Here is a 115,873-nt window from a genome sequence, read left to right as displayed (position 1 = left end):
AGCCTATGTATAATACAGATTTGTATCAGCCTAGGTGCCTGAAGGTTGTCAGATATAAGACTGAACTGCAAAAATCAATTTAATTTCCATTTTTCATAAGCATTGTAATGGCTTAGCACCGTTTATCACAACAATAATTGGGTACAAATGTTTAAGATCAATGAAAACAATGCTACTAACTTCAATAGCTATTATCATACATAATTATATAATAATAATAATTATTATTATTATAATAATAATAATAATAATAATAATAATAATAATAATAATAATAATAATAATAATAATAATAATAATAATAATAATAATAATAATACATTTTATTTATAATGCACTTTATATTCAAGAATCTCAAAGTGCTTCAGAGAAAAAAAATAAAAAACTATTAAAAGGAGGAACCTCAAAGAAATGACACTGGATGGGATAAAATATATTTATTGTGATACTCGTGAATTTTAACAACTAATTTTAAGGCATATAAAACATGTCAGTATCAAGATAGGGCTTGAGATCAATTTCTGGCAGCAAGAAAACGACTGAAATATCTTATATTTGCCCATTTAAAGTTGTTTCAGCTGGTAATAGACACTGTATAGGATATAATCTATTTAATGTGATGCTCATGACTGTTATCAACTAATTTTAAGGCATATAAAACATGTCAGTATCAAGATAGGGCTTGAGATCAATTTCTGGCAGGTGCAAAACGACTGAAATCACTTTATGGCGGCCGATCACTTTTTGGCACCACAACGGCTCTTCCACAATAAAACTGGAGCAACTAAAGATAGTCCATAAGCTTGCTTTTCGTTGTTGATGTAGCTTAGGGAACCAAGAAGAGATTAAAGGTTCACAAAAAATCACTTTTTAAAATAAAATTGGCCAAAAAATTGCTTGGAGAAGCGGCGAACAGACAGCGCCAGCGTCCTCTCCAGCTGATGTTTTTGTTCATTGTTGATTATGAGTTTATAGGCCTGAACTCAATACCCCCTCAGTAACATAATTGCTATTCAGTTGCATGGGTTTTTGTTACATTACATTACATTCATCTAGCTGAGTATTTTCTCTGTAGGCATTTAATAAGCTGGCACTTATTGTGATTACAACCCCCAAAATTGCAAAAATCATTAAAGCTTCTTACACCACTGTGGAGAACAACAGTTTGCATTTAGTTGAGTGGCAGCAGCCGGGCCCTCCCTTTAAGTAAGGGTGCAGCAAGCCGATTGGCAGTACTAGAGCATGTTGGACTGGACGGGGTAAACATGTAAGTAAAAGCATCAGGGTTCAAAGTTCATGTTCATTCAATAAATCACTTACTAGGAAAGTTAAACAGCTGTTCAGTTCGTTTTCATTTTCACATAAATGAATCTTACTGCTGAGAGCCACAGTGTCCCTCTCAGTGATGGGAACCGTATTCCACTGCTGGGATTGGGCACCTATGGAGACCCTCGAACGGTGAGGAGAATATAATGTGTGTGTTTTTAGATCTGTGCGAGAGCTGCTTTGGACTTTATATGCATTGGGGGAGGTCAGGTTGTTGTTTGCAGTGATTGGATAAATATTAACAGTTGTTTTAGATGTATGTAAATCATTAAATGTGAATATATCTATCAAACAGGAATTCATATTTCCCCTAAAAAATTAAGCACAACTCAACCAGGAAAAAAAAGTTTTGTTTTGTCTATTTCCAATAGACACCCAGAGGCACAGCACTGGAGTGTGTCAAGCTGGCCATAGATGTTGGTTACAGGCATTTTGACGGGGCATTGGTGTATTTCAATGAGCATGAAGTGGGTAAAGCCATTCGAGAGAAGATAGCTGATGGAACTGTAAAAAGGGAGGACATCTTTTACTGTGGAAAGGTAACACGTTTAGCTTTTTGTCATGTAGTTTTATGTAGTAGAATGTTTAATATGGACATTTGAACATTGTAAACTGTTTTCCAAAATCAGAAACATCTTTCTATACTGACATGCTATCATTTGTAATCACTTATTTTTAAATTATTTTGTGTCATATTCCTCAGTTATGGAATACATTCCATCCACCAGAGTTGGTGAGGCCGACGTTGGAGAAGACACTGAAAGCCTTAAAACTAGATTATGTGGATCTCTACATTGTCGAGCTTCCTATGGCCTTCAAGGTTTGTATGTAGAACACATATACTGTAGATGGCAGTTTACTTATCAGCCAGACATGTAGTGTCTCTGAACATTGCCCTGGCGGTCCCTGTGCTAATGTTTAGTTAACACAATACTCCCCTGTCAAACCGTATAGTGTGATGAAAGAAGAAGACACCATGTTTAAAAGAATTTGCTGATTTAAAACTATTTAAAATAAAATAAAAAGTTGAATAAATAATTTTTTCAGATGGAAAAACAAACTTAATAGGCCTACATATGCATGACCATTCCCATCCAGCATTAAAGTTTAAAATCTAACAGCAAGGTTTTTTGTTGTTTTTAAATATGCACTAGACATGATGTCAAGCCAATGTTATGAAACTGTTCATTTAAACTATCACTTTGTGCTTACATTTTAGCCTGGAGATGAGTTCTATCCAAAAGACAAGGATGGCAAATACATCTACCACCACACAGACCTCTGTGCCACATGGGAGGTGAGTTTGATTGAGTTCACAATGGATGGTCCTGCTGTTTGGTAACTTTGCATGACTTTGCTCCTCTCCTTCCATGTTATCTTTAATATGTTGATATTGTATTCTGCCTCACACGCCTACTGTACTTGCATTTAAGTTAGCATGGGTATACAACATATTAAAGACACTTTCCAATACTAAATACAAGTCAATGCGACCATTAAGGGGCGGTTGATGCCATCAGATTATGTCAAGGACATTGTCATAAACAGCCAAGCTATGTTCAAAGGTCTGCTTTTTCCCCTCTTTGCTTATTTTTTTCTCCACTATCTCCGTTCGTCTGTAAAGATAATCACTATCAATCTTATTCTCTTGTAGGCTTTAGAGGCTTGCAAAGACGCAGGGCTGGTTAAATCTCTGGGAGTCTCAAACTTCAACCGCAGACAGCTGGACCTGCTGCTGAATAAACCCGGCCTCAAACACAAACCTGTATCCAACCAGGTGAACCCAACTTGTCTCTGTGGACACACACTGACACCGGCTAACATAGTACATGTAGTAGAGTAGAATATTGAAGTACTGTACACAGTAGTAGATTTACAAGAAGGCATGGCTTAGCTTTTCATTCTACAAGGCTATTGCAAATGCTCCTTTCCCTTCCAGCAAATGCTAAATCACATTAACTGACTGTTGATAAATATGTGGGCTAATTACTCTTGCTTTGATGAAGAGTTTAGACACATTTTGAACTTAATCTATTTTCAATAGTTCCATTTATGAATATATCTTGTAAAAGTTCAAAGCTTACATTCCCACATGAAGTTTCAGTTGATGTTGCAGTGCTGAACTGTTGTATTTGGGTTGCTAATAGAGCATGCTTAATACTCAACATACTTAGATGACTCTCCTTGTCACAAAATATTCAAAGACTACATCAGAAGTCCTTCTTTAGCTTATGATATTAAAACGACTGGATTTTCCTATCAGCTCCCATCCAATTTTGTTGCACATGATGCTAATTCAATGTCAAACCGCTTACATTGTCTTGACTTACCTGTAGGTTGAATGCCATCCATATTTCACACAACCCAAGCTCCTGGAGTACTGTCGCCAGAATGACATTGTGATCGTTGGCTACTGCCCACTTGGCTCCTCCAGAGATGCATCCTGGTATGTAGGCCAGGGTGATATTGGTTGTTAGCTGGTATTTTAAATACAAGAAAAAGAAAGTACCATGACACATAGCTTTTGTCATGGAAAGTCCTTAACCCAGATCATAATTATTTGACAATGCTGAAAATGAAATAAAAACAATGCTGCTGCCAGCAAATCAAACACAAATCTATAGCATGTCATATTTCAACAGGAGTATTGTTACCAAATCTTCAACACTTTGCGGGATGAGTTACATAAAACGTTGTTATAAAATAAGCCTCTATCCCGGAATAATTGTTTGTCTGCTGTCTGTGCTCAAGGGTGAATGTGAAATGTCCTCCCATGCTGGAGGATGAGCTGCTTGTATCCATTGGTAAAAAGTACAACAAGAGCAGCGCACAGGTGGCTCTGCGCTTCAATGCCCAGAGAGGAGTGGTAGTCATCCCCAAGAGCTTCAACCCAGAGAGGATCAAACACAACTTCCAGGTGGGTTGACCAAAAGGCTTTTTTTTTTATCACACTATGGCGTGTAAGTAAGACAAGTTATAGTGTCAAAGTTCATATTTCAAACAGCACTTCTAAATGAATTGAATTTGTTTCAATAAAAGCAAACCGTCTTTTGTTCAGATATTTGATTTCTCACTCACTGAGGAAGAAATGAAGGCGATTGAGGAACTGAACAAAAATATCCGTTTTGTGGAGCTGCTGATGTAAGTATAATCTTTGATAGGAAAATATATAATCAAATGTCAAATCAGACCAATAACTGTTATGTATTTAAATGTTCCGTTTTGTAGTTATAATCCACTGTGTTGTCTGTTGTGTCTTTCTTAATTGTGGAACGCAGGAATAGACCAATACGTTTTCATCATAATGGCCAAGAAATGATAACACTTTTTGTTTTTGTTCCAACACAGGTGGAGCGACCATCCAGAGTACCCATTTCATGAAGAATATTAACTATGGCTTTCACACAAATAATTTCAACACTTTTCATCATCTCTGTGTGTGACCAATGAAGTTTACACTGGTACATTTCAACTCCAAACACTAGAGGGCTCTAGCTCACAGTAAATAACTACACAGACAGTTTTAAAGTGAACACAGCTCAGATGTAAGATGACAAATTTGTCTATTTGAGGCATACGAGTTTCATGTTAGACTCACATTAGTCTCATCATGGGATATTTAAAAAGAGTTCATTGTTATTTACAACTTGTTTTAATTTAATTGATTCAACTGCTGTTATAAATAAAGTTTGTTTTTAAAAACAATTCTGCTTGTATTAAATGTGTTAAAAATAAATCATATTTAGAGCAATACATGCGGATAGTTAACTCTCTGGTTTGCTGAACAAGCCAATTAGGTTTAGCTTTTCTAGCTACTACGTTGCAGTATATTTCAGTGTTCACATTGAGTGTTTCACTCCTGCTTTTCAAGTAAGAAGAGTGAATTTGTGAAGTACATTTTAAAAACAACTTAAGCTGACCAAAGTCCTGTGTCATGTTTGAGGCAAGGATAGGAAAACAACACAGATATAGAACAGACAGGGAGATTACAGGTAGTTATGTAAGTCCAAAAGCCAAAAATGGCCTTATGTGGCCAGCACACATATTTAAACTGCGGGCGATCTCAAAAATAGAAAATAGCTCTAGTTGTAACACTGGATGGATTCAGTATTTGTTTTAAGTTGTTATTATCAAATGAAGAAAAGCAATGTGTTAGTATTTGTGAATGCATGAAACTGCCCTGAGGGAATAAATGTGTATTGATGGCACTGGATCTTCTAGACTCGACATTTGGATTTGCTTGCTGCTGTGCCATTATTTTAGCAAGCACAATTCTACCATAACACCATAGCAAAGAATGGGGAGGACAGACTGCACACATACAAAAATGTAATGTGATTAAGGGGAATTGCAGGTATTTACTTGAGTTTAAAGATCCGTTTCCAGCTGTCTAAACATCTCAGCCACTAAGGAATTTTGGTTTAATTACATTGTTTTTGCTTTGTAGTTGCATACCTTCATGAGGGCAGCCATTTGAAAGGGAAACTCTCATAACATGATACACGACAACCAAGGTCATTCATTTCAACCTTTTTGAATTGGTTCTGCTTTGTTTTGTGAATTAATACACATATCAGGACATGTTTTAATGCAACGAAAACAATATATAATAAGCAAAATACTATAGCAGCTGAAACCTTTTTAGTACTGTTAGATGGGTATATGTAGATGGGTTTGAGTGACATCGTAACATGGCAGCCAAATAGCTGCTGGTATTCATCTTTGAAAGCATGAGACAAAAAGAAACTACTACATCAGACATTGATATGAATTCCCTGAATAACTGTAATCTCTTTCTCTCTATGTCTTGTTTGGTCACAGAGGGTTTGTGTGTTTAAAATCTCTAGTGTTTACACACCTATTACCTACTTTAGCCGTAATGACCAGTTTTTTCTCCTTGGCTGTCCATCAATGACAGAAGTTGTCAGTCAGTTGCATTTTATCAATGGGTATTTTGTTTTTAGTGAATTCACGTCTGCTAATCTCATTAGCAGTCATGTCAAGAAACTCCTACTTTGTTGGGATGCCTCTTACTTGAGAAGGCCCCTCTTGAAAAAGGTTTGGGTAAATATTTGTATTATGCTAGGGCTGATCATTTGGTTTTGCAGAAACTTAAAACTTGGGGAAAGTGTGGAGGTGTATTACTTACTCTGGTCTTGTCTCTGGTCCATGCAGATGTTGTATGAGGTTATATTTTGAAAACTTGCAGTACAATTCAAAAATACTATGCAGTGTTTTTATTGACTGACCCCAAGTTTGACAAACTTATATAATGCACACAATGTTTTCAATCAAATTGGTCAATGCATTAATCCTTAATAAGCCCTGTCTGTGCGACCTCATGGGCTGAACAGCTACAGGTTAAGATTGTATAATTTTTAATATTGTTTTTTTTTCTTCGTTAAAGCTATAGTGCGTAGCTTCTGTCACCCCCATGACGCTGCCATACTGAGAAGTACAGAGAGTCTTTTGTGGAGCTAGTAGGCCTAATCAACTGTGTCAACTCATTTGGCAGTGGCTTGAATGTAGCCGATATTCATTAATATGAAAAAGTTACGCAATATAGCTTTACATGAGATTCCTCTTTAGACTAAATGTAACAAGCACATTTGAGTTTGTGTGAAGAGACAAGATGGACCCTTCAGAGTACACAGGCTGATCAGTGGCCTGTGGCTGTACAGTCCAAGAACAGCAGGAGGCTGCAGAGGGAATAAAAGAAATACAGTTCATTAAGGAGGCCTCTTCTGTTGTTTGTCTTGTTCAGTGACCCAAGCAAGCGTGACAATAGTTCTGGATACTAGCATAGCATTTGGAAGGAAGCAATCGTTACACAATTACACTTTTGTTGTAAATGACTGAATAAAAACAGCTAATAGGATTTTTGTTTCTGCTCTGTACCATATCTGGATTAAAGTTGTAGTTGTCAATCAGAGCTGCACACATTTTTTTTTCAATGTGCATATCTTATTATTATTGAGTTATTTTGTCTTTGTGTAGTTTTGAACTTTTCATCTCAGTAGACATACGCTGTAACTTACTAGAATAGTTTGACAACTTCAACAAAACATCAACACCTGGGTCGGAGAAAGAGGTTTAGGTGGTTGGAGGGCTACAGATACAGTACCTGTGCATTCACCTTGACAACAAACTGGACTGGAAATGTAAAATGGAGGCTGTCTACAGCAAGAGACAGAGCAGGCTAACTTGTGAGGAAGCTTTCGATCCTTCAATGCGTGCAACAAGATGTTTAAAATGTTCTATCTGTTGTGGAAAGTTTTCTTTTGCAGCCATCTATTGGAGCAGCAGCATCAGAGACACTGAACAAAGAGATAGAGAAAGTTAGAGCCCCTAACTAGAGTTGAAGAATCATGTTGTACAAGCTGCTCAAGATAATGGACAACACTTCACATCCACTACACAGCCTGCAGGTCAGACGGCAGAGTGTAGTAAAGACCTGTATAGAACGTCTTTTCTGCCAAATGAAATAAGCATCTAAAATATTTTAAATTTTTTAATGAACAATTGCTCCTTTTTTCTTTAGATATTTCTTTAAGTATTTTATTGACAGTTGAGAGGCGAGGTTACAGAGTTGAAATGGGGAGAGAGAGGGAGATGAAATGCAGGAAAGGTCCCCGGGTTGGACTCGAACCCGGAACCACTGTGACAAGGATTGAACTCATATGGTGCACGCTCTACCTACTACGCGCCCCTAACATCTGCTTTTTTAATTCTGTTATTATTTTCTATATAGGAAAAAAAATACATCATCCATGACCGATTTGAAACAGGAAGGGTCAGAAGCACATCATTCCGCCAATCCACATGTACCTCCATAAAGACCGTCTGGTTGTGACCTTCTAACATAATGCCTTTGATCCAAGTCACTCTGGCCCCCTGTGGTGGGAAAATGTTCTGAATGGACTTCTGGGTCTGTGTGGAAGGAATTTAGTTGAGGAAAGAAAAACTTGGAGGGGGTGGGGAGGTTCATGTGTTTTGATGCAGGGGCTACGTAAAACGGGAGTGAGGTTCGAAAAAAACACTCAAATATTGGAGTCGCTTGTTTCAAATATTTTAACACCTTATTTGAGAGACTTTTCCTTTTATCAGACAAGACATGGACATAAGCCATCGTCACAGGGTATACAAATATACTGATGAGGACAAGGCAGAAAAAATAAAAATAAAAAATAACATCGGAAATAGACAGGTCGCAACAACAACAAAAAAAGACCCAAAAAAACAAAAACACACCAGCCACGTGCATACTAGTCTTGTTTAGCAAACAGGACAGCTCACCAGCAAATGTATGAGTTCATAGTTCCAGGTCGGGTAAATTATTCACATAGTTTATTTATGGGTCCGAGGTTTTGTCAAATCTTGTCGGAGAGTCACTGAGGGTGCAACCTATACTATCTATGGGTGCAACTGATTTATTTTCCCAGCTTGGAGTTCAAATCTGTAATCCATTGGTTATGTTATCCGATGGAGGAAATACATCTTTCCATTTGAGTAGAATATAGCACCTGTAGAGAGAAAAAGGCAATGACCTTCTGGAAATTGACAGGCTTTGTGGATAATGCATTTTTGCATCTTTTAATCTTCTTCAAAATAACCACGGTATGATTCCAGATCATTTCACATTATGCAGATCCACCATATGCACGTGTGTGACCAGCCTCTCGCCCATACTTTGTGGCATGCAGCCCTCTGAACAGAAAGGTCCTGGGAGAATGTGTGTGTCAAAAGGTTACGCAATATGCCCACCATGCTGAGACAGCACAGACCTCTAGTGTGCTGCGGGGAGGGAGTGTGTGTGTGTGTGTGTGTGTGTGTGTGTGTGTGTGTGTGTGTGTGTGTATGTGTTTGTGGTGGGGGTGTGTGAATGGGATTGGGGAAAAGGGGGGAGTCTTCAGAGAGGGGGCATCTGAAAGGGAAAATCTCACTGCGGGCTGCACCAAAGTGTTCAGTTTCTCCGATTCTCCGCCCCTGTATGAATGTTAAATGTTGAATGTTATAGTGAAACCTGAAACGGACAAAACAACAGCTGATAGGCCTGTATTGGGTGACCCACTCTCTTCTTGTCACTGTACATCATCATGAAAGGTGAGTACCTTTGATTATTGATCTTGTGATTTGATTTTTTTTTGGGGGGGGGTGATAAAAAATGTAAGAAGTAAAATGATTGCTATTTATTAACTATTATGAACATATTTTTAAAGATCCATGGCAAATGTTAACTGTTTTGATAGATCTCTGCATGCATGGTTATGTCCAGCTTACAAATGGCCTGCAGTAATAACACTTTAACTCAGTTACAAAGACATGTAAGCTTAGTTCATATATTTGCAACATTTTCATGCGCAGTTTATCCCATGACGATAATCCTGCAGTCAAACGCAGGAAAACAGAAATCAGATCCAATGGCAGATGGCTTGTCTGGAATGTATTTCCCCATCCGTCAATAAGTAACCTAATACGCAAGGAGTTACTCATTTTCCCTGATTGTGAATGTTAAGTTAAAGAAAATGCATTGTGAAAGGCAATATCAAGTGGATCATGGATATTGTTTTGCAAATATCTGTTTGTACTCCTAATGCTCACAACACGATTGATTGGAAATCAAATGAGATTATGGAACTGCATCAAAAATCTAACTATAATGAGAAAAAATGTAAGTAACATTTTTTATAGGATGTGTTATTGCTTTTATTTTATTTTAAAATGCACTAACGGAATCTAGACTTACATCAATTAGTATTCAACATTACATGCTGTAACTGTACATCTTAATGGGTGGACAGGTAGAAATGTGACATGGTTAATTTATGTAACCCAGTTATAAGACTGCAATTATCCAACTGTGGGGGCTTGAACTCTGAGCTGCACGTTCAAATGATTAACCAGGAAACTGCCTTTGTCAATGAGATGCATGCTCAGGATTTTATTCTTCATATATACATTGATATTATTTAAAAAAAAAACAAGTAGCCTATATATAGTACTGTCTGATGCAACCATTTTTCACTTCCACCTTAATAATCTGTCTGTGGCCTCCGCTTATCTCGGTAAGGTTCATTTACACTGGCCTAGAAGTCGTGTAGGCCTACATGTAGAATCCAATTTGAATCAGTATACAATGAAAAAGAAATTCTTATGAAAAAAAAGGAAAACTTGTTTATGTAAAATATATCAATTTGGTTTTACAGCCTACAATTTGAATGTTTTGGTTCTCTCTCAATGCTCTCATCAGCTGTGTTTCTGAACATAGCTGTTTCCAGCAACAACGACAAAAAGGATATGAATGACTAGTTGCTGAACATATTGCAGCATTTAGCTAAAGGGTCTGCCATTTCCCTCTAGACTTTGTGAGAACAAAAGGGTAATTGAATATTGGACTAACACACATTTGACAGAATGGGAGCCAGTAAAAAATGTAGTGTTCTAAATCTGCTGAAACTAAGCAACAACTTAGTGAAGTTTAAAAACAATGTTTAACTTCAACAAAAGCATAAGTAAGGACCATTGATGCATTAAAACAAAACAGAGAATTTGATGTCCAAGATGTCAGCTGTGCATCCATTTAATCAGTCCGTCAGTCTGTCAGTCACATGATCAGTCAATGCACAATATGCTTTTCAGAGAAAGGTGAAGCTGGCACTGTTTCCTGGGATAAAGCTTCATAGAACCTTGACATATTTTCTTATGGTGGGTCTGTCCTTCACCCACCTTGTGCCACAACTACAGCCTGACTATGCTATTATAAATGATATGATTTAGTCTCAACCATCATAATGATAGTGGTTGCAGAAAGTGAGGTATTTGGCTTGAATGTAGGGCACCTCAGCATCGACTAAGAGTGAATAAGTGAGGTAAACTGTAATCTGGCTGCAAGGCCAATAAGGATTTTCATTTGCCAGCACAGAGAGGGGCTCCTCTGCTTTTGTTGCACCAAGTCTTCATTCCCACAGAGTGCCCTCCGAAAACAGGGGGGGCTCTATTTTTACCTCAGGCCACAATTTGGCTCTGGGGCTGGAGATTTTGGCACATAAAATGGGTCCAACCTCCAACCCCATGCAAACAGCACACACAGTCACGCTTGTGCTCCACCTCTTCCCTTTGCAATTCAGGGCATATGCCAAAAGGTAGATTAAAAAAAGCCTTGTGGAAGAATAAGATTTCCATCCTCTGTGTGGTATTGGTGTCTATCACAGACAATATTAAATCAATAAAAATAATTGTACTTTTATTTGGTCAAAAACTAAAGAGATTGTGACGTATCCTTATTATGATGGGACCGTGCCAGACGTAAATGCAGTTATCAAGTGGGCTATACATGTTATGTCAAGTTTGAATGAAAGAGTTCTACAATGTGCGGTTTTCACAACCAATTTTCTGCCAGCCTTCCTCTTATTTTATCTTATTTTCAGCAACAGGGTTGCCTTTATCTGTAATTTATCTTTAGGGATTTTCATATTCATCCATTCTGACCACCTGTTCCTCTTGGGTGAAGTCAGTGGCACATGATTGGTCCATGTTGTGCAGACTATAGACAGACTCAAATGACCCGTCTAACGTCCCCTTGGCTTGGCAGACAACATGTGAGTACCACACTAATGAGATGAGCAGGCTTAATAAATAAAGTTCATAACCACCAGTCAGTTAATGGCAAAGAAAGCTGAGCGACGTATGTCCAACACGCTTCACGATACACCAATGTAGTCACTGACACGTTACATATTTGTTTTTTGCCGAGGCGTGAAGGATAAAAGAAGGGAATGAAGTTTGGCGACAACCTGTATTCATGTCACTGAATTAGTTTGAGAGTGTCTCTGGCAGACTGGCCACCAATTCTTCTGTAAATTGGACTGCAGCGGCGACCGCAACGTGCTTCAGAGAGAGGAAATGGGGTGACACAAGGGATGCTGGGAGGCCTGTTAATGCAACCTGACAGGAGTGAGCACAGTCAGTGAGCAGTTTGTTTCCTCCACACAGAGACATTCTTTCAGCAGCACTGGCCCCTAAAACGGACAACGTAACATCAAGCCATTAATGACCTCATCCCACACGCGAAACGTGACATACACTATAGCTAACCTAAACATGAACATGCACATTTGGCATTACACATGATGCACAGCAGGTATTCTTCTTAAGAATACCTTCCTTTTTTTCTAGGTCTTTGTTCAATTCATTCTTCAAATCCATTCATTCGTTCAACCTTTATTTATACTTGAGATATGAGGGGCGACCCTCATTTCCAATGACGGTGAGTCAATAGTTGATATAAAGTCAAATGGACCCCTGCAATGGGAACCAAGGGCTCCATGACCTAAAATGGAGGGGTTCACCAAAATGGAGGATTAACAGACCACAGTACACACATTTATTTGGTTCTTTAGTGAAACATGAGCTATTTTTCTTTCGACTTCCATACATGTTTGGGTGGCACAGAGGGACTGGCAATCCTGCCTGTGTAGAAAGATAACATTAGTGACGGAAAGTCAGAGTTCAGAGATTAGAGTTTCTTTTTAATAGTTATAGTAAGGTAACATTTTAAACAAATACAGCTAATTGGGGCGGTAGCAAATTGTACCTTTCCTTTCCTGGTTGTGTCCACAGCAGAGGATGGTGAGCGAATTGGGCCCAGAGAACCTGTTGGATTAAACCATGAGAATGAGGACCATGGCCATAAAAAAAAACAATAACACATTCTTCCTAGTATGACATGATCTTTCTGCTGCTGCTGTCCAACAGGCTATAGCTGCATCTTTTGCCCATCTTCTCTGTATCTTAAGTTTTTTTCTCTTCACTTTCTTTCTCTGTCCATTGTGTGACCCCTTAGAACGCACAGATGACATGGAGAACATGTCCAAAGTGGAGGCCTCCAATGGCCACAGCCGGCCACTGGACATTGTGCCCAGCACAGAGGAGAAGCTGACCGAGAGGGGTCAGTGGGGCAGCAAGGTCGAGTTTGTTCTGTCAGTAGCCGGTGAAATTATTGGCCTGGGGAATGTCTGGCGTTTCCCATACCTTTGTTATAAGAATGGGGGAGGTAAGTGCTGGAATTACTTCCTTATGTTTTGCTATCTTTTCGCCTGTTTTGCTTGAGTTTCAGCATTGAGCATTAACTCAAAGGTGGTGGCAGGGTTGCAGCCATTTGAAATTGACAAAAACACAAGGCTCCTTCGAAATTCGAAACTTTGCATTTGTTTGCAGACAGTTGTGTGTCGGCTGAATCAATCTTATGAGAGGAAGAAACTCAGAATTAGCTAAGAAATGGGGCGCCCGTAGCTCAGTTGGTAGGGCGTCCCCCCCAGCAGCAGACCCGGGTTCGATTCCCGCCCGCGGTCGTTCTCTGCATGTCACTCCCCTCTCTGCCCCATTTCACCTCTGTCTCTCTGCACTAAAGCATAAAAATGCCCCAAAAATATATATAAAAAAAAAAAAATAATTAGCTAAGAAGGACATAAAATGCTGGTTAATGTATGATCCATTCCAAGGAGAAACATCAATCAAAGAAATTCACAGTTCACTGATAATATGTCCTTTTTTCTTATATGGCTGCCTTCCAGATGTCTAATGTCTGATACATGCAACAAAAAATACATCTGGTCAAACAATAACGATGTTTCAAGATTCCTTACATTTTCATAAAAAAATCTTAAATATTGTTTTGCCAGTGGTTATTTTTTTATTCCTGCATAGTGCATATATTCTTTTGTATGTTTAAAATTTATATATTTGCATATTGAAAGTATCTGAATGAACTGCACCTTTAATCTGCGTGCCTTTAATACAGGTGCCTTCTTCATCCCATACCTCATCTTCCTTTTTTTGTGTGGGATCCCTGTCTTTTTCCTGGAGACGGCCCTGGGTCAGTACACCAGTGAGGGAGGCATCACCTGCTGGAGGAAAATATGCCCACTGTTTGAAGGTAATCTATCTGTTTTACTTAAGCAAGATCATTTAATGGACGTTAAATGGCATTAAAAACACATTAAAAACACTTAACAGCACCAAGGGTGAATCAAACTCTCTGGCCTAGAAGCAGCAGTGCCACGCACTCTCAAGATGTTTCCCGAGCTTTGTAAAAGTTTCCATGGTGTGGAGCCTCCAACTTTGTGTTGTTTTGAAAGTGATTATGCAATAATGTAATGATCATGGTGTGTGTGTGTGTGTGTGTGTGTGTGTGTGTGTGTGTGTGTGTATGTGTGCGTGCGTGTATGCAATTCTGAAACAATGACTTGCTTGTGGGCCACATAGGGTACGTACAAATATTTACGAACATGTCAGATATCATTTCAACAACATATAAGACGAGAGAGGAATTTCAGACAAGATTGCACAATGTGTCCATGTGCATGTTCCATTTGAAGCGCTATGTTCATTTGTGTACATATTCATGACTTTGTGAGTGTTTTGCAAGCATATGTCAAAAAGCTAGTGTGCATGCCATACAGATGTGGGATGGGGATGTAATTACTTGTAACAGCTGGCAAGCAACCAACACTGGCCAATGTCCAATGTCCAATTTTCTGCCTTCAAATAAATCTGTAATCAGCTGCAGAGTTGAGTCGGATGAGCAATCATGAAAGGGAACCGTTTAGGGTTTTAATTTACCCAGCATTCAGTTTACTCTATTCTGATGAAGTCATTTGAAGGGGGCGGCAGCAGTGAGCGGAGGTTTATTCAAATAATGTGAAGATGTAGGGATTTTTTTTTCAAGGTTTAAGTACGCCTCTTTTTCAATAGTGAATGTCAAAATCAATTATGTAAGTGGCTTGAGATAAACAACAATAAATGCTATTATGTGAAGCCACTATATACCAAAACCAAAATGAACTTAGTCCCATGGCATCATTACTGAGTTACATGTGAATAAAATAGATGGTTCAAAATGTATAATCAGTTGCACACTGCACATACTTTATTGGTAACAAAAGCCATGATGCAGAATTTCTCATCTCTAACAATTCCACACCAATCCCCACCATTTGATTTGTTTCCAGGAATTGGTTATGCCACCCAGGTGATTGTCGGTCTGCTGAACGTCTACTACATTGTTGTATTGGCCTGGGGCCTTTTCTACCTGTCCAACTCTTTCACCTGGGATTTACCCTGGGCCTCCTGCAACCACACCTGGAACACAGGTGAGACCAGGAGAATATGACAAAAGCAAAATAAAAGCGCTTCTCCGATAGACATATGAACTCTCACTCATTCATTTGGTTTAACCAGGTCTCAATGCCATTCAATTACATGAAGAAAATAAATACATCCATGATCCATAATGGATGTTCCTTATGATAGGATCCTATAGGGCCATCATGAGGTTGAAATGTATTTCTATTTGTAATGGACTCTCTAAGGAAGTATTGGGTGGATTACCAAGACATATAGAACAGGCATTTTTATTTTCCCCATCAAGATGGATTGTATTAACTTCATTGACCGACCTGACGTTTTGTCAAGCGCATTCTAAGTATTATCTCTATGTCCAACTTTAAACTTGTCCAATACTTTGGTTTATGACCTAATGCCCTACAACTAATGCCATTCACAATAGCTACAGCTGCACCTTGCGTTTAGCGCTTATTACCAAATGTTATAATGATGCTAATTTCCTACATGCTTAAGATCAGCAAGTTAGCATTGGGCTGCTAGCATGGCTATTGACTTTTAATTTAGCTTGATATATACACTTTGCAATATTTTTTTTTGGGGGGGGGGGGGGTTTACTTTCCAAATGTCATTCATTTAAAGTTTCATTCTGTCTTGATGGAGTGAATGTTCATGCACCGTTTGGCCCTTCCGTCTCAGAGGTGGCATTGTTTCACTCGCCTGTGTGTAACTTGGAAACCTCAGAGAAAGCTTGGATTTCTTCACAGCATTGAATGTCTTTTTGTCTTTCCTTCATTCAAGATTCCTGTATGGCATTTCAGAGGGGGAATAGCTCCATCAATCGCCATGAGAACCTCACCTCTCCTGTCATTGAGTTCTGGGAGTAAGTGCCATTTTGTTTGGCCATGTCCTCAAACGGCCTTGTGTGCCAACAAGTTCACCAAATATGCAACTTGTAAAAAACATGTAAAAATGTAAAAAAAAAAAAAAAAAAAACGTAGTAAACAAGCACATACATTTCTAATGATAGTCCTATTTGTGTGTGTGTGCAACAGGCGAAGAGTGCTGAGAATTTCCCCAGGTATTCATCACATTGGCTCTCTGAATTGGGACTTGGTTATCTGTCTGGCCGTTGCATGGGTCATCTGCTACTTCTGCATCTGGAAGGGAGTCAAGTCCACTGGCAAGGTGAAGTACTCTCTCTCTCTCTCTTACATTCATGATAACATACTGTACATACACTATGTCTGTTATCTAGATCACACAATGACAGCATTCTGCAGCATTATGTTTTGTTTTGTTATGGTTTTGATTGGTTGATGCTTGCTGTGTGGTTAGGTATTCTACACATGCAGTTAGTTAGGCATTGTCTTAATGACACATTGCTCTTTCCCTTCAGGTGGTTTACTTCACAGCGACCTTCCCTTATGCTATGCTAGTGATCCTGCTGATTAGAGGGGTCACCCTGCCAGGAGCCTCCAGGGGAATCTGGTTCTACCTGTATCCTGACCTAGATCGGCTGTATGACCCACAGGTAGACCGGGGGGTGCACTTTTGTTCTGACATGTTAATTTCGAACATTTAGCAAAAACACAACCTTTTTACCCATGCAGACATCTGAAAAGAAAAAAAAAAAAGAAAAAAAGTCCACTGCTGTTTTATTTGTCATGTACATATTAATATGCTCATTACCTACCCTCACTGACAGCTTTTTTTTTTTTATCAACTTGGAGTTTCAGTTTATCTAGTTTTGTTGACTTGAAGCAGAGTGTTCTAGAGAAGCTGAGGCTGACCAGTGATCCAAAAGGTGCTGGTTAAATCAGGACCATTTGGAGGACAATGTTATTTGGCATGATCCTTATGGGTTGTGTGTAGGGACTGCAGTTAAAGGTGGAGGCAGCAATTCTGGAGGACCCTTGTTTATCATCACTGAATATTTCCTTACATTTCTCTCTAGCTGGTGGACATATGGTTGAGCATTTAACAGCTAATGATACATATTGTGGCAGTTTTAACAAACAAGCAGTGCTGCCACAGTATCCTTTGGGACAGTGTCCTTCAGAAAGTATCCACTGTTTACGGGAAGGGAGTGGATTGGAAAATGGTGGTGGTAACAGGGACTTTACAATTTCTTCTTTCCTTGCCGCTAGATTTCACCCAGTGTCAAAATCTAAAAGAGGGGCCCACTTCAGTCCCCCTTAGGGCTCTGGGGCTGAATACAAGACCTGCATGTGCAGGCCAAGGCAAGGCAGGCATGGTGTAGCGGGAGCCTTGGGAATACCTCAAGGTTGTCAGTTGGACCTCCCGGCAATCAGATTTTGAGTGCTGGCTGCCAGCTATCTGAAACATGCCCCAGTGTCCTGGAAGCACTTTACTAGAATTACGGGCATAAAGAGAAACCTCATTTGAATTTTGAAGTGTGAGGGAGAGGGTGGAAAAGTGCCGAACTTTATGCCTTGGAGAAACTGGAATAGACAATAGGCTTTGGGGTAGGTGGTGTTGGGAGGGTGAATTTCTAGGTAAGGACTTTCAGGATTTGCTAGATGCATCGGAAGTTAGATTGTGTTTTTCTCTTTCAATTTGAACAGTGCATGTCAGGGTGTGTTACAATCAAGCTCACAATGGACTTCACTCAGTTGAAATGGCTCCACAATTTTTTTTTTCTGCGACGCTGGTGCTGCTGTGGTGGAGGGAAGTCCCCAGCACTTGAAGCTGGGATTTGGGGGTTGTGTTTCAATTCAGTCTGTACGAATACGTTGACAGTGTTTCTTAAATAGACACATTTTCGTAGTAGATTATTTCCAATGCGATTTCACTTTTGAATTATTATCAGTCTGTCCCTTTAAATGTATTTGTTATCTATGTGATTGTATCGTTTCGACTCTGTTCTAAGGTCTGGATGGATGCTGGAACTCAGATCTTTTTCTCCTATGCCATCTGCCTTGGTTGTCTAACCGCCCTGGGAAGCTATAACAAATATAACAACAACTGTTACAAGTAAGGACGGACACGATAATGCATTTGGCATTATGACCATCCATACTCTCTAGTCTGTCTTAATGTCAGTCAAGCTGTTGTTAAACTTTACATTCACACATTTAGTCCTAACTGTTATATGTCTCTCTCTCTCTCTCTGTCTCTCTCTCTGTCTCTCTCTCTCTCTCTCTCTCTCTCTGTCTCTCTCTCTCTCTCTCTCTCTCTCTCTCTCTCTCTCTCTCTCTCTCTCTCTCTCTCTCTCTGTTGTTTCCAGGGATTGCCTGTCCCTCTGTTTCCTGAACAGTGGAACCAGTTTTATTGCTGGTTTTGCCATCTTTTCCATCCTGGGCTTTATGTCCTACGAGCAGAATGTGCCCATCTCAGAAGTGGCCGAATCTGGTTGGTTTTTATCTTTTACTAAAAATGTTTTACTGCACTCACAGTATGCTATCCTTAAGAAGACTACTACCCAAGACATGTTTAGCAAAGAGCTGATTAATTATTTTTTAAAGCTTTAGGTTATGAGTTAGTTGGAAAATATGGATTTGGTAGATTTTTACTTGAGCAACTCAAAAATAAACAGTCCATTGTGAGTCATTTTGGGGATTTTTTTTCTCACTTTTACATAAATCTTTTCGAAGGTAAGGTCATCAATAACAAGTGTTGAGGTCAGTGTCACACATTCTTCTTTTTCGGACTCTAACTGTAGAAGGAGAAATGGGTATCAAAGGTATCATGGCATTCACTTGAGCAAGAATGACCAATGATGTTATATTTTAATGCGATTTGTGTGTGTGTCTTACTCAGGTCCAGGTCTGGCCTTCATAGCCTATCCCCGTGCTGTGTCCATGATGCCTTTCTCCCCTCTATGGGCCTGCTGCTTCTTCATCATGATCGTCTTTCTGGGATTGGACAGTCAAGTGAGGACCAAGATATGCACCACCACACAAACAGAGAATTCAGGAGCACACATACACTCACATGCACAAACAAACATACACATAGGCAAATATGTACAAATAACAACATCTGGTTTGTTTCTTGATCAGTTTGTGTGTGTGGAGAGCCTGGTGACAGCCATGGTGGACATGTATCCTTCCACCTTCCGTCGTAAGAACCGCAGGGAGCTCCTCATCTTGGCAATAGCTATCGTGTCCTTCCTCATCGGACTCATCATGCTGACAGAGGTTGGTCACCACTCCATGATGTTTTTTTTTACGGACTAAACTGAAATAATTAGTCCAGCTAATTGTTTCTCAAAATGTCTGTTGTCTGATCTTTTCAACAAAATACTTGCTGTGTGTGTGCTTTCATGCAAAAAACTTCATGCTGTTTTTTGTGTTGCTAGCTATACCCCTAGAGTTAAAAACATGTGTCTGTCTCCGCAGGGTGGCATGTACGTCTTCCAGCTCTTTGACTACTACGCGGCCAGTGGGATGTGCCTGCTCTTCGTGGCTGTTTTTGAGACTGTTTGCATCGGTTGGATTTATGGTGAGAGCATTAGCCAGGCTTTTGGGAAGGCATGATGAGGAGGGGGGGATTTAAAAGACAAAGGCTTTATTCTCTTTGGCCACTATTCATCCCTATGAACACTGCCCTCTTCATTCAGCCTATCAATAAATTAAAGCCCCTTGTTTGCCTTGACCCACAGATTGGTAGGAATAAGGCTGACTGATGGGAATAGCCTATTATCATATAAATGGTGTATTTAGTGAATCAAACCAGCAATGAAAATAAATAATGAAATGAGCAATAACCAGAAAGCAAAGCTCATGGTTGCTAGGTAAATATCTGGGAGCCATGGAGGTTAAAAACTGTGATTTATTTTTATCATTATATCATTATGTTAGCCTTTCACACATCTTGGCACAGTTGATTGTTTGATATTGATTTTAGTCTGCCCTGCATTTTCCCTCATCTCTCCCTGATTACAGGTGCTGACCGTTTCTATGACAACATAGAGGACATGATTGGCTTCCGTCCCAACCCTATCATAAAATACTGCTGGCTTTACTTCACCCCTGCAACATGCTGTGTGGGTGTCACTGTCATTCTCAGTATGCACACTGGTGTTACACTGCTCTCCTGAGAGAAGAGCAGCCTCTGCTGGCCAACATCGAAAATACACGTTTTAAATTTGCCAATGACCACTAATAGTCAAGTTAAGCCTTTTGCATGTATATCCTAAAAACGTTGAGGATTAAGGTTAAGGATTATCATCAACTAGTAAAGGCGGAAGTATTTACTATCATTTCAAATACCAAGAGTGTAGCATAGCCAAAAATCCATCCCTACAGATGTATGATTGATCTCTCTTTGTCTTTGTTATCAGGCAACTTTTGCTTTTGCTTTGATCAAGTACTCACCTCTGAAGTACAACAATGAATATGTATACCCATGGTGGGGAAATGGGATAGGCTGGATCCTGGCGCTGTCCTCTATGATGTGCATCCCTGCCTGGATAGCAATGAAACTGTACTATACCCCTGGAACACTGAGAGAGGTAAGCTTTACCTTTTAAAGACTGTCCCTTGAAGGCGATCTATCTATCTATCTATCTATCTATCTATCTATCTATCTATCTATCTATCTATCTATCTATCTATCTATCTATCTATCTATCTATCTATCTATCTATCTATCTATCTATCTATCTATCTATCTATCTAACTAGCTGTGTGGCAGCCAATAATTTAAGAGCTCAGTTCTTAATTGTTATATCTCGTTCAATTTCTTAACCGTTACATCACTGACATGACGTCCAACAATTTCAATACCATCGTATCCATTCCCCCTCCACAGCGCCTCGCTTATCTGACCACTCCTTCCACCGAGTTGCCCAAATCGAAGCTGGAACAGGAGAGGCAGCGGGCCATCTACGCAGCCGATGGCGACAGCCTCCAACAGAATGCCCCTCCCACTAAGGACGGCTACTTCCCTGTGGATGAGAAGGAGTCTCACTGCTAGAGACTTGATTGTTAAGGATCAGATCCTACTTATGGGTCAAAGGCCACTCCTCAAGCTTTGACACTTATCCCCAGCTCTCTCTGCAATACCTCACCAGACATGGCGGCTAAACAGGCGCAGACTTTAAGTAGTCACCTGACCTGTAACTGCCGGCCTGCTGCTAAGGCTTTCTCCTTTAAACACTGCCTTACAACCTACGCTGTGATGATGACATCAGCATTCATACTACAAAGAGTTACAGCACTTCCTTTTTTTCAGAGAGTTCGTCACCTTGAGTCTCTTGTACATTTTGAAAACAATTGTGGCCATTGTTGTTAGACAGTGGCTAAGAATATACATTTGATCTTTCCTGCTTTCTAAGGAAGCATTTTGTTTCTGTAATGTATATTTGTTACAATGTTTAGTTGGTCTGACATAACATTTGAGCTACTTCATGGATTCTAACATTATCTGCGAATGGATCACAAGGAGTGTCACATGTGTGCACACATAATAGAGGTTCACTTGAATAAATGTTCTCTGTTGTTTACATGCACTTCTTTATTGTATACAGAGAACAAATGTATTGTGTATTCCGTCCACCAATGTGATCACACATACAGCTCTGTTTTTTACTGTATGGTAGAGAGTTATCATTCTCACAATGTAACATTTTTCTAATATAAGATATCCTACACAAAGCGTACTTATAACCAATGCTTGAGAATGCAAGAAATTGATTTTAAATGTACTATTAGCTGAACTGACCACAGCTCAACTCAATTAAGCTTTGCTGTTTTTATCTTTATACTAATAATTATGTTCATTTTTTGTTTGTAATTTTTTCTTTGATTTACTGACCATGCATGGTTGCATGAATATGTTAAATGCTATGCTATATTGCTATATGTTGTTAATTTAGTGCCTTATCTCTAATCCATGAAATCGTATGAAATTATGATGTACAGTGAAGTGCCCCAGGGAGGCAGTGGTGCCACTTAGATAATATGAACATGCTGTTTAGAGGGTTTCATTCCAAGACGAACATTGTCAACTCTTTTTAAATAAAGAACTTCAGTCTGTTTTTCATTAGCCTAGCAGTTGGAATCAATTTTTTATCACTGATTGGGAACGGTTTTGCATATGCGGTACAACTTTTATATGCTAAAATCATTTTTTATGACTGAATAAAAAATGCCTTCTTCTGAAACAAACATGTCTGTTTAATGAATTAATTAATTAAAATACAAGTAATTATTCAATAGATAGTAAAATGTGTGTTCATGTATTTACTATTTTCATAAACCAGCTCAAACTCTGATCTAACATTGTGCAACAGTATAGCCTAATTACTTGATTTAAGGCAGCCAAGGTAGATAGATAGATAGATAGATAGATAGATAGATAGATAGATAGATAGATAGATAGATAGATAGATAGATAGATAGATAGATAGATAGATAGATAGATATTTGTCTTGTTTATCTTATCATTATGACTTTAAATCCCCAAATTCATACTTTATAGGAATTTATTCAAATAATTGTGAATTTTTTAAACAACATGACTTTTAATGGTGATAAAGCTAGTCAAAGGCTACATTTCCTTCTTATTTTGTATGGAATTTGGCTTGTATGAAAGCCAAATTCCATGATGTAGCTGTGCAAGCTGTGCCAGCTGTGCAGAAGACGTGGCTAATTGTTCCTACCTATGTATATCACGTTTTATTCCAGCAGGGGGCGCTGTAGTCATTATTGTGAATCGGCCACTGTTTACGGAAGTCCATGTGACGTGTCACTGTCCACCAGAGCATTGTGGGAAGGAAAGTGGAGCTGTCGGCCGCTGATGGGCGAACTGCTCGATTTGGCAAATATCTACCATTATTTGATAGTCATAAGAACCGTAAATGAAGTCAAACGATGCTAATTCAAGAAGCTAACGTCAGCGGGCTGTGAAGAAGACGAGCATATGCCGTTGTCATCGCTGTTCTCCTGCGCACGGGCGCTCCTAGCCGACAAGTGGGAGACACTGTCAATGGACCGCGGCGTTTTTATTTTCTCTTACGAGGGAGAAGAATAAAAAAAAAAAGTAGCCACGGATTATATTCCCGTTGTGGATGGGTGGGGGGCGACTGTGCTCCCGCATTCACTGCTATAGTTTAAAGTTTCTTGATATTTGTGTCGAAGACGCCGTCAAAGATGTCGACCAGCAGTCCCGAAGCAGTGAAGAAATTGCTGGAGAACATGCAGACGGACCTGCGCTCTCTGTCCATGGAGTGCAAGAAGAAATTCCCCCCTGTCAAAGAGGTTAGCCCCGCTAGTTAGCTTCACTGAACCATTACCTTAATGTTCAGCAGGTTGTTTTCTCATTGGTTAATGCTGTTATTGCACTCGTAGTGTGATACATGTTTAGCTATGTTTGCTAAAGCCCGTATCATACACCAACCGCAGGGCCTCTGTTTTGGGATGTGTGGACCATGTCTGAGTAGCCCTCATACTGTAACGTTACAGTTAGCCTAAATTAAAAGTTGTGTTAGCTGTTGGGCCTTCTCCCTTACTAAGTGTCACTCCTATTTGGTTTGTATGGCTATATTAGAAACTTTTCATTAGTCAAATTAACTCAGCAGCTGACCCACGTCTATTTACATGTCAGCACTTATCTATCTATCTATCTATCTATCTATCTATCTATCTATCTATCTATCTATCTATCTATCTATCTATCTGATATCTGAATAGTTGGCTGCCATTTCATCAATAGAATAATTGTACTGTTGCACTGTTGTTGTTCTTTTAACTTAAATCATGCACATATTCACATATTCACTTTTTTAAACTCAGGGTTTAGTCTTTTTTTGTGTGTCCGGTCTCAAAAAGCATTTAATAAGTTACCGAAAAAATAAGACTTCAATTAATATTACAAATGTTAAGGCACACATGAAGAAGGATTTAACACATCTCCCCTTTTCTGACAATGCAAATGATATCCTCCCAAATATATTATCTTTTGGATAAGTGTCAAATCATCCAAATTACAGCCACACACACGCACACGCACACACACACACACACACACACACACACACACACACACACACACACACACACACACACACACACACACACACACACACACACACACACACACACATATTTCTTCACTTGTTCAAAGTAAGGTCTAGTATTATCCTAAATAATTGTGAAGACGAGATTTCTGTAAATATTGCTATTTTTTTCCCAATACTTTGAGCACCACAAACTAATTTCCATGGCATTTAGCCCTATTGTATGGAGGTGGCTGATGAAATCTGTGGTTTGTGAGAACCAACCAACTGCTTTTATTTTGATAAAAGGCCAATAGGCTATTAATGTTTGGCCTACATAGGTCTGTTGAGGATCTAACTCTGCACGTAGTAAGTTTCGCAACATACTTGCCACGCAAGTGCACAACTAATAGAGGGTTTTGTGTTCTTATAATCCTGGGGATGACTTACTGGCTTGGTTGTGTAGCAGTGCTGGTGACATCATGGCTTGGGAGAAGAATAGTACAAGGAGGTGTAGTGTCAGAGCCTTGGCTTTTACAGCATATTAGTATTCTAAGATTCTCACATAGAAGACACCAGCTTTTTTATGACAACACTTTGGCCCTAATGACACAACCCTCTTTATTATGTGTTTAGCCTTCAGCAGTCCACAGGCGTTGGGTGTCAGTCAAACTTCTAGAATGTTTTGTAACTTTATTTTGAAGTAGGCTTAATTTATTGCCTCAAGGATGAGTATGATTATGAGGCTGGAGAAATACGTTGTCGGATAACCTTACATAGCTCTTTGTCACAGTTTGAACTATGTATTGAATTATGTCGTTTTCTTTACACTGAAATGCACACAGAGAGCAGGCAGGCAGTGTTTTTAATTCAACTGACGCCATCTCAGTCATATCGCCTCTTTTCCCTGTCATTTCCATGGTATAGCAGGCAAGGTCACTGTTTGCTTGCATATTTACCAGGTCACACACTAGGTCATTAGATGAAATGCTGTACTGTTTTTGGGGCTTTTTAGGGTCATGGAAATATATATTGGTCTGCCAGCTCAGCCTGTCGGGCTAATACATATCAGGCTACGCAGGCTTATTTTGTTTTTCGCTTCTGGTTTCACCAGTGAGAAAGAGAAACAAGTTCAGCAATGGCTCCCAATATTCCTTTGTGTTGTTTTTCACCACTGCAGACTGACCGGCTCAATCCCCTTGATCTGATTGATCCATGAAACAGAGCTTTGTGTCTCAAGCTATGGATGACCATAACAAGCTCTCGCCTGGTCTCATGTCAGAGGCTTTTCTCAGGCCCTTTGCCTGGGGGGGGACACAATCACTATGACATCTCCCCCAGTATTGATTTATCATCACCCATGTTTCCTGGTCCTCACCATCATCTTTCCCCCTTGAGAGATTGCACGACACTTTGATGTTCACCGCAAACCTGAGTTTCACTCAGGCTCTGCTTGATGGGCTTGTCATTGAATCAAGCTTTTCCAATTTGAGCAGTCATCATGGTTGTGTTGGCTGGCCTGTGATTGTGCTACAGACAAGCGGCTAATTACTGGTGGTCATTGTTGTTGTAAATTCAAATAGCACAGTATTGTCATTTCTTGTTAAGATTAGATTTTCAGTTTATTTAACAGAGATCCTGAATTTATAATGTCAGTTTGCCTTTTTCGTTTAGTTTTTTTTTCTTCTTCACAAATAACCCAAAATAACACACGCAAATACAAACAAACATACATGCATACTTAAATGTACAACATCTTTACAATAACATTAAAACTATAGTATATATACTTACCCACATTCATATTAAGTAATTCATCGTATTGCAGGAAACAAAGTATATATGCGAAAAAGAGTTGGTTAATCTTTACCCGTTGTTTGTTAGACTTGATAACAAATCATCTTGTCTTGTTATGCAAAAGAAGAATGAGGAAGCCCTGTTGTCATTTCGCAGCCAGTTTCTCCTCAATTTCTCAATCTGTCTCCCACAGTGATGTTACACCACAGCCGGTGGTGTTTTCATGGGTTAAGAGGAGCCAAGAAGCAAGCCATTGATTTTTTTTTCTTCTCCTTTGCATGATAGCTCTACACTCAGAGCCTGTCTTTCATTGAGCAGCAGTCGGTGCAACCACCCGGGCTTTGCTGTTTGTTGTGCTCTAAATTGCTTTTTTCCCAGGTAAAAAAACAAACAGCAGGCAGCCATCTCTCTTCTCTCTGAGGATGTGTCAGGCGGCTGTCAACAGAATGTGGCACACGGTGAAATGTGACTACTTGTCCTGGGTAAACCTTTAGAATTATCATAGGTAACCTGCTTATGCTTTTGCTTAGCACTCAGTTAACACTTTCAAGAATAGGTTAGGTTGGATAGATACATTTTGTTTATCAAGAGACGTCATGTACGATAAAATTACTTTGTCATTTATTTATGAAAAGTATGTAATACATTTTTACTGATGATATTAACTTGAATTATGAAATGTTTGTGATTTCAATCTTCTGTATTAGGAATTTCTTTTATTGTTATTCAGTGTTTGAGTCTGGAATTAAGGATTTTAAATCCTGTTCCAGAACATTTCAATACATTTCAATAAAAAACCCACAGTAATACACAGTGAGGATTTGGGTGAACTGACCTAAAAAGCCTTGTTTTCATAATATGTTAACTGCAAAGTCAGTTCCAAAAAAACTGCTGAGTTTCCAGACTCTCCCAGCATGTTTCTAAAGAAGTCAATGTGATGAGCTTCACTAACGTTGCTTTTCAAAGCCATGAGCTTTGCACTCAGACATGGCTCAGTTCCTCATTGACCATCTCCCTTTAAAAAAGGTTTTGAATAAGAACTGAAAGTCCTTCCTGAAACAGCCTTGCTCTGGTATCATTTCTACAGCATTGACCCATATTTAATGTCCCCTTCTAATGGCTGTAATGTGACTGAGGTCCTTTTTTATCTTGAGGCAAACATGCCAGTGCCTGAAAGTCATTGGTTGTGTTGCTGCTGTATGCTTAAACCTATTGTCGTTCTGTCCTGGTTAATATATTCCATCTTTAGCTTTCGCTATACAGTCCGTGCCGCTTTTCAGTAAGACCGATGAAAGAAATCTCTATGATATATCCAGGGGTGGACCTCTGCTCTCCGCTACAGTGACATCATGCCAGTGGTGACTTCATAACACAGGCAGTTTTTAAAGGGAAGTAATGTCTACACTTAAAGAGAATGCTTAATCAGCTATTTCGATGAAGAAATGGGTATGAAAAGGTGTCTATATGCAAGGCAAATGAGGTTGACTTAGACATGGATGGACTCCAAGTCAACCTGGGAGTCTATTAAGGAGTTGGCTAAGTCACTTTAGGAGTTGGCAATATACAAAACTAATTATATAATTGTATTGTGGAGATTGATAAGCCGTGTGCACAGAAATGTGACGGTTTTGTTTCACACATGTCTGGGATTTATTGTCATTGGTTTTCAAGATGTTTCCTCATGGGGCTGAACACAGGAGACCCAAACAATATGCTTCTAATTAGAGATAGGCATTTAGTGGTTAACTGGCTCTATTCTATTCTGCAGCACTAGCAGGAGAAAACATATTTTTTGAAGAGTTGTGCAATGGACCGATGAGGTTGTTCCAAATTATTTTTCAAGATGCACTTGTGTGACTCATCGTCATCATCGGCCTCGTCAAATCAGAGGACATTATCCTGTATAAGCACCTCTTCATCAGCCACTATTATTATTTAACAACATTCACTTTCAGAAAGCCAAATAACATGGTTTATTCTCTCAGTACTTGTTTTTATTGTGCGACCAATATGTTGTCCTTTTTTTAAACATGCATGTCCACTTTGGAAAAAGCCAGGCCATTGGATGGATAATGGTAAGGCTCTTGGTATTTAAATAGACTTGGAAATCTATTTATTGTATAACTTTGGAGACTGGAGAAAAACAGGCTGGTCCTTTTCCACTGCCCTTTGGCCACAGGTTGCAGGATTTCAGGGATGAGTCATTTCAGCTGACAGCCGGGAGTGCTGGGGTTTAGTCGAGGTATTAAGGTGTTGATGGAGAATCACAGGTTCACAGGTGTGTTCAACGTCTGCTTAAACCACAACTCATCTCGTGCTGCAACTGACGAGTATTTTAGCAATTGATGGATGGAATGTTTTTTTTAAGAGAATAGATAAACATGCCTTTCACAGAGCTGAAAGCTATGTCTTTAAATAACCTTTATTATTTTATCCTACCAACAGTTCAGAAGCCAAACATATTTTCATTTCCAGTGATATACACACAAAAAGAGCTATTTCTCCTATTTTGAAACGCTGAAAAAAAAAAGAATGTTTTACTTAATTAAAAATTAAGAGCTTAATTATTTTCTTAATTACAACCTGAAACAAATGAGACCACTACCATATATGATCATTAAAAGACCATTGCTACGCCACAGATAACATTTCCCGGGCTTTTTGAAAACCTTCTCTCCCACTCTCCTGGACGTTGCAGTTCAGCCACTTTTCTTTTCAGTCATATACTTCATATAATAGTCTGATGTCAGCTGCTGGGAGCATCTGAGGTTGTCACAGCATGGGTGTTATTATTTTGGGGCTAAAAACAGCTCTCTGTGTTCTCGTCCTGGCCCTTTAAAGACCTCTCTGTATCTGAGTGAGGAACAAAGGAGAAAAGGGAGACTAGCTTTTTATTTTCTGAAGATTAACTTTGCAAGGAGCCGCGTGTTAAATCGGTCAGTTCACAGTTTGTGTTAGCAGCTCAACCCCACTAACCAGCGGTTGCTTGGTAACCCGACAGCTCAGCAAATTATAAACGGTTTGACTTTCACAGTTAGCTCAACCTTGTGGCTGTTAAAATGACAGTCATGTTGCTGTCCTAATATTACAGCTTTTCGGATGTAAAATGCATTGCCGTTTTTTTATCACACCTCAAGGGCGTCAGATCAAAAGTAGTATGACATGCTTAGCTTACCATTATATTGTGCTTAAATAGCGTGCAAGGGTAATTTTGTTAGAATGTAAACTGAGACAAAGCTGTATTTCTCAGAGATTTTGGTGATGACGGTTGTTTTGAGAAGGGAGTGTTGAGGCTCGACTCATTTGTAACACAACGCATGCTCGGGATGCAGTCAGAATCATGCAGTGATATGAAAAATGCATCAAGGTAATGCAAGCCCATTGGTTGTTTGGTATGCTGAAGGTGTTGCTGCGACCTCTGATGTGTGATGTCTAGTGATCTATTGATATACTGTATACATGCCGGTTTTTGTGATGAAAAGATGCTTGAAATCTGCAGAGTTTTCTATTCCAAAATAAAATAATAAATTGATTTAACTTTAAAAAAAAGAGAGATTTTTATTCATTTTTGGAAAGAAGTATATCACATCATGCAACATGCTTTTTTCTTTTCAAGTGTGGACTTTGTTGATCCTTTACCTCAGCATTGGGTTGCCAATAGACAAGTGTTAGAGGAGATAAATAATGGAATTATGGTCTTTCAATCTGCAGATGTACACTCAAGTTGTGGCCTCAAGGTACAACGATGCACTTTTACACGGGTATTATCAGTATTAAAAGTGGTGTTTCTTGAGTTTAGGTAGAACGGGTGAAAGGGAGCTTGTGTGAAACGTGCTTCTTGGGAGAGGAGGAGCAGAGGTTTTAGAACTAGAGAAAGATCTTGACAGGCCTTCGGTGGCTTGCGGTTGTAACACAAAGATAAAACGGCCTCTGTTTTGACTGGTAAACGCTCACTATCTCTGGTTCTCTCACACAGACTGTCATCCCCTCCCCTCCTACCCTTTCTTTTCCTTGACATTCCTCCTTCCCCCTTTTTCCATATCCTACCATCTCAGTTCTGCCAGCCAGACACCTCACAGGGAAATGACTTTCACATGCACATCCCTATCTAGCTGTTTCTCTGTCTCTCTGTCTGTCTCTCTGTCTGTCTCTCTCTCTCTATCTCTCTCTCTGCAGTCAGGCCTTGCTCGCACTGTCTTCCCTTGAGGCAATTGATCATTAGTGTCTAGCACAGTGGTGCTGCACCATCAGCATATTTTAATCTTGATTAGTTGAATGTTAACCTAAATGTCTACTCTCTCTCTATTTTACCCCCACAGGCCGCAGAGTCTGGCATTGTGAAGATTAAGACCATTGCAGCCAGAAACACAGCCATACTGGCAGGTGAGTGAGACAGGCAGAACATTGGTGGTAAACCACCACTGTGATATCTATAGCTGGTACTTTGAGTATGCACTCTTCACTCTGATTTGATAAATAAGGAAATGTCATGATATCTCCCACAGAGTATTGTATGCATTTGAATCAGATTTGATGTGATTGTGTTCTTATTCTTTGTAGTATTCTTTTGCTGGTCTTATTTGCTTTGTTAATTTGTTTCACAGTGAAAATGTTGATAAATGTGCACTATCCATATGAAATTGAAACATACATTAAAACCATAGTATCAATGTTTTTGTATAACACTGCATACAAGAGATATCACCCACTGTATTCTAATTAAATGAAAACGTTGTATTCATGACAACGTGCAGGGCTCCTCCAGCACATGGCTTTTGATTCCTCCAATTAAAACACATTGCTGTCATATTGGTGACCCAGCCAGTGCACTGTACGATAAAGGGAGACTTGCATATTAATATATGTTAGTGTCATCCCTCAGCTTTGTATGTAAATTGCCAACATTTATCCGGTTTAGCTGCTTAGACATCAGCATGTCCTGAATTCACTACAAAGCGCTTTCAAACACGGCTGGTCCCTTTTGACACTTGAATAGGATATTGTGTCCACGCTGTCTTGATCAGAGTCCAGCTTTTAATAACATTTGCAGAGTTGACACATAGTCGACATTTTCCGAACGCCACCGTTGACTGTCTGACTCCGACTGGCCCACTGTAAACTGCACTGCAACTCACTGCAGAAGGGTGCATTCATCTCTGTTTCCAGAATGGATGTGTTAGCTGTCACCACACCGTAATGGAGGTGTTAGAAATAAGATTGAATGGCGAGTGCCTGTTGTAAATAATCCAGTAGCTAATTGCAGCGGAATGAAGGTGAAAATGCCTCTGGTATTTAGTTCACTGTTATGTGAAGACGGGACAAATGTATCAACACCACACTTTTCATTTTCATTTTTCTTTATGTGCAGTTGCATAAAAACCAAGTACGAATATATCCGCAAACTTTGCCATTTACAATTAATTGGATTGACATTTCATAAGTTTTTCATAACTCAACCTTGGATTAATAATTGAACATGCTGGAGCTTTCTCCGATGATTATATAAAGTAACACAGTGTTCTCTCTCCACTATTTTATTCTATTTCAACCATTTAAATGATACTTAATACAGTATTAGTACAGTATTTTTTCTACTTCTCCTCTTTAGGATAGGGCGACGATTTATATCAACACGCTTTAATATATATATTTTTTAAGGCGTTGTGTTTCTCATGTATGAATGTTTTACAATTGATATATGAATCCATTATGAATCATTTGGGTAAATCCAATGACTGCATCTTTGTACCCCTACATTTGAACCCTAACCCTGTACAGTCATAAGCTGACAGTCTTGTCTTTGTACGTGTGTTATAGCTCTGAAGGAGAACAGCTCCGAGGTGGTTCAGCCTTTCCTGATGGGCTGTGGAACCAAAGAGCCAAAGATCACCCAGCTGTGTCTGGCTGCCATCCAGAGACTCATGTCCCATGAGGTGGTATCTGAGGTGAGTGAAACACTGGCATTGAAATAGAACACACTAAGGCTTATGTTCAAATTTGAGCTATGTGCGCACAGAAGATTGAGACTAGCATATTAACCTTATCAAAAAGCGATATGATTTATAATGTCAACTTAAACAAATGAATGAAAACGCAGGAGTTTAAAGATGGAGTCTGCTATTTTGTCGAACTATTGTTGTCAAAATCTCTTTTCGTCAAAATCAGTGAATATCTCCTAATGATCTGGTCTGTCTGTACCTGTCTGTACTGTGTGCTGAAAAAAAAATCCAATGTTAGGGGAATGTGGGGAGATATCACCTGATTTGGTCTAAAAATGAATTTGACAACCAGCCTCTTCCAGAATCGCTCAATCCACCTTGAATTGGACATATACAATTTTTTGGCCTTTTTGGATGTTTTTTTTATTTTTTTTTATGAAAATATCACAGGTATAGGAAATATAAATCTGTTGTGTTAGCATAAGTGAGTAGTGAGGAGGAGTCATCACGACTTCTGTGAGTCAGTTCTGAATCAAAGTATACTGAACATTAAGAACATCTAGCGGATATTACTTTGTGTCTGATTTTGCCCAAAATCCTCCAGTTTCCCTCTTCGGGAAAGTGGTTTAATCAAGTGCAATCAGTAAGAGGCCATTGCTCTCATTTCTTCGTCACTCTAATCATAGAGAGACAAGGTAATTATCATCTCAAAGAGGGCCAAAGTCAATGCACTTGTCCTTGTGTGGATTGTCATTAGGAAAACACATTTCTTAATGACACAACAAGGTGGGAGAACACGTCTTTCATAGTTTCAGATCATTTAACGTTGCTGGTTAGTTTTTACCAGTTACAGTATTTCCAATTTGTCTTTATTAGTTTTTGTTAGCGTATTATGGATTGTCACAATTAATACTTCCATTGATATTTCCTCTGCTGTTAGCCAACCATCAGAATAAATGTAATTTGAATTTGATAAAGACCTCATTAAGAAGTTGCACATCCAGCGTAACATACACACGCATGCAAAATGTCAGTTTCCCTACCACCTTAGGCGTATCCTTTCTAATATCCAAATGGTAATACATTCAGATCAATATAACTCATCAATAACCAATAAGCCAATGTAAATAGTAAAATGTTTCATCTAAGTTTATTATTTCAATGGTGGCCACATCCATCCCTCCTTCCTCTTCCGCTACTCATTCTTTCCTGCAGTCCATGTCTTAGTTTTTTCACAACCCCTGTATTAAGGAGATCATAGGCCTAGAGTAAATATGACTTGGCTGCTTCAGTGGTGTCACATGATCCGTGTGTGTACACACTTAAATAAGGAAATGGGCGACTGTAATCATTTCCTAAACACAAATGTATTTTAATATGAGCTTATGTTGTGGGTAAAGGGGTTTTGAAACCTTTAAATAACTCTGACCTGGTATCAGAGCTACTTCAAAGCTGACGCTCTGCAGCTGCTGCACCACTGCCTTGTTAATACACCGTAAAATACTGTTATTAAAAAGGCTTATTGAGCCCCACTGCTTTCTACTTTCTGAGCCCAGGCGTTTATTTATTTAGGCCAACAGGTTTCAAAGCTGTCTGCCTTTGGGGTGGAACAGTATGAGTGCTCTATACTCCTTTAGTAAAACATCGAATAAGAGGAGAGTGACATTACAGACTAGTTGATGTAATAAAAAAGAAAATATATGTTTTCAGTACATATAACGCACATTTGGGTTGCAACTATTTGTTATCTGTCAACAAGAATGTGTTCTTAATGACCTGCCTGGTTATACTAAGGTAACATAAAACAGAGATACAAATAGATAAATTACTAATTCATCTGTTATTTAATTTTTTATTTATTTATTAATTAAGTAATTAGTTAGGAACACATTTTAAAATGTGTATTGTAATTTTTCCAGAGCCCAATGTGATATATCTTTACATTGCTTACTTTGTCTGATCAAAGGAAATGCAGACTATCCATTTGAGAAGCTGAAACCAGCTGTTGGTAATTTTTGCTTTATAAATGACCACCGCTCTGATATTTATATATTTGATGTTATCGTCAAATAATCGTTGCAACACTAATACACGTCAGTTCATGCTGTTGCATATCTCCAGCCCCTTGCCCCAAAGATACCGATCATCATAATAAAACACATTTGTATTTTGGCCTATCTGAGTCAGTAGTGAATGCTTTGTTGATGTGAAGCTCAACATGAGCGTGTGAGGCAGCTGGTTTGAAGTTTGGGGCGTTTGTCACAGCCTTTAAGATAGGATTTTGCCTTTTATTTCTTACCCTCTGCAAAATATTCTTATCCTTGCCTTTTTTAGCAGCTGCTATCACACTGTTGCTTCCAAAAAAACATCAAGAACATCTATAGACACACACTCTACCACAAACATATTTTCTGATCCATTTAAAATTGTAACTGCTCACTTTTACTCAGCTAGCAGCACTCCAACTCATCCGCTACTCTGAACTGCAGGGTTTTAAAGCCTCTCGAAGGACTCTGTATTGATTTCTAAGGTTTCACTGGAGACAACCAATTCAAATAGAGACAATGTTGTGATAGTTGTCATCCATCATAATGATGCCATTTTGTTTTCCTTGGGGAAGGAGAGGGACCGTTCAATTGTCTGCAAAGAAAATGTTGTAATAGGAAGGAACAGACACCGAATGGCCTCTTACTGGAGGCTCAATACAATACAATGGTATCTGTTGGTGCTGGTGCTGTTTGTTTGTTTGTTTTTTTGCTCCTTAATCACATCTTTATGGTGAAGTCTGTCAAGAAACAAGGTCGTTGTGGATGGATGATTCTGTGACACTCGATCAATAACAGAGTCAACATTGAGGCCCCTGTAGAGTTGGGAGTTGTAATTTAGCATGAACTATCTGAACTGAGAGCAAAGGGCCATGGTAAATCCTGCGTTAAGCTTGAATTTAGCCGTGGCTTCACAGCTGAAACTAATTGTGTTAGCTGAAATGTTAGGATTTGCTAACTGTCTTTCTTTTACATCATTTGTCATAGTATTCCTTTGGTTTTAAATGGTTTGTTGGACATACAGTAACTTTGTGATACTTTATATAGACTAAATGGTCCATTCCTTAATAATAAAAAATAATAATTGACATTTGAATCTTTAATGAAACTAAATGTTATTTGCAGTCCTATTTTGGACAAGAACTCAACAGTTGTAGAAACTCATTATTCTTATCCGTGTTTTTTCCCTTTGGTATTAGTCCAGACAAAAGACAAGCTCAGAGGGGTTGTGTGAAGATTTATTTCATTATAGTGTGAGCAGCTGGGCGCAAGAAAAGATAAACAGTGTTAATTACTGCGAGTATCAAGTGACATAATATTAACTGGCAGCTAGAGTTGGTGTCATTGAACTCTATGATGTAGTGACTCGTGTGTGTGTGTGTGTGTGTGTGTGCATGCGTGCAAGTGTTGTTTAACCTCAAGCTGAGTTCTCACTTGTTGTCACAATGTATCAACTCTTATAATAGCTCTTGAATTGAACTACAAGTATGCATATTGATGGATAATCAGGAAAATACCAAGATTTGATAAAGTACAATGGGTAAAAAAAATATATTTTTTGTGTGTACTATGACAGGCGGCTGCAGGGAACATCATCAACATGCTGTGGCAGCTGATGGAGAACGGTTTAGAGGAGCTGAAACTCCTGCAGACGGTGCTGGTCCTTCTCACCACCAACACAGTGGTACATGATGAAGTGCTCTCCAAGGTACAAGAGCAACACACCTAACTAACATGTCCTCCTCCCCTTGTATCTATATATAGAATATGAAAGTCTTGCAGAAACCAATACAACCCAATTCTGTTTCCCAGTGAGTCATGTTGCATACACTTCTGTGGCTACAATGTTTAATTAAACCCATAAATACATACTATGTGATATTCTTGCTCCAGTTTGTGCAGTATCATCATGAGTCACATAGTGCCACATTATATGGACTATCAGACTTTTTTCTGTTCACCCTAGTTTTTGTTCATTATTAAGGAACTACATTTACCAGATCAATCTAATGGATGATAATGAATGAGAACACAGAAAATGATTTATCTACTGTATATAATTATGCTGTATCATTGTTTTGTCCCTGCCCAGGCCATTGTGCTGTGTTTCCGTCTTCACTTTACCAAGGACAACATCACCAACAACACAGCGGCGGCCACCGTCAGACAGGTGGTCACTGTGGTCTTTGAGAGGATGGTGGCGGAGGACGAGCGTTGCAAAGGTCAGATTTTGCAGGATTTTCAGGATGTTAGATAGAACAAGTTTGGTTCTCTAACATTTTCCACATCGACACGTGGCAGCAATAGTCAGCCTCTTAATCAGTATCTAGTGTTGATGCACTTGTTTTACTGTTGTACTCCCAATGAAATCCTCAAGTGACTGATATAAAAAATGATATCCTACTCCTTTAGGCATTGTGGAGCAGCCTCCTCCTGTCCAGGGAAACACCAACCGTCGCTCTGTTAGCACTCTGAGGCCCAGTGCTAAGGATGCATACATGCTGTTTCAGGTATGTCCACCTTGGGGCGCCAGACTCCCACAAAGAGTTAAACTCTCTCTTAAAGCTTTGGACCCAAGTTGGTCTCATCCTTTGGTGACTAGAAATAAGAAATAGGCCCACATCTGAAATGTACTGATATTACGATCCTCAAAAAAAATATTTGAATTTGAAAGAGAAGTTTACGGTTTGAAATTCCTTTTCAGCTCTGCAATGAAGTGCAATTTCCACAGAAAAAGTGTTTCAAAGGCCCCTTGTCTCAAAGTCCCTTGTCGTTCCTCACCCACGCTGCACTGTTTGTGTGATCATGCTTTATCCCTCCAGCAGCGCTCTGTGACTGCACTGTATCAACCACTGTGTGATGTGTGTACAGACATAACAGCTCCATTGTATCTAAACGCTGTGGTGCTGCCTCCCTCCCTGCAGGACTTGTGCCAGCTGGTGAACGCCGACGCCCCCTACTGGCTGGTGGGAATGACAGAGATGACCCGGACGTTTGGCCTGGAGCTGCTGGAGTCTGTGCTTAATGATTTTCCTGGGGTATTCCTACAGGTACATGCAGCCTAGAATGCTACGGACAATATTATGAACTTATACGATAGAGAATTTACACAGATGCAAAACCCTAGAAAATATTACAGTACAACACAATACTGCTTAAAGTAATGACTGTATACTATTTAAATTCATGAAAGTATTCAAATGAATAATAATATTTTCTTTCTCTCTCTCTCTTTCTCTGTCTGTGTCGTCCCCAGCACCAGGAGTTCAGCTTCCTGCTAAAGGAGCGGGTGTGTCCCCTGGTGATCAAGCTCTTCTCCCCCAACATCAAGTTCCGTCAGGGCAGCAGCAGCTCGGCCTCTCCAGCCCCGGTGGAGAAACCTTACTTCCCCATCTGCATGAGGCTGCTGCGCGTGGTCTCAGTCCTCATCAAACACTTCTACAGCTTACTGGTAAGGGATGGGTCTGCAGTGACAGTCAACCAGCCACAACCGTTGCCTTATAAGATAAAATAAAATAATCCTTTATTAGTCCCACAGTAGCGACATGTTCTGTGTTACAGCAGCAAAAGAGGATGACAAAAGTTTCAGTAATGAAAAAAAAAAGATGACAAAAAAATAAACATGTTAACAGCTAGAAAGCACACTAACTGAAACAGTTAAAAAACACAAGTGACAGTAAAATAGTTAACAGGCTGTAGAACTGATGAACTCTTTATAAGCACAGAGCCTATGCACTTTATTGATCTAGTGTGTCTGATTAGCATTAAATTAGCGTTGAAATTCTTGTCTTGGTTCTGCTCAAGGTTTTTCAGTGGGCTTAGCCGCATCTTAGTTAATTTTTTGCATTGCAGCTAATTTTATTTATTGATGTTCTATCAATCCCTGAAATGGATATGTTCAATCAAAGCGTGGTAAACCGCAGAATGGCTGCATGTATGTATTCAAATTGGACTGGAGATATTTAGAGAGGCCCCATGCTTCCAGTCACAGGACATAACTGGCCCGACATCTGTACCAGTCTGATATATATGTGTGTGTGTTTGTTTCCCAGGTGACTGAGTGCGAGATCTTCTTGTCTTTGCTGGTGAAGTTTCTGGATGGAGAGAAGCCACAGTGGCTGAGAGCGGTGGCTGTGGAGTCAGTCCACAGGCTCTGTGTGCAGCCACATTTATTACGGTGAGTAATAATAAACTCTGCAAAGCCGACCACACATTTTATTTAACGAGTCTCTAAACTTCAGACTATTAGGTCTGATACTTAAATTTTAACTCACATTAATAAACAGTCTCCACATCTGTCTTAATGTGCTACATTAACATTCATTTTCCGGACTATTATCCAAGTACAGTGCACATACAATTTATACTTCAAACTGCCCTCCTGAAAAAACTGCCCTTTTATTTAAAAAAAAAAATATATATATAAACCTGACGACACAGCTTAGTCTGATGTAAGCTGAGTGAAATCTGACAACACAGATCTAAGCCTGAGGGAAGCAGAGTCTGCCTTCTCCTAAAATGTTTTTTTTTCCCACAGTTCTGTATTATGTCAGCACCCAAATGGGCTGCGCTTGCTGTTTCTTTCTTGACCTTTTATCCTCTTTTTTTTTTCTCTTTTCTAGTTCGTTCTGCCAGTCGTATGACATGAAGCAGCACTCCACTAAAGTGTTCAGAGACATTGTCAATGCCCTGGGCTCCTTCATCCAGTCCCTCTTCATCATCCCCAACGCAGGGAACACTGCTGCCCTCAATGCACCTGCTGGTCAGTTCACCTGTTATCTTCTCTCCTTTTGAGCTTTACACGTGCAACAGTACTAGCTGGTACAACAAGAGAGTCTATTATATTAGTATTTTATTTTTATCCAGCAATTAGGATTCCTGGAGGTGTTTAAAAGTCATTCTTCATTAAACTTGATTTTAATGTCTCCATACATCTCTACAATGTCAAGGAAATGTAAAATGTCAAATTCAGATTTAGTTGAGAAATTCATTGAGATTCATTTAAAAAAACTAAAATCTTTAAGAAATCTCCTTTTTTTTATTTACTCTTCCCCTACTCCAGGTGGCTCAGGTTCGGGGGCCCAAGGAGCAGCACAGGGCGGCCCGGGGGCAGGGGGGGTTAGTGGGAACCTGACCACCCAGGCCGCTTTCGAATACCGTGGAACCTGGATCCCCCTGATGACTGTTAGTGTGCAGGGCAGCGCCAAGGCCACCTAGTAAGTAGTGTCACCACACCAGCTTAAAAAGTTCCCTTTTCTGACTCTACTTTATACATTTGCTTTTATGGGCAGACACAATCAATTTCTGTAACACACATACACAAACTGAACAGCTGAACAATTAGAAGGATTACCATTGTTATGCTGCTGAGTGGAATAAAGCTACGCTTTTTAGCATCACTATTATGTTAGCTGTGCCCTGCAAGCAGTGATAAATGATTGTGCAACAAACAACAGGGGATCATAATAATCCTGCCTCATTATCAGGCTTAACCCTGATTATAGAGTGTGAATGTTATTGTGGTTAGTTTTTTTTTTTACTACGCAAAAGCAGGGTTTTAAATACGGGGAATTACATTAGCCAGAGCTCTCTCTTTAACAAAGAGAATGTGTGTCTAAATTGCCCTTTCTGACAAATGAAACATCTTTTGGTTGTAAGTAGTTTTGTTGCTGGTAGTTTTCGAGGCTTTATGGAGCTGACTTTGTTTTGTACAAAGAAAGTCAGCTTTCTCACAAAGGGTTGACAGACCTGTATATTGAACCTTAAAGCGGCAACGAGTAACTTTTAAATATCTTTTAAACAGCCTCATGTTTCCTCTCATAATCATAAATTACCTTTAACAGCAAACGAGACCATCAGTGCAAAGAAAGACGTTTTTATATAGTTTTTATTACTGCATTTGATCTGGTCGTACACTCAGTCCGATTTTCGGTTCACGCGTGCATGCTCTATGGTCACATATCTGTATTGGTCATAGATTTCAGTGTGGCGCAGTTACGCGATTTGAGAAGCCTATCCCTCCAGGTGAGGGAAGGGGAGCGGGAGCCTTGTTTGAGACAGTTGTTTGTCGTCATAATGACTGATAACGGGGCTGAACCATAAAAGAAAAAAAAGAAAATGCAATGAAGAAAAGCGAAAAGGGAGAGTGATAGTCGGGCGGGAGGGCGTTGCCAAGCAACGTATACACAATTTCACGGCGGTAGCCTACTAAAACAAAGTTTACTTTGCCTCACCAGCATCATCAGATGACCATTATTCATCTGAAATAGTCATTATTTACAACATAAACACATTACCTCATCGTGATGATCGTGATCCATACTAACTAACTGCCATCTCTCGTTCATTCGCTTTGTGTGGGGACACGGACTCGTTCAGCTCCGTGAGAGGTGACAATGCATCAACTCATTGCAATCAGGTGTGTTTAGCACTTACTGGCATTAGTTGATGCTGTGTCACCCATAGACTCACGGAGCCGAAAAGAGTCCGGTGCCCTCACACTTTGCTTTCAACACACGGACACGCACCATATTGCTTCCTGATTATTTGAATCTGAACGCCCTGCACGAGCTAGAAAACAGCTTCACGACAGCTGGCGTCGTAATAATACTACCGCTTTTGTTCAAAGGTGTCGCCAACGTGCCGACTTACTCGTAGTGGCTTTAATGCATCTGGATATTTTGAAACACTGATGTAATGCACTCATTTGTACAGTGTGAGGCAGTGTGTAGACGTAAAGATGGGACTCTCAAAATAACTGCTGATGTATACATACTGTTATACAAACCATGAACACACACACACATTAAGATATATGGATGGACCTTGTAACATTTATAATTTATACACACACATTAACCTCCTTCTCCTTTCTTTCTTCCCCTCAGTCTAGAGATGCTGGACAAGGTGGAGCCTCCGTCCATCCCGGAGGGCTATGCCATGTCTGTGGCCTTCAGCGCGCTGCTCGACCTGGTGCGGGGCATCACCTCCATGATCGAGAGAGAACTGGCTGTGGAGGAGGGGCAAGCTGCTGAGTTCAGGGAGGCTCATCCCAGGCAAGAGTGGCAGCCCCAACCTGGTGAGAAAAAAAGAGAAAAGGGAAAGTATATGGATGAGGAAAAAGCAGGTTCTTGCAAGTGAATTCAGTGAAATGCAGAATATAAAGATTTAAATATCAAGAGATAGACAGAAGAGAGAGAAGTAACCTTGAAAGTGTGCTGCTTGAAGATTAGCAGCAAACTGAAAAGCTAGTAATACCTAGTGCAATACCCATCAGGATTCTGAGTGGTTGCACTTCTATGACCCCCGGTGGCCAATGTTGTGCCTGTTTGTCTTTTCAAATAATTTGAAAAAATGACTCTTGTTTTGTTTGTTTACCCAAGTGACACCGTCTGAACTGAAGTGAAATAAATGATGATAATAAACTCTCTGCTTGCTTTGTGTTTGTGTGTCTCAGGAGCCCACCTGGTGTGGGACGAGATGGTCAGCGCCTGCTGGTGTGGTCTGCTGGCTGCTCTGTCTCTGCTGCTTGACGCCAGGTAAATGAACTCTCTCACCTTTTCACCATCTGCTTATTTGCAGCCAGCAGTCAGGATCAATGAATTCTCCCCATAGGAAATGCCCCCAAATGAACGTATAATGACCGATTGCTGTCATAAGTGCATCTAAGAAAGTGTTTATTGTGTTCAAATTGAATTCCTGTTATCGCATTTCAATAGATGACAACCGGTTTCTATCAATAACACTTGTGGAAATTGTCGTATAGAGAATTTCTTAGATGTGCCATTAGAGTGTCCTAATTTCTCCACCTGCTATTCTGGTCTGACATGAAAGCAATTTTCAATCCAAAAAAAAAAGGCCTAGCTTAAGTTTGATTACATCACACACCGTATACATCTGTTGACCAGGATGCTTATAATCTTCCTCTTAAACCAAATACAAATATTGGGAGCAGGATCATTTGTAACCCAGTTACATGCTAACACGTGACACAGTGGCAGTTATTTGCCACAGACATACACAAAAATGAAATAAAACATATTTATATAGCACTTTTCAGAAGACTCAAAGTCGCTGTACTGGATATCAGACTCCACCTGTTCAGCCTTTCTGTTGTCTTTCCCTCCTTCTTTGTTTGCGTCTTCAGCACTGATGAGACGGCCACAGAGAACATCTTAAAGGCGGAGCTGACCATGGCTTCACTGTGTGGGCGCCTGGGCCTGGTGACGCCCCGCGATGCCTTCATCACAGCCATCTGTAAGGCCTCTCTGCCGCCGCACTACGCCCTGACTGTTCTGACCAGCAACGCCGCAAACCTCTCCAGCAAAGGTACGGCTCTATTGTCTAATGTGCCATTTAAAACCACACCAAAACCACAGTGTAAGCAGTACTTCAGTTGTTTTAAGAATGTTTTCTTTGAAGACAACGACGTATCCCCGAATTCGCTATCGGCCGCACACACATAAATACACCTGAAATACCCGTATTATATAGCAAACGAGTTTGGTTTCCATTTTTGTTTTAATTCCTTTTTTAATATTGGCGTCACGTAATCCAATAAATAACTGTAGCACGTACAGCTGAAAGGCCCTATTTCCAGCCCTGAGGAAAGCCTCCGGTCATGTGTATTTATGTTAAACTAATGAGCACTTCTCGTTTCCCTTATGACTAGATGTGAATGCTGCAAATCTGAGCTTAACATGAAAACTGTTTGCACTCCACCTGTCCCTATTGCCCTACTCTTATTGTATTCATCCATAACTTTTTCACTGTAGCTCCTAATTAGGAACACCAAGGAGAATTTGTCTGGGGGAATATAGACGTACACACACACACACACACACACACACACACACACATACATACAGCTGCTCTCAAACCAGCCATTCAGACATTCATTATTTGCATCGTAGCTCGTAGAGATAATGCCGGCAAATTGGGTCTTAACTTTCGATGGATGTTTGCCTCGGAGTTAATTAAGAAAGCTTTTCTTGCATGTCGTAAGCTTGTTACAAAACCAGTGTGTCTGTATTTTATGACTCTCATTGAAATACTTGACACACCTCTGTGTATATTCCCCTCAGCCTACTCTATCCAGGGCCACAGTGTGCAGATCATCAGCCCCTCCAGTGAATCTCACCAGCAGGTGGTGGCTGTGGGGCAGCCGCTCACTGCCCAGCCCCAGGGCACCGTGGTGGTAAGGACCAACACACACGCACACACAATTATGAAGAGGAGCTCAACATTTAATAATTTAATTCATGTTACAGTTTTCCGAAAAACAAAGCTTACAAAAAAATGTATTATAGAAAAAGTATTTTTTCAGAAATTATGCAAAAACAGCTTTTGTTGTTGTTTTGGATGAATACCCTTAGTACTCATAAAGAGAGCCTTAGCCCTGACCACAAAGTCCAAAACACAACAGAGCACAATTCAGTGATTCCAGACCAGTCCAGACCCAGGCCCTTGTCACAACAAGACTGAGTCTAAATGGGCTGCTAAAAAGAAACAAATCTTCAAGTAGGATTTAACAAGCACCAAATTCAATGTTGTTTTATACGAGTACTTTGATAGTTTCAATAGCTTAATCCACAACCCGAAGAATCGCTCAAATTTCTTTACCAGGTTGTCTGGTGTCATTAATATTCACAACACGTACATCTTATAATAACGGCTACATAAAAAGAACAGACTCTCTTTCTCAAGGCATCATTCAGGTAAGGGACAACTGTTTTGAACAAAGTCGGGGGAGCCTGTGCATTTAAATCTCTCTCAAGGGCAACACGGTTTCAAAATACATCGGCAGTAACCTTGACCCTAACCTGGAATCATTATGCTGTAATTAAAATTCTCCCCCCGGTAATAACATTGTTAAATGTGTCGCTGGACCGCGGAAGCGAGGCCAGCCCTACAAATGTGAATGTTGCTGAGGGAGTAAGCGACCATATTTCAGGATTGGCCAGGAAGTCATTACTCTATCCTCATTGGTTGTTATCTCTTTTCTCTTCTAATACAAGTCTACTCATGCCACTGTTGCATACAAGTTTGTGGTTAAATTCTAGAAGTCTGTCGTCCCATTGTAGTCAGTCAGTTCTATGTAAGCTTAGTAGAAGCTTTAAAAAAGCGAAACACACTGACTTTAGTGCAGCAGCCAGAGGCCCCAAATATGAATAGTGCATAATGTTACATTAATGTACTCCGCCTCAGCTCCGGAGCCCTCTGCAGCAGATACGCAAGGCTTCTTCTATTTTTGACGGGTGCCGGAGCACGGCCCATCAGTTCAGCACAGAACAGATCGAGCGAGACAGGAAGTCAGACTCCGAAACAGCGTTAAAACATCCGGTAAATGTTCAGAATGAAACACTGTGTAGACGCCAGATCTTAGGGAGAACCCAACTGATGATCCATAAACCCAAAAACTTTAGGATACACAGTTATACCCACATATATCAACACATGAAGAGAGCAGAGGAAACTGTTCATTAATAAAAAAATAAATAAAATTCTTGCAACTGGTCTTTCAAATTAGAAACCAAAATTGCAAAGTTTGTCTCTAAATTGGAAAGTTTGGATGTTGAACATTCCAACAGGAAAGAGTGGAAAGTATCACACATGCAACTGATTTTTTTATTTTATTTGACACTGCATAAGAATGGACTTGCATCTACTTCTTCACTAGCCTACACAGTAAGATTAACAACATACACTGCTAACCCAATTGCGGTCCAGAAATATTTTAGGTTTTCACCACTGTATGTGCTTGTATTTCCCCTTTTTTTTCACCATGGTCGTTATGGCTGTGACTGTTGTACTTCACTTAGTAATAGCTTTTGCTTTCATGTGAGACATAGCATTTGAGCTTTTTCTACTGCGTCGTGACTTGTTTTGGAGCAGTGTATCAGTAAATGTCTGACTGCGTTGTGCATTAAAACCTGCTATAATTTAACCGTCTGTTCCTCTTTCAGCTAACAGCCAAGAACATCCAATGTATGCGCACCCTGTTGAACCTGGCCCACTGCCATGGAGCCGTGCTGGGCACCTCCTGGCAGCTGGTGCTGGCTACACTGCAGGTACTGACTACCACCTGGTACCACACGTTTTACACCTAACCGCCCACACATATGCATACCCTTATCTAATTAAATTACGAAAAACTATCCACATTTTCATACACAAACACACACACACACACACACACACATGCAATTACACTCTATCCTATAATGAGTCAAAATGGCATTCATACAAGCCTAATGAATGTATAATTCATGAACTTTTCAGATGATTTTAACTCTCATTTGGCTTGTTACTTTTTTTTAATTCTTCCAGCACTTGGTCTGGATCCTTGGGCTGAAGCCTAGCGTGGGTGGTGCCCTGAAGCCGGGCCGAGCTGTGGAGGGACCCAGCACAGTGAGTCTATCAGGAATTGTGTGTTTTGTACGCGTTGTACTTTATGTTTTGTACCTGACTGTCAAAGTCGATGAGATAACGGCTGTCGTTGTGGCTTTGACATATAAACAGGTGCTGACCACGGCTGTGATGACGGACCTGCCCGTCATCTCCAACATCCTGTCCAGACTATTCGAGAGCTCCCAGTAAGGACCAGTCCTTCAAATATGCAAACAAACACTCATTAGCAAAACTACAAATAATTAACCCCATGCTCTTAGATAGTCCAGTAGATTTTTTTAAAGAAATATGCACACTGATGAAGGTCAATGAAGCTACTTCATGTGTTTAGAACTAAGATTAACCAGATGGGCATAAATAGTCATTATCGGTGTCTAATTCAGGAAAGTATTGAACATTTAGACAAAATAACAGATACAATCTCCAGCCTGAATCTTTCTACTCTGTTGTAGAAAATAGTTTTTCATCTTGTATGGATATTAATTGGACTCACCTGTAGAAAAGCATACATGCTCATGGGAAGAATAGTGTCTCCTATTAAAAATCTGAATTCTTCACATTTAAAATGATTCATGAGAAGCAAACATATGCATTTATAATATGCACTGTGTACTTTGTGTGTGTTCTAGGTACCTGGATGATGTGTCCCTGCATCATCTGATCAATGCTCTCTGTTCCCTCTCCCTGGAAGCCATGGAAATGGCTTATGGAAACAACAAGGTAAAGGCTTTGAATTTAATGTTTTGGATATTTCGTTATTAGGCTTTGGTTAAAATCACAAATATAGACTAAAAGGAACACTTCTGTATAAGATTTAGAATAGTTAACCAAATGCTCAGGCCAGGGTTCAAGGTGTCCAGTATTTATATATTGTTTCCATTTCCTTGTCTTGGTTTTTCAGGAGCCGTCTCTGTTTGCTGTGGCCAAGCTGCTGGAGACCGGCCTCATCAACATGGATCGTATAGAGATCCTGTGGAGACCCTTGACTGGACACTTATTGGAGGTAACCACTATTTAATGCTTCATCCCACAAGGTGCACATAAAGAGCTCTGTTCTAAAACACTGCCACTATCCAACGCATTTTAGTCCAACTCTGTCAGAGATTAAAGATGAAGTTCATGCATGTTGCGTCATTTTGCATGCGAGGAATCTGACCTTTTAAATTGGCGCTAGAGAGAAATGCATGCTAAATTTGGTTACAGCGATTCACTTTTTCCAATGCTGGTGATCTCATTGAAGGAGATGTCATAGAACAATCTGGAACCAAACTGAAAGCTAAAACCTAAAATAATGTCTAAATTGCCCCCTTCTGCTAAAGCCTTTTGGTTGCTTGACCCTAATAATGCCATATTTTTCCATGGAGTCTCCTTTAAGTTCAAATGAAATTATAGATGCAAGCAGCATCACGCAGACAGAGCTCCAGTCTAGTGGTTTAGGAAAGAAACAGCTGAACAAGCTATAGGTTTGATCGTGTATGCGAGATTCACCTCTTTCCTCTTTGTTCTCGCATACTGGTGAAACTTTCAAAACTGTATTTCAAAGATGTATCACGTTCAGACACTTCAATTGCCTCATTGATAAAATACATTTTGACCTCGACCTGACCTTTTTTAAATCTTTGATCTACAGTTGCATTTAAAATTACTGTCGTTTTATATGTGTATGAAGGTGTGTGTTTGGAGGTTTTTCTTCACATTCTCTTTGTCTATCTCCCCTCTCTCTTTTTTTGCTCTCCTGTGTGTATTGCAGAAGGTAAGCTCAGTTTCCCTCATCCTTAATCATTGGCTTTCTCCCTCTCTCCTTCCTTTTTTCTTTCTTTCTGGCATCATGTTGGAGTTAAGAGGTTCGCTGTGTCAAAATGTGTCCACAGTGCGTTTGCTCCGCTTCCTGTGTTTGACCTTCCATTATTTGTGCACAATTTGCAATCTGAAGCTCTGATTTGTCACAGAAGCAGAGGCTGCCCCTGCAAAGTATGCTTTATGCTTAAATAAAAACGCCGCTTTTCTTTCTTTGCAGGCTTGTTCAAATTAAAATGCAGTGCTTTTATATTTAAAAAAAAAAGTGACAACAATCACCTTCATGTCTTTATTTACAGATTCACATTATGATTAAGATTTAAATTCTGCTCTGAAGGCTGATTTAATAAATGCATGTGTATCTATACATATTCCATGATCTGTCACGGCATTATCAGAGGGAATCCCAGTTGCTGTATATTTATTTCACCCACTTGTTTCAAACCCTACCCCACCTGGTCTGATGTGTTTCTATCGGTGTTTTTTGTGCGCATGTGTCTGCACTTGTGTGTCAATGTGATGTGTCCTGCAGGTCTGCCAGCACCCAAACTCCAGGATGAGAGAGTGGGGCGCTGAGGCGTTGACGTCGCTCATCAAAGCCGGCCTGGCCTACAAACACGACCCTCCGCTGGGCCAGAACCAGGTAGATAACACTACAGGGGTTTGTGGTCTAAATAAACACACAAAGAAAGCAGACAAACACAAATCTGGAAGGACGTTCTATGTATAAAACAATATGAAGCACAACATAGGCAAAAACCATTTAAATGTAAGAGACACAGGAGTATTTGATCAATGTGGATGTATTGTTTGCCTCTCTGGTTTTTCGCTCCTTAATATGGGTTGTTTGTAATGCTGACATTTGAGAAATCTCCTCTGCTGCCACAGCGTATGTCATGATAGATAAGAGCGTGTGCCAAATGCATAAAATTTGGCACACAGAAATGTCACGGCCACTCTCTCTTGTCACTCACAAACACAGAGTCTGTGACCTTCACCTAAGTGAGAGAGATAAAAGGGAACGCCATGGAGCGGATCTTAAGACAGGGCAGAAGGATAGACAATATAATAACACAGCACAGAGCCATACAAATGATTACCATTTTACCCCATATTTAAACACATTTAGTCTGCGACAATTTTACATTTTAACAACCAAAACAGTAATGTCAAACCTCTGCTATAATCATTTTATATTTGCAGCTAAATGTCTGTCAGTTTATTAATCACTTACTATCTCCCCATCTTTTTTCTTAATCCCCTAGCGGCTGCAGCTCTTGTTGCTGAACCCCCTGAAGGAGTTATCCAACGTGCTGCATGCAGACATCCGACAGAAACAGCTAGAGAGTGTTTTGCAGATCCTCCAGAGCCAGGGGGACGGCCTGGGGCCCGGCTGGCCCCTCGTCCTGGGCGTCATAGGAGCCATCCGCAATGACCAAGGGTAAGAGCGCCAGGGAGGAGAGGAAGACAGACATGGCTTTTCTTATTTTAGGTGTCACTGAAATAACTCTTGATGCTAAATGCTAACTGTAATCGTGATAACCATCCTAACTAGCTAGCTCTCACTACGGTTACAGAACAATCAATTCAAGAAACTGAACTCAACTGTCTTGTGTTCCTTTCAGAGAGTCACTGATCCGAACAGCCTTCCAGTGCCTGCAGTTGGTGGTGACAGACTTCCTTCCCACAATGCCTTGCACGTGCCTCCAGATCGTAGTGGATGTAGCCGGAAGCTTCGGCCTGCAGAACCAGGAGCTCAACATCAGCCTCACCTCCATTGGTCTACTGGTGAGACAACACACGACTTGAAACACTGAAAAAAACATTGATTACCTGTTCTGCTTGTTTTTTGAGATAAATATATGGTACTTGTCAATTTCAATGTGAAAATATGTGTAATTATGAAGGTGAAGCCAGGGGTTTGCTAAGAAAAAATAAAATAAAAAGTGACTTATTTTCTGATATTTTTAAAGCATAGCATGTTAAATATGAGTTGGCAATTATAATGTTTCCTTCTGGTTTTATACAATTTACCAGCACTTTACCACGCCGTTGACATTCCATAGATACTTTTTACAGTATTCAGGATATGCTAAAACCCGATATTGATCTGTGGTTGCAAGCATTATATCTCTTGAAATTCGGCAGTTCCTGCTAGATTACTTTTATGGTTATCGAATAGCAAAAACTGCCAGAAGCATTCTACTAACCTTCTTTCAATTTTTATGCCCGCACCCTCTACCCTCCCGCTTCCAATTCTTACCCACAGTGGAACATTTCAGACTACTTCTTCCAAAGGGGCGAAGCGATCACGCAGGATTTGGGGAGGGAGGAGGAGGCTCTGCAGAAGCAGGCCCAAGAGAAAGGAGAGACCCTGAACAGGCCCTTCCACCCGGCCCCTCCCTTCGACTGCCTGTGGCTGTGTCTGTACGCCAAGCTGGGAGAGCTCTGTGTAGACCCGCGACCCGCCGTGCGTAAGAGCGCCGGGCAGACGCTGTTCTCCACCATCGCTGCCCATGGAACCCTGCTGCAGCAGCCCACATGGCACATCGTGGTCTGGAAGGTAACATGCAAGAGAGTTTTAGCATTGTCATTATATTACTGGTTATACTGGAGAAGAAGAATAAACTGGAGGAGGCTGGAATGCATAAAGTCTAAGTCTAATATGTATTATTTTTCTCAGAATATCTGGCATAAAATATCAACACAAACATTCCTTGTATGATTACCTCAAATGTATTTTTTTGCAGTTTTTTTTAAGGCAATATTTACATATTTGCTGGGAGTTTTTCTTCAGTCGAGCTTAGGGCGTAGGGCAGAGGGTATCATATTGTGTACAGACTGTGAAGCTCACTTAAAGGTGAAGTAAGCGGTTTATTTATGTTAAGTGTTAAATCGCTCTTTATTCATGCAGTGATCACTTACATAATGTGCGCGCTTCATAAAGCCGACCTCTCAGTCAGCTGCTCTGCATGTAATCGGCAAATTAACTTATTGGAGGATTCCGCCATTTTTATCCAATCACAAGAGAGAACGCTACAAACCGACACCCGTCTCACTCATGGTCTCACTGCCGGTGCACGCCAGAGCAACATATGGGTGAATGTTTATGCGCCTACAATGACGGAGCAGATAAAAATCCTTCCCAGTGTCTGTTTTGATGGTTTTTATCATGTTTTATCACACTTATGGATCTGAGATGATGCTAGATAACTTGCTGCTTGAAGACTGCAGGGCATTAATGTGGTGACGTAGGGACGAGCGAGGGGACTGCTAACTGCAGTAACTGACAGGAAGTTAGCTAAAAGAACCATTCCGCTTACAGCACCTTTAAGATAATTCTAGTCTATTTGTGATATTGGACTATATATTTATTTGATTCTCATTATTTGAGCTCTGTCAATGGCTGAATGCACACGTTGTGCACTTTGTGGCACAAACCACTGCTCATAAATATCTTGAAATAACTTGGTGTCCCTCCCTTAGGTACTCTTCCACCTGCTGAACTGTGTGAGGACGTCATCCTCCACAGCCGACAAAGAGAAGATTGAGTCCGGTGGCGGGAACATTCTCATCCACCACTCACGAGACACGGCCGAAAAACAGTGGGCCGAGACGTGGGTGCTGACACTGGCCGGGGTGGCGCGCATTTTCAACACCAGGCGCTATCTCCTTCAGCAACTAGGTAAGCCACACGGAATCCGCTCTGATGCTCAACCCCTGTGTCTGATGCTGTTGTATGTTAGGTAATCTGTGGCACACTGTTACACTTAACCACAGCTGCCATAGAATTATAAACAATGCACATTTACATATTGAAATGTGTTCATCATAAATCTGTGCCAAGTGTAGCAGAGGTCCAGGAACAGCCCAGCTGTTACGGCTATATTACCACACATTAAGCAATGTTAAGCCCCGTTCAGACAGGATTAATATTCCACAGAGATATAACAGATAAAACATGAGCTCCTCATTAACTACACCCGCACCTCTGCACAACACCATATCTAATTGACATAGTACACAGTGTTTCAGACTGATATTTCTGCCCATGATAGTTCTCATTGTGTGGCCTCTTTGAACTCCAATTAATTACTTCATTTGGATATGAAACCGGCACATATCAAATGTGCTTAATGTCAAACTTCATTAACCGTTAATACATATCGCTAAGTGTCAGTCCATTGCGCTGGGTTTGTCTGCAGGTGATTTCTTCGAGGCCTGGGAGATTTTGCTGAACCACATCCAGTCGGCCGCTCTCAGCAAGAACAACGAGGTGTCCCTGGCCGCTCTAAAGAGCTTCCAGGAGATCCTACAGATTGTGACACCCGTCAGAGACTCAGACAAACCCTGTGACGCGCTGGCGGCTCTGGGCGTCCTCCCGGTGCTGATCGACCCCCTGTCTGCGGCCGGCCCCGGCAGACCCCTGCTGCGCTCTGATTCGCTGGTGGAGCGGCTGACGCGCTACAACGGCGCCGAGCTACAGGCCCCGCCCCCCGGGGAGGAGTCAGCTTTAGAGGACTCAGCTCTGTGGTGGTCGGCCTGGAACACGTGGTACAGGACTGGAACTGACAGCACAAGGCCCCCTAGTGGCCCCACGGAGAAGCTCTCCTTCATCCCCAGCCAGCCCTTCCTCACCGCCTTGATCCAGATCTTCCCCGCTCTCTACCAGCACATCAAGGCCAACTTCAGCATGGAGGACCTGAAGAAGCTGGGGGTCATCACTTATGGAGCCGTGTCTGTGCCTATCAGCAGTGACGCCTCTCCCTTCATCCTGCCCTCCTACACCGAGGCTGTGCTCACCAGCCTGCAGGAAGCCGTGCTCACCGCGCTGGATGTGCTGCAGAAGGTGGGCAATATTTGGTCAAAATACTAAAATATTGTTAGAGGCTTTTATTACATAATATATTATGTACCATAAGAAAGTAGTATCAAGCTAAGTGAAAGGCCATTTTGGCCTGGGGTCTAAGACACATAATGTACCATGTAACCACAATGTCCGACAGGGGATCTTTGGTTAAATTGTATGCTCTCCTCTCACTTTATATATAAAATGTGAAAGAAATAGCTGTGTTTTTCAAAATTGACCCTTTGACTTTGGTACAGCAGCTCCAGTCCTCTCTGGCATGAGACACTGTGTCTTAAACAAAGGCAGGGCCTTTCTTACTCTATCAACCAAAAGTTAAATTTCTTCCCATGTTGTGTCAATTCAGCCCAGGAAACAATGTGTCAGTCTGCTGAATTATGCAATGTGCAGTCCCGTGGTGGATGTCAGCAGTGTTTGTTCCTCCCTCTCCCTCCCTGCTGCAGGCCATCTGTGTGGGCCCGGAGAACCTGCAGGTCATGTACCCGGCCATCTTTGAACAGCTGCTGCTCTTTGTGGAGTTCTCCTGCAAGCCTCCTCAGTACGGCCGAATGGAAACCAAACATGTGGCCAATGCCAAATACAACCAGGTAGGGGGAACTGGAGTTGTCCCGTAAAACTGCATTTGCAATGTATTCCCTTTTCTACAGTTTTTTTCACTAAGATGTTGGATGGTGTACAAGGTTACTCATCGCCCCTCTCTCTCCCTCCAACCATTCAATATACATACATACAAACAACAAGACCATTACTTTCCTGTGACATTCATAAAGTACCTGCACTCCACTCCCCCCATTCAGTGTAGTCCTCCTGAAGTCTCTATTGTGGCCCCTTCATGACATTGACAAGTTCCTTTAGTTCAAAGCCCCAAGCCATTATCCCTCATATCCCCTACCTCGTGCTTCATCTTGCTGACAGCATGCCACAGAAATGATTCAACACTTTTCAGTTCAAACACAGTTCAGACTCATTTACACAAGAAACAAAAAAATCACCAAGGAACTTGATGATCTTGTGGTTCGCAAAACACACAAACATTTTCATTTCTTTTCAAAAGGTCTTTCCGCTATCAGTGTCTCTGTTGTTCTGGAAACCTAGAAAACCCAGCAGGTGCTAGTGCTACACCCTCAGGGGAGCGGTGACGGTAGTGTCTTGTGCTAACAATGGCTGGCTGGCTGGTACAGTTATGCCAAGAAATGTTAACGCTACACACCGACTCCACGTTTCAAATTCTAACTGTTAGTCCTTTTGTCCTGCATGTGGCGCTCCAGACCCAGCCCTAACTACTGGACATTTGTGTTGATCTCAATCTGTTTTAAATTGTTTACTTAAGTCAAACACAATCCCCACCCCTGCCAAACAGATGTTATGGGTGGTCTGTATTGCCTTGTTGGCTTTATACCAATGTTGTCAGATTGCCTCATATATCCTTAGTGTGCTAGAGGTGCGTGTATAGCCAACAACACCAGTGCAAATTCGAAAAACAACTTAGAAAACACCAGTGTAATTTTTTGAACTTTTCTCATTCTTGTTTCTTGGGACTACTCACTGGATAACCATTTTAGATCCAGCTGTTTGCACCGGTGAGTTCTATCGTCTCCTTCAGCCCTCCCCTTTATAGTTTGATTAAGCTGTGCTGAATGGTGGCGAGCTATCATGTGCGGTTATCACACCGCATGGTAGGCTCTCACGTCTCATCTGCGTCTCGCACTCACTCCATGCTCCTCCCCTTCTTTGCCTGCCACTAATTGGTGGTGATGCCTCTTGTGTGCACAGTCACTGTGCAGTCCCATTTATTTTCAGTTGATTTTGTGTTTCTGGTGATCCTCATATGCACACCTGTGGTTCTGTTGATATTTCTTGAAGACACACTTTGTGGCATCAAGTCATTTCTTTGGGCAATAACATTTCAACTGCGGTACTCATGTATGCTTAACAAAACCTGCAGCAGTCTTATAATCAAAATTTAATTTGTTTTTTTACTTTTTATACTTCTACAAAGTGTGTCTTTAAAAACTGCTTTCAATGTGGCTCTGATGAAAAGTAGGGAAATGGTTTTTCAAATTTGTTCGACTAATGCTCATTCCTGATTATTTCTCTCTATCTCTCTCTCTCTCTTTTTCTTTCTATGTCTCATTCTCTGTCTGTCTGTTTCTCTCTCTCTGTAAATCCTCTCATCCCCCAGGCGGAATGGGTTGCCTTAAACTATGTGCCCTTTGCTGAGCGCTCCTTGGAGGTGCTGGTGGACCTGTACCATAAAACGGCGTGCCACAAAGCTGTCATTAATGAGAAAGTCCTGCAGAACATCATCAAGGTATATTTACCACGATAGGATCTTCATGGTTTCCATTGTCACAGAACTTCTTCGAAGGGTTTAACTTTTTTTGAGCAGAGTCTTCCATTGTATACGGTTTTCGACACCTGCGTTTAACTGCTCTCTCCCCAGAGTCTGTTCCTCAAACTGATGAAAGTTAATTTTCCAAGGAACTATTAAGAAAGTCCCTTATGGACGAATCAAAATCTGGCCCCCTCCCTTTTTGTACTTGTAAAATCACAACCTTGGGGAACCCAGCTGTTCTCTGACTTAGACTTTGTCTAAAAGGAAAGTCTTACTTTACTGTGTTTTGTTTTGTGGAATGAAACTTGAATAGTATTAAAGTATAAAAGAGAAGAAGGTTTCTAGCTTTCTGTGTCCTCCACTTAGTTTTACGGATTGTATCATGATGTCTAACTCTTAGTTTTACTCTAACAAACTCTTGTTATTGTGTTATTTTCCTTTCTTGTCCCCTTCATCCTTAAGACTCTAAGAATGCCCTTGGGTTTGAAGTATGCCTGTCCGTCAGAGAGCACCTGGAAGTTGGCTGTGTCGTCTCTGCTCAAGGTGCTGTCTATCGGACTGCCAGTGGCACGGCAGCACGCCTCGTCTGGAAAGTTTGACACTATGTGGCCAGAGCTGGCCAATGCCTTTGAAGACTTTCTTTTTACCAAAAGGTACAGATTGACACAATTCTTTAAGTAAAATAATTAGTAAGAATGTCTAAGTAGATAATTATTTTGGTGTTTTCTTCCTGTTTATAGCACACCTCCAGATAACGTGTCCATCCAGGAATTTCAGAAGAATGAAGCTATCGATGTCGAGGTAAACATTTGTTCCCCAGCATCCAGAATGTCAATACAATTATGTGATGCGGTCATCATTGTGTCCTTTTCATTTTAGGTGGTCCAGCTGATCAGCACAGAGATTTTACCGTTTGCCAATTTCATCCCCAAAGAATTTGTTGGCCAGATCATGGCTATGCTCAATCGAGGTTCCATTCACTCCCAGTCACCCTCGTTCACAGGTAAAATAGAACTTTACGCGATAAAATAATTTGACTTTCGCTGTAGATCTGACTCCAATGGGGCCAATGTTATAGTCATACCGTGGCTGTGACTATTAAGTCAGTAGTTTATTGCAAAAGCTCTCAGAGAAACTCATCACCAACAATGGCCCCTCAAACCTTTTTATATGTAAAACAAGGCAATAAAGCCTTGTTTGCCCTTTTATTGTAAATCACTCTGGAGATCACCGTAGGCCAAATGTTTCACATGTGACGCATGCTGTATGGTTTTTCTTCAGAGGCAGAGATCGATGTGCGGATGAGGGAGGAGTTTTCGAAGGTGTGTTTCGAGACGCTGCTGCAGTTTTCCTTCAGCAACAAGGTGTCCACCCCTCAGGAGGGCTACATCTCTCGCATGGCGCTCTCCGTGCTCCTCAAGAGATCCCAGGACGTTCTGAGGCGCTACGTTGAGGACGAGAGGCTGAGCGGACGCTGCCCCCTGCCCAGGTACAACCCTACTATATACATCCCTACTTAAAACACATGGTGCGCCTGCTTTATGGATACCTGGTTTTATATGTGTTTTGGACAGATATCCCCATTAGAAATTCACCGCACAGTGTTTGTTTGTGCCCTGAGATTTCAACACTGAGACGTTTACTGATGCAAAACCGAGAACGCCCCAATCCTCCAGCCATGCTTCATTTTTTTTTTTTTTCTCATTTCTAAACCAAACAAAAGCATGGCAGTGATCCAGTTTTACAGACGGGACAATATTATAGGGTCAGGTGTGTAACACTTCATTCTGCGATAAAAGGAAGTTAAATGATGCCCAAGGGCAAATTGCACCATCAGTGCAGAAAATGTCTAAAGGGAGGCGGGGGAGTTCAGAAAAATAGGACGATTAGAATATGCTGTACATATGAATAGCAAATGCAAGGTTACTTAAGTTCAGACAAACCTCATTTTGTGAACTCAAACAATGTTTATAGAATATGAATGTAAAGAATTAAAATCCTGGTTTGCATCATTATTTGAAAAAAAAGCCGAACTCAGAACAGCAAAATGTATACCATATGGTCACAACATAGCACTCTGTATTAGACTTTAAAGGGAAATACACAATTTAACGGTTGTTAATTAGAATAGGATGTAAAAGAAAGCCAAACAATGAATCCTGGCTCCGACAATTTTAAAAGAATGCAATGCTACATCTATAAATGTACCACATGTCTTTGTTGCTAATCAAAGTCCTTGATCTTTCTTTGTTTTAGGCAACAAGTGACAGAGATTATCTTTGTCTTGAAAGCTATCAGCACTTTGATGGACTCGCTTAAGAAGACACAGCCAGAAAATGGTGAGTATCAAACTGTGTCAAGGATTCAATAGAGCTTGAAAAAAGGGAAACACAACGGGAAAAAAACATATAAAATGCTATAATGCCACCATATCCATCATCTATTCATTTCAGATAAATGTGTCAGAGTACAGTTGGGACCATTTTTCAAATTAGTTTTATCTCCAATCTGGGTAAAACTGTTTACGTTCCAAGCAAGGTCAATTACAAGAAATTATTATTCTTTTTTTACGACAATAGATTGAAATGAGACATTTTCAAATTACGTTTTTCAAGTGCCCTTCAAGATTTTTGCATTACATGGTCCTTTATTCAGAGCAAAACTCATTTCCATACGCCTGTGGGAATTGTATCAAAGAAACAATTTCTTTGATTACCTTCTTGCACAATTCACATTCTCCTCTTTCTCTCCCTTCCATCCCCAATCCTCCTTTTGTTTTTGTTTTCTCCTCCTGTTCTGCGATTTTACTGCCTGCAGTGGATGGCAACACATGGGCTCAAGTGATTGCCCTGTACCCCACGCTGGTGGAGTGCATAACGTGCTCCTCGCCTGAGGTGAGCTGTGCCCTGAAGGAGGCCCTGGGGCCCTTTAAAGACTTTATGCAGCCGCCCGTCTCCAGAGTCCAGAACGGAGAGTCCTGACCAGGCGCGCAACGCTCAAATCTTTGTTTTTTATAATGAAGAAATCTCGAATGTGTCTTCTTCTCGACCCACGTGCTTTACAAAGTGCACGGACATGAACTCCACGTGACGTGAGCCTCATCTACGGTGACATGAAGCATCCCACAGTCAAGAGGTTTGAGGACCTGCTTGAAACCGCTTCGATAACGTCCCGACCATCATACGCATTCTCGTATGCTTCTCATGTGAGCTGACTACGCCTCGGCCCCCTTCATTCTCATACAGACTGGCTGCACTCTTGTGTTAACTGCAGAGATTTGATTTGGAGAAAAAAAGTGATGCCTCTGGGTTAAGTTTGTTTTATTCTTCCGATGAGGCTGAGTTGATGTACAGTGTGTGGTGATAGTGTTGATGATGTAATTAAGAAAAAAAATGCAACAAACTGGGGCTTTATTGATCTTAAAAAGAAACTCGTAGACTTTTGCAACATTTTCAACAGTGAGGATTTTATGCAAGAAAACTAATCTTACTGTAACATTCCATGTCATCTTCAGCCAGCCATCTGAGAAGGGATGTACTTGTCTGTATACAATAATAAATGGGACAATTCTACAATGAGCTCTGTGCTGTGAGTGTGCTCAGTTACAATGCATGTGAATTCACTTACTGTATGGTGGGCATATATGATTTAAAAACAAATCTGTTTAACAATATCACTCCCCTTTTTTAAAAATGTCACATCCCTGATGTATCATCATGCAGTATGACAGTACACATTCCCTTATTGTAAAACAATATTTTTGTAGTTTCTTATACAAAACTAGTATTCAAATTGAATATCATATGGGCCGAACCACATTAAAATGTCATTAACACCATAAACATAAACCTATCATTATAAATAAGTAAAGCCAGGCAGTAAGACCTCAAGGGGGTTTGTGACAGCATGAAGCAAAATAAAACATCCTCATCTATGGTTTTCTCTCTCAATACTCTCCCATTAGGTATAGCATTACAGAAGCATAACATTATAGTATTTAATAATGTATATATATGTTTGTTTTAATTATTTATCCAAATTTGGAGTTGAGGAACATTTTTAAAGATAATATTTATTTTTGACCAATTTGGTGGTGTTAAAGTTTGGTCTGGTGGTCCTTTGTCCTTCAGTAGGTAAATGTTACTGTCAATGTGGGGTTGTTGTGACAATGAAAGGAAATGGCCCAGCGAGCCACCACTGCATGCATCCCTGCCTGGCTGGACCCCTATGCTTCCTCTCAAAGGGCCCATGAAAGTCCCCGAGCCGAAGTGTGGTCTCACTCCACTAGGTCATATGAGGGCAAGGGACCGTTGTGTGGTTAGCAGTGAAGACAAGGAGGAGGAAGAAGGAGGGGGGAGGAGGAGGGAGCTATGGAGGGAGCAGGTCTGCTTGGGCGGGGTTTCCCTCTTATTTCAAGTCTGCACAGACGAGGAGGGAAGCGGCGCGAGAGGACGTACCGTCTCTGTGGCGGCAAGGGAATGTCGCTTGGCTCGAGACTGAGTGCATATCTGCATTAGCTTTACGATTTATTTTTTAATTTTTCTTAAGTCTTTTCTCTAATGTACTTTTGTCGTGTTCCGTGTCCTTCCGCATTGTTTGACCACGCACTGGCTGAGGTAGTAGTTTGTGCTGTTGGTTGGGTTGTGACACTGCCCGCTATGGAGATGACTGCGCAAGCTACTGCCTTGCTAGTGCTGGTGCCTCAACTCCACTTCTTCTTCAGCCGAGAGAATTCGAGAAAAAAAGCCCGGCTGTCGACGCTGTTACACGGGTTTAAAACGGGTAATGTACGCTGCTAATGTTTGGGCTTTTTTAGCAACGGTATTAATATTAAAAGCTGTGATTTTTTTTTCTTCTTTTTAAAACGTTTATAAAAAGCCTTGTGGTCACATTGTTGCATTTTTTTATAGAGCTGAATCCGTTTGAGAACTGTATCGTTTCATCCAATAAAATAGTGAATGGTGGTGGAGGATGGGTGAAAAAAAGCACTTTGTCGTTTGCAGTTTTATTTTACTCAGAACGCGAGCTTCAGACTCACTGATAAGCCTATGATATTCATCGCTACCATAATGCATTATTTTTTCCTGCAGGTTGGAGGGGGAAGCTTCCTTGTAGCATATGAAAATTCGCGGTTCAAGTTTCTACAATTTGTATGCCTATTTAAAAAAAAAAAGCACGAGGGAGTCGATGTCTGGTATGGATTTGCATAGTTTTCCACCACCTCGGGCTGTAGGCTATACAGTGGGCTGTGTAGAAAGCATGTAGGTCAACGGAGCTGTTGCTATGAGGAGAGGAGTGACGTGGCTCCCGCTGCCCACAGAAGTATCCTACAATACATCTGCTCTGACACACAATCTGGCTTTATGGCTCTCCCCAGCGTCCTTTGTTGATAATGCTGCATACCATCAGACACTGGAGAAGCTAGTGTGTGTGTGTGTGTGTGCGTGCACCTAAAAAAACCTTTTCTATACAGGGTCAGAGCTCAAACATAAATCTGTGCACAACTGCTTCCGGCTGTAGTCTAATAATCAGATTATTATGCTAAATCTAGATGGTGGATGCCTCAATATTTGAATTCTATACGAACAGACACACGCCACATGACATGGCCCCCCCTCGCAGGCGTTTTAGCAGCGGTGTCCTCATGCTGATGTGGGTCATGCACTGCCAGTTAACCTTTGAAATCCTTTCCTCTGGTGCCCCAATAGCATCTGGTTCCCCCCCTCGTATCGCATTAGTATGGGCAGTCAGGGGGTCTCGTGATGGGGGTGGGTGGGGACCGGAATGGGTAATGCGATTTGATTGGCTGCAGGGAGGGGGCCAGGCATGCCAGAGTCTACCAAACCGTGCAGGGGCTTCTGATGCTGCGGTGTTGAGTTCAGACCCCTGCCAGTCCAGATGATAGGATAGCACGCCGCTCACTCAGCTCAATGACTCACTGTGCTGCTGACTGAAGATTGAATCCTGCGTTTGACCTTCCAAGAAGACGCCCGCATGAAATATTTATGAGTTCACACTTGATAGTACAGGCTTTGGCAGAGTTATGTCCATCTCAGGCGCGCCGCAGCTTCTGCCCACTATAGCACCTGTACCGATATTAAACAATAAATTCCACTCCAGAAATTCATTTTATTCTCACGTATAATATGACATGATGAAAGAGAGCTTTTTTTTCTTTTGCAGAAGATGTAAACAAACCACACATACACACACACACACACGACTCATTGTCAAGCTTGTTGAGTAGCAGACCAGTCCTACAGGTCTGCGTTAGATCTATTCTAATAAGTGTCTGTTAGGAATAGAAGTAATCCAGCCTCCTGGGGCAAATCCAAACATCATTCATCATCTGCTGACTGTAAAGAGAGCCGGCGTATGGACGAGTGAGCAGAGGCAGACCATGTCCTCCTCATCCATCTTGTGTCGGAGCATCTCATTTGAGACGGCCCACAGATAAATCATACTAGAGGCTCAAGCCCTAAAGCAGTAAATTAGATCCCCCCCCCCCCAGTGGAAAAATCTGCCCGTCGAAGAAGCCGCACCCTTGTCCTGAGAGGACGGTCGACCCCCTCGTGTGTTCACCAGATACCTCCACACATGCTGCCTCTTCAATGCAACATGTTTGAAATCAGTGCAGAGACAAGGATATTTGAATGGCCAGAAATGTCCTTCTCAAATGACAATGCTGTTTTTTCTCCTTTTTTTAATGGGGCTGAGGAATCTATCAAAAATATAGTTTATTTTCAAGTGGTTACTCAACAAATGTTTGCAGATCAAACTGTAAATTCGGTCTTCTTCAGGTTTTGGATTGTTGGTTGGACACAACAAGCAGTCTGAGTGATTCCTCGATTTTGAAAATAATCACCAGCGAGCAGCGCTCAAACAATTAGTCGATAGCCAACAAATTATTTGGCAATTGTTCTGATAACTGACTCATCCTTCCGTCAATTTCAAGCTAAATACCCAACATTGAATGATTCCAGTCTCTCAAATGTTACAACTTTATGTTTTACCCGTTATTACATAATAGTGGACTGTCACTGAATATCTTTGTTTTGTGTACAAAAAAAAACACTAACTGACAAAATGACTGGCTATGAAAATAAAATGTAGTTGCAGCAATAAGTGGTTTGCAGGTAAAAGCCTATAGCTTAAAAACAATATGAAAAATAAAATATTTTCACTTCACCCTCCTTTGAAAGGAGGCTTGAAGGCTGTGGCCCTGGCAGCACGTTACTGTCGCCTCTCTCCAGTATACGAGTGATGAGTATATCTCGCTGTAAAGCCCACTCAGCATCTCCCTGGGATCTGTCCACGGGTAGTAGAAGGGTGGGTGTGCAGTGCTGTAACCTTGGAAAAACAAGCCACCCACAGGAATGACTGTGTCATCATTGCCGTCATCCAATCTGGACCACACACACCACGCGTGTGGAGAGTAGGAGTGGAGCGCCAGATCAGTGCTGGCCTGACTGGAGGGAGGATGTGGCGCTGACCTGTGGGAACCAGATGGCCCTCGAGCTCCTGCAGGGGACCCAGGAGTGTGAGACTCCCACAAGAAAGCAATTTAGGATTGTATGTGTACTGTGTGCAATGTGCTCATACTCTAATCTTCACGTGTGGGTAGGAGTACGTATAATAAAAAAAAGCCCTCAAGCGAGTTATGAAAGAGATTGTTTACAACTATAACAGACACGAAACCTTTGCCCGGCACTCGGTTTGCCATCCTGCGTCCTGTTTCCTTATCGACATTAAAAAGTAAAACAAGAATATTGTAAATAAAAGGCAACGATTATCGAATAAAGAGCTAGAAAAAAGGTCAAGATTGTATGTCAATCGTCAAAGACAAAACAATGAACTGGATGAAATAAATGGGAAAGAGCAAACTATTAAATTCCATCCAAATCTTGGTATAGGCCCATGCCAATTAAGTATTTGTTTTTAAATGTCTTGTTAGTAGTGCCACTAAGCCCACAGATACTGGATATCCAATGAAAAGACAAATGTCTATCCTGCACTCTCCGAAAAACCATGGTCATCGTCACACTAAACATTTAGTCATCTTCTGCCAAAAACTTTTCTCTACTCAGAAGAACCCCATATACTATGCAATGCATCCGCTTTCCCATACCTCTGCCATGTCATTCACTCTGATTATGAAACCTTTATCCTTTTCATATAAGGTATTTAAAATGTATTTGATATCGTATCAGGTAGAATTGGCTGGACCTAGAAGTTTCACCTAAAAATAAAGTGATTCCTCGGTTTTTCACACCCACTGTCACTTTCTGTCTTTCAGTGAAATACCAGTCAAAAAAATTGACGCTGAATTTCTTCTTTTTTTTATTTTGTTAAGTTATCAAGTTGTCTTTCATCACTTTAGGGTGTGTGTGTGCTTCAGTGTTAAATTACGCCCCTCGCAGCAACCTCCGCCATGAAATCTTCTGTCAGGCTGTTCTGTCAACCGATACCCTTCATCCACATATTGCTTTGGGACTCACTTGACACAGATTGTTAAGAGTGGTGATGGTCTTGTTCTTTACACTTAGTGGGGTGTAAGGGGGAGTTTGTCACCATCAAGCCTAGCGTTTTGAAAGAATATCTTCTAAGACTTGCTTTCCGACTCTGTGCAGGCAGGGCACCGCTTGAGTTTTAAGTTTTAGAATCTTTTGAATTAGGACATTGAATGTTAAGTTATCTTGCATATTCCCCTTTTGTCTGTTTACACCCATAGACTTGACACTAATCCCATCCGAGTGCAGGCTCAATCAAAATCTCGTGCCTGTGTTTGTGTAGTACACGTTAGATCAACTTTTTTCAATGACACAGCAAGGTAATGTGTTTTTTTAATAGAGCAGAACAAATAGCATGTAAACAATTTTTTACACTGTTAATAACAGGTTCCCAAAACAGTACAAATTAACATATTTTGTTTCGGTAAGATGTACAACATCGCTAACAGTAAAAGAAAAAGAGGAACGTGTCCACTGGAAACAATTATTTACATTTAATATACATTTAAATTAATTTATTCTGTTCCAAGTTGAACCAGTTTCAGCCGTACAGCAGTTAAGATCAAATGTGTGCACAATTATTAACAGAAGCTGAAAAATATACAATAAATTAACAAAAATGTGGAAGACCACTGATCGAAGAAGATTGTTTATAGACACAAGGTAGGTGAGGTCTTTGTAATTGTTTGCATTGATAGTCATAAGTTATACTTCCTTTTGAGCGATGCATGTTTAAAAATCAGCAATTTCTATTGATTGAGCTACCTGCTATAGGATGGGTTTATCTCAAGAGGGACAAAGTATCCGACTGATGCTGCAGAAAAGGCCAAAATGAGGGCATGACAATGGGCATTTTGAGCACCATATGTTTTGTGCAACAGCATACCCAAAAAACTGATCCCTAAGAAGCTTTTTTGCTTAAGTGCTTCTCTAAAAAATTAACAAAAAGGTACATTACGTATGATGTCAATGTAACTGAACAATGGCACAGGTAGAAGGTGGTGATGCACTTGATGTAGCACGCAAACAGCCAGTCAAAGAAAAGAATGAAAACATATGTTATGTGGAATACAAAAAAAAAGGGACAAAAAATATGAGGTAGGGTAGATGGCTGATGAGAGACATACGTCTATGTTATTCCTCCTTATATCTAAATGTAAGAGCTGGGCTCTAATAGAATGGGGCTCATAATCTTCAAGTTGGCTGCTTAGTGTATTTTTCTTCATAAAGTGATTTCCTCTATTTCAAAAGGAAGGAGTTTTCCTTAAAAGTGAGGACAGAATTGAAATGCAATGGGTACAAATGAACAACAATAGCAACTGCAGCAGTAGGAGAACCAGCTGACTTACTGTGTAGAGAATTGGACGACAGACACCGGACTTAACTTGGCTTATTTAAAAGGTCTACATGGGACAGGAGGTGCGATTCATATAATATATGCAGGACATCTTCGTTTTAGTCTTTTACACTATACAGGTGACAGGTGTTCGACCAAACACACCTATCGAATGTATTACTACGCCTTGGACTATTTACATTTTCACATGTATAAATATTGTGCATTGGTTAGTAACAGTGATCCTGAGATGCACGTCACCATCTCATCAGAGAGAGTCCACGCTCTCAAAACCTTTTAGGCATCGCCCCTACGACAAGATTCAAATGATGGCTTCTTCTCACGATTCGGTTTCTTGAACAGTTTTTTTTTCTATAAAAAATACAACAACAAAAAAGACATCACCCAGATTGACGACGATTGAGGAGGAAAACTGGCCCTGTACGGAAATTACATCTCTGAAGTCCAAACACTAAAGCACTTTAGAAAGAGCACAAGGAATGGAGGGAAACTGCTCAGAGTGAAGTTGGGGAGGTCAAGGCAGGGTTACTTTTCTGTTGTGGCTGCAGTTTGGTAGTCGAGCTAGTTCTGCTTGTTGCCGTACATGAGGGGAATGATGTAGACGGAGATGTCATCTCCAGAGCCTAATCTGTCATTGGATATCCTCCAGCCTCGGTCCTTCAGGACCCCTCGGGCTCTCATCACCAGGTCTTGAGCTGCCATTGTGTACCTGACATAACACAAGTGTTCAATTATTAAGGTGCAGTGGTATCACAGTGATATTTGAAAAGGTGCAGTCAGCGATTCTGGACAAAGCTTGTTGTCAAAATCACTTTGTCAAAATCAGTGAATATCTAGTGTTAATCTATAGCCTAGGTTCTGTAAACTTGTATGTAAACACATGGGGCCCACTGTAGCTAGCAACATGCTTATTTACAGAGCCTAGGCTGTGTAGTGTTTTATTAACAAAAAAGAGATTTCCACAGCAACCATTCCAAGAATCACCGACTCCACCTTTAATTCAATAAATGGTCACATCTGATTTTAATTATGCACAGTATTTAACTAAGTACAAGTGTCCGCAGCCAGATGAAAGAAATCAGAGAAAAATGGCAGTGAACTTTCAAGACTAAAAGCGAACAGGAAGGGCAGTCAGAGCCGGTTAATAGCCTGACAAGCCCTTTCTTGATATCAGAGAAATAACTTATCTTTGAGTGTTTGGAAATTTGCATAATTACAACAAGATAACAACGTTAAAGAAGAGACAGGGGGTGAGAGGGAGTTCAGCCCTGACAGCTGATGAGTGTAACGTGCCTGTGCTGGTCGTCGGGGTCGCAGTTTGCCAGGAAACAGGTGACGGCCTCGGCTACTTCCTGGCTGGAGAGGACGTCCCACAGTCCGTCAGTGCCCAGCACCAGGACGTCGTCAGCCCCATGCTCACACTGTGCCAGAGGGTAGACTTTGACCTGGAGGGGGGAGGGGGGACGGGGAAAAGAGCTTGAGAGATGCACGGCTTTCTGGGAATCATTTGAACCTTTTTGAGGGAATTCCAAAGAAGATGTCACATAGAAGGCAAAGGTTGCGTTCACGTGATGACAGCAGAATGGGAATAACAGGAAGAGCCCAAACACAAAAATGTACCCTGACGACTACAAAAATTATTTAAAAATGTTTTGTTGTTGAAGGTAAACTGTATTTAATTTGTGGTACTCAAAGAGTGAACAAATACATTTATAAAAAAGAGGAAAGGCCAATTGGCTGGGCGCAGGAGTGCTTTGAGTGTCAGCATGTTAACATGGTCATGGGCATGGACAAAGTGTCCCACTTCCATGCTACATACTATCTGCATACAGTATTTCATATACTGTTTTTGCGGTAAGTATACAAGGAACATTTTTAACTTTTTTATGTCAATGCAAAATGATAAAACTTGTAGACTAAAGTCTGAACTAAACTTCAGTTGTTTTTTTAACACAAAATGAATAGTTTCATAGGGTGTTCCCTTTGCTGCTTGAAGACCATCAAAATTAAATTAGCTTTTCCATTTTCTTTAAACAATGAATTGTGCAACAATAGTGTAAATCAACAGCACATTTAATAAAAAAATAAGTGAGAAAAAAATATGTGCAGGGCAAGATACGTAGATCTGAAGTTATGTGTGCAAATGTGATTTTTTCTTTTTTTTTTTTTGTAATGTGGGAGAAAGGGTTACAATGGGTCACCAGCTTCCTCTGTATACATTTCTGGAAGCTATTCATGACCTCACTCTCTCAACGATATCCTTAAGAAAAAATATATGTTGCTGTGGCAACTCTTGTGAGGCAGAAAACTGTGCCTGAAATAGCAACGCAAAATAATACCCAGTGGCCTTGGACACTGCAAAAAAACAAACAAACAAAACACACATACTATGGTTGTTTAGAGTAATTTGTGGGGGAGTTTCCCATTCACTGCTACAGTGACATTGGGGGTACTACAAGAGGAACACAGCATGACTACAGGGCCTGTGAAAGCAGTAATGGAAGCAGAATGACCTCAGTTTGGATCATGAGCAGACCGAGTGGTAAACCTTGTGATTTGAGCGATGCATTGCGAGAGAGAGAGTAAAAAGGGACTGAGTCAATCGCCCTTTTGAAAGAAGTGGACGTTCCTAGAATCGATTTTTCAGAACAGGGATTTCAACAGAAGCATGATATTCCTGGAGGAGGGGTGATGACCGGAACATTTGATTTTTTTGACCCAAAGCCCATATACTATCTCATGACAAGTACGATCTGATGACTCAAACTGTCAAGGATAGCTTTCATTTATGTAACCTGAAAGCAATCAGTTACTTTATAGGGTTTTTTTCACCCTCCCTACAGGGCTTACATCCTCCCACTTCTTCCACACATTCTATACTAATTGTCTTACATATACTTCCTATATATACTCTTATATCTGGATCAAGTAACCACAAGTTTCACAAGGGAGACATTCTTAAAAGAAATACAAGATCAAAAAGGAGTCTGAACTATGACTGAACTCAAGGCGGTAATGAATTAAAGATCAAGAGAACTCATAGGCTACGTGACTACTGAAATGTGCAGCAGACATAGGGGAAGTAAAGGAGTTCTTCCATAGCCGCTGGCGATTGTTAATGTGCACATTGACCAAGTAGCCTCACAGTGTCTGGACCGATAATATGGCCAAAGGCATTTTTACATTGTTACCTCTGCGCTCTTGTTTTTATAAGGAGGCCGAGGTTATTGGGTGAAGAAAGAGAAAGAAAAAGAGGAAAGATCCACCCTGAAACACTGTTAGCACACCTCTACTGATGTTGTGAGCGCCATTTCCATTATTTAGTTTGCTGTTTTTCATATGCGTCGCTGCACAAATGTTGTTGTTGTTGTTGTTTGGAGGTTTGTTAGCAGTGATGAATATGTATTCTAAATATAAATTATAAAAATATACAAAAATAAAAATGATATCCCGCGAGAACATCTTTACTTAAAAAAAAATGATATCAAGTAACCACAAGTTTACTTGTGGTAATAGTTTTTTTTCACAATGCAGAGGAAAAATTATATTTTTACCCACTGTTTTCATATTCAAAATATACATATTTTGTTTGGAAGATACTGTTAAATTTAAAAAGTGGAAATGAAGAAATATCAATATTTGGAGTGGGTGAGTGGGTGTGTATAAACACACATTCCTAAATTTCTGTTAAAAGTATAATAACTATACTGGATAAAATGAACACTGGATGCAGACATGCAGTATCTTAATTATAAAGGATATTCCATATGAGTATTTTCATTCTGTCTGTACACAATGTGGAAGAGGGAGTAATGAATATTCAAAATGGAAGCCGTACCTCCGGGCAGCAGGAGAGGAAGGGCTTAATGTAGATGTTTGAGTCGTGCACTTTGAGATTGTGATCCCCAAGACCTCTGGTGACTCCAATGGTCGCCAACACACGAGCCTGAAAAAGATCAGAGGCATGTTAGGCACAAGAACCAACATCAAAAGTGTTCCTGTTTCAGCTTCTCCCATAGAGCACTTCCTATTTTTGTTCATCGCAGTTCCTCCAGTCTAAATCTGCTCTGGTGGATTGAATTTTGACTTTTTTATATATACTTTACTTAACAGAAAGACATAAGGGAAGTCGTCGAGGGTATTTTGAGATGATTATAACTGGAGATTTATTTTTTTGCAGCCTTGGCCTTAATTTCTATTGGAAAATGGCAGAGTCACTATGACAAATTCCAACTGGGCAAGACAAATGAGCAGTCGGAAGATCAGACTATAGCCAACAGCTTTGGCCAGATTATTATTAAACCATTTCATTTTGGAGGTAAGCCTGCGAATGAGCGAAGCCAAAATGCACGACAAAACTCTGTGCGCCAAACTACAGCAAAGCAATTAAGTTGTAAAGAAGTTGAAATTGGACCAGCAAATTTGGTCTGTGAGGAAAGTTTGGGCTGTGATTTTACCGTTCCAAACGGCTTGTGTTTTTGTTGTTGTTCCCTTTTTCAGTGCAATTGTATTATTGCCGTTAGGAATGTTAGCCAAATCTACACAAACAAGACCCATTTTGTATTAAACTGTCCGAGTGTAAATAAGTAAAGTTATGGAAACCTGTCTTATATGCTGGTAAAGAACATTTTGACAGACAACATCATTTGAGCTGAAACTGCTATAGTGTTGTGTTGGTATCCAGCAGGTTTCAAACTAGAAGTGTGTGTAACTGTGAAGCAAGATATTTTTGACTGCGAGCATATACTGTATTACTGTGTATTCCTTAATCCTCCTGGGGTGAAGTTTAGACTCAGTTCAATAAAGCACTATACTGTATGACGTTGGTGAACCTTATGTGACACACATCCCTAGACAATTTCTGCATCTTCCAGTCTTGTCAGTGTCTAACTGTTGTGGCTCCAGCCCCAAGACGCCATCAAACCCATTTGTAAGCTGTAAAAAAAAATATATATATGTATATATTTTTACTGACTGAAGAGATCGCCATCACCACCGCTTCTAAAAATGGCCGTTGGCGAAAAAGGGCCAGGGAACTGGGCTAATTGAATCTACTGTACAGTGCATGACACAGGGGGCGGAAGATAAGGACAGGGGCAGAGGAGTCCGGGGGCGAACGAAGGACTGAGCCTGGATCAGTATGCAGCACAGACAGCGAGACAAAGAGAGAGAGAGACAGAGAGAGAGAGTGAGAGAGAGAGAAGGAGACAGAACGAGGGAGAGAGAGAGAAGGAGTTAGAGAGGTGGAGAGAGAAGGGAGAGCGTTTTTATTTTAAGTGGCGGCAAAGCTCCTACGGCGGAGCAGGGGAAACATCCTGGGATTAATTGTTGAGCATTGGGGCCCGGCGGGCTGCACACCGGGCTTTGAAGTGCTCTGGCGTTCCTGTCTCCCTCCTCACAAAGCCCCCGCCCCCCTCACTCTATCTATCTAGCCATCCATCTCCACGCCTGCACTTCAAAGGGAGAGGACGCGATGTGGGCACAGCCAACTGCGCAAAGGGCTAAACCCTGAGCGCGGGTTTGCAGGCAGAGAGCACGGTGGGGTGACAGCTGCCCCAGTCATCAGTCAAACATAAATCCACTGTCTGTCTGCCTGTCTGTCTGCCTGTCTGTGTTAAATAGAAAACCACGGAGAAGGCCACAGTGAGAAGATATTCAGATCTATCTATCGTGTTTCCTATCTGACCTTTTCAATGCAACAAGGACACGGGGCTGCACACACGGCCATATGCATCACGAGGGATAGGGGGAAATGTCATGAACAATGCGCTGAGCTTTTGCCCTTTTATGTTATGTGACGAGACAAAAAGACTTGATTTCTCCAGCGAGTCGGGTGTTTTAGTGGCGTTATACATTCCAATTAACTTATGTCACTTTTTGATCACCTTTTTCCTCTGTCTTTCATCACATTTTCATCATATAGGTTGGAATTTGATACAGTAATATCGTATCCCTCTGTATTCAAAAAAGGTAATGGAATTTCTGTAAATACCGCTATTAATTTGTGCATGTTTCTAATAAATGCCTTAACATTGTGTGGTGCATGTCCAGCAGCAGCACGACCAATGGCTGTGTTTGAAGATGCTCTAAAAGTGATGACAGAACTCTTTAAATGATGGAGGTCTAATTTAACAAAGAACCTGTCAAAAGGGACAAAGCTATTTAGACACGGTAATACTCGCTATGCGTCACATGACAGCCGCTTCTCAGAAGGGATAATTAGGAAGAAAAGATGGCTAGCGCAAACAAGTTGGTTCCCCCCAAAATGCTGCTTCATTGTGTATGACATCTTAAATAGAAGAATGCAGCTAAAGTACTTAACAAGAAGGTGATTTTGTTCATTTCCTTAGTTTGGAACGGAGGTTGTATTGAGTTACTTCTGAATGTGTTTGTGTTCAAATGGTGACTGTTTTTTTTTTTAATATATTTTTTTGGCATTTTTATGCTTTATTGATAGTGTAGAGACAGAGTTGAAATGGGGCAGAGAGGGGGGTGACATGCAGAGAACGACCGCGGGCTGGAATCGAACCCGGGTCCGCTGCTGGCCGAGGCCCATGGGGGGGGACGCCCTATCAACTGAGCTAAGGACGCCCCATCAAATGGTGACTGTTCATTAAAAATTGCTATATGGCGTTGGTAACTTAATCGTAAATAGTTCAATGTAATTTTGGGGAAAGACTAAAACCAAGAGTCTACAGTTGAAGTAGAAGTAGAAGTAGGTATACACTGTGTATCGGGGTAGAATTTGGTCTAGAGGTATAAAAGCAATCTATAACATTTTGTGCCATAGCTTGGTGCAGGATGAGAACCCTTGTGTTAAACGAGGCCAGGAGGAGTGCATCTCAGCGACTGGCTCGTCCACACAGTGACAGGGTGGAGGGTGCAGAGGGGAGGAGGGGTTGACTAATGGTCGCCCTGGCCAGCTTTGATTACAGGGCCGGGGCGCACAAGGCCGTGGGAGTAACTCTGTCAGCAAAGAGCACTTCTTCTTCTTCTTACCTTCTTCCCTTCGCCGTAGATCAGGGGAAACTTTAGGTCATCGTCCTCAATGGTTTTGTACGCCCTGCACAGAGGAGAGAGAGAGAGAGGAGACTTTAATGGCTTTTTGCTTTATGGGCAGACGGGCAGCGTACACGTGCGCTGGAGATAACACTGCCTCCTCCACACCTCCCCTGCAGACCTTGCTGCCACGGCGACAGGCACGGAGAGAAAGAATATGCTAGGAGGAAAAAGAAAACAAATCTACCCAGACATCTGACAGTGAACGACGCAGAACCTTAGCATATTTCAATCCCCTTTTTTTTATCTTACCAACAGTCTCCCTAGTGACAAACAGTGAGATGTCTAAAGATGTTTGAGACACTCTTGGGTTGCTGTTGTGTGTGTGTGTGTGTGTGTGTGTGTGTGTGTGTGTCTGTGTGTGTGTGTGTGTGTGTGTGTGTGTGTGTGTGTGTGAAACTATCTAAGGTCTGGACGTAAAAGTAGCTGAATGATAGCCTGGCATTCCCAGACCTGCCACTAGGCGCTGGCAAATTAAATTTGATATCAGGGTCAGGATTTCCAGGCTAGCTGAATGATGCAAGAGTATCCACATTTACAATACCCCGCTCTCAGAGCAGTGCTTAAACTTCCCCAACTGATGAATAATTTACCATTTTCAGACCGGGAGCAGACAGAGCTGCAGTACAAGGAAGAAAGACTGTGTATAGTACTGTACGTATCCAAGACGGATCTTCAGATACACTTTTCACCTCTACAGCTTCAAACTTGCAGTGAAAAAAAAACCCCTGCACTCTTGCTATTTTCTCTTTTTTTTCAGCCATGAATAGTTTAACTTCAGAGGAATAGCTGTGTCACTATTCAGTACCAGAAACATTACAAATTTGAGGCGATTTCCAGAAGAGCTGTCAGGACAAAGTTTTCCATTCACAACTCACAACCAGGTGCTACGCATAGAACAATCTGGCTCCGCTTAAAGCCAAGAGTCCTGACCTCCATCAAATTGCATTAAAATAAAAAATTACAGGTTATTCTTTATTTTAGCCTTAGGGGCTAGAGGGAAATGAAGAAAGAAATGTTTATAGATGTCGGAAAAACAGTTTGAAAGAGAACGATGATGCTTTTGATGGTAAGAAAAAGTGTACAGAAAAAATTGCAGCTATCTAGTCTGAAAAGCTTCTTCTAACCAGCACAAAGTATTATTATTAGCACTTCTCATGTGACCCTGGCCTGCCACACACACCTTAGCCAATGTATTTCAGCTGCTGTGAAGCAGATTAGCAGCGACCGGGATGGTTTTTACATTACTGCTGGTTCCACTCAGGGAGACCATATGTTTCCACCTTAGGCGAGCGCGTATACTGCTGCACTCAGCACTTTTTGTTTTTTAACAGTGTGCAGAGCGAGAGAGGCTAGCTGAGCGAACGCAGCCCACAGAAAACATACAGCTTGCAGCCCGAGACCCTTCCACGCCAAGAGCTGTGACACCAAATAACGGCCCGTAGACAAGTTCCCTCACTAATGTTTGCGATGTTAATAGTGTGGAAAAACTTCGAAAACAGCAGTTTGATTATGTAAAAGTTTAATTGAGCAATTCAATTTCTTAATGCATTTATTTTCTTAAAGGGAAACACTATTTGTCTTACCATATTAATGCAATCTTCTTATTTAATTTGAGTATTTCACTTTCAAGAAGTGTAAGTCGCCTAAAAAAAAGCTACAGTATACACACATACACACTTTATGTCATTATTTTAAAGCAGCGTGTCTATGATGAAATCCCCCGAGCCGAGCCGGCTGTCAGGGAAACCATCCTGTCAGACGCGAGATAACAAGCGTGTGGCACAGAGAGAGAGAGAGAGAGAGAGAGAGAGAGACACACACACACACATCCTGTTAATCCTGTAAAAATACCTGCTCCTTGCTCTGGGACACAGTGTCCCAGACAAAAAAACAACAACGATTAGGATAGCTGATCTGTGGTCTTACTGTTTGACCACAACACTGAGCGCTTTAACATTCAAAAGGGCTGGTTGGACTCTCGGATATGTTTCAAGAGAGAGAGAGAGAGAGAGAGAGAGAGAGAGAGAGAGAGAGAGAGAGAGAGACTGGGGGAGGGGGTTGTATCATCCTCTCTGCAGGTGACGAGAGACGGGCAGGAGGGGAATGATGTCAGCCCCGCTCAGGGCAAAGAGGAGTCAAAGAGAAGCATTAGCAGTGTGGGCTCAGCATCCTGATCTGCCCGCCCACACACACACACACACACACACACACACACACACACACACACACACAATCATATACATTCTCTACCCACAGAAAAACCGTTGACAGACTTTGAGGTGACATTGTGGTGGCAGCCGGATAAGTCAATGACGAATTGGAGCAATTGACACTGGGTCCAAATAAAAAGAATAAGCTAGTTTCTGGCCAACCTTGATGGCCTTTTAGTAGATTGAGCAAATCTTTCAGTTACAAAGCAATGGCAGTGACCTGATCAGTCATATTGGCACAAAAAGCATCATGAAAAAGGACAGAAGCTTGAAGAGAAGCAGGGAGAGGAGGGTGGGTTAGGAGGACAACTGTATGACAGTGATGAAGTTGTGTGTGTAAGTCCCCCTCCTCTCTCATATATTGTCTATAGGACCGGGGGTGAACAGGCACCACAGATTGCGTGGGCACTAAAGAGAGACAGCTTGAGCGCCATTCATTCTCGCCTAGTATTGCCCCCCCCCCCCCCCCTGTGTGGCCTGCTGCACACCATCTATTTTATTTCTTTTCATCATCTTTACATCTCGCCAACCTTTTCCATCCAAGCCCTTCTCCTCTCATCCTTTTCGATCTTTGCACCTATCCTCTGTCTACTCCACATTTCTCTCTGTATTTGAAGCAATTGCCTTCTCATTTGTTCCATTTTAACCCCCCCCCCCCCCCCCCCCAAGTCCTCTCATACCACCCACAGCCTCTATCCCCCCCTCTGCCCTGCCGGCTGTGTTACCGTGCTGTTTGGACCGCGTTGAACATGGCCGACCGCTCCACATCCATCACTCTGAGACGTCTCGCAAACAAAACCGCCCACCAGCCTGGCACGGCGACCACCACCGTTACACAGCTCTGCCACGCCAAAAGCCAGCTCACACTCTGGTGCACGTGTCCAAGGGGTGGGGGGGTCTGTGTGTGTGTGTGTGTGTGTGTGTTTGGGGGGTGGGGAGGGGGGGTGCAGACAGAGAACGGGGTGGGCTGCGGACCTGTATGCCTTCATTATAGCGCGGCCTTGATCATGGATGCCTTTATAGGAATCCGATGACAGGCTATACACCCACACTCACGCAGCAAGTGGGCACACTGGCTTCACATACAGACAGCAGAGTGTGCATATAGAGACAAAAAGCCGCAGAGCTAGAAAAAAATATATATTCTCTGTACATATAGAGAGCCTGAACTGCACTTATACAAGATGACACGGTTAAGTCACACCCACGCACATCCGAGCAATCAGCCACGCCGGCTGACTCAAGAAGACCCAGACTTAGTCAGGGTGAAAGGAGGAGCAGAACTGGGTTATGGGTAGAAGTTAGAACCTGATTAAAAATACATCACAAGCTAGTCTGTGCTGCCGAGGCGGGGAGCAGGCAGAACGACAGGCGGACATCTGCAGAATGCCTCAAAACGCAACCGCACAGAGGTGGTGTCAGACAACACACAGCTCATCTGTCCTTCTTAGTCACCTTTACCCACCACTCATACATCTGTATGCATATGTAGACATGCGCATAAGCCATACATCAGAACACTTCAACAATAAAGAACACACAGTAGATAATAATTCTACTCAATTACTTTATATTTCTAATCCAGAGAAATTTCTATGTGGAAAATTGGAATTTAAACTACCTTTATCTGACAGCCATACGCACAAACTATAATACTACTTACACAACGTAATACAAGTCCACTAAATGACTTCAGTAAAATCAGCGAGACCACAAGGTAAGAATTCTCCATTGGAAGAAAAAGTACTGCATTGAACATTGTAGCCTACTCAAGAAGAGATTTGCTTTTAAATACTGTAGCATTTAAAGAAAACATTAGTGGAGTACCTACCTATGGTGAGAGAAAATAACTTTCATTTGTAATAAAACAGGATTTTCGTATTGCCACTCTCACTAATCTGAATACTTCCTCCACCAAAAACACAGGTGACACAGGTGACACCTAAAATAACAGTTGTCATTTTTACACAATGTGAATTCAGAATGTGTCCTTGTTCGCTTTGACACTCAAATTAAAGAATGACTGAGAAGAATGCTGGTAATCGGCATGACCCTAATATGACCTCTATACCACATAAACCACTAGAACTGTGAGACTTTTGTGTTAAAAGTCCTTGTCGAAAAAATTCAATTAAATAATAAGTTAACCCCTGGACACTTCTATCTTTTCAATCTTACTTTCACATTTCCATCTCTTCGTCAGTCTCTTTTCTGTTGGCTCTCTTTCTCCTCCTCACCTCCACACATACACAATAAGAAATACCAAGGCCACTTCTTGGCCTGCTTACAGTGAAGCTTTGAAAAGATGTCTTATACTGCTGCAGAAAAACAGACATTGCTATGGTTGGCTTTTCTTTAGCATGCATTATAAGAAATCATTCAAAAGTAGATAATGTCAGACACAATCTGACGAGCAGCATTGATTCATGCATGCTTTTCTCTCGGAAAGGGATTCAAAATTGACTTGGACACAGGAAGTGTAAGGATGTATAAATTCTAACAGTATTTTCAACAACGATGTTTAGTTTTATGAGTCAGTGAGCACATTAATATCACAACATGTCGAACAAACTATTCTCGCACTGACCTCCACCTCTCTATTGCTGCTGTCGGCCTGCTGTCTAGCTGACATTCAATGCCCGTCTGATCCCTGCCCATGCCGCTCTGTTGTAGATGTCTGCCCCTATGCCCAGGCCATGTGCCATTATAGATATACGTTATTTTGCACCAACTCACCCAAGCCTCTACTCAAAAAGTAAGGCCATTTCCCAAAGTATTATTATTGTGTTTCGTTTGTGGTTTCAAACATATACAGTCAATGGTTCAAACCAGAGCTGCTGAAAAATTGGACTGTTGGCTGCGCTCCCCCTTCGATTTTCGGTGGTACTGCAACATTCGATCCGTTTGGTCCATATCCGCAAGCTTGCTAGATAATGTGCAGAAATACGAAATACGGACTACATGTATGCAGAGTACGGACAGAAGTCTGTATGAGTTTCTTACATAGAGCATAAATGAGCGTTTACTCAAGGATTGCATATGACAATAAGAGTTTTCAATCCAATAAGTGAATCAGTCTAAAACTCAATGAATGAGTCAACCCACCATCCTGACATGGTGAAGTCCCGGTACAGCATCCTCTTGCCCACCTCCTTTCTCTGGACTCTCCTCGGGAACTCCAGATGTGTAAACTCGTTCCCTAATAAGTGGGGCTGCATGTAGGCCTTTGAAAGGAGGAGAAAAGGAAACAGAAGAAAAGAAGAACATTGACACATGCCCAGGGGATCGGAAAAAACAATTCCACAGTCTATTAAGATGGCAAAGAGAGCAGGCAGTATAAAAAGAGACAGAGCTAAGCATAGCCGCTGTCTCAACGGGAGGGAGGGTGGGGGGAGGTCAGCTCAGCTCTCTGGTAATATCTGACAGCTGTGCTACCAAGAAAAGGAGGTGAGAAAGGTTTCTTCCAATTCTTACCAGGAACTGCAGTCGCTGTCTCTCTGACTCCGGTGTGAACTCTGTCGACATGGGGATGACCTCACCGGCCTGGATAATGATAGCTCTAAAGGGGAGAGAGGGGCAGACAAAACAAAAAAAAGTACCTTGTTTATTACAGCTAGAAAATACCCTGCTGGGCTGCAGGGCAGGAGAAGGTTAGCAACCGAGAAAAGCAAAGGTACACTCATGTTGTGTTTGTATACGAGGCTGTGTCATCACCTGCTGTCCCCGGCGTTCCCCACGTAGAGCTTCCCGAGCAAATAGACAACGGCCAGAGCAGTGCAGCCACCTGAGATGTTGTAGACCTGCTTCTCCTTTTCTATCTGCACATCCTGTATACACACAGACAGACAGACACACACACACACACACACACACAAGCAAATTAATCTTCTGATGAGAGTGCAAAAATCATCACAGCTTTCAATAACTTTTTTCCTATCTTGCATTGGCAACATTAAGCACTTGAGCGACTACCTGATACTCTGTGCAAAAGGTTTGGCTTAGTTGGACTTATAACAAACCATAATGCTTCATCATTAAAAATGAATGAATAAAAAGTGGAGTCATACGAACATTTCTCTTTCAACTCTCAAGACAGGACTGAGAAATATGTGGTGAAATCGGCAGATTACTTGCAATACATTGCTACTGTGGACAGATTGCTCTATTGTTATTCGTTTTGTTTTAATTTATTTATTTTTATTATTACAAGGGGACGTATACGTACAGACGTCCGTTGAACTGTTGACTAGAATGTTACAACGTTGTACGAAAACTCAATAAAATACTAATTACATAAAATAGTTCATTCATCAATAGCACCATTCGTCAAGCAGCAATAACATGGAATGGCCAAAGGGGAAAGAAAGGCAGATAGGGGAGAAAGTTTGGAGAGCCCGCTGGTTATTACACCAGTTAATTAGCCCAGATGAATTTGTTGCTAATTTAACCAAAAAAGGAATTAGTATTTGAAGAAAAAAAAAACGCCAAGCTATCAGTTCATTAATTAGAAGAATAATTAACCTGTCAGGGAATTAATCAAAACGCTAACATAAATTTGAGCCTAGCTGCTCACACTTGGTTTAACCCATTCCTGTTCTTCGCTTGCTATTGTTGGTTTGCGGCTAACGGCTCCTCTGGGACCTTTAATCTGCAAACAGAAGCAGGAAGTTATCCCGGGAAATATGGATGACCTCTGTGGCGCCTCCTACGCATCCCTCCGTCAACATCAACAGATTGAGTGAGATGAAAAATGTTTTGCAACCAGGCCATCCATAACATGTTTTCCCCTGAGGGATGTTAGTTACCCCAACTGAAGCATTTCACCTTCTGCTCCGCCACTGACGACCTCCATCTGATTACAACTGTGTGTGTGTGTGTGTGTGTGTGTGTGTGTGTGTGTGCGGGAGAGTGTGTTACAGCACAGTAAGTGTCTGTGTATGTTGTTTCTTTGACAGGAGACAACAGTGTGTTGCAGTGTACCTGGTACCGTTTGCATAAATATGTTTTAGTGTCTGGAGGCTGAGATGGACGGTCTGAATTAGAGCGTGAGTATGTGTATGCAGTTTTGCATGTCTGCTTTTGTGTGACAGGATATGGTGTTTAACTCTTGCGCAGTTTTTGTGTATGAGACAGAATTTATGTGTGTTTTGATGCCTTCTCAAAACAAACACACAAATACACACACACAAGGCATGACTGAATATAAAGGATGGATACGTGTATCCGTCTATGCATATGTATATGTATGTGTATGTGAGTGAGTGAGTGAGTGAGTGAGTGAGTGAGTGAGTGAGTGAGTGAGTGAGTGAGTGAGTGAGTGAGTGAGTGTGTGTGTTTGGAAGCGTATACAACCGTGTCCTTCCTCCTGAATGAATTATGAATCCATAGCAAGCCATATATCCTCGCTGTATTCAAAGCCTCTTGCTGCAGGCAAAGTCTTTAATAATGAAAATGTATAAACATCTACCATTTCTCCTCTCCGCATCCGCCAGGAAGAATCTAACAATTGTGCTAAAATAACCAGCGTGCAGAGAGAGAGAGAGAGAGAGAGAGAGAGAGAGAGAGAGAGAGAGAGAGAGAGAGAGAGAGAGAGAGAGAGAGAGAGAGAGAGAGAGAGAGAGAGAGAGAGAGAGAGAGAGAGAGAGAGAGAGAGAGAGAGAGAGAGAGAGAGAGAGAGAGTGATGCAATGCCCAAAAATACAAATCCCATTCTGTCAGACACCATAAATAATATTCTACTGCAAAAACAGTTTCTACACTTCTCAAAATCTAGTAGCAGTAATACAATATCTGATCTGCCAAGAAGCAATTTTCAAATTCAAAAAAGTCAGAGGACCACCAAACAACACTATAGAGTTAAGTGTCTGACAGTATATAGTCCTACACATATTCACAGATCTCGCCCCATAAAAACCACTTTAACTAGTGTCTCGATGGTGTGAAAGCTTCAGTAGAGCAGAACCTCAGGATAACAAAGACACACATAACCCACCTCTCATCCAAACCAACATCTTACAAAACCTTTTAGATACTCCATTTTCACAAGGTTTGGAATGAGCTCCTTTGTTCACCATAGTGTAGGTCGCAATGCCATGAGTCCATGAAGGCCAAATCTCCACAGCAACATTCAAGCAAGCTTAACTCGCCAAAGAAAGAAAAGAAGGTTGCACTTCATTGGCGAAAGTTGCTCCCTTCTCGAGGCAGAGAGTTATCAGTAAGTGAGTTTGCAGAATTAACGAGAGAGCCTAAAGCTAATAGGCCTAAATACATGGAGAGAAAAAAAGAAATACTTACAAAGAGATTAGACGTCTAAAAAGATTGAAAACTGTGATGATAGACAGTGAGACAGCTAATTAACTGTATTAATCATTTTAACTAATGAGCCAAGTCATTGGCATGTCAGCTGTTTTTGGACCTTTTGGGCAAATTTAAATTAAAAACGCATTCAACGCATTCACTCACTCACTCACATTAACCAAAACATTTCAATTAATTATCTGTAGTCATCACAGGCACTTTTTTTTATTACACCTACACAATTCAAGAGCCCCAATACACCATTTTCCCCTTTATGGTCATGAAGTATGGTAGAAAAAAATATATTAAAAGAAATTGAAAAAGTTGTTGCACACTGCCATCTACTGGTTATTATGTGAAAACACAAGGACACAGATGAATATAATTGTTTGTAATGGGATTAATCAACACAGCTCTTTATCAAGATCTTATTTACCCTTCCCAAGTGTACGCAAATGAGGCTATTAGCAACGGCTTTGTGCAGTGCAGACCTGGGTTGAGCATCACTGGAAGATATATCTGTGTCTGAGGCCAGGTGGCTGGGGTTTAACCGCGGCAGGATAACATAGATTACATTTGGTCTGTTGTTAATGACAAAAACGGCAATCTGTATACATTTAGAAAATTATTTCAATCATATTTATTTTATTGTATCCCAGGGTGGCCTCTGTGCTTGCAGTATTCTTGGGTTTTAATCCAATGTGCTCATACTAAGGACATTACCTCGCTTTGGCCTCTGTGAACTCGTGATGGGAAAATGTATGGCAACTGCTGACAAGAAATTAATCTGTTTATTCTTCATTAATGTAAATAATCGTGAATTCCAGCTCTGTCTGATATTACATTGAAGTCTATGCTTCTAAGATCCATTTCTTTGTGTGTAATTGTTTAATTTCTTTTTATTTAGGTGTATTTTATGCTGAACTTAATGTAAATCATTTGCTTGTTTGAATTAGCAGCCAGTCCTTACACTGTTCACATGGCAATTTACGATTTAGCAAATCAACTTTATTGTTTATCTTTCGATGTACAAACCGTACACAAGATCATCAGGCTACTCTTTCGCAACCCGTCGGAAAACAAAACAACAACCCTGATGTTGAAACCGAGGCCAATGACCTTTGACCTCTTCCTCCTCAAAGCCTGTCAGGCCTGCACTGTTTTGATTGGCTCTGGTTGTTGAGCTCTGGGCCTCTGCATGAGTCAAGACTCCAACATCCACTTACAGCACAGCCAGATGGCCAGTGTGTGAGCGGCTGCAGCAAGAAAGGAAAAGTACTTCACTTCTCCAGGCTCTGAGGCTGTTTGCTGATTGAGTGACTGGCACCATATGCCTCCAGTGTGACAGACAGTCATGCATTATGAATTTGGAAATGTATTAGTGTTTAATGCACAAAAGATATCATTTCAATATACAAATGATATATTTTTGATTGATTTTTGCCTAATGTTAATGGTGCTTGTTCTTTGTTTTCTTAGAAGCTTGATACAATATGACGTTAATTTGAGTATGTGGGAGGATTACTATGAATATACAGTATCTCACAAAAGTGAGTACACCCCTTACATTTCTTCACATTTTTCATTATATCTTTCCATGGGACAACACTGAAGAAATGACACTTTGATACAATGTAAAGTAGTCAGTGTACAGCTTGTATAACAGTGTAAATTTACTGTCCCCTCAAAATAACTCGACACACAGCCATTAATGTCTAAACTGCTGGCAACAAAAGTGAGTACACCCCTTAGAAAAAATTTACAAATCGGGCCCAAAGTGTAAATATTTTGTGTGGCCACCATTATTTTCCAGCACTGCCTTAACCCTCTTGGGCATGTAGTTCACTAGAGCTTCACAGGTTGCAACTGGAACCCTCTTCCACCCATTTATGACAGCATCACAGAGCTGGTGGATATTAAAGACCTTGCGCTCCTCCACCTTCTGTTTGAGGATGCCCCAAAGATGCTCAATAGGGTTTAGGTCTGGAGACATGCTTGGCCAGGCCATAACCTTTACCCTCAGCTTTTTTAGCAAGCCACTGGTCGTCTTGGAGGTGTGTTTGGGGTCGTTATCATGTTGCAATACCACCCTGCGGCCCAGTTTACGAAGGTTGAGTGCACGTGGTCAGCGTCGTACACAGAGGTTGGCTTTGGAAAATAGACGTATGAGTGCTGCCAGCATTGCTGAAGGGCTTGAAGGGGTGGGGGGTCAACCTGTCAGTGCTCAGACCATACGCCGCACTCTGCATCATACTGGTCTGCATGGCTGTCATCCCAGAAGGAAGCCTATTCTAAAGATGATGCACAAGAAACCCCACAAAAAGTTTTGCTGAAGACAAACAGACTACGGCTTACTTACTTAACAGACATGGATTACTGCAACCATGTCCTGTGGTCTGATGAGACCAAAATACATTTATTTGGTTCAGATGGTGTTAAGAGTGTGGAGCGGCAACCAGGTGAGGAGTACAAAGACAAGTGTGTCTTGCCTAGAGTCAAGCATGGTGTTTGGAGTGTCATGGTCTTGGGCTGCATGAGTGCTGCCAGCACTGGGGATCTACAGTTCATTGAATTCTAACATGTACTGTGACATACTGAAGCAGAGCATGATCCCCTCCCTTCATAAACTGGGCCGCAGGGCAGTACTGCAACATGATAACGACCCCAAACACACCTCCGAACGACCACTGGCTTGCTAAAGAAGCTGAGGGTAAAGGTTATGGACTGGCCAAGCATGTCTCCAGTCTTAAACCCTATTGAGCATCTTTGGGGCATCCTCAAACGGGAGATGGAGGAGCGCAAGGACTCTAATATCCACCAGCTCCTTGATGTCGTCATGAATGGGTAGAAGAGGGTTCCAGTTGCAACCTGTGAAGCTCTAGTGAACTACATGCCCAAGAGGGTTAAGGCAGTGATAGAAAATAATGATGGCAAAACAAAATATTGACACTTTGGGCCCAATTTGGACATTTTTTCTTAGGGGTGTACTCACTTTTGTTGCCAACAGTTTAGACATTAATGGCTGTGTGTCGAGTTATTTTGAGGGGACAGTAAATTTACACTGTTATACAAGCTGTACACTGACTACTTGACATTGTATCAAAGTGTCATTTATTCAGTGTTGTCGCATGGAAAGATATAATGAAATATTTGAAGAAATGTTAGGGGTGTACTCACTTTTGTGAGATACTGTATAAGGTGATACTATAAAAAGGTGAACTGTCTGTTTAGTTGATAGGTTATTGGATTTTGCACTTGTTTATGGTGAAGAGTGGTGGTAAGACTTAATGGCTTTTTCCTACCCCTTTTCGAACGGGTTTAGTGTGTGAAAGTGTCTTTATTTTTAAATAATTTTAAATCAATATTTAATTTCATTTTAAGCTTTCATATGACCCCAGATGAGTTCATGTGAACTTAGAGCAGTACAGCAAATAACTAAAGAAAATACTTAAAATCTGGGCAGCAGAGAAGGTGATCATTTTGATTTGTTACCTCTTTTAGGTCAGAAACATAAAACTTTTTTTTTTCCAACTGCAATTCAACTAGATTTAATTTGTCGTGTCATTCTACAGGATTTTAAAGTGTAATGTAGCCTACTTATAATACAAAAAAGGGCATTTGTGCTTTATTCTACATACACATCCAAAGGTCATCATGCAAAATGAGTCACGTGCAAATGCTTATCTTTGTAAACCATGAGCAGGAAACTGGGAGGCCTATGTGCATTTTGCTTGGCAGTCTAATTATAGTGAATCAATATCAATGGGCTCAGTAAGTAATTAGAGTTTAATGGACGTAAGGTAACCATGGAGATCCCTTGTGAGCAGATTAATGTGTCAGCCTGTAAATGGATAACAGTTTGGAAATTCTGTATAACATTTGTTATGACTATGTCTATATTATTGTGCAGTTTCGACCATGTGTTGTTATGTTGTGTTCCGTGTAAAGTAAACGGTGAGTTCACGCAAAGGAAAAAAACACAGATTAAAAGCAACCTTATTTGGATTGGTTACTTAGCTCATAAATAAAAAACTTACTGGCAGCCAAATCATTTTCTGACTGTCTTTCTTCTTCCAAGAAATGCAGCTGGAATATCCCTCCTTTTTTGCATGACTAGCCTTTTTCTACAAATAAACATACAACTAGGGCTGAAGTCAGCAAATTTGGCAGGGGGATGTCCACTAGTTGTTCTGGGAATTATAGGAAATCACTCTGGGGGAAGACCTACACAGTCCAAAAAATAATGTGCTAGACAACATAAACTGATAAGATAAAGTATATCAGTTTCAAAATGCAATGACTTATTTGAATAGAGAACCAAGAAGTGCCAGCAACATCTGTAAATGTGCTCCCAGATCAGTTTGTATTGAACTCTACAGTGAAGCATGTTGAGTTTTAAAACATTAAAAATCAGTTCAGAATATTTGGAACAAAAGCATCATCAGGGACCATATCTTAAGGGACGAAATGTCCTTTTTATTTGGATTAGAAGTACCAACCACCATGATTTCAATGTTCTGTAATCTGGATTGTTTGATGCCATTTCATTGCACATTGGAGAAGTGATGCAAGACCATTTCCGTACAAAGCTCACCACATTTGATCAACAACTTTCATATCGAGCCCATTCCCTCTTACCATGTCTTTGAAAGCGTTCTCTATGGCACCCATCACCAAGCTCTCTGGGGAGACTTTCTTCTCGGTGAAGAAGCGTGTGGGTGGGGTGCTGGGTGAGCCCGGAGCCCCTGCTGCCCCGCGGAGAGAGGCTGCCCGGGTGAGAGCCTTCTGAGACGTGGGGGTCAGGTGGTGGTTGACTGGCTCCTCTCCCAGACACGTGGGGGGAACCAGGTTAGGAGTGCAGATGATCTCCAGAACCTCCTGGAGGTGAAGCGCGATGTGGTGATGGAGGAGACGCGACGCCGCCACGGCCACGCCAGAGCCAGCGTGGCCGTCAAACAACGCCCAGTAGTGCAAGGTAAGGTCTTCACAGCCCTCCTGAATACGGAGAGGAGAGTCAAACACAGACGTATTAATCACTTGTGTCAATATATCGATCTGAAGAATGTAAGTAGCAGAGTTTTGTATGGCCTTGCATTTACACTGATCGACAAGATAGTGACTGGAAATCTATTCATCTATATAGTTTTACTTCTTGAGGCCTCTAAAAACTAGTGGACCAATTTTGGTTTTTCAATGGCCGATTCAAATACTGATATTTAGAGAGCATATACGATGCCGATTCGACGTTGTTGTTCTTTTTGTATTTTTGCATTTGATAAAATACAACAATTTAATAAGAAAAACAAATGAGAAACAAAATTAAACCTAAAATGAACCAATGTGCTTTGTCTATTGTACTTGGCTTTCCCTGGAGTTGGCTCTGTATATATAAAAATGACCATAAGGGACTTCTGGATTTCTGTCCAGATGTATGTAATGATTAAAATATTAAAAGAATACAAGGTAGATATCTGGGTTAAAAATTCAAAAAAACTTTAACATTGCTCCACAGCAGCCACACTGACAAGCCTGCAATGTCTGCAGACATTATTGTTTTATTATGTGAATCAGCCTTGTTAGCGAAGGTACCGGATGACTAATCGGTCTACTTTAGTAGTAAACACTATTAAAAATGAAACAATCTGAGAAAGAACAACACTGAAACTGTTTGCAATTATAGGGGTCATGAGTAGATGTTGAGTGAAGAGTCACAAGCCGAAAAGGTTGTGAACCACTGGCGTGCACTGTCTCTGTGAGCAGAAGAATACAATCCTTTGTTCACTACCACGTCAGTCCACCTCCAGCCCTTCAGAGTACAGGCTGTCACAGAGACTCTCGGCCCAGGTGCTGATTCATGCAGACGTCAGTGGTGCATTCAGTGTCCAAAGTTAACAGGTGAAAGCTCCATTCTACTGACACCGCATATATAAATCCATCCTAAATCAATCCTATACTGTAGGGTGTTGAGTGGTAACGCTTTGTATCTTTATAAGCTATCGGATCAATGCTTCAATCTAACAGTTTTAATAGACCCTCAATGAGGCACTATAATACTGGACGCCGACATTGTCTCTCGTGCTGATCTACAAAGTGCCACGTTGACCACATTTAGACTAAGTGTCTTGTGATCCCGTTCGTACATCGCATCCCTTTGAGTTTGCCGCCTTCAAAAAACGTTGCTGCAACTCTATGATCTTCTACCCTTTCCGGAACCAATGGACATGCTTTTTTTTCAAAGTCTGTTGGATAGATACAATTTAGATTTCAATCAATTCGTATGAACGTACACATCAAAGATAATGAAATCACAGACATGGAACTGCTATGGCACACATTTCATCATGCCGTGACAGATACGTGAAGCGAAAGGGAGAGAGCGGGGGCTGCCTTTTTTTCTGGTCACTGAATGTAGATCATTGCTAGCACGAATCTCTGCTGCACACACCGGAGAACTGATTTTATTTATATAGTGCATGCAGATTGTACAACATGGACCCACGAGGCAAGCAGATAGCACTAGAAAGGCTCTACACAACTCATGTTGGTCTAGTATCAGTGAGTCATGGGGTGCTTCAGTGAGTTTGCTGTAGGGCTCTGGGTGGGCCTGGGGAAAGAACTGGTGGGCTGAGAGGGACATTTTTAGCATTAGTTAGAAATTGCCTTTGGAAAAATAAATCCAAAAAGATTATTTTCTACAAAGGAAGAACAAGTTGTAAGTACAGAGTCAGATGAGAAAGACAATGTGAAGATGGACGTCAATGTTTAGTGCTTTGATTTTTGTAAAAATATTTTCAGTATAGAAGTTAGAAAGTAACTGAGCCAATTTTGTCAGAAAGCAGATCATGTGTTCATATTCGAGGTGGTTGGAGAACACCGCCATACAACAAATTCATAGTGAGATACATTTTTATTTTTATACACATCTTACTGTGCTTGCGGAAGGACACAGGGTTAACTTTAAAGCCTATCTTTCCGTGTTTCTGTAAGCAAATGCACTCGCATTTTGCCTTCCTTTGTATGTGTCTGTCAGGAGATGTTAACAGGAGTGTGTGTTAAGGACGCCCCACTGTACGCCCCAGTAAACTGCTGATGGGACAGAATGAGGGGACAGTTGGTCCTGCCAGCAGGCCCCGAGGGACAGCCAAGGACTAAATCTCCTCCCCGATCGTTACCTGGATTTCACCAGTGAACAGAGTTAACATTTGATTAAAACGATAGCGTATTGCCCTTGCTTTAGGGAAATTGGCATTCGAAAATAAATAAAATGCAGCATTTAATGTTTATTGAAATCTCTTCACTCTAAAAATATAAGAAGTTGAAGAATAATTTAATATAACATGACTTGTTGAATGATTTTTTTTTTAACTGTACATTGAACTTTTTTTTTAATACAAATTTCCACTTGGCCTCACCACATTTTTCTGAACTTCAATACCTGGAATCTTGAATACTGTGACACACACACATACACATCCACACACACTTTTGTCCATCCTGTCAGTATGTGATTATTTTAAGGATGACAAATGGATAGCGGAGGGAGGCAAATAGATCTCTGTTTAAAACTCGTCCCTTCCTGTGGTCATAAAAATGTGTCTGCAGAATGTCTTTCAAGTTATAATATATGGCAGGAAAACAAAAGGGTGGACATGTTGTACTGGCACCAGATCCATCAGTTGGACTCACCAGGTATTCCCGGACTGCCAGACCGTCTCCGTTGGGCAGAGAAGACCTCCTGCGGGCCATGGAGGTCTGGTTCGGCGTGGAGCTTCCTGCTTGTCTCCTCTTAACGACCAGCACCTCACAGCAGGCCTGGTCCTCGTTCAGCGCGCTCTTCCCCGCATTAATCACCCTATAGACAGGAGAAAGGACAACAGCTGGAATTAGTTTAAACAGGACGTCTAAGATAACTGATGAGAAACATGACATAAAACTATTTTTGAATGAACCAAGTAATAATAAAATCAGATAAACGAAATTAGAAATATGACTATGAACATGAATGGCCACATACAGTACATGATGCTCTAATCATTACAATACCTCATGATAAATATAAATTAATTGTGCAAAAAATATTAGTGTGAAACGAAACTAGAAATACTATGAAAATATATACAGAATGTATGCTTTATAGATACAAATACAAATTTAAGAACATCTTTACTATATTTTGGCATATAAAACATAATAAACTCCCTGAAAAAGCCATCTTTTGTGGGTTGTCATCTTCACTCAACAAAAACTGTTTCTGAACAGCTGTCTTCAATTAAACATTGCCGAAGGTGATTGTGCCTCTCAGCAAATATATCAAAATTAACAGAGCAAAATTCTTGAATGTTGGTGGTGGAAGAAAATACACATACATATTCAACTCATTTAAGGTGGTTCAATGTTTTACTTAACATTTCAACTGAATCTGTACCCTCTAATTCATAATATTTAGGAATGTAAAACCCTTCAAAACTCAATTCCTGTGGAAGAGTTTCCCTTCACTTTTGCATATTTTCGGGCGACAAAGAAGGTGAGACTATGTGAGAGAAAGTCAGCAGGTACACAATCCTTGATTACACTTGTTTAAATTTGAGACAAGCACATAACGCAGAGGACAGATATAGACACATAAATATTGCATTATAAAACACCTGGCAGATGGTGCAGTGCACTGCTGCTGAGAGTCCATGCTGTAGTCATGGACAGGCACACACTGCTTAACAATACACCAGGCATTCTCCATTTAGTCACGCCATAGAACACTGTCTGGTACTTAGATATAGTGGCCCTATGAAAACTAGTATGTTCATACTTGAGTTTATGACAAGCTCAGGAGATTAGGTAAGCAAGGGGTATACTACACAGAGGAGCAAAATGCTAAACATACATGTGTATTTTTGGCAAAAAGTGTGTGTGTGTGTGTGTGTGTGTGTGTGTGTGTGTGTGTGTGTGTGTGTGTGTGTGTGTGTGTGTGTGTGTGTGTGTGTGTGTGTGTGTGTGTGCATGTATGTCATGTTTTACTTTGTTTACTATAAAAAGGCAACTGTCACAATAACAAATTATGATGCATGAAGACGTTGAGACTGGTAGCATGTCTCTACATATGTATGCAGAAGTGAAAATCTCAAATGACATGACATTGCATTACATTATATGGCAACATGTCTATATGAGAAGGAGTCATGGTAACCTCCCTGTGGGGGATTCTGTATAAATAATCTTAATTGGTCATGCCGAGCGGGGACCCTCTGTCTCCAGCTAAGAAAACACAGTGGGTTGTAAAAGTGACAGGACGCTGGCCGGGCAGACCTGCACTCAGTAAGATTGATATGAATTGCAGTCTTACACAATGGCCAATTCACAACTTCCCTATCCTAAATACTAATAATACTAATAACACACTTACAATAGTGGGTCAAAAAGACAGGGTTAAAGGGCTCTTAGCTACCCAACTATTTTCATGAATCAGAGATTTTTCGATTAGTCGAACAAAATCAAAAACAAAAAAAGTACGTCATCTAATTCATCCACACAAACTGTTAAATATTTGCTGCTTCCTGTTACTCAGAAAGAATAAACTGTTTTTTTTTGCTTTCGCTTTCTTATTTAGTCACAAATATTGTGAAGAAAATAACTGAGATTTGAAACCAATGTATTCAGTTTTAGTGAATACATTGGTTTCAAATGTCACACATATCTTCAGAAAATTGCAGAGATTTGAATTCAATTTATTCAGTTATTTAATACTAATTTTTCCACAGCATACCAAATGCACTTATGTAGTAACCTTCCACATAGCATTGTGTTCCAGTTGATACCAGTTCAAAACTTGAGCCTTGTGTATGGTTCAACTGTTCCGCATAAGTCTATCAAATGATGATGTGCTCTGAAAAATGGTCAACAGAAACAGTAAATATACAGTGCATTTGTTACTCCGTTATTAGGTTAAAGCATGCTAAACCAACGGTGTGTCCCTTTAAATCCTTTCCCGTCATATGATGAATTGCTGCAAACTTGATGAGCCATCATGCGTATCTGAGACTGCAGCACTGTAGGGAGAGCCATTCATTTGACCCAGGAACATCAAGATTAACAACAGTTGAGCTTTTTTTTTTCAAGCCTTTCATCTCTGATATGAGAGGAAGAGCCATCCACACCCCCCGGCCCGAGCTGTGTCCGAGAGCAGGCCTGTCATATTCATTCATCTTCTTTTGTTTTTTCACATTTGAGACAATGGCATGACCTTAATTACCATGACACAGCTGTAATCTACAGTGTGCGGTGGGTTTTTCCTTTTCAGTAACACTTGACCTGAAATGATTTGCTCCAGAGGCGTTATAAGACACCAGCAGGGCCTTTGAGAAACATTGTGATATTATACATTTGCGTAGTGTGCCATAATGACAAGACACTTTCCCACTCCGCTATATAACAAATACGATAATAACCATTTTCTTAGACTAGTTATTTTATCAGGAAAAACATTGCCGGTCATAGCTTTTTAACTGTGAGGATTTGCTGGATTTCTCTGTTGTGTAAGATTTCTGAAGCAAAAAAAAAAAAAAGATTTTGCAGATGTCATGTTTGGCTCTGGGAATATGTGATGTGCAATTTTTCAAGCTTTAACATTTGATAGAATAAATTAATGAATTCACAATTTTTCAAAGATAAATAATAGATGATCTTGTTATGGCGGTTACCATCCAGTAGCTGCACATAATACAGCTCCTTAGAACAGAATCCTTGATTTCGGTAGGATTATCGTTTGTAATCACATGCACAGTTGAACACGTACTGTATGTGTATATTCAGTATGACAGTGTTGACATAAGAATGCCTCCAGGAGGACACCATTATCTTTACAACCCTACATTACTGTTGCTTGTACATATTGCATGTGTTATCTATGTTTACCTTTTTTGCTATCTTCCTCTGTATCCTATTTTTCCTCTGAGTGTCTTATTATGGCCATTGCACTCTACCTAGCTACTGTGCTTTCTGCTGCCAAAATTCCAGTTTCCAGTAACGGATCCATTGAGGGAACGATAAAGATAGATTTTTTCTGAGATGTGATTATGGCAGTGCATCACAAGCCCCATTCTAGTGGAAACTCACAGTTACGCAATAGACGTTAAGGAAAAGCTGGCACTGAAGCGAAACAGCATTACGTTGCTTATGCCTCAGAGCGGTGTGCCTCCTTGATGTTGCAGAAACAACACGAGAGCATGTGCCGCCGTGTCATGTGATCCAGCACTGGGAAGCTTTGTATGGAGAAAGTGCTGCTCTCACATGCCTCCTCTGCACAGTGGAGTGTGTGATCTTAGCTCCTTTACAATGAGGGGGAAATATTAAAAAGGGAAAAGAGTGGACGGTATTATGATATTATATACACCTAAAAACACCGGAGTTGCAACTTTTTAAATCTGTGTTTCCCTTAATCTAGATATTAAGGCTGAGTGTGCCAACCTACAGCCTACTAGCCATAAGCCAAAACATGGACATTCCCTCTCACACATGCTGACCTACAGACAACATGTGTATACACATACACACTAAGTGCAGAGGGTGTTCTAGTGTTCAGCTTTACAGACATGCATATTGATTAAATATTGATCGCTATTGGTACTGTGTCGGAAGAGTGATTGAACGAACGATATGGTTTGTCACAACTTATTCTTCAACCTGTCAGTGGCACGGGAAGAGAGGAAATAAGTGGAGGAGGAGTAAAAGGAGCCAAGGTGAAGGCCATTTGGACTGTGTTTTCTGCTACACCATTATCGAAATGGGCTCTTATGGCTGTTAATGAACCTGTTCTTCGGGACACTTTTTAGAAAAGAATTGGCCTCGACATAATCAATCAACCAATGGACAGAAACTCTTCGTCAACTATCTTTTATGCTAATCAATTCAATTTGATCTGAAGGCTACAAAAAGTGTGGAGCCAAAAGCTCTTTTTTCAACTGTCCGTTTTATCGTCCCGTCCCTGTTCTCTCTTGCAAAAGGGACAAAAAATCGATATATTTCCCACAATGTCACCGAAACCTAAACATCACAAAGGTAGAACTAATGGCGGAGTTGTTGAATTTGCATTAGATTGCATAGCTAAAAAAGTGGCCACTGGTTGGATTCATGACTTGGTATTTTTTTGCTCTTTTTGAATGGAAATAGTCAGAGCAAGCACACCTTCATAGTAGGAGCAGTCTCCCTGTTTTGTCCTTCTACTATTGAAAACAGAGTAAAACGCTACAGTAAATGAAGCCTGTCTGCACAAGTGAAGGCCAGTGCGATGCAGAATAGAGGTTACAGAGAGAAAGTTAAGAGTGAGCAATACTCACTGATCCATTTCAAATTATCGTGCTCATCGGACCTGACAGTCTGTGCACCCACACTCAGAGACAGGGCTTCAATCATGAATCCTCCTCATAAAGCACAACTGCTCTCATTGTCTCAGCAGGGAGCAACACAATAACCCAGAATAACCCCAGCAACCTCAGAGAGGCCCCACTCACAGACAGGAAAAGAACAATACAGCAGAGTTGGGGACGTGCAGTTTACTTGCACGATCCTTCACTTTGATTAAGCATTACTACTTGCCAAGGATTTTCTAATACCAGCATGCAGACACTACGAAATAATTTCAGATCATTTGGAATGTTGAAACAAGATGATAAGAGTGCAACAAAGTTAAGCAAAGTGGAGTCAAGGGTCAACGGACTGTGAAGCCCACTGAGGTAAACGGCTATTTGTGATATTGGGCTGTATAAATAAAACTGATTTGATTTGATTTGATAGGTTTCTCAGAAAATGAGTGTAACATAATTCACACACTTTCTCAGAGATGTTCAGATTTCTCAAATTTGAACCTTCGGCTGATATGACTATGAGCGGCTATAATTGTTTGGTTCTTGGTAACTATTTACAAGTCAGAAAAGTAGTTATTAAAATAACTCAGATATGAATGCCGCATTAGGCATCTGATCAGCATGCTAGCAGGCGTAATCTTCTTGACCATTTTAATCCATCTTAATTTAGCTTGTAAACATACTAGCATTAGCACAAAACCAACAATACATCTGAGCTGAGGCTGATTCAAATGTCTACAGATGCAGTACAAGTATCTATCAGGGCTTTTCCATTAATCAGCGATATTGGAAACTGTGAACTGACCCTGTGAACCCTCCCCAGTGGATCTATGTGGGTCACTTCATCTTACATGGGTTCAGGTTTCCTCCAGTGACAGTGAGATTTCACAACCACAAAGCCATGCTGGTAGGGCCAGCTGTTGACAAATCTGTAGTATGGCTCAGTACTGGCTTACACTATGTCAAGCTGGTGCATATTAACACACACACACACCCAGCTCCTGGCATCACATCTATTTATGATCCAGTAGACTTATACTTCCCATATTAGATAAGTGGATTGTTGAATATGTTGCAGCAATTAATTTAAATTCAATTAAATGACCTTTATCAGCTTGTAGGACACTGAGGTTGCCCTCATTTACAGTGATGATGAGCAAGCTCTGTGTTCAGCTCTAGTGTTGACCATTGTGTCCTTAAATTTCCGTTTTTGACAGATTTTTTTTATTTTCTGATATACACTAAAAATTGAAGGATGATTTGTATCCTTCTACTGACCTCTCCCTTCTAATCCAGAGCTTGTGAAAAAAGAATGCATGCTGATTGTGCGCAATGATTGGGATAAATAATGAAATGCACAATTAGCAGGATGAAAGAATTCCAGATGCTCATTTCAACTTAAATTATGCGACCCACTTCAGAACATTAATGAGTGGGGTGATGGGGTGCAGAAGCAAATCTTTTGTCTCTTTCGTTTTGAGATTAAAAATTATTCATGGAAGATTAGCAAGAGGGAACTATGGAGGAGGGCGCGTCTGAGACTCCAACAAAATGTCAAATGTCTTTCTTGCATAGGAAGCAGACTCCATTGGAAATTGAATATTGCTGGGTTTTTGGACTATTGCCCGAGACAAAAACAAGACATTTCAAGACATCACCTCAAACTCTGGGAGAAGATTGTGCTGCTCATCCTTGCACTATTGTATTACATTTTATGTTTCAAACAAATAATCTGTGAATAGAAAAAAAATAATAGAAAAATTAATATAATTAATAAGCCCATTTCTCTCTCTTTGCCTGCGGACTGTTACTTTGTCCTGTTTATTTCTTGAAAACGAAGACTGCGGATCGCCTGAGGGAGTGAGAGTGAACTAGTCAGTTGTGTGTCGAAGCCCTGGCTGACTTGAAGATGAAAAGCCTTTTGCACTAATATGGCTTCATACAGCCGAACAGCTTAAGTTGAAACAGTAGATGCAAAGAGATAAGTGGAGTTTCTGCACTGAGTGTTCTTACTTAGTGTCTAACATCATCTATGTAGCCAAAAGGAAATGAGCACTTTGATCATAATGACCTCTCAGCAGCATGAACATACAGTATATAGCCTACTTGAAGAAGAGGAAAACACAATGAAGATGAATGTGTGAATCACAGTCAATATACTGACTCGTCACACTGTAGTTGGAATTATGTCAAGGACTGAACATTGACTTCTACTGTATATCTATCAATCAATCAAAATATATTTAAATAGCACCTTTCATACAAGTCATATGTAGTTCAAATTGCTTTACATTGATTGCAATATAGAAAAGAAAGCAAAAGTGGATTCGCAGAACAATACACGCTTAAAATATGGTCTATAGTCTCTCTTCCACCAGACAACTATGATTAGACACTTCTTTTGTGGAACTGCCTGAATAGAAGTCATTGTAACTCCTGGCTCCCATGCATTACACAATGCGTTATCATATTTAGTTTGAGTCAAAGGTAAATGTAAACCATATGAAAATGAAATGTAAACCGGTGTTTTGTTTGGGTAGTAGTAGTGCAGGTCTTGTTTAAGCCAAGGGAAGGAGTAGCCCAGCATGTTGCTTTTAACCAGCATGCAAATAAGTCTTCTCTTCCCTGTCCTGTTTGTTTGTCAAAATATTTCACAATCCTACATTTCTCTAGTTCTGCCAATTTTTCCACAGCCATTACTAATGAGGCCATTTATAGAAACAAAATAACAACTTGACTTTTTTTTGTTTCACAAGAGACTACAGCCAGTTCATAACAGCATTAGCAGGGAGGACACAGGAAGCCAAAATGGATTCTGCACGCCTCCAAAACATAAGATTGTGACATCAATAATAAAACAACAGATGATGCTGAGGTCTGCTTGTGATTCCAGAGCCGTTGGTCTGAGCTGTCAAGCAGGAGGAGCAGGGTGGCTCTCTGTGTCTGGCCAGGCAAACATTGAATAAGCAAATACTTCAAACCTGCTAGTCTACAAGTGAGTGACTGCTGCTGTGTGCATGCATCCAACGGGATGAGGTTAAGGTTTGACCGGCTTCACTCACGGGCAACAATGTGAAGAAAAATGGTTAGAATGTCAATGTGCACATATCCTACAACGTAGCACTGAAACAGGTGAAGTGGTCAAGTGGAGACTGTGAGAGATGTCCTTGCCTAGCCTCATTAAGCCTACAAGTGGAAATTTAAAAGAAAACTTGAGTATTTAGTGTTGAACTCATAATATCAAAACTATAGCTACAACACTTCAGTATGATATCTTGTCTTGCAATGAGTCTGCACAAATACTGACCTTTTTTTATAACCTAGCTACTTTTTGGAATGTTTCCAACAACTACTCCATCCACAACAACAGGGAATGACTACTAGGCCATATGACTATATAGAGGAGATAACAGCGACCTTATCTGCCTGGTGGAGGTATGTTTATGGTCTTGGCCTCTCCATCACACTTTCCTTGTGATGTTTACACTGTGTAATGTAGGCAAATCAGCGAAGAAATGTGAGGAGAAAGGCTGCAGCTGCTGCACGGTAGTCTATTGTTTATAATTGTTTATTATACACGTGAAGCCTTCCACACCATTGACAAAAGGGGGAAGAAAAAAATACTGGTGCTTGTTTACGCCTCGCGCTCATGCACTTCCAAAAAAAAGGATGCTGTGCCGCTACGGTGCAAAAAGAAAAGATGGATGCATGCATACAGGTTATTATCCTACTAGCCTACTTACTCTGCGTAGCCGGTGGACCACGGCAGCCGCTTGGTCTCCTTGAGGATGAGGATGGGTCTCGCGATGTGATCCGCGGAGCACTCGACTTCGTCCGGCGACAGTCCCAGGAACTCGGGTCTGCTGTACGGGTATTTGAGCGGAAGATCCGAGCCTCCAGAGTGATCCCCGTTGGAACCACCAGCCATCACGCCTCCCATAAAATTGGCCACCGCCGATTTCACCCGCGTGAGCATTGTGGTGGTGGTGCTCCTGCTGCAGCGGAGTCAATGGGTCCAGGCAATGCGAGTGTGTGAGTTCCCCGGCGCCCGAGAGGTCCACTGCTTCTCGGCGTCAAAGGAGAAGACACACTGCGGTCGTAAAAACTCATTCAGCCCCAGCCAGCCAGACAGTGCTCCCTCGGTGAAGGCGGAAATAAAAAGCAACACACACTCACACACTGAGCAGAGGCAGAGCAGGCAGGTCATGTGACGAACCGGTTGTTGCTGCCGGTGGATTTGGTCCGTCTCACTGGCATCTCAGAGAGCAGCTTAATGTCGACACCAGTGCCTGAGGTCAAAGGTGCGTAATCCCGGGGTGAGGGTTACCCTTGGCTACTCCCTGGGCAAGGTGCAGGTCAACTCAGGATGCTGTCACCAAAGGGTCCACGCATACTCTGAAAAGTTGGCACTCATCCATCCACATATGGCCTTCTTTTTTTATCACCTAGCCTACACCACATGAGAGCACATTCTAACATATAAGGCTAATCACAATTGCGGTTTATATTTAGTCGCCTATATTTATAATATCTTCTCCTGGACAGGTTGACATAAGGACATTGTTGGTTTTACTTCCTGTTTTTTTTGGAGGGGGGGGGGGGTTCCCACAAAGCACACTGCTGTCTGTGAAAATCATAATATTAACTGGAAAAATCCCCCAATTTGTTTCCTGGTATACGCTTCCCTTTGTCACAAACTGAGCTTGACTTGCTCAGACGACCATACACCATTGTCATTATATTATAGCCAATAAGGAAATGTTTCATATTTTACAAGGTCTTTGGGTTTGATATGTATAGGCTATTGCCATGTTTTAAAGCAATAGCCTCTCTGAGACCCATGTAATGCACCATATCCTGAAACATGTTATCAGTCCCAAATCTGGTTCATAAGCAATTTTCATAAAAGATTTGAAAAGTCATCAAGTATCAAACTGATAAAACAATGATGATTGTTTGTTATATGAGCTCTTGGAAAGGGGGTTTGGTGTCTTCAGGCCACAACACAGAGCAATAGTGTTACACCCAAAACGTACATTGTTAACTGTCCATTGGATTCAACCCTGATTCTTTTGAAGGTCACAACCCCTGATAACTATATCAATAATCAAATAATCAAAATGACCTTGAATTATTGTTCACGCTTCAATATAAAAATAAAAGGGAAATAGGTCACACGCCCACACAAACACACACACACACACACACTCTCTCTCTCGTGCTCTCTCTCTCTCTCACACACAAACACACACACAAACCCAAACACAGGAAGACAGTGTGAGTGCAGTCAGCTGACTTTGGCATGCTCTCAGTAGTATTGTACCTGATAAAACATCCATTGTAAATAAGAGAAGCTGACAACCAAGACTGTAACTGAAAAAGAAACCAAATAACCCTCACTTCATAACAATAACGTCAGTTATACTACAGTTTTTTTCGATTGCTAAACCACAGTGGGCACAACTGGAGCGACATGTGCAAAACTATAACAACAGTATGCAGAGCAGCAGTTCATTCGGGCCAAACTCTAGCTCGTTTTTCATTGGTTAAACACAATTTTCAAAACTCTGCACACCTATCTCATGGCTTAACCACAACCTGCACAACACTGTGGATTTCCAGCCCTTTTTTTCAAACGCTAACACACTACTGCCACAACTGTAAACCACACATTCAAAACAGAATGAATGCCTAGTGCATTTCAAACACTGCAGATTGCAATTTCAACTGAAACACTAAGAAGGTGTCTTGTTTTAGACTTGTTAGTGAACATATACTGTATATATTTTTTTTGTAAATGGACCAATGAAGACAGGTTGTTGGAGGGAGAACAGTGGCAGTGAGTGTGGATGTGTGGAGGAAGACAGAGCTGTAATGTCTGATGAAATACAGTAAGGTCTACACTGATAGACCCTGTTGTGAATCATGGTCTCTCATTGAGAGAGGCAGGGTTGAGAGTGCAACCCCATCTGTAATACGAATTTTCCAGCAAACAAACAGCTTAGAGTTGCATCCTTACAGTAAATGACAACATTACAGGATAGATTTCTGTATTACAATTATAGAATATTTACACAGATAAATACTGCATTTGGAAATGTTTTCAATAAAATATACAAAATGTGTATCTATTGAAGCAAACTTCTGATTTTCATTTATTTTTGTTTTCCTAAAAAAAACTGGTATGTTATAAAATAAACAATTTCATGTGAAAGAATGTCACCCTTTCATCAAAGAAAATATTACGTAATTTGTGTGAAATAACTCAAATTATTCAAACTGTAAAGATTAAAAGTTTGAAATTTATGTATTGGGGTTTAATGCTAGTGTTTGTACTCTGAGCATATTCTGAGTGACAGTTTGTGTTACGTATCTCAATGAGGCTGGTTCATAGTGTTTGCTGCACTGAGCCTGTTTTGCAGGTGAAGTGAACTGTTCAGCTCCAGTGACTGTTGGTAGTGCAGACTGTAGTTAGAGTTTTGCACATTGAGCTACAGTTGTGCCCACTGTGGGTTAGCGATCGAAAAAAACTGTAATAGCCAAGTGCAATAAAATACTTGAATCAAATATTTAAAAATATAAAATAAAATACATACAGTATAGATACATTGATCAAATAAATAAATACTAAAATAAATGACAATAAATAAAATCAAGAAAAAAACATACAAATATATATATTTAAATATCATTTCAGAAGAGTTCTGAGACATGGTACTGAGTGTAGCAGCCTTTATTCCCTCCAACTGAGTTCACTGTATTGTTCAAACCAACTCTGTAATGAGTTCAGCATAGAGGAAAAAACAGAGGTGTTACACAATAATTCACATTCACAAGATCTTACCGCAAATATGACACTTCTGGCAAAGTCAATATCACGTGTCACACGCTGTCGTTACTTTTGGTATTAATTTCTTTCCAAATTCTTTCTCTTTTTTTCAGTTAGTTGTGGCCTGTGAGTTGGCTTTACATCTGCCAACCCACCAGGATGTATGTGTCTAGACTTCATGAACTCACACTTAGCTGCATTTTGGAGAAGTCAACCTCCCACAATGATCTGTTATACAAAGCCACAGTTTTGCGGAAACTAGCCAACCCACAACAACATCAGAGTCACAGGCTTTTTCCTCTGCACACTGTCCGACAGTGTTAAAAGGTGGAGTTAAAAATGAGGACAGTCTGAGAACTTCTCTTAACACTCATCTTGTAAGGATAGAGGGGCTGTCACAAATTGGCACTGTTACGACGCCTCTGGGAGTCGAGTCAAATCCATTCAGTCCCAAAGGTTCCCTGGGAAATGTTGCCAGTTGGACGGAATCCGCTTCCAACAACCCCTTAAGTCAAATTTCGCTCAAGCTCAGTGAAAGTTGGCAGGCGTCAGATAGGCCTTATAAATAAAAGTGCACATGTTTAGTGTCATAAGAATGACTGATTCAAGACACTGTCTGTCGTGATGATCTTTGTAAGGCTTTACTTGACTTTCATTTATAATCTCTCCTCTTCCCCGTATCAGCCTGTTTCAATTCAGTTCTGTTCTTTCTAATACTTCTCTAGTTACACACACCTATTTGCTTAAGTCTCTTAAGTCAAGCATGGCCAGGTTAACCTGTTTCTTTGCCCAAAGGTAAAAGGTGTTAGCCCATACTGGTCCCCAACCTATCCATCTAAATCCATCCTGCATTCCAAATGACATACATTTTCTATATTCTTCAAACTGCAGCTACCCTTCAAAATTACGCAGTTTGGATACAGAATGGATATATTTGGGGCAAACTATTTTGTGATAACAATAACATCATGGCATGAACTTGACCCTTGTCATTTACCTGTCTCATCGTTTGTTGTTCTCTGCTGCTCAGTGAGAGTTCCAAGTAAATGGCTGGTAAAGGTTTTTCATTGTAGAACCCATGCTACATTTATTGTTAATGAAATTTAAAAATATTCACGCTTCATCAAAATGTACCACAGTTCTTTATAGTATATTTCGGACTGTCAGCACTGTCAGGAAAATATTGTGGTCTTGATCAAATATTTAAAAAGTAAACACTGACTCAAGCAAGCATTAAGATATGAAACCCTGATCCTGGTATCAACGTCATACGCTTTGCGCTATACCTAACCCATCCAAGCATCCAACAACCACCTCTCTATTTCTCCAACTATCTCTTCTTTTCATTTTAAAGTTTCACAAAAAATGTACCGTCCAGTATTTAACCAGAAATAACATTTCACACATCTAATGTTAAAAGGTTCCACAGGTGAAATGTCTCATAAACCATTAATGTTCATAAAGTATGGGAATTGATCACTTATGAATGCACAAATCATGCACATTCGAATATGTGAGTCTTTCCACGTGGAATTGGGCGCCATGTGTGATACACGGTGAAACGTATTTTGCATGTGCTGTTTTTGCAAGGGGCTGAAGATGATTGTTTCTGACAGTTGACAGCAGGTGGCCCTATGATGATTATATTGTAGAACCCTAATATATATTCACAGACACCACTGTAACTTTATTATCAATCTTTAGAAGTTTTCATGTCCATTAAAACTGTGAGCTTAGTCTCCGGAGTGAATTAATGAACTCCAATAAAATTGTGGAGTTGCCAAATTGGCAGACTGTAGCCAATCAATAATTCATACGGTTGCCAACAAAGAGCTCCAAGGACATCATTTCATATGTTTCATTGTAGATTTATATATAATCTGATGAGCTGACAAAACTATGTGCATGTTATCAATTACTAATTGGAAACTTGCTGATGTTAAACATATGTTAGCATTAATATCAGAATACATTTGAAGCAAGAATTAATTTGTTAATCTTGGACATTTTGTACAATGTCAAGAGCTTGTTGAGGTCCCAAAGTGGAAAACCTTTCTAGAAAATGAAGGCAGTTATAGTAGCATTTTATTGTACATAGATTTGAAAATGAGATCATAACATGTGCATCTAATGTTTGGGTGTCCACATTCCTGCATGTTTGGTGTACATGTGTGGTACTGTGGAGCCATAAGTGAGGCTACAAATGACATCGGATGAAGTCATGAAAATGAGTCATAAAAGTGTAAGACAATTCTGTAAAATAAAACGAAATCAATTCAGGGTCACCTTTCCTTTCAGAGACACATTGTGTAATAAATACCTGAAAGCTCTCAAAATATATTGTTTCATAACGATCAAAGTTTACAGTGTGAAGCCCTTGTCAGTGAACACACCTTATTATTGTGAGAGTACGCCATGATCTGTCATATAATGTTTAATGATAACTGCGAGTGGAAGGCCTCCAAGTGATCTGAAGACAATAGGAAGCACCTTAAAAATCACTACTGGTAAAATACATCATTTATCAAGAGGTTTCTAATTTTTTTTTGTCCTCCTATTGCACATCGTCACCCTCCAGCTCTGTGTCTGTTTTGGTCATCAGTCTCTGTGTGTGTGTGTGTGTGTGTGTGTGTGTGTGTGTGTGTGTGTGTGTGTGTGTGTGTGTGTGTGTGTGTGTGTGTGTGTGTGTGTGTGTGTGTGTGTGTGTGTGTGTGTGTGGTTGGGTTTGTAATCAGCGTTCCAGTCCAACCACTGATGGAAACATACTGCCGCCTACACACACACACACACACACACACACACACACACACACACACACACACTCATAGCAGAGGATCATCTGGTTGTTATGAGACAGAGACACAGTTCACCGTGTCATCATCATGTCAGCACAGCATGCATCCACTAATGTGAAATACTGACATGCTGGATACAATGCAGTGATCACACTCATAAGAGTGGTTGTTTTCAGACAATTGTAAAATGCAGAAGTACCTAAGATACTTCATCTACCCTTTTTTAAGTAGTAGTTTTAGTATTAGTACTTTGACTCTGTGACTCACTATTTTCCTATGCATTTGCACATTTTCTAAGCTTTTGTGGGCAGCATGTTGTTTTCAACTCTTACCAGCAGATGACACCAGTGTACTGACCATCTTTCAGGGTTAACCTCATATGGCCACTATTTTGTAAAAACATCTGTATGTGTGTGTGTGTGTGTGTGTGTGTGCATGTGTGCATGCGTTTGTTTGTGTGTTTGTCTGTCTGTGCGCGTGCGTTACTGCGTGTGTTTGTGTGTGTGTGCATTATCTCAGTGTATCCAACTCTCACTCAACCCCACGCGTAGTCTGTTTTTTTTGTGATGCAATGCGAGATAACATTGCACCAATCACACGAAAACAACAGGGTTCATGCTGGTGTTTAAGTGTGAATGTCTGGTGATTAATGGGTGTCAGTGGGTCCAGATTCCATTCCCATCTGGACCATCAGAGGGGTTAAACTGGGGGGTGATCAGATGCTCTGACCGTTTGTCACTTTTATTGCCGCCCTCAGTCTCGTGGTAAACAGCACCTTTCTCCTCCAAAGATAAAGATTGTGTATGCCAATTGCAAAACAGGATACATATGTTGTTGAAATCATGCACATTCATGTGTTGTTTTTTGGAGAGCGCTCTCAGCGATCACACTAGCTCAGATTCGATATCACTTCCCTGCTGCTTTTGCAATTCACACAAAAAAGAACCAATGAGACTAATGAAAGAGTCACACTTTGGCAGGCTTCATCAAGGCACAAGGTGTTTCTGTATCTTTGAAATTGATAGACATTAAAACAAAGATAGAAAGCCATCATAAGAAAACTCCTAGTGAAAGAAAAACACATTAAGTCAGTTCAATGTTTATCGAAATGACGTGCAGTGGAAGCTCATAAGAAGGTGGCGGAAAACCGTAGTTTCGCATTCAAATTGTGTGCTAAGGATTGGTGCAGTTTGCCATAACAGTCCCATGAGTGTGGGTAATAACTGAAAAAAAAAATCATCTTTTAGTGAGATTATATAATTCAAAGGTGTATTCCCATCGACCACTATTCGATTTTACCATATGACAGTCATTTCAACAAAGCTTAAAATGCATCTTGGAAGAAAAATGACTACCAGTAATGCATATTAATTTCCTTCGCACATCTAATGGATATTTTCTTGTCTTATTCATGATAGCCATTATTTACAAGACTACTGGTTCCATCTTTATCATTTTGGTGTCTTCTTATGCCTGACACACATTATCACACAAGGAGTCCATGCGAAAACGTAGAGCACAGACCCATTAAAGGAACTGTTAATGTAGATATCGCTTTTGTTTTCCTCAGGACAATAACACTGAACAATTCAGAACAAGAACAAGGACCAACCAATGCATACTGAGCAGGAAAACACTCCTTAACCTTTGCCGGAAATGCTTAGCTGAAACAAATAATGCCTCTATTACCATGTATATGGGAACAGAAAGATCCTCAAGTGGTGGACACGTATTGAATTCAAATAAACCTTGGCAACAAGGCACGGTGAGACCCTGAAATAAAAATAAAAACATTTAAGCCAAAGTGCCCTATTCTATGCATCACCTTTAAGTGGCTTTATGTTGAACATTAGCACCAGCATTTTCTTTAAGTAGATCAGCGGAATACTGGTTCCCACGTGATTCATTAGCATCATGTCCCAATGTCAATGACATGTTTTGTAATAGGTTTTTTTTCGTATCTTTTTTAAAGGCAAAGTGATAATTTTTTGAATGTGACAAAACCGAATAGCAAGTGGGCTGCTGTTCTTCTAACACAAACAGGCTCTGATTGTGTTGTTGGTCAAAACGCACACACGCTTGAAGGTGTCAGTTAGCACTCCATATATGTTCTTTGTGTGTTTTCCCATGCTTGGTCAAACATGTGGTCCATGGTTAAATGTATATACATCTCCTCCCCTCCCCAACCCTCTCCATGCACAAACACACAAATACACCTGCAAATACAACCTGTAGCTGCCAAATACTATCACTAACTGTAAATACACTATATATTCTGTACAGCAGTCAATTTGGACACTACTACTTTACTGCTATTCTTGTCTGTTTTTTGAAAACTTCTTTCTACCTCATTTACTGCTGCTGCACTGATTGCCATGTAATTTCGTCGTATGCATATAGTGACAATAAAGTATCATGTATCTTAAAATACTGAAAACAGGGAAATACTGTTTGGTAGTTTTTACAAAACATGCTCATGTAGGCTACACGCAAGATGTGTGCACAAATAGGAGTTTATACAGGCATACATACATACATACTATTTTCCAAGAACAGTATCATTGGCCATTAGGGCTTAGTGCTTAAATCGAATGTGTTCGCTCTTTTTCAGGGTTCCACCTCCCCCTTAAATACCCCTATTTCAACCGTTGATTTGAAAATGGTACATTGATGGATATAATGCTACACGCAGACCTTAAGCAGCTTGCCCGCTAGTCATCACACATCTAACTGCACCTCAGGAAAAATTCTCCTCAGACAGAATGTAGCTTTGCACTTGACTTTCAGCCACTACAGTGCCACATATTCCCTACCTAATATAGCTTAAAGATGTGAAGTCCTGATACACTCTCGGTGAGCACATTTCTAAGGAGGCAGCAGCTCTCCAGCCTGACATATGCTGGAGCGTGCAGCATAAGCTGGGCAGCAAGGCACACCTCATTGCTCTGGGCTGGTGACATAACACCTCAAATAAGGCTTTCATTATCAGAGGTGGTCCGGGTTTTTTTCTGACATGTAGGCATGAGCAGTGAAAACTTTTGCACTGTTGCTTCATTAATCATTGTCCACCGAGCCGCTGTGGGTCTCTGGGCAACAAGTCCGCCGTGCAGGCATCACATACTACTCATGCTTTAGTGGTTGTCATGTACCTTTATGTGTGTGTGTGTGTGTGTGTGTGTGTGTGTGTGTGTGTGTGTGTGTGTGTGTGTGTGTGTGTGTGTGTGTGTGTGTGTGTGTGTGTGTGTGTGTGTGTGCCTGCGTGTGCGTGTGTGTGTGTGTGTGTGTGTGTGCGTGCGTGTGTGTGTGTGTGTGTGTGTGTGCGTGTGTGCATGTGTGTGTTTTTCCTAATTTCCAAATTATTACTGGTCTGGTTTATGATTGAAACACAACGTGTTACCGTCTCTTCAAACTAGCCTTCATAAAGTATATCTTGCAAATATTTCACCAATCAGAATTTAATCCGGTTGCTAAGCATTTTTCAGGGAGGCATACTTTTCTTTCAAATCTTTGTTTGTTTCCACACACGTTGTATTGCGGATGTTCTGTTCACAAAGGTATACTATGTCCGTCAGCGTCTCATCTCACCTCCCTTGCTCTGCCTTTGATTCAAACCTGGTTTGGCTGTTCACAGGGCCAGTCTATCATCCCGGTGAAGCCTGCATATGACACCGTGCTGCGATCCCTCTGCACATCAAAGCGCGCGTTTGATGAATTAGGTGTTGATGCGACCTTTCAACTTCTTTTGAGAGATTCGAAAGTAAAAAAGGTTGTACGTGCTAATGCAGCTGTAGGTGTTGGATGCGAAGCAATTGGATCGACAATATAGTTTGTCCATTTTTCAAAGACTGACAGACACATGCACTCACACCTATACAAACACAAACAAACAAACACACACACACACACACACACACACACACACACACACACACACACACACACACACACACACACACACACACACACAAACAAATGCACACCTTTCTGTTTGTGGTCTGTTGTACCCACATTCACACTTTCTCTGTGTGGAGGTGCGAAGTGAAGCGGTGAAATTCTCTCCCGAGCACATTTTTTCATTATTTGAAGAACTACATGTGTCACATAATGTGACACCATGAATCTTTCGGAGTGCAGAAGAAACACTTAGCCTATTTGAGGGTGTCTGTTCCAACACGGCTATAACCAATTTTGCCTTCAAATGTGGTCGGATGACACCGTACGAGCTAGTTGATCTCTAACATGTCCTGACCATGACTTTTTGTAGAGTGGACATTTTGGGAAATTATTTAAATAAACAAATCATTTTCAACAGCAAATCCATTTTGAGAGTCATATAAAGAAACAGTGCTCACCTTAGGTTTAACAGAATTATGTATTTTCCCAACTTTTTTTTAGTCTTACGTAATATACCCACACACACCATCCACCATCCATGCACCACCACCACCTCCATATGACATCCACGCAGTTACGATGCGACATGTCGATACTTAAAAACATTCACTGCATTGAGCAATTATGTTTCCCTTCCAAGGGAAATTGGCCACTTTGTAGTTATATAAGACTATCTCCTGGGAGGAAGAGCAGCATGCTCAGCTCTACACTGCACCAATATGTTCATATTGAGCTGTACACTGACATCGGGGCTGTGCAAACATTTGCATCTGACATGCATGTTAACAACACACATACTGCACAACTAAAGTTTATATGTCAACTTATTGCTGTGGGAAAACTTCAGCAGCTGGGTTTCCAGAGTAAGTCGAATACACTGTATATAAATATGAGATTGATTTATTGAAAGTATGACATAAATATTACTAAAAATACAACACATATAAACACACTTTTATATACAGGTATGTGAAGTACACATTACGTACATATAGATTGTTCAGGTTAATTATTGACATTTGGAACAGTAGTTTACTCATTGTATTGTATTTGCTTTGCAAATTCTTTTGATGAATAAAAAAACCTTTGAAGGAACAGTAGTTTGACAAAATCATCTAGACTCAAGATCCACAAAACATGTTTTTAATGCATTGTTGAGTAATTTATTGTGAGTATTATTCCATGTACATCATCACCAATAGTAAGGTGTTTGACTATTTGTCTTATCATTGCAGTTTTCACAAGGCAATTCAAAGTGCTTTATAGGGGCATGAAATACATCAAGATTGAGAATAAACATTAGAAAAGCGAATGAATACAAATACAACATTTACAGGTTAAAGGGGAAACAGAAAAGTCTTCAGACTTGATTTAAAAGAGCTAAGAGCTGCAGCAGACCTCAGATTGTGTTTGTTCCAGATATTTGGAGCATAATGACTAAAAGCTGCTCCTCCTTGTTTAGTCCTAACTCTGGGGACTCTAAGTAGACCTGTCCCAGACGACCTGAGAGCTCTGGACGGCTCATAACGTATCAGCAGATCAGTAATGTATTTAGGCCCTAGACCATTTAGGGCTTTATCAACCAACATCAATATTTTGAAATCAATTTTTTGAGTGACAGGAAGCCAGTGTTAAGACCTCAGAACTGGGGTAATGTGATCCACTTTTTTGGTCCTAGTGAGGACTCGAGCAACAGCATTCTGAATTAGCTGAAGCTGTCTGATAGATTTTTTAAGCAGGCCTGCAAGGACACTGTTACAGTAGTCAAGTCTACTAAAGATAAATGCATGGACAACAGCGCTTTAATTCTTGATATGTTTTTTTATGGTGGTAGTAGGCTGACTTAGTAATTGATTTAATGTGTTTTTTGAAATTCAAGTCTGAGACAACACCAATATTTCTGGCTTAGTGTGTGGCTTCTAACATAACAGATTTAAGATGAGCGCTCAGTTTTGTCGTTGTTTAATTGAAGAAAATGTTGGCTCATCCAATCATTGATTTGTTCAATGCACTTACTCAGTGCTTTTATCGGACTGTACTCTCCTGGTGATATGATTATGTAAATGTGTGTATCGTCTGCATAATTATGGTAAAATAATTTGTTCTTATTCATAATCTGAGCTAGTGGGTAGATGTTAAACAGTAGAACATTTGTTCGCTCAGATGTGAAATTGCCTATTGACACATTATATATGTCCTTATGAGATTCAAACGAATTTAGTACAGTTCCAGAAAGTCCAACCCAGTTTGCAAGTCGGTCTTGTAAAATGTTGTGGTCAACTGTGTTGAACGCAGCACTGAGATCCAGTAGAACTAAGACAGAACGTTTTCCTAAAAGGGATTGCTTAAAAGGGATTGCTTCCTATCTATTTGTATTTCATCTCAATTCAGAAATAATCCTGATTGTCCTCTTGATATTAGCAAGCAAAAACAATAAATACGTTCTGCCATGTGAGCCACGTTACGGTCACAATCTTATGGGACTCTTCCTGGAATTTCCCTGGTGCCCCCTTTTGAGGACCCTTAGCTAGAAATACCAGGAATAAAATCCCTTGGCTGTATAGGAAACACTTACTCATAGACGTTGAGCTGACCCAAGCAATACGCTAGCACAGTGGTTCTCAACCGGTGGGGCGCGAGGGGGATGAAAAAAAAAAAAAAAAAAAAAAAAAAATTTTTTCCTGATATGTAGCCTAGTTCAGAGATGATATGTATTTTTTTCTTTCTTAACTTTTCATGATAGGTAGTTGCCAAGTTCATCACAAACACTCCAATCCACTGATATGAGATCAGTTTGCAATTTTCAAGTACTGAATTAATGGTAGGACTGTGGCCACTAGAACTGGTCTCTGGTCAGCAAAGGTCTTGAAAACAGCATAAGTGTGCTTGTGACATGTGTGCCACCCATGCATGTGTATGGGCACGTGTCCCAGCAGATTTTTGAAATCTGAATAAAAAAAATTAAGTTTGTAGTTAGCAAGTGTAACATGTTCTTAGGGCAGAATTTCATAAATAAAGGTTTATTTTTTTAGCAAGATATTTGGTCAAAAGCTAGTTGTCATCCGTCCCTCTGTCCAGTTTTTAGGCATCTGGCTGCTAGCAAGTTATGTTGTCTTGCTAATTTTACTATTCATCTGAACTGAAATAAATATTGACTTTTTCCTTTATTATCTTCGCCAGAATGCACCAGAATGCTTAGATTACATGTTAAAAACACAAAAAAATCTTCTGGGGGGGATGCCCCCAGAACCCCCTTCAGGGGTTTAGTTTTCTGACAAACATTACAATGGATACTAACATGATTTGGGCATTTGGGATTATAAATCATCTTTGAATTGGTTGTACAGCATATCACATGCTATTCATTCAGGGGTGCGATGGCCACCCCACTCTAGCTCTGTGGCCCACCTTGGCCAACCCCAGTAAAAATTTCCTGGAATCGCCACTGAGACACACACAACTCCGCGTTCAGGCTGCACAGCACATTAATCGCAGGTAGCATTTTGAGCTAAATCTGGCCACTTTCCAAATCCAAGACTCAATAGTTGAAACATTCTCTGAACTGGGTTGTCAGACAGCAGTGTTTCCCATTGATCATAGACTTTGTTTTGTGAAGCTTTTTTCATAACAGGTATACCTATTGTAGAATTTATTCTGTGTATTTAGGCTACTATTTTCTTCTCTTCTAAGGAGATTTAAAAAAAAAAAACATTTCCTCAGTGTCTCATTGATACAATCTCATAATTAGCTTTTAAAGTGCACCAGAATTTAACGTTAAAATATAAGAAATTTCCGGACCCCAACCCTAAACCCAATGTTCAACTCAAAGGTGTGCCACTGGCCTAGCCCTTGTGATAATAACAATAATAGATTATCTATCTATCTATCTATCTATCTATCTATCTATCTATCTATCTATCTATCTATCTATCTATCTATCTATCTATCTATCTATCTATCTATCTATCTATCTATCTATCTATCTATCTATCTATCTATCTATCTATCTATCTATCTATCTATCTATCTATCTATCTATCTATGTAGGGTGGTGTGTGTGTGTGTGTGTGTGTGGGGGGGGGGGGGGGTTGTCAGGGTCGGTGGGGGGGCCCAACTGCAATGACCCAGCTTTGGGGGGGCCCAGCTTGCAGAAGGTTGAGAACCCCTGCGCTAGCAGATGGAAGTAGACAATAGACAAACAACTGTACACCGATTCTGCAAAGGATAAGATATTGTATTTTACCAAGAAAAAGATTATTTTGAGCCTCTTCTGGAATTCAACAAACCAGCAGCAGCTATCAGCTTCTGCATGGGGGGGGGGGGCACCATTGTGAATATAGCCTACTGTGGAGTCATTACTCTTCCTTTGATTCAATGGGCAATATTTTAACTGTACATGTCTTCCTATTTTGCTTTCCTCATACTTAGAGGTTAGAAGTCAAGGACGATTACGTTTGATAGAGTTCCGGGTCTTGTGTACAGCAACGTGTTTGAACCCCTCTTGTTTTCTTAAAATGATGGTCCACGCGGGAGTAATTAAACAACACAATAGTAAATAGAGCGGCGCTTTATTGTCAAGGACAATGGAAGAGTAACAATGGAGCAGGAAGTAGGAGGATGCACGTAATGGAGGCAGTTACACAACATCCTCGTCCCATCTAACTCCTGAGATCATGTTGCTGAAAACAAAATTCCTCTATTTTCATGTTTAATCTGCTAATAACCAAAACATGTGGTTGCCAGGTTACCACCACTGACCCAACAGTAGTCCAATTCAGCCAACGGAATGCAAATCTCCATTAGTTCAAAGTCAACATTTCTGTGAGAATATAGCGGCTTTGTAAACTTTGTAGCCTCATGCGTTTATAAATGCTGGTTGGGCAATAACTGTTTTTTTTCTTTTTTTATTGGGTTGAGGAAAGGCCACGATGTCAGGTGGAGGGAAGTCAGCTGTGGACACAATTGTCCAGATAGACAGAAAACAGGACTTATTTCCTCCAAGGAAGACAAAAACGGTGGAAGTTGTTTACTTTCTAAGAAAGGAAGCATGGATGTTCTTAGAATAAGCCCCCACACAATGCCCTATCACAATGTTTTTTCAGTCCAAAGTATGCTTCTGAGAGAGCTCCATTAGGCAATCTCTCATCCTACTCCCTGGGATTAACATGTTTTCTTTGAGCAGTGGCATTCTTTAAGCTACTTATAATCACTTGGAAGGCGCACAGGCTCGCCAAGACACAGCAAACTGATGCCTGAAGTCGTGTTTCTGTGCCTGAGAAACGAAATAGTGAATTATGTGTGAAGTGATTCTTCAGCGAGGGAACAATGTCCTTTATATGAGTTTGCATCTTACATATCAATTAGATTCTTCCCCCCCCCCGGTTCAATTCTGTTTCTTTGTTCGACCCCCTGCTTGTTTCCACAGCCCGAGGTATTGATACCAGGAGAATATAAAGGTCTCTGTTGCTGTTATATTCCATTCCATTCATCTCACTAGCAGCTCAGTATGCGGTGTGACCCACAGATTATAGAGTGAAATACATTTTTCTGATTGATGATTTTCTACTCTCCTGTGTTGTGGCAAAATAAAAAGTGGAAGAGAAACTGATGAAACTATTAAAATTGGATTTATTTTCCACAGACTTGATACAATTGTAGACCGTCATCATTTCATGAATTATAGGCAGCTATCTATTTTCATAAGCATAGACTTGGTCCAAACAGCCTCTTTGATGGTAGTGCTACTCTACCTGTTTTATAACTCCTATGATACGATCTGTCTGTTTTCTGGCTCGCTGGAGAAACTCGATCACTGTCTCCTGAAGTACATGCTCGGTCTAGACGGAGCATGACTGATGAGGTTAGCACAGATCATGTTAGCATGGCCAGTCTTTCAGAAGGTTTGTTACCTATAAGGCGTGAAAATTGACAAGGGGCCCAAAAGCTGCATAGGGGGAATTCCTTATGTCACCCCTCGCCAATGGCTCTGTTGTTTCTGAGTTTAGATAGGCCAAAGTTATGTAAGAAATTTGATAGTTGGAGAAATCGCATGCACAGTTTTGATTTCTTTTACCATTTATTTCATATGCATTGTACCTTTTCATCCTACAAATGGAAAATGTGTCAACTGGTACTTAATTGCCAGCTCTCATCTATACTCGAATTTGGTGAAAGAGACTTGAGTCCGAACAGACACTGATGTGACAATGTAAATGTAATTTCTAATGTCTAATCTTGATGTTTTTGTATGCCCCTGTAAAGCATTTTGAATGGCCTTGTGTCGCAATAATGCTAAATAAATAAACTTGCCTGGCCTTGCCTTTATATTGATATGGTAAATCTTATCTCTACACTTACATTTTTGTCTGCACTTTGTCTTTGCTTTTGTGTTTATTTAGATCTCAGGTCGCTCTCTCCACTTGTTTCTCTTGTATATTTTCTTCTTCTACATTGCATTGGAGCCCCTGAGTCTCATGAATTTCATTGCCAACGACTTACTGCTGTAATTGCTGTGCATAATGACAAATAAACAATATTGAATCTTGCATGCTGAGCCTCTCCAAGCAATTGTCTGCTTTGTGTGTGGGCACGGGCTAGCGCTTGAGCTTGGGAGAGGGGGATTGTGGGGGAACAAGAAAAGTACTTGCACCAGGGGGGGTCAATTACAGTTATGTTACGCTGCTGCCTGTTGCTCAATGATGGGCATGTCTAATGAGATGCAGAGTAACTTGCTCACTGGAATTTGAGATATGTACATCTGAGCCACAGCGCTGCTCCTTCCATAGTGCAGTAGATAGAGATCGTAGCTGTATAATCCCGGCTGGTATGGTAGATCTCACCTTACTCTACCTCTACTTTAGGGACTCACATGATTTCCTGTAGGATTTCCCCCCTCCCATACGTTTTCTTTGATATGATTACCAGACCCGTGTGTTGTAAGGTTGGATGGTCAGAGATCAACTGAAGATTAAGGATGTTTGGAGCTTTCAGTTCGCTGAGAAAACACTCTTAAATTTGTTGAGGAATTTACCAGCTCCTCAATAATATAACGTCCTGGTATATTTGCTTATCATATTGTTAAAAATGTTCAAAAAAATTAGTAGATGATGGTAAAAAATACAACAAAATGTGGACAAAGTAATATCACTGCTTTATTACATTACACACTTATGATTTCAAAGGAGGTGTACCATATTTTTTCCGCAAGACACAGGAATATATCTCAATTAGACAATAATAACATTTAAACATCGAGTCAAATTGTGCTGCACCCTTGGTGAATTTTAATAGACACTTAGATAAATCAATTTTTACAAAAATGTTTTCACACTTATCTTAATTGGTCTCAAGCCATGCAGATTTGGTATCATTTCCCCATGTTTTGAGATATTTGTCCTTATTCGAATCGAGGATGAAATTGTGTGTGTGTGTGTGTGTGATGCTCAAGACAAATTTTTCCACCAACACCTTTTTTTCCAGGAAAAATGTCAATGTCACTTTCGATAAATGGTATTCCATGCTGTAGCCGCTTTTCTTTGGAACTACTTTACTAGATCCACGTTGCTTATGTTTGCTCTGCAGATAGTCCAGACTGATGGAGATGTTGTTTCTGGAAAGGCGTGTTCGAAAAATAGTTCAGGACATGAGCTACGCTTCTTTGCAGAGAGTTAGATGGGAAAAGATTGATACCACTCACATTTGTTTGGGAAATGTAAAGCTACAGCCAGCAGCTGGTTAAATTAGCAAAGACTGAAGACTGGTAAATAGCTAGCCTGGTTTATTTCTATGACATCAACTAAATCCACCTAGCAGCACAGCTAAAGCTTCAGGAACGCATTGGCCGACAAATAGTCCAGCAGATAGTGCCCACATAAACACACAGCTTGACATGTTTACTCTTCAGTTTTTGATTAAATAAACCAGATACGACGTGTTAATTAGGGAGCTTTAGAGATGCTGGTGGATGATTTTGTTGCCTCCATACAGAGCCAGGCTTTATGTTTCCCTCTGAGTTATTTTCCACCAATCCTTAAGCTAACTTGTAAGGCTATAGTGATTGAATGAGCACATTTTCCAAAATGTCAGAATATTACTTAAATTTTTTCAAAATCGAATCAAATCAAATCAGTATTATTTGTATGGCCCAATATCACAACTAGACACTTGCCTATATCGATGCTGTCAGCTCAGTTTACACAATTCTGTTCACATCTTTGGTTTTTGCGTGGCTGGAGAAAAAGCAAGTGAGTGAGAAAAATATTTTTGTCTGGTAAAATGTCCCGTTTAATGTAATGATGTTTGGCAGATTGTGCGTGCTTAGATTGGCTAGATATATAGTTTCAATTCAAAATTGCTCAATTTTCAACAAAAATAACATCAGACATTGTTATGGATGTGGGGCCACTGCATAAAAACATAAACAGTGAAATGTGCCGTGGTTGTGCAGAAAAGACAACAAAGCCAGTCTTGCAGTCAGTGCATCAATGTGTATATTTCAACATAGCTTGATATATATTTTGATTATTTTCAATGTGCACAAGCCTTCACAGACAAATAGAATTCATAATGAACAGATGTACATATATATTACTCATATTTACAGATATTTAGGTATCATTTTATGTACAAATATACAATACGCTCAAATAGAAATGACTAAATACATTGCAACATAGACGTTTTTTTTGGGGGGGCGGGGTGGGTGGGTTCCAATGGTGGTCCGACAAACAACATGGGGCTGCAAATCACTTTAATGTATGTGCAAATAATTGTTTTGGTCTGGAGTGCAAATTAATCCAGAAAACCAGAAACGCAGACCCCCCAGTGGAGCCGGATGTCAGAAAGAAAGTCCAAAAGTGTGTCGACGTAGAAGGTTTGGAATGTTTGAGCGTCTCCCCAACGTTGTGCTAAAGTCATGGGGAATGCTCTGTGATTTGGTAGGTAGACTCTTCCAGCTGTGGCCAATCTCACTTAATCAAAACCCCCTGCCAAACCTGGGGCATTGGGGCCAGTTTACAGTATGACACACCAATCTGTGAGTGTGTGTGTGTGTGTGTGTGTGTGTGTGTGTGTGTGTGTTGGTTAATGCCCCGCCATTTCCAAGGGAATCCTATATGCCTCTGCTGAAGAAAACTGAAAGCCACTCTTTATGGATCCGCACAAAGGACTGCCTGCTGCTACACGAAATAATTGGAAAAACGTGGCTGCATGCAGAGACTTGGGGGTTAATAAATGTAGCCTAAAACATAGGCCCAGTATTTCTATTTCTTTGTGATGGTACAAAGGGGAAAAAAATGATCTTTTTCCTTTTTTTTAAATATATAAACCACTGAAATATGTGGAAAAACATCTACATGGAAATGAACACAAAGAATGAGGTGAGTTCCCTTGTAACTCAGAGACGTGCGGCTTGGAAGAGTTCTCGCCACCGCACACCTCCTGGCTGCTACCTAGGTTTTATCTTTGTAAACAATCCAACAGGAAGGTCTGTTCGGCGGCCCTGCAGGGAGACATAACCACCAGCAAATGCAGCAGTATTCCTGGAAAATGGCTTCCCATTAAAAGCGTCGAAAAGAATAGTGTTGGGCCTCAAGGCAGTCGAGTTTTCAAGTGTAACAACCAAATTCAACAAAACAATGTTAGAAACATAACGGTCTGCCTCTAGTGCTTTAGTAATTTAAAGTCTAGTGCTTACAAACATTTGCGGAGCATATACAGACATGATACAAATTTCGCTTCATTATCTTTGTTTTTTTTCGCTGAGGGTTTTGTGAAAGTCTGCACCATATTTCTTCACTCTGTTTCCTGTTTTCTGTGCAAGAAGCTTCATTTGCTTTAGAGTTTTAAGAGTTTTGGGGGACGCATTTCAGTCCCTGTCAGTCGAGTTAAGATAACTGTACTGTATGTGTACCATGATGCCACCGGCAGAGGTGTTTGTTGTGCGCCCCTGTAAACAGAGTTGCC

The 115,873-nt window shown here is 40.7% G+C and overlaps 5 protein-coding genes across 6 annotated transcripts in view; 3 read left to right on the top strand and 2 right to left on the bottom strand.

Annotated features, from left to right (window-relative positions):
- Positions 1–1,365: 1,365 nt before the first annotated feature.
- On the top strand, positions 1,366–4,717 carry LOC307250194 (aldo-keto reductase family 1 member D1-like; the record flags this gene model as incomplete). Its single annotated transcript, XM_080027196.1, has 9 exons — positions 1,366–1,458; positions 1,698–1,865; positions 2,030–2,146; positions 2,546–2,623; positions 2,981–3,103; positions 3,663–3,772; positions 4,078–4,243; positions 4,385–4,467; positions 4,675–4,717. The coding sequence occupies 9 exons, from the start codon at positions 1,366–1,368 to the stop codon at positions 4,715–4,717; spliced, it is 981 nt and encodes a 326-aa protein (XP_079883322.1).
- Positions 4,718–13,182: 8,465 nt separating this feature from the next.
- Positions 13,183–21,390, top strand: slc6a13 (solute carrier family 6 member 13; the record flags this gene model as incomplete). Its single annotated transcript, XM_080028064.1, has 14 exons — positions 13,183–13,378; positions 14,126–14,260; positions 15,336–15,476; positions 16,249–16,330; positions 16,503–16,635; positions 16,847–16,981; positions 18,341–18,444; positions 18,698–18,822; positions 19,231–19,343; positions 19,473–19,610; positions 19,812–19,914; positions 20,358–20,458; positions 20,756–20,926; positions 21,226–21,390. 14 exons carry the CDS (start codon positions 13,183–13,185, stop codon positions 21,388–21,390), a joined length of 1,842 nt encoding a protein of 613 aa, XP_079884190.1.
- A 1,806-nt stretch (positions 21,391–23,196) lies between these two features.
- Positions 23,197–58,173, top strand: mon2 (MON2 homolog, regulator of endosome-to-Golgi trafficking). Of its 2 annotated transcripts, XM_080027793.1 has the most exons (35): positions 23,197–23,675; positions 30,529–30,592; positions 32,027–32,154; positions 35,770–35,901; positions 36,286–36,415; positions 36,606–36,703; positions 37,118–37,243; positions 37,450–37,644; positions 38,246–38,370; positions 38,816–38,955; positions 39,256–39,409; positions 41,081–41,271; positions 41,650–41,731; positions 42,340–42,521; positions 43,277–43,389; positions 45,158–45,262; positions 45,522–45,602; positions 45,714–45,787; positions 46,232–46,322; positions 46,504–46,605; positions 47,932–48,042; positions 48,665–48,840; positions 49,025–49,187; positions 49,669–49,962; positions 50,886–51,084; positions 51,605–52,248; positions 52,710–52,853; positions 53,829–53,846; positions 54,449–54,577; positions 55,064–55,254; positions 55,342–55,402; positions 55,481–55,604; positions 55,883–56,090; positions 56,858–56,940; positions 57,419–58,173. In XM_080027793.1, the coding sequence occupies exons 1-35, from the start codon at positions 23,568–23,570 to the stop codon at positions 57,580–57,582; spliced, it is 5,130 nt and encodes a 1,709-aa protein (XP_079883919.1). In that variant the 5' UTR covers positions 23,197–23,567; the 3' UTR covers positions 57,583–58,173. The 2 variants fall into 2 exon arrangements, with proteins under 2 accessions (XP_079883919.1, XP_079883920.1); XM_080027794.1 differs by lacking the exon at positions 53,829–53,846.
- Positions 58,174–63,669: 5,496 nt separating this feature from the next.
- ppm1h (protein phosphatase, Mg2+/Mn2+ dependent, 1H) lies at positions 63,670–96,489 on the bottom strand. Its single transcript, XM_080027436.1, has 10 exons — positions 96,136–96,489; positions 87,723–87,888; positions 84,675–85,031; positions 77,455–77,567; positions 77,215–77,299; positions 76,846–76,964; positions 71,468–71,531; positions 68,307–68,414; positions 65,762–65,913; positions 63,670–65,177 (listed from the first exon to the last, which is right to left on the bottom strand). Exons 1-10 carry the CDS (start codon positions 96,366–96,368, stop codon positions 65,030–65,032), a joined length of 1,545 nt encoding a protein of 514 aa, XP_079883562.1. The 5' UTR covers positions 96,369–96,489; the 3' UTR covers positions 63,670–65,029.
- Positions 96,490–114,674: 18,185 nt separating this feature from the next.
- Positions 114,675–115,873, bottom strand: part of avpr1aa (arginine vasopressin receptor 1Aa) — a 3,328-nt gene continuing 2,129 nt past the window's right edge. The window contains exon 2 of the mRNA XM_080027526.1: positions 114,675–115,873. This exon is cut by the window's right edge and continues 303 nt beyond it. The gene's annotated coding sequence lies outside the window, so the exon portion shown is untranslated.

The sequence above is a fragment of the Ammodytes marinus genome (assembly GCF_949987685.1).
Source record: "Ammodytes marinus genome assembly, chromosome: 5".
NCBI classification, from domain to species: domain Eukaryota; kingdom Metazoa; phylum Chordata; class Actinopteri; order Uranoscopiformes; family Ammodytidae; genus Ammodytes; species Ammodytes marinus.
The sequence above is the reverse complement of the archived record's forward strand: the minus strand, read 5'-3'. Positions and strand labels throughout refer to the sequence as shown.

Excerpts from the sequence above, each read along its gene's own strand:
- mon2 (XM_080027793.1), top strand. The coding sequence starts at position 23,568 with ATGTCGACCAGCAGTCCCGAAGCAGTGAAGAAATTGCTGGAGAACATG. Across the intron at positions 41,272-41,649 it reads AGAGTGGCAGCCCCAACCTG|GAGCCCACCTGGTGTGGGAC; the intron begins GTGAGAAAAAAA and ends TGTGTGTCTCAG. Across the intron at positions 48,043-48,664 it reads CTCCGCTGGGCCAGAACCAG|CGGCTGCAGCTCTTGTTGCT; the intron begins GTAGATAACACT and ends TTAATCCCCTAG.
- ppm1h (XM_080027436.1), bottom strand. The coding sequence starts at position 96,368 with ATGCTCACGCGGGTGAAATCGGCGGTGGCCAATTTTATGGGAGGCGTG. Across the intron at positions 77,568-84,674 it reads AGAACGCTTTCAAAGACATG|GATGTGCAGATAGAAAAGGA; the intron begins GTAAGAGGGAAT and ends GTGTGTATACAG. Across the intron at positions 65,914-68,306 it reads TCCTCTCCTGCTGCCCGGAG|GTCAAAGTCTACCCTCTGGC; the intron begins GTACGGCTTCCA and ends TCCCCCCTCCAG.